The sequence below is a fragment of the Nomascus leucogenys genome, chromosome 23 (assembly GCF_006542625.1).
Source record: "Nomascus leucogenys isolate Asia chromosome 23, Asia_NLE_v1, whole genome shotgun sequence".
NCBI classification, from domain to species: domain Eukaryota; kingdom Metazoa; phylum Chordata; class Mammalia; order Primates; family Hylobatidae; genus Nomascus; species Nomascus leucogenys.
The window spans coordinates 24235128-24374388 of NC_044403.1; the positions used below are offsets into that span (position 1 = coordinate 24235128).

The 139261-nt window shown below is 42.3% G+C and overlaps 3 protein-coding genes and 1 pseudogene across 10 annotated transcripts; 1 reads left to right on the forward strand and 3 right to left on the reverse strand.

Annotated features, from left to right (window-relative positions):
- Nucleotides 1-10941: 10941 nt before the first annotated feature.
- On the reverse strand, nucleotides 10942-67181 carry KLRG1 (killer cell lectin like receptor G1). Of its 3 annotated transcripts, XM_030804408.1 has the most exons (6): nucleotides 31223-31304; nucleotides 28664-28768; nucleotides 25708-25877; nucleotides 12623-12723; nucleotides 12176-12275; nucleotides 11698-11700 (listed from the first exon to the last, which is right to left on the reverse strand). In XM_030804408.1, the coding sequence occupies exons 1-6, from the start codon at nucleotides 31302-31304 to the stop codon at nucleotides 11698-11700; spliced, it is 561 nt and encodes a 186-aa protein (XP_030660268.1). The 3 variants fall into 3 exon arrangements, with proteins under 3 accessions (XP_030660270.1, XP_030660267.1, XP_030660268.1); XM_030804410.1 differs by lacking the exon at nucleotides 31223-31304 and adding an exon at nucleotides 66989-67181 and having other exon boundaries at nucleotides 10942-12275; XM_030804407.1 differs by having other exon boundaries at nucleotides 10942-12275; nucleotides 31223-31399.
- An 88-nt stretch (nucleotides 67182-67269) lies between these two features.
- Nucleotides 67270-76761, forward strand: M6PR (mannose-6-phosphate receptor, cation dependent). 2 transcript variants are annotated; one of them, XM_030804416.1, is made up of 7 exons: nucleotides 67270-67736; nucleotides 70806-70988; nucleotides 71615-71781; nucleotides 73299-73408; nucleotides 73674-73804; nucleotides 74667-74793; nucleotides 75200-76761. In XM_030804416.1, the coding sequence occupies exons 2-7, from the start codon at nucleotides 70807-70809 to the stop codon at nucleotides 75320-75322; spliced, it is 840 nt and encodes a 279-aa protein (XP_030660276.1). In that variant the 5' UTR covers nucleotides 67270-67736; nucleotide 70806; the 3' UTR covers nucleotides 75323-76761. The 2 variants fall into 2 exon arrangements, with proteins under 2 accessions (XP_030660276.1, XP_030660275.1); XM_030804415.1 differs by lacking the exon at nucleotides 67270-67736 and adding an exon at nucleotides 67775-68089 and having other exon boundaries at nucleotides 75200-75699.
- Nucleotides 75689-103727, reverse strand: PHC1 (polyhomeotic homolog 1). 5 transcript variants are annotated; one of them, XM_030804411.1, is made up of 16 exons: nucleotides 103717-103727; nucleotides 101589-101597; nucleotides 99878-100035; nucleotides 97796-97906; nucleotides 96581-96661; nucleotides 95894-96043; nucleotides 94853-95008; nucleotides 86453-86945; nucleotides 84049-84836; nucleotides 83380-83527; nucleotides 82901-83112; nucleotides 82136-82250; nucleotides 80107-80215; nucleotides 79745-79895; nucleotides 79065-79296; nucleotides 76824-77824 (listed from the first exon to the last, which is right to left on the reverse strand). In XM_030804411.1, the coding sequence occupies exons 2-16, from the start codon at nucleotides 101590-101592 to the stop codon at nucleotides 77670-77672; spliced, it is 3063 nt and encodes a 1020-aa protein (XP_030660271.1). In that variant the 5' UTR covers nucleotides 101593-101597; nucleotides 103717-103727; the 3' UTR covers nucleotides 76824-77669. The 5 variants fall into 5 exon arrangements, with proteins under 5 accessions (XP_030660273.1, XP_030660271.1, XP_030660274.1 ...); XM_012502437.2 differs by lacking the exon at nucleotides 103717-103727 and adding an exon at nucleotides 102843-103125 and having other exon boundaries at nucleotides 76834-77824; XM_030804413.1 differs by lacking the exons at nucleotides 101589-101597; nucleotides 103717-103727 and adding an exon at nucleotides 102843-103161 and having other exon boundaries at nucleotides 75689-77824.
- Nucleotides 103728-125731: 22004 nt separating this feature from the next.
- Nucleotides 125732-126323, reverse strand: LOC100594713 (annotated as a pseudogene).
- Between the last annotated feature and the right edge of the window lie 12938 nt (nucleotides 126324-139261).

The window sequence follows — 139261 nt, forward strand, 5'->3', positions numbered from 1 at the left end:
TCTGTCACAGTAACCTAGGTGAACAACAACAGTGGCTTGGAAAGAGTTGAAAAGTGGGAATGGAGGAAAAGAGTGAGATTTAGAATACACTTTGGTAATAGAGACAAGAAAGTTTTCTGCTGCAGTAAGTAAAAAAGGAAGGGCCGGGCACGGTGGCTTACACCTATAATCCCAGCACTTTGGGACGCCAAGGCAAGAGGATTGTGTGAGCCCAGGAGTTCCAGACCAGCCTGGGCAACAGAGTGAGACCCCCATCTCTATTTGTGTTTTCTTTTTAAAGGAAGAAATCAGAAATTTCTTCGGTTTCGTATTTAAACAACTGAGTAGATGATAGAGCCATTTCCTGAGGTGGGGAAGATGGGCGTAGGAACACATAGAAGAGAATATATTCATCCTAGCATTGTTTGTGACAGTGAGGAATAAAGGCAAGCTAGAGTCCTTCACTGAGAGAATGAACAAGCTAGGGTCCTTCATTAAGACAATGAAAAATAAAAGCTGGAGACTGCAGCTACTGAAAGGATGCAACACATGCACTCAGAGCAAGTGAACAGAGCTCAACTCATGACGCCAGCAGCAAAGGTGAAACAGTGAGGTAGAGCATAAAAATCATTTAATTAAATATGAGACAAATGAAGAAAACTACATATTTTTATAAGGATAAAAACATGTACAACAAATATATCAAACACCAAAGTATGTTCCTGTGAAGGAAAGGTGAATGGAAGTGGGGAAAATAGAATGTGAGAGAGACACATATGAACTGATCAAGATAGCGATGCACAGATTCTGATTAACTCTAATCGCTGTACCTGAGATCCAAAAAAAATTTATTAAAGTACAATGAAATAACAAAAGAAATGAACGAGTCTAAGCTTTTACTACATTACAAGGATTATACAGTCTTGTTATTTCCACTTTTCCTATAGAAACCTCAGATATCATATAGCTGTGGTCCCTACGGAGTTTCTTCTCCTCTCTGGATTTCCTTCATTTAATTTTTTTTTTTTTTTTTTTGTGAGACAGGGTGTCACTCTGCCATGCAGGCTGAAGTGCAGTGGTGCAATCTCGACTCACTGCAACCTCCACCTCCCAGGTTCAACCAATCCTACCACCTCAGCCCCCCAGGTAGCTGGGATTAAAGATGTGCACACCCACACCTGGCTAATTTTTGTATTTTAGTAGAGACAGGGTTTCACCACGTTGGCCAGGCTGGTCTCAAACTCCTGATATCAAATGATCTGCCTGTCTTGGCCTCCCAAAGTGCTGGGATTACAGGCGTGAGCCACCATGCCTGGCCAAAAAAAAAAAATTGTTTTTAATTTGTATGGATACATAGTAGGTGTGTATGTGTATAGGGTACATGAGATATTTTGATACTGGCATACAACGCATAATGATCACATCAGGGTAAATCGGGTATCCATCATCTCAAGCATCTATCATTGCCTTGTGTTACAAACATTCCAATTATACATTTAGTTATTTTTAAATGTATAATAAATTATTGTTGACTGTAATCATCTTGTTGTGCTATCAAATACTGGATCTTATTCATTCTGTCTAACTCTATCTTTACACCCATTAATCATCCCCACTTCCCACTCCCCCTACACACTACCCTTCCCAGCTTCGGGCAGCCATCATTTGACTCTCTATATCCATGAATTCTATTGTTTTAATTTTTAGCACCCACAACTTTGAGTGGAAACACACAAAGTATGTCTTTCGGTGCCTGACTTAATTCATTTAACATAATGTCCCCTAGTTCCATCCATGTCGTTACATATGACAGGATCTTTTTTTTTTTTTTTTTTTTGAGATGGAGTCTCGCTCTGTTGCCCAGGCTGGAGTGCAGTGGCACGATCTCGGCCCACTGCAACCTCCATCTCCCAGGTTCAAGTGATTCTTCTGCCTTAGCCTCCCAAGTAGCTGGAACTACAGGTGCATGCCACCAGGCCCAGTTAATTTTTTTGTATTGTTAGTAGAGATGGGGTTTCACCATGTTGGCCACAATGGTCTTGATATCCTGACCTTGTGATCCTCCCTCCTCAGCCTCCCAAAGTGCCATGATTACAGGCATGAGCCACCGTGCCCAGCCAGGATCTCATTCTTTTTATGGCTGAGTAGTATTCCCTCATGTCACATTTTTCTTTATCCATTCTTCTATTCATTGACAGATTGCTGACAAATCTTGGCTATTGTGAATAGTGCTACAATAAACATGGGAGTGCAGATATCTCTTTAATATACTGATTTCATTTCTTTTGTGTATATACTTAGCAGTGGTATTGCTGGATCATATGATAGTTCTATTTTCAGTTTTTTGAGGAAACTCCATATTGTTGTCCACAGTGGTTGTACTAATTTACACTCCAACCAACAGTGTATGAGGGTTCCCTTTTCTCCACATCCTTGCCATCATTTGTCATTGCCTATCTTTTGGATAAAATCCATTTTAACTGCGGTGAGACAATATTGTAGTTTTGATTTGCATTTCTCTGATGATCAGTGATGTTGGGTACCTTTTCATATACCTGTTTACCATTTCAATGTCTTCTTTTAAAAAATGTCTACTCAGATCCTTTGCCCATTTTTAAATTGTATTATTAGATTTTTTTCCTGTTGAGTTGTTTGAGCTCTTTATATATTCTTGTTATTAATCCCTTGTCAGATGGATAGTTTGCAAATGTTTTCTCCCATTCCATAGGTTATCTCTTCACTTTGTTAATTGTTTCCTTTGCTGGGCAAAAGTTTTTAACTGGATGCTATCCTATTTATTCATTTGTGCTTTGGTTGCCTGTGCTTGTGGGGTATTACTCAAGAAATCTTTGCTCAGACCAATGTCCTAGAGAGTTTCCTCAATGTTTTCTTTTAGTAGTTTCATAATTCGAAGTCTTATATTTAAGTTGTTAATCCAATTTTATTTAATTTTTGTATATGAAGAGAGAGGAGGGTCTAGTTTCTTTCTTTCTTTCTTTCTTTCTTTCTTTCTTTCTTTCTTTCTTTCTTTCTTTCTTTTCTTTCTTTTCTTTCTTTCTTTCTTTCAATAGAGATGAGGTCTCACTATGTTGCCCGGGCTGGTCTCAAACTCCTGAGCTCAAATGATCCTCCCACCTCAGCCTCAGAAAGGTCTAGTTTCATTCTTCTGCATATGAATATCCACTTTTCTCAGCACTATTTATTGAAGAAACTGTCCTTTTCCCAGTGTTTATTCTTCACACCTTTCTTGAAAATGAGTTTGCTGTAAATGTATGGATTTACTTGTGAGTTCTCTATTCTGTTCCATTGGTCTATGTATCTGTTTTTAATGCCAGTGCCATGCTGTTCTAGTTACTATAACTCTGTAATATAATTTGAAGTCAGGTAATATGATTCCTCTAGTTTTGTTTTTGTTTTTGTTTTTGCTCAGGATGGCTTTGGCTATTCTGGGTTTGTGGTTCCATATAAATTTTAGGATTACTTTTTCTATTTCTGTGAAGAATGTCATTGGTATTTTGATAGGAATTGTATTAAATCTGATCTGATGCTTTAGGTACTATAGACATTTTAACAGTGTTGATTTTTCCAATCCATAAACATGGAATATCTTTCTACTGTTTTTGTGTTCTCTTCAATTTCTTGCATCAATGTCTTATAGTATTCACTGTATGGTTTTCACTTCTTTTGTTAATTCTTAGTTATTTTATTTTATTTGTAGATATTATAAATAGGATTACTTTCTTGATTTCTTTTTCAGATTGTTCACTGTTGGCATATAGAAATGCTACTGATTTTTTGTAGGTTGATTTTGTATCCTGCAACTTCACTGAATTTGTTCATCAGTTTTAATAGTTTTTTGGTGAACTCTTTAGGTTTTTGCAAATATAATATCACATCATCTACAAACAAGAATGATTTGACTTCTTCCTTTCCAATGTGAATGCCCTTCATTCCTTTCTCTTGTCTGATTGCTCTAGCTAGGACATCCAGTAGTATATTGAATAACGGTGGTGAAAATGGGCATCCTTGTCATGTTCCAGATCTTAGAGGAGACAATTTCAGGTTTTCCCCATTACATATAATACTAGCTGTGGGTCTGTCTCATATACGGCTTTTATTGTGTTGAGGTATGTCTTTGTATACCCAATTTTTTACTGTTTTTATCATGAAATGATGTTGAATTTTATCAAATGCTTTTTCAGCATCAATTGAAATAATCATATGGTTGTTGTCCTTCATTCTGTTGATATGATGTATCACATTGATTGATATGTGCATGTTGAACCATCCTTGCATCCCTGGGATAAATCCCATTTTGTCATAATGAATGATCTTTTTAATGTGTTGTTGAACCCAGTTTGCCAATATTTTGTAGGAAATTTTTGCATCAATGTCTATCAGGGATATTGACATTTGGATTTGTTTGTTTGGGATTTTTTCTCTCTTTTTTTTTTTTTTTTTTTTTTTTTGAGATGGAGTTTCACTCCCATTGCCCTGGCTGGAGTGCAATGGCATGATCTCGGCTCACTGCAACCTCCACCTCCCGGGTTCAAGCGATTCTCCTGTCTCAGCTTCCCGAGTAGCTGGGATTACAGATGCCCACCACCACGCCTGGCTAATTTTTGTATTTTTAGTAGAGACAAGGTTTCACCATGTTGGTCAGGCTGGTCTTGAACTCCTGACCTTGTGATCTGCCCGCCTTGGCCTTCCTGTTTGAAATTTTTTAAAATGTGTCTTTGGTTTTGTATCGGGGTAATACTGGCCTCATAGAATGAGTTTGGAAGCATTCCCTCCTCTTCTATTTTTTAAAATAGTTTGAGGGCTGGGCACAGTGCTTTGCGCCTGTAATCCCAGCACTTTGGGAGGCTGAGGCAGGTGGATCACTTGCAGTCAAGAGTTCAAGACCAGTCTGGCCAACATCGTGAAACCCCATCTCTACTAAAAATGAAAAAATTAGCCAGGTGTGGTGACACACACCTGTAATCTGAGCTACACAGGAGGCTGAGGCATGAGGAATCACTTGAACCCAGGAGGCAGAGGTTGCAGTGGGCCGAGATGGTGCCACTGCACTCCAGCCTGGGCAACAAAGCAAGATACTGTCTCAAAATAAAATAAAATGAAATAATTTGAGTAGGATTGGTATTAGTTCTTCTCTAAATGTTTGGGAAATTTCAGCAGTGAAGCCACTGGGTCCTGGGCTTTATTTTCCTGGGAGACATTTTGTTACAGCTTCAACCTCATTACTTGTTATTGGTCTGCTCAAGTTTTGAATTTCTTCACGGTTCAATCTTGGTAGGTTGTATCTGTCTAGGAATTTATCCATTTCTTCTAGGTTTTTCAATTTATTGGCATATAGTTGCTTGCAGTAGCCTCTAATCATCCTTTGAATTTCTGCTGTATTGGTTGTAATGTCTCCTTTTTTTATCTCTGATTTTACTCATTTGGATCGTCTCTCTTTTTTTCTTATGTAGTATGGCTAAAGGTTTGCTGATTTTATCTTTTCAAAAAACCAACTTGTGGTTTCATTGACCTTTTGTATCTTTTTTCATGTCAATTTCATTTACTTCTCCTCTGATCTTTATTATTTCTTTTTTTCTACTAATTTTGGGTTTGATTTGCTCTTGCTTTTCTAGTTCTTTAAGATGCATTGTTAAGTTGTTTATTTGAGGCATTTTTACTTTTTTATGTAGGTGGTTTTAGGTATAAACTTTCCTCTTAGTACTGCTTTCACTGTATCCCATATATTTTGGTATTATGTTTCCATTATCATTTATTTTCAGAAGTTTTTTAACTCCCTTCTTAATTTCTTCATTGGCTCACCTGTCATTCAGTAACATACTGTTTAATTTCCATGTGTTTATATAGTTTTCAAAGTTCCTCTTGTTACTGACTTCTAGTTTTTTTCCATTGTAGTCAGAGAAGATACTTGACATGATTTCAATTTTTTTGAACTTTTAAAGACTTGTTTTGTGGCCAAACATATGATCTATCCTTGAGAATGATCCATATGCTGAGGAGAAGAATGCATATTCTGCAGCCATTAGATGAAATGTTCTGCAAATATCTATTAGGTCCACTTGGTCTATAGGACAGATTAAGTCTGATGTTTCTTTGTTTATGTTCTGTCTGGATGATATGTCTAATGTTGAGAGTGGGGTGTTGAAATCTTCAGCTATTATGCATTGGGGTCTCTTTCTTTAGCTCTGATATTTGCTTTATATATCTGGGTGCTCCAGTGTCAGGTGCATATTTATTTACAATTACTTGTTATATCCTCTTGCTGAATTGACATCTTTATCATAAGGTCAAAGAGACCTTGTCTCTTTTTATAGTTTTTGTCTTGAAATCTATTTTGTCTGATGTAAATATAGCTGGTCCTGCCCTTTTTTGGTCTCCATTGGCATGGAACATCTTTTTCCGTCCCTTTATTTTCAGTCTACGTGTGTTTTTATAAGTGAAATGTGTTTCCTGTAGGTGACAGATCATTGGGTCTTGTGTTTTTATCCATTAAGCCACTCTATGTCTTTTGATTGGAGAGTTTAGTTCACTTACATTCAATATTGTTATTGATAAAACATACTCCTGCCATTTTGTTATATGTCTTCTTGTTGTTTTGCGGTCTTCTCTTCCTTCATTCCTTCCTTCCTGTTTTCCTCTTAGTGAAGGTGATTTTCTCTGGCGGTATGTTTTAATTTCTTGCTTTTTATTTTTTGTGTATGTGTTGTATGTTTTTTGATTTGAGGTTACCATAAGGCCTCCAAATAATATCTTACAACCCATTATTTTAAACTGATGACAACACTGATTGAATAAACAAAGAAGCAAAGAGAAAACTAACAAAAACTCTACACTTTAACTTCATGCCACCACTTTTTAACTTTTTGTTGTTTCTATTTATGTTATTATACTGTCTATGTCTTAAAAAGTTGTGGTAGTTACTATGTTTTTGGTTAATCTTTTAGTCTTTCTACTCAAGATATGAGTAGTTTATGCATCACAATTACAGTGTTATAATATGTGTACTTACTATTACCAGTCAGTTTTGTACCTTCAGATGATTTCTTATTGCATCTTATGTTCTTTTCTTTCAGATTGAAGAACTCCCTTTAGCATTTCTTATACAACAGGTCTAGTGTTGACTAAATCCCTGTGCTTTTGTTTGTTTGGGAAAGTCATTATTTCTCCCTCATGTTTGAAAGATATTTTCACTAGATACATTACTGTAGGGTAAAAGTTTTTTTTTTTCTTCAGCACTTTAAATATATCATGCCACTCTCTCCTGACCTGTAAGGTTTCCACTGAGAAGTCTGCTGTCAGATGCTATCAGACATATTGGAGCTCGTTTGTATGTTATTTATTTCTTTTTTCTTGCTGCTTTTAGGATCCTTTCTTTATCCTTGACCTTTGGAAGTTCAATTATTAAATGTAGTCTTATTTGAGTTAAGTCTACTTGGTGTTCTATAACCTTCTTGTGCTTAAATATTGATATCTTTCTCTAGGTTTGGAGAGTTCCCTGTTATTATCCCTTTGAATAAACTTTCTACCCCAATCTCTGTCTCTACCTCCTCTTTAAGATCAATAATAATTAGATTTGGCCTTTTGAGGCTATTTTCTCCACCTTGTAGGCATGCTTCATTCTTTTCTATTCTTTTTCTGTTGTCTCCTCTGCCTGTATATTTTCAAACAACCTGTCTTTGAGCTCACTAATTCCTTTCTCTAACTGATCAGTTCTGCTGTTGAGAGACTGATGCATTCTTCAGTAAGTAAACTGAATTTTTCAGCTTTAGAATTTCTGCTTGATTTTTCAAAATTATTTTTGTTAAATTTTTATTCTCTTTGTTAAGTTTTTATGATAGGATTCTGAATTCCTTCTCTATGTTATTGATGTGGTTTGGCTGTGCCCCCCCCAAATCTCATCTTGAATTGTAGCTCCCACAATTTCCACATGTTGTGGGAGGGACCTCGTGGGAGGTACCTGGTGAGAGGTAATTGAATCATGGGGGTGGGTCTTTCCCATGCTATTCTCATTATAGTGAATAAGTCTCATGAGATCTGATGGTCTTATGAAGGGGAGTTTCCCTGCAAAAGTTCTCTTGTCTGCTGCCATGTGAGATGTGCCTTTCACCTTCCACCATGATCGTGAGGCCTCTCCAGCCACGTGGAACTGTGAGTCCATTAAACCTCTTTTTTTTTAGTAAATTGCCCAGTCTCAGGTATGTCTTTATCAGCAGCATGAAAACAGACTAACACAGTTATCTTGAATTTCATTGAGCTTCCTCTAAACAGCTATTTCACATTCTCTGTCTGAATGGTCACATATCTCTGCATTCTGCCATTGGTCATTGGTGCCTTATTTAGTTCATTTGGTGAGGTCATGTTTTCCTCGATGGTCTTGATGCTTCTGGATGTTTATTGGTGTCTGGGCATTAAAGAGTTAGGTTTTTATTATAGTCTTTGCAGTCTGGGCTTGTTTGTACCCATCCTTCTTGGGAAAACTCTCCAAGCATTCAAAGGGAATTGAGTGTTGTGATCTAAGTCTTTGGTCACTGCAGCTATATCCGCATTAGGAAGCACCACAAACCCAGAAACATTGTGACTCTTGCAGACTTATAGAAGTACCACCTTGGTGGTCTTGGGTATGATGCAGGAGAATTTAGTAGATTACCAGGCAGAGCCTCTTGTTATCTTCTGTTACTTTTCCCCAAAGAAATGGAGTCTCTCTCTCCATACTGAGCTATCCGGAGCTTGGGGAATAGTGACACAAGTACCCTAGTGGCCACCACCACTTGGAGTGCACTAGGTCAGACCTGAAGCCAGCACAGCACTGGGTCTCGCCCAAGGCTTGTGGTAACCACTACCTGGCTATCACTGATGTTCCCTCAAGGCCCAAGGGCTCTTCAGTAAGCTTATGGTGAATGCTGCCAGGCCTGGGTCTCTACCTTCAGGGCAATGGGCTCCCTTCCCTCTTACCCAGGGCAGGTCCAGAAATGCTGTCCAGGAGCCTGGAATCGAGGACCCCAGGTGCTTATTTGGTGCTCTACCCCACTATAGCCAAGCTAATACCTAAGCTGCAAAACAAAGTCCCCATTAGTCTTGGGTTAAATCTCTCCTTATCTATGTCCAAACTCCCTCTAATTTCCTCAAGCAGAAGGAGTCTCTCCCCATGGCTACAATAGCTAAGAATGTGCTGGGTCACCCTAGAAGCCGCATGGCACTGGATCTCACCCAATACCTATAGCAAATACTGCCTGGGTACTGCTGCTGATTATTCAGGGCCAAAGGGCTCTTTAGTCAGCAGGTGACGAATCCTGCCTGGACTGGGTCCTTCCTTTCAAGGCAGCACGTTCCCTTCTTGTCCAGAGTGTGTTTTAAAATATCATCCAGAAACTAGGTCCCAGAATAGGGACCTTAGGACTCTGCGTGGTGGTGCCCTATCCTTCTGTAGCTGAGCTGTGTCCAAATTGCAAGACAAAGTCCTCTTTACTCTTCCATCTCCTCTCCTCAGGTGGAAGGAAGGAGTCTCTCCCAGAGCTGCAAGCTCCACTGCCTGGGGTCGGAGGAGGGGTTACACAAGCACTCCCTTGGCCACCCAGCTGGTGTCTCACTAGGTCACGTTCCCTCCAAGTCCACTGGCTCTGAGCCCAGCATAGCACCAGGACTTGCCCAGGAACTGTGGTCCTTGTAGCCTAGATTGCCTTTCAAGACTATTTAGGATCCCAGAGTGCTTTAGCCTGCAGTGGTGGGACTAGCAGAAACTCAGGTTCCGACCACTGGGATGGGCCATTCCCCTGTGGCTAGGGCTGGTCTAAATGCTCCCTCTGTGGGCACTGGCTGAATTCTGTCCCATGTTGCTATCTGCTTTGACAGGGCTGCACTGAGTTCCACTGCAAAGTCCCATAATCACTGCACTCTTCCTCCCCGAAGCACAGACTCTCTCTCCACACCACACTGTGCCACTGGGAGATGGGGAAGGGGTGGCATTGGCAAATCAAGACTGTCTCTCCTGCCCTCGTCAGTGCCTCTTTTGTTGATATGATGTTAAAACCAGGCACTGTGACTGCTCATCTGATTTTTGGTTCTTATGAAGGTGCTTTCTTGTGCGGATAATTGTTCCATTTGCATTCCTGCGGGGGAGAAATCGGTGGAGGCTTCTTGCTCCACCTCCTCTTGTGTGTTCCTGGATTTTCTTCATTTTAATTTTGTGACTGCTCTGTTATTATCTTTAATAAATGTCCTATTCCAAACACTGAATGTCCCGGATATGTTTAATGTATAATGTTCATCAAAGGAGTCCGCTGTGCAATGTAAGTGCTAATCAAAAAATGTTAGTTTCTAGTTTTACCAAACTTTATTTCACTAGGTAAGGTACAAGAATTGAGTTACTAACTGACCCCAGCCCTTCATAAATAAGTCTAAGGAATAAATAAGCAACCAGGAAGTAAACTGTTACTTCTCTTGTAACAACCTTAAGGGAGACAAAGCAGTGAAGAACTACACCCAATTCTGATAATAGGGATAAATCCTTATAAAAGGCCTGAACCCTAGTCACAGAGGAGGTCTGCACACATCCTGCCTGCTCAGATGAGAATTTAAGACCCGACTATAGTTCTCCTTTTCTTATCTTTCAATAAGTAAATGAAATTGTGCACCCTGTAGTAGCCAAGCCATGGCCCACATGGAATCGCTATCATTACATCCTTAATTGAGAGTCACTACCATCATATCCATAACTAAGGAATACTTCCTGCACCAGAACCAAAGGAAAGAGATCACTAGGGGATGGGAGCTTGTTTCTATGACTTCCTTCTATGAGCATTGTATCCAAATTAACGGGCCATTTGCGTTTTTAGAGTTAGCTACTGAAGACTCATATTGGTGAGTTAGGGAGGATTAGGATATACTGTTTTTCTCATCTTCAATTCCTCTAATTTATGGGCTAACAGAAATAACTAGAATGAACAGTTTTCATTCTTATTTTTTATTCATCCATTTATTTATTTAATAGTCACTGAATGTAAGCACTATCTTAGGTATTTGGGATACAGGGGTAGAAAAGATATAGTCTAGTTTTTAAAAAAACTATGAAAGATAAAGAGAAAAAGATTACAATCCAGGATCATCAACACTACAGAATTATGGTCTCCTTCATTACTGTACCTTCTGTCCTTCTGTATGTCCAAACTCTACTAAGGAGAAATAATAAAGTTTTTCTTATTTTTGAGGCCTTGGTACCTAAGATAATTTGGTGCTCCAACCACATAAACCGTTTCTGTAAACCTTCCTCTATGAAAATGCCTTATCGAATTGACTGCTATCTTGAAATTAATATGCAGGTCAAACAGTCACAGAATGGAAAAGATACAATCGCACATTGGTTCATTCAACCACATCTATGCAAACTCAGAATAAAAACAAAATCAATTAAGACCGGGTTTTTGCATTATGTGTGAAGAGCTCAGAAGGAGGGAAGTACCACCTTGCCCTCACTCACTTCCCACAATTTATATTCTCACATTAGCATTTTTTTTTTTTTAGAGATGGAGTCTTGCTCTATCTCCCAGGCTGGAGTACAGTGGCACAATCATAGCTCACTGCAGGCTCAAACTCCTGGGCTCAAGTGACCCTCCCACTTCAGCTTCCCAAATAGCTAGGACTACAGGTACACACCAGCATGCCAGCTAGGTTTATTCTTTAGAATAAAGCTTGATCTGCAAAGGGTCACTGTTAGGATAGAAATATACCATCAGGGATCAGTAATGTACAAGAGGAGTACAGCAATAATGTACTTCTCTAGTACATAAGCAATAGTATATATTGGCATAGATTTTATCAGATTAGTTCAGAATATAATATGAAAAAGGTATATTTTTGACAGAGATGGTTGGGATGGGGATGAGAGTGGCAGCATTAGTTGCCATACTGAGAAATACAAAAAACAAACATCTATTTCAAAAATTTGCTTAGATCTGGTCTTTAAATTGCCCACATAATATCTAAATAGTCTCAAAGAGAATCCATCAGTTAGGCATCAATCCCTAAGAGGTTGTCTTGCATCTAATGCCATATCTGAGAAAGTTCAGTATTTGCTAACTATATACTCATGGCTTTCCCAACAGCCAGTGGCCAGCTCCCTCCTTTTAGGGATACATGACAGATCTGAGGGTCAGGACAGAGTGGTCATCCATCAAGGTCTGACCTTCTTACACACCCACTGTAAAGGAACTTCACAGCTTGAGGCTTGAAGACCATTTTTGTTGATGGCACCGCATGTCTGCACCAAGCTGTTAGATGAAATCCTGTAAGAAATCAGAAAAGTCAATCACTTAAGGCCGCATGCACAGAAAAGGAGTTGAAAGGCATGAAGGGATAAAAATTAAGCAAAGTCTTTCTCCCTATTCAGGCCCCTAATTCCCCCAAACAGCAGAAGAATTAAAATTGTTCATCAGCCTCTCTTTAAAATATTATCCCTTTTTTTTTTTTTGCCCTTACCCATTGTTCATTCCCTTCCTTGTTCCCTATTTCCTCTCCTTTTCACTCTTTCCTCTCCGCTCCATCTGCTGTTCTTAATCTATTCCCCAAGTATCATAATTTGGCTTTCCTTTTTCCTCTCTCTCCTTTTTTGCATTCCTTTGAAGCCCCTTACCTTGAGAAGTTTAGAGGTGATCCGTCTTCCCACCTCCAGCCAGAATTGTTCCTCAGACCAATCCAACGAAAGGACTCACTGAGGAAAACTTGGAGCAGGCTCTAAGGGAGAGGTTGAAAACCAAAAAAGGGACCTAGCGTCACAGTCAAACAATTATTCCTTTCCACATTGGATTCTTAATACTAAGTTAAGTAATTAATTAAAAGACAAACTAGCATTCCTTACACCCTCCATCATCACCACTCTTAAGGACTGAATGCTTCCTAAAATCGATATGTTGAACCCCTAACCCCTAATGTGATGATATCTGCTGGTGGAGCCTTTAGCAAGTAATTAGGTGTAGATGAGGCCATGAGGGTGGGGCCTCCATGATGCAATTAGTGTCCTTATAAGAGGAGGAAGAGATCAAAACACTCTCTCTGCCAAATGAGGATATAACAAAAAGGCAGCCATGTGCAAGCCAGAAGTAGGTCCTCACCAGGAGCCAGAGAAACTTGATGTTGGATTTTCCAGCCTTCAGAACTGAGAGAGAGAAACATCTGTTGTTCAAGCCATCCAGTCTATGGTATTTTGTTAGAGCAGCCCAAGCTAAGACAATTATTCACTCTAAATAACTAATTTCTCATTTAACATCTAATTCGAAAGATGTGTTAACTGTAGAGAGGAGCAGCATCCTAGAATTGACCTTTCTTTCCATAACTGGATTCTTATAATGTAGCAAATAAGATAATATTACATCTCTACCTTCCATTGCAATTTTCTCCTTAATTAAAGAGAGCACCTTATAGGTATTCAGATTATTTCAAAAGAAAGAAGCTAAACTTTTGCTGCAGAAGTGGTCATCTTTCCCATCATCCTTAAGTACATAAATTATGATTAAGCCTATAGCAATATTCTTGTTTTTTTTCCCCACTGAAGTCTCATTTTCCATGTCCTCGTCAATCTTGTATATGGCAAGAAAAAAACAGTTCTTAAGGGAACAAGTTTAAGGTAAAGTTAAATTGGCTACACCACTTATGTGTGCCATGTTACCCAACAGAACAGAGATAAAAGATGCTTTGATCTGCAAAGTCTGACATTCAAATGAAGAAGTTTATATCCTAAGAGAATTGGCTCTATAAATAAAATAAAATGTTAAAGATTAAAATAGATTAAAATAAAAGGTTAAAAAGATAATCCAAGGTAATTTTGTTGTAGGATTTAGTGTTGGTGTAATTAACAATTACACTTTCAATATTTTCTAATGACAGCTTAATTGGTTAAATACTTTTGGAATAAAATATTCTTTTTTATCTAGAAACTACTAAGAAAGCAATACAATTTCAACTGCCTATGGTGATTATGATACTACCAGATGTCCCATTTCGATGTTGTTTTTATTCCACTCCTGAAAGATGGTTGCTGAAGAGTAAACATTTATGGGCTCTGCTCTTAACTGTCTCTTTGCCTACTTGGATCCTGCATCAGCACAAATAAAGAGTTGCTCTTCTAAAGTTAAGGGAGGGCCAGGCACAGTGGCTCACACCTGTGATCCCAGCACTTAGGGAGGCCCAGGCTAGTGGATCACTTGAGGTCAGAAGTTTGAGACCAGCCTGGTGAATGTGGTACAAAAACCCCATCTCTAATAAAAATTAAAAAAAAATAAATTAGGAGTGGTGGCAGGCACCTGTAATCCCAGCTACTTGGGAGACTGAGGCATGAGAATTGCTTGATCCCAGGAGGCAGAGATTGCAGTGAGCCGAGATGGCACCACTGTACTCCAGCCTGGGTGATGGAGTGAGACTCTGTCTCAAAAAAACAAAATAAAATAAAGTTAAGAAAGGCAAAAAGCCTCTTTGCACTTCTAGTAGAGAGACTACAGGAGAGAAAAGGAGTCTTTTGTGCTGTTTCTCATGGTCAGAATAACCTCTATTTTCTCTTCACTGGGTTTCAGTCCTGTTTCCATTCAGGACACGACTGTGGTGGCTCCTAGATGAAGCATTTGAAAAATCAGTACAACTTGTTTATCAATGCTTTTCTTCCCAAATAATCTATTCCTTATGAAAACTTTGTTCTCTCAGAGCCCAGTATCCTGAAAACAATTATCTCTTACATTTGTATTGTACTCTAAGGTTTGCAAAGTCCCTTTGCGTTCATTCCCAATATCATTTGAAATACTGGATATGCAGTATGGCATTTAGGAAAACAAAACAGAAACAAAATTCTGGAGCCTCCTAGCTCTGTCCTCCTATCTGAAGATGAGCAGGTGGTTTAATCTGGCTGAGCGTCAACTTCTTTATGAGGATTTAGCTTAGATATTTTCTAGGATTCTTTCCAGTTATGAAATTCTTGACAATCTTGGAAGGTAGGCAACTATTATTATCCTCACCTTTAGAGATGAGAAGACAAGGTCATATGGGTGAAAGAATTCACCCAAGTCTCCTTATCAAATAATCATCCAAGTTTTCTCTCCCAGTGCTAAACTTTTAATCACTCTGTGCCCCTGATTAATGTCCTCCAGTAGTCTCACTTGTCACACAGAATTACTAAAATCCGTACTGTGTATGCACAGTCCTACATAATCTAGCCCCTGCTAACCGTTTACTCACTTCCTAGGTTCCAGCCACGTGAGCCTTCTTTCTTTTCCTTTAACATGCCAAGGTCATTCTTGCTTTAGGGTCTTTGCATAGTTTTTCCCTCTGCCTGGAATATCTTACCCAAGATTTCTACATGGCTGTCAATCAGGTCTAGATATCAACTCAAATGTTCCCCCGCCAAAGAGGCCTTCCTTAACTAATCAATCTAAAATAGTATTCACAGTTACTATTATATCATACTGTTTCATTTTCTTTAAAGCACATATCACCATATTCATTTGTTTCGTTTTGTCTGTCTCTTCCGAAGAAAATGAAAGCACACGTAACATGTATGCAATGTGTAATGATCAGAGCAGGATAATTAGCCTATCACTTCAAACATTTACCATTTCTTTGTGTTGGGAACATTCAAAATCCTCTCTTCTAGCTATTTGAAAATATACAATAAATGGTGTTAACTATAGGTTACCCTGCAGTGCTATAGAACAAGGGTCCCCAACCCCCAGGCCATGCAAGGTGCCGGTCTGTGGCCTATTAGGAACCGGGCTGCACAGCAGGAGGTGACTGGCGAGGCGAGCCAGCATTACTGAGTTCTGTCTCCTGTCAGATCAGCGGATCAGTGGTGGCATTGGATTCTCATAGGAGTACAAACCCTATCGTGAACTGCGCATGTGAGGGATCTAGGTTGCCTGCTCCTTATGAGAATCTAACTAATGCCTGATGATCTGAGGTGGAACAGTTTCATCCTGAAACCATCCCCCAACAACGGTCCATGGAAAAATTGTCTTTCACGGAACTGGTGCCTGGTGCTAAAAATGTTGGAGACCACTGCTATAGAACATTAGAACTTATTCTGCCTATCTAGCTGTAATTTTGTATCCTTTAACATAAGTCTCCCTAACCTCCCCTTCCCCAGCCATTCCCAGCTTCATCTATCCTCTGTTCTGAGGTCAACATTTTTTTTAGTTTTCACATAAGCGAGAACATGCAGTGTTTAACTTTCTGTTCCTGGTTTATTTCACTTAACACCGTGTCCTCTAGTTCCATCCATTTTGCTATGAATGACAGGATTTCTTTATTTTCTACGACTGATTAGTATTCTATTGTGTATACATACCACATTTTCTTTATTTCATCTTTCATTATTATACTTTAAGTTCCGGGGTACATGTGCAGAATGTGCAGTTTTGTTACATAGGTATACACGTGCCATGGTGGATTACTGCACCCATCAACTAGTCACCTACATTAGGTATTTCTCCTAATGCTATCCCTCCCCTTGCCCCCCACCCTCCACAGGCCCGGTGTGTGATGTTCCCCTCCCTGCATCCACGTGTTCTCATTGTTCAACTCCTACTTATGAGTGAGAACATGCGGTGTTTGGTTTTCTGTTCTTGTGTTGTTTTCTTTATCCATTTATTTGTTGTTGAACATTTAGGTTGATTTCATATCTTGGCTATTGTCAATATTGCTACAATACATATGAGAGTGAAGATATCTCTTCAACACACTGATTTTATTTATTTCCTTCAGATAAATACCCTATATATATAATTATTATGTGTCAACTTAAAAAATGTTAATAACAAAATTAAATTTAAAATATCATTTTCCTTTAAAATAATAAATAAAATGTAAATATTATAATAGCAACAACTCTTGACTACCATATCCCTAGCACCTAGAAAAAGATATAAAATTATACTCAATAAATGCAGACCAGGCACAGTGGCTCATGCCTGTAATACCAGCAATTTGGGAGGCCAAGGTGAGAGGATTACTTGAGGCCAGGAGTTCGGGACCAGCCTGGACAACATAGTAACACTCTATCTTTACGAAAAGTAAAAAATGTAGCCAACCAGGCATGGTGGCATGTACTTGTAGTTTCAGCTACTTGGGAGGCAGAGGCAGGGAGGAGGATCACTTGAGCCCAGGAGTTTGAGGCTAAAGTGAGCTGTGATCATGCCATTGCTCTCCAACCTGGGTAACAGAGCAAGATCCCATCTCTTTTTTAAAAAATTATGTTTAATAAGTATTTATAGAAATAAAGAACACACAATCAGGCATTATGCTGCAAGAAGTTAAAACCCTCTGAACACAAACTCTGTATTTTTTACTTTCTGTCTGTGGAACACTTAACTGTGCATGCTGGGGGTAAGGAGGTAGACCGGAGAGTGAATGAAGTATACGACAGATGAAATGACACTGTAATTTTCAAGATAGCTTAAAAGTTTTGCATTTCTTTAACCAACTTGTTTAAAGAATTATTTAACTTAGGAAAAAAAGAATGGATTTTTTTAAAATATTTTCACAAAATTGGTGTGGTAACGATAGCCATGATCTAAAAGATTCAAAAATAAATGTTACTGCATTCAAACTATATAAAATTTGAGTATATTCAAATCAAAAATTGTAAGCTAAATATTTGAAAAAATAAATAAAATTAACAAAAGGAAAAAAAAGAGTGATTCCCCATTTCTCCACTGATATTATGAGAAAAATAGTCCATTTCTTTTTCTTTCATTTCAAGAGGAGGAACGGCAGCTAATGAAGCACAGAAATTGATAAAGATTTGCTCAGAAATTTCAATTAGAATCTGAAGAGCTAGGATTAGCTAATGCCCACGTACAAACCCCAATCCTGTGCTCATTTACTACCCTCAAGACCCATAGAATTCTAAGTCACTTGATCAGTTGGTCCTTCTACAACTTCTCATTGGTGAGGCTGGATATTAAAAATGTTTATTATGGCACTTTCACTCAAAAACCTTCCCACTTGGAAGAGGCCTTCAAAACCATAGTGCAATAACCTTATGTTCTATGTACTCATGGATAATGTGTGTGTCCGTGTGTGTATTAGAAAGAGAGAGAATATAGAAACAGCATGAAAGTACAAATTGGTCTGGTGCTGTGGCTCACATCTGTACTTCCATCACTTTGAGAGGCCAAGGCAGGAAAATCTCCTGAGCCCAGGAGTTCGAGACCAGCCTGGGTAACATGGCAAAACCCCATTAATACAAAAAATATGAAAATTAGCTGGGCATGGTGGCACATGCCTGTAGTCCCGGCTACTTGGGAGGCTGAGATAGGAGGATCATTTGAGCCTAGGAGGCGGAGGTTGCAGGAGGATCATTTGAGCCTAGGAGGCGGAGGTTGCAGTGAGATAAGATTGTGTCATTGCACTCCAGCCTGGGTGAGAGTCTCAAACAACAACAACAGAAGTATAGGTAAAGGTGGTAACTGAGAACTCTTGTCACCCAGAGAGGGTGTGAGCTAGAACGCTTAGGTGTTATGTCACTTAGAGTTTGTAATGTTTGCTTATATTTTAGAAAAAATGCAAACCCTAAAAGCAAAGTGAAGATAAAACCCAAACAAATAAAATCAGGTGCACTTTTTCTTTTCTTTTCCTTTTTTGCTTTTTTAGTTCAACATTTATACCTTCCACACACACTTCTGTATGTAGTATTTTTAACTGAAACTAAAATATCATTAAGGCACAAAGCATACCCCTTAAACTTCCAAATTAACATGGTTTACAGAATGTATGTAAGTGATTTCAACCCATATTAATAAAAACTAATAATACATCAAAACTATAAAATCATATCTTTTGATTAGCCAACTTAATTTTAGGGAATATAATGTAAATAAATAACTGCAAGCAAAATGATTTCTATAAATATGCTCATAGCTCATGACAATTGAAAATAAGGAGAATTTTATCTAAGAATATGAAAAAATTTAAGCAATAGTGGAACGATGCAGGATGTGTAAAAATAATTCTTAAAGCTAAATAAAAAATAAAATAAAATCTGGTTGCAACTTTTTGTTACCTGGAAATAATTTAATGCTTAGCAAAAAACAAGAATGAAATAATGCTGTTTGATAAAAGCAGAATATAAAATAATGGGTTCCAAAACACCTAAAAACATAGGGTAAGTGTATTTTTAGGCAGTATATCTCTGTTTTGTCCCACCAAATCCATGGCTGAAATCATCCCAAAAGCAGCGACGGGAATTCCCACAAGGGAGAACCCTAAATCATCATGAGATGGGGTTGGTTGGGATACCATAGAATAAGGCACTAAACGTCAAGGTGATCTATGCAAAGCATCTATTAGGGGAACTTACAGAAGGCTGCAGCAACACTCACGATGGACAGCCAGAGAAAAGCAGCATTTGACCTACGTATGTCCACAGCCAGGGGGATGAGAGATGGAGATTTTATGAGGGTTTAAGGAATCTGACTTAGGGCTGGGGCTAGTTTATTTCAGTGTTTTGAGTGGCAACCTAAATACCTTTATCAGTGACTGGAAATGTTCAAGGCCGGGGTTTGGGTGGAGCCTGCAGGGGAAAAACCTGTAGCTGGGTGGGTCACAGAGCAGTCAAGGCCCTCTGCGATTTTCAGCCAATACACAGAAAGAAAGCCAGGCACTGGGGAACCCTACAGTCTCATATTTTCAAATATCATTAATATGTTTTTCTTCAGACACTTTTCCAGGTGAAGTATTTAAAGCAAAGGATGTAATTACTAATTTGAAAAAATTACACTACAGAGTACTCATAAGGTCTAAAAATAATTATATCTATTGCTTTAAATTTAGATGTTTCACTTGAAAACATGTCTCAAGATCGAGTAAAAATATAGAGCATATTACTTGAAAATGTAACTAACATACTGTTTAAAAATAAGTTTAGCCTGTTTCCAGACTTTTCAGATATCCTGTAATATGAACACATTAATTACCATCATCTAAAAACATGCAAATAACATTAAGAAATTTCAAAGGAAAATTTGACAGGTTACAAATTACTAGAGCTTAATATCAATAAGAATTTTCCCTATAATTTTGTGTAAGTACACAATGCTAAAAGTCAATAAGCCCTGCTCTGTAAACCATCATTTGCTCCTCTTTTTAAAAGCTTGTGGAAACAGTGTTTGTCAACAGATGGATATCCAAGTTCACAGCAGCCTTACTCTCAACAGTCAAAAGGTGGCAGCATCCCAGGTATCCACTGATGAATAAATGGACAAACAAAATGTAGTATATCCATATAATAGAATGTTATTCAGCCATAACTTTGATACATGCTACAACACGGAAGAACCTTGAAAACAGTATTCTAAGTGAATAAGCTAGACACTAAAGGACAGAGTAGGCAAATTCATAGATATGGTAAGTAGAATAGTGATTACCAGGGGCTAGAGGGAGGGGAGTTACTGTTTAAGAGGTACAGAGCTTCAGTTGGGGATGATGAAAAAGTTCTGGAGATGATGGTAGTGATGGTTGTACAACAATGTGAATGTACTTAATGCCACTGAATTGCACACTTGAAAATGGTTAAAATAGTATATTTTATGTTATGCATATTTTCCCACAATTTTTTAAGTTAAAAAATAGTGGAAATATCCTAGCTTATCATGCCCATCCCTTGTTATGCAGTTCACACTAGCTGCTTAATCTGATTATAAAGAAGCATGACAAAAGACACACATTACCAGACTGTGAAGACCTCCAGGGTAAAATAATTCCCCTGCCATCTATGCTGTGTTTCTAGCCATTTCTTTGAATCTTCTGACACATCATCTCAGATTTCCTCATAAACAAAATACTCAATTCAACAAGTCATAATTTACTCTGTGATGCATATTTTACTGAAATTGTAGGTCTTGGGACACAGAAGAGCAAAGTAAAAAGTTATTTTTGGCTCTAGGCTTTATATTTTTTGTGTGTTTTTGAGACAGAGTATCACTCTGTCTCCCAGGCTGGAGTGCAGTGGCCTGATCTCAGCTCACTGTGACCTCTGCCTCCAGGGCTCAAGTGATTCTCCTGCCTCAGCCTCCTGAGTAGCTGGGATTACAGACACGCACCACTACACCCAGCTAATTTTTGTATTTTTAGTATAGATGGGGTTTCACCATATTGGCCAGGTCTTGAACTTCTGACCTCAAATCATTCACCCACCTCGGCCTCCCAAAGTGCTGGAATTACAGGTGTGAGCCACCGCGCCCGGACAGTCTAGAAAGTTTTATCTTCACTTTGTACATGAGGAAACTGAGAGTCAAAAAGGTTAAGAAAGTTGCTGAAGTTTGCATAGCTAGTAAGAAATATAGTAAAAGCACACTCATGACTGTCTGAAAGAGACCAAGCTGTTTTCATTACCTGATTAAAAATATACAGAAAAGTGACCATGTTACCATAGTGTTTGCATTGCTGCACCCAAAGAAGGAAACCTTGGGTATTATTAGATGTAAATCCTAAGTATGTGAGAAGCCAATGTCAAAAGTTCGGGGAATCCCAAGGTCAGGAAAACAGGTAAAGTTGAATGAGAGGTTGTTGCAACAGTAAATCTGGATCATATAATTCCAAATTATGATAATGAGGAAGAGAGATATTACAGGGCAAGGAGCATCAGAATAGATTTAAAGAAATCAAAGCAGTTTCACTGGGAACTCACTAACAAATGCATACTTTAAAATAACATACCAATAACTATAAGGAACCAGGGCTAACAACATCCAGGATGAACTGAGCTTGATGGGGGAAAAATGGCAAGAAAAATCAAGAATTTGAATATATCCAAACATCTAAAGATATACTCAAAGGGCAAGAAGAAGCAAGGGCTGACACCATAATGTTAACACAAAAATGAGAAAATAACAGAGCAATTTAATTTCCATTTTATTTTCTCTATCAAGAATAATCTTGAAGTCCCAGATAGAAAAAAAAGAGATAATAAGAAAACATCTCACTATTTTAAATATATTTAAGCCTATAATCCCAGCACTTTGGGAGACCAAGGCGGGAGGATCACTTGAGCCCAGGAGTTCAAGACCAGCCTGGGCAACATAGTGAGACCTAATCACAATAAATAAATTTAAATATCCACGGTCATACAATGTACATTCTGTATGTCAATTCAAAAAAATTTTAAAATATGTATAGAAAAGAAACCAGAAGACAATTAGTAGAAAAAGTTATCTTGTTGAACATGTGCAAAATGGATTCTGGAAGCTGTCAAATACAATATTTCTATAAGTGACTTTGAAGGTGAGTTGATGTGGATTTTTTTTTTTTGAGACAGAGTCTCGCTCTGTTGCCCAGGCTGGAGTGCAGTGGTGTGATCACGGCTAACTGCAGCCTCGACTTCCTGGGTTCAGTGGATTCTCCCACCTCAGCCTCCTGAGTAGCTGGGACCACAGGTGCGCGCCACCACACCCAGCTAATTTCTGTATTTTTTTGTAGAGGCAGGGTCTCCCCATGTTCCCCAGGCTGGTCTTGAATTCTGGGTTCAAGCAATCCACCTGCCATGGCCTCGCAAAGTGCTAGGATTACAGGCGTGAACCACCGTGCCCACTGGAGTAGAATTTAAAATTTGGCTCTGCCAGATTTGTAGCCTTAGACTTATACTCATTAATTCTCCAAGTTGTTTGTTTTTTTGTTTTTTTTTTGAGACAGCGTCTCACTCTGCTGCCTAAGCTGGCGTGCAGTGGTGCAGTCCCAGCTCACTGCAGCCTCCACCTCCTGGGTTCAAATGATTCGGGTGCCTTAGCCTCCCAAGAAGCTGGGATTACAGGTGCACAACAGCACACCCAGCTAATTTTTATATTTTTAGCAGAGACGGGGTTTCACCATGTTATCCAGGCTGGTCTTGAACTCCTGAGCTCAAGTGATCCACCCACCTCAGCCTCTCAAAAGTGCTGGGATTACAGGCAGGAGCCACTACACGCAGCAAATTCCTCTGAATTGTATTCATTCAACAACAAAATGGGGATGTTGAACTCTACTTTTTAGAATTGCTGTGACGATTAAGAATACTATACATAAAGGCCAGGCATGGAGGCAGGTGTCTGTAACCCCAGCTACTCAGGAGGCTAAGGCAGGAGAATTGCTTGAACCCCAGAGGCAGAGGTTGCAGTGAGCCGAGATTGTGCCACTGCACTTCAGCCTGGGCAACAAGAACAAAACTCCATCTCAAAAAGAAAAAAAAAAAGAATACATAAAACAGCTGGCAAAAAGCAAGTGCTCCATCCATGGTAGCGTCTGTTATTATTGTACACTTTGCCATAAGTGATCTAAGATAGGAGGTGAACTCTACTTAAGTATCTCACTGAAAGATGACCGTTTAACAGCATGAGAGGGATATTTTCCATAAGCCTGTAGATTCTACATATAGCAACAAAATTCTCTAGCTGCACTCTCCACCAATGGAATGTCAGTTTGAAAAACTTCAGTTTTAATAGATCCATAGAGCTCTCTTTTTTATTTTTACTTCTTGCTTTTTTGGTAGTGGCTCAGACCCCAATATGATACTAGAAACATTGTACATACCTCAAAATAGTATGTAAATCTCGTCCTGAGTACAAAAGAATAATAACACTAGAACAAGAGACGCAGCAGGGCATGTAAAAGTCAATTTGGTTCTACAGAATCTGGCAAAAGCTGGAGCAAGAAAAAGAATTAAACCAGAGAATCAAGTAAGATTCCACAGGAATGTTAAAAGTAAAACTTACGACATCTAGCAGGGACATTCCGCCCTCTCCAGCACTGACTTGGCCCCAAGGAGCCTTAGGAGAAAATAAACTCAATTTGGAAATGCAGTGAGTGTAACTCTGCTGGTTTTACTCAACAATAGTCTCAGGGATGGGGGCATGTCAGGAAACAAAGGAAGGACAAAATCCCTCTAATGATCCTGCCCTTCCTCTGGGTACCTCAGAGAAACAGAAATATTGCCATTTTCCCAGATATACTGTGCCCTTCATCCTGTCCCTCCTCACCGCTCATGATCACACTGTGAAATTTATAGTAGCTGCTACACCACAATTTTCTGTGGCAGTGTCTTGTGCTATGACTCACGACTCTTGTTTATCAGTTTTGCCCTCAATGTTTCAAGTTCATGGCTCACTTCTGCTACTGACTTTAGTCAGTTCAAATCCTCGGAGTCACTGTATCAGAATGAGAATAGGAGTTGCTACAACAAGGTCCAGAAAGCAAGGCTATATTGCTGGAGGCATAAAACTAAGAACACATGTTTAATGAATACAACTCAATGCATTCTGCCACCTCCCTTAGAGAAGGCTTTAAAAAAAAACGTTAGTCACAAATGTGGAATGATTTAGAGTTTAGATTCTATGTGGAATTCCAAAGGAGTAAGTGTTCCTTTGACAGAAAACAAGAATCTGTATGCTTTATATAGGTAGTTATATAGGTAGCTATAAAATTTAGGAACTATATGTTCTCCCCAACTGCTTTAGAGTAACCTCTGGATTTTTCCCAAAGTAAGTTAATATAGTTTAATTCTCAGTAAACTGTTCTCTGTGACTAGATTCTACCCAAAAAAAGAAAACAGAAAACAATAGCAAAACACAAAAATCAGTATCAAATTAGCACTAAACACGAAACTAAGATTTCTTGTTTTCCTTATAGATGTTATTTATGTTGACAAATTAGAATTTGATTGATTTTTATGCTAGGCAACCTCAGTATGTCAATTCCTTGTATTGCCTTGAGATGGTCTAGGACTAATAGCAAGCTCTTTTCCAAGAGATTGCTGGGTGGATAGGAAGGATCTGTGGGGCCCGAAGGAAGTGGAGGCCACCACACACACACACACACACACACACACACACACACGCGTGCATGCGTGTTTTCTTCCTTATATCCCAACTTTCTCGACATTGCAGTCTGGAACTTACTGGATTCCAGTGAATTAAGGGAAAACTTTGTAACAGAAGGCATTTAAGCCCTTGCCATAATCACTGTCACCGTGATCTCTACCTTTCCCTCCCTCCCAAGTTCCACTATATAAGGCCTGGCACAGTGGCTCACGCCTGTAATCCCAGCACTTTGGGAGGCCGAGGCGGGCAGATCACAAGGTCAGGAGATCAAGACCATCCTGGCTAACATGGTGAAATCCCGTCTCTACTAAAAATACAAAAAATTAGCCGGGCTTGGTGGCACGCGCCTGTAGTTCCAGCTACTTGGGAGGCTGAGGCAGGAGAATCACTTGAACTTGGGAGGCGGAGGTTGCAATGAGCCAAGATCGCACCACTGTGCTCCAGCCTGGATGACAGAGGGAGACGCCATCAAAAAAAAAAAAAAAAAAAAAAAATCTGCTGCCTTGTTGTTGGACCTGTATGTTTCTGGACCTAAGACTTCTTTTAACTAGACCTGTATTTCACGTCTCATTCCTCTCCAAAACACTCACCATCCTTCTGCCTTCTTGCCCCACATACGCACTTACATGCTATACAAGCATCTGGGTTGCTGTAACTGAGGTTTGTTGGGTCAGACAGCATAAGGGTAAAGAGTGGGGAGGGAGAGGGAAGAAGGCAGAAGTAGAAGAAGAGGAAAGAGAAGAAGAGGGAAGGGGAAGAATATAGTATCCCCCCCAAATCACAGATTCCTTCTGTTCCTCAAAAGAGGATACATGATACATTTAAATAGCAGTTTAAAAAAAAAAACAAAAACAAAACAAAAACCCTACATTTTCTAAATGTTTGCATTTACCATTTCTTGTTTGTCCATTATCACAAGGAGGTGTGAGTCTCTGGCTAGGCAGAATTCCAGACTAGAATTCCAGTCCTTTTTCTCCACTGAGAAATAATAACAATGGTTACCATATTTCATCCAGTGGTCTGGGCAGCTAGGACAGCTGGCACAAGTGGAGTAGTTGGAGCCTAGGAAAGAAGAGGACCTGGTTCACATCTTTATGGACCACTCAGTCTTGGAAATGAAATGGGAGATAAAATGGAAGATGGCAGCCCCGGGTCTTCCCTGCTCCACCACTTTTCAGATTAAGGGTTAGAGAAGTGTGTAACAATGCATGGTGTCAATTTGAATACCTCATAATGTCCAACCCCATCATCTACTAAGTATATATTCCACTACACAAGAATATGACTATAACTGAAGGAACAAAGAAGAAAGCATACAACAATCTGCCTGAAAACTCTGGAGCAAGTACTTTACTTGTGCTAGAGATCTCTGTGCACATGTAATATACACACAACAGATAACTGTGAATTTGTATAATATGCATCTGTGTACTGTCTTTGCTCAGTGTATATATTGCATAATTGCATAATGTATATTGCTTAAATCAGGCAGAATCATTCAGAATGCCCAACCGAAAATGCCAAAAATAAATTAGGAAAAGAAAACTTAACTAGAATGAAAGGTTTTGCTTTTTTATTATCACAGATGTAACTGTCTCTCACCATTGAAAACTGGAAAAAAACACTTATACCTCAGCAAAAAGAACCTACTTTGATATTTTTTCAAGAGTTTTCTGGCAGAGAAGCATAACAGGTGCTAAAGTGAAAAGTGATAGAAAGCCCTAACCAAGCTCTTTTAAATACAGAAGATCTGCATTCCTTTAAAATGGTTGGCCCACAGTTCTGTCGAGATGAAAGGGAACTGGCCAGGCATGGTGGCTCACTCTTGTAATCCCAGCACTTCGGGAGGCCGAGGCAGGTGGCTCACATGAGGCCAGGAGTTCAAGATCAGCCTGGCCAACATGGTGAAACCTCATCTCTACTAAAAATACAAAAAAATCAGCCAGGCATGGTGGCACCCGCCTGTAATCCCAGCTACTTAGGAGCTGAGGCATGAGAATCACTTGAACCCAGGAGGCAAAGGTGGCAGTGAGCCAAGATCACGCCACTGCACTCCAGCCTGAGCAACAGAGAAAGACACTGTCTCAAAAACAAACAAAGATGAAAGGGAACTGAATATGCTTTCAAGGTAATTCCAACCAAGATTCCAAAATTCTATTGATTTTCTACTTCAGTTTCAATACTTAAACATATGTGCATAAACTCGCCATAAGCACAATTCTACAGTGAGCAAGTATGAGCCATTATACTCCATGAGCACATGTGTAGATATATAATTGCAGAATAGAGTATACATCTACTCTAGATTTGGGAGTTACAAAGTGGGGAAACTAGTACTTTTCATATAAATATTAGATAATTGTTCTCTAGGAAGGCCTGGCATACACCAATATAAGTTCTGGAGATCAAGCTGTTAAATTGGCACCTTATAGATTTGTGCTTTTTCCATAGAACTGTGACATTACTCAGCCTGGATTAGAAATTCCCAACTTCCCTAGGAGTTCCTTTTTGTCAAAGGTCGGAATGAATCTGAGGTAGAAGCCCTGGAGCTGAACTCTTAGAACCCTAATAAATTGGCAGAGCACAGTGGCTCACTCCTGTAATCTCAGCACTTTGGGAGGCCAAGGCGGGCAGATCACGAGGTCAGGAGTTCGAGGCCAACTTGGCCAATATAGTGAAACCCCGTCTCTAATAAAAATACAAAAACTTAGCCAGGCATGGTGGTGGGTGCCTGTAATCCCAGCTACTTGGGAGGCTGAGGCACAAGAATCGCTTGAACCTGGGAAGCAGAGGTTGCAGTGAGCCGAGATCACACCATTGCACTTCAGTCCAGGCAACATTGCGAGATTCTGTCTCAAAAAAAAATTTTTTTTAATTAAAAAAAAGAATCCTAATAAATCACTGCTGTGTAATCTGTCACTATCATCCCCTAAAAACATAAACCTAAGCTAGGACTCTAGACTGTAAAACAACAAACTGAGAGTCCTCTAGATCACTAGATTTAAGGACCTAGAAGAACTAAACTTAGAAAAATTAGCTTTAGAAAATGTGAAAGCACCCGAATGGCAAAAAAAAAAAAAAAAATCAGACCATGTTTAATTACATTATGGTATATGTATTATGTGAAAAGTTAAACATCATTAATATTATAACTCAATCATCACAATAAATATGGCAGTAAGGAAATGTTTCTGGCAACATAAAATTAAAAAGCAATATACAAAATTATGAGCATACTACGATAAGAACTACTCTCAGCCTTGCATTAAAAGAAAGGTGGGAGAAATTTTAAGAGGACTTGACTGCAGTTCTATTAAGAAAATATGGTCAGGTGCAGTGGCTCACACCTATAATCCCAGCACTTTGGGAGGCCAAGAAGGGCAAATGGCTTGAGCCCACGAGTTTGAGATCAGCCTGGGCAACATAGTGAAATGTCTCTACAAAAAAAAAAATAATAATAATACAAAAATCAGCCAGGCATGGTGGTATTGTGCCTGTGGTCCCAGCTACTCGAGAGGCTGAGGTGGATCACTTGAGCCTAAGGAGGTCAAGGCTGCAGTGAGCTGTGATTGTACAGTGGCACAGGATCCACTGGTATAGCAGCACACAAATCTATCACCCACAGCCTGGCTGATAGAGGAAGACCCTGTCTCAAAAAACAAAAAGAAAAAAGAAAATACATGCTTATACAAATGCACGTGGTCAAAGGCTATACCCAGGAAATAGTTGTATACAGATGGAGATTTATTTTGTTTGAATTATTTTTTGATTTTTCAAAGCTTCTGCTATGTTATATTGCTTTTATAATATAAAATGAAAGATTAATTTTGGTTTAAGTTTGCACTTACCCTGGCACAGGATCCACTGGTATAGCAGCACACTCATAAGAACTGCAGTCAGAAGCCCCAGAGCTATTGCCACAAGGCAAGAACAAGAAGGCCTGGAAGAGGAAGCTGCAACAACAGAGTCAAAGCACACTCCTGAGTCAGAAGACAGGTTGAAAGAAAAGAGAAAGTCAGGCAAGGACAGCGCATCTTAAAGCAATTTGGCCTAATGGGAACTGAGATCCAGGCCATAAAGATTCCTTTTCTAGATGTGTCAGGAACTTGCTCTAAAGTCTAAGGTAACCACCAACACCTGTATCAGAGAACTTACTCTATTTATCAAGATAAAGAATGCTTTTTTCCTTTGAAATTGTGACTTACACTGTCTCATACTTAGGTGGTGAGAATATAAATTGGTACCTCTTTGGAGGACAATTTGGCAATATCTACCAAAATGGCAAAGGCATGTATCCTTTGACCTAGAAATTTCTCCTTAAGAAATTTTTCCTACAGATACTCACAGGTGCAAAATGTCATATTTATTCATGGCAGCAATATTTGTAGGAGGAGAAGACTGAATACAATCTACATTCTATCAGTAAAAGGCCAGTCAAATACATTTTTGATATATCCATAAAGTGAATATATAGCTTCTAATAAAGACTGGCTTTTTTTTTTAACTGATATGGAATATTTTGTAAGATATATAGTTAAGACAAACATTCTGCAGAACAGGATATACAAATATCTCTGCAAGCACACCCAAGAATCTGATAACATTGTTTGCCTCTGGAATGGAAAAAACAGTCACTGGAGACAAAATAGGAAAAAGACTTTTTACCTTACTTTCTTTTGTACCTTTTGAATTTTGAACCATGTAAACATATTATCTACTCAAAATTTAAATACATAAAATTTAAATAAAAATAATCTACATTTCAGAAGTGCTTTGTAAACTGTTGTTACTAAAAGAGCAGTAAGTTTAAGTTGATGCCAAGTTTAAGAATAGGACACTACCTCATGTTAGCTATGTTGCATACAACCTAAATCTAAATTTTAAATTTGAAAAATGGAAGTATTTTCAGCAAATCTTTATTTTAAAATCAAAGGTATCTCATAGTGCAATAGTGTAGAAATTACGTGTAACGAGCAAAAGTTCTAATTTTGATTCCTTTGCTTAATAACATTTAATTAGGAAATTAAACTTGCCTATTTGGACTTCAATTTTCTGTTTAAATTTTAGATAAATTATTCTATATATGTGTGTATCCATGGAGTATTCTGAACTTCTTAAAGAAAAAAATTTATGAGAGATGCCTTCATAAAGAGAGAATTCTACATAATAAATATTTGGACTGATGAATCCAAAAGCATTAGATTTCTAGTAAAACTTTTAAAAATACATTTGCGTCACAGGAGAACATTTAATGAAATACACAAATGTTCATTTTTGTGTTATGCTAAATTTTAAAAAGATATCAAACCATAATTGAATTTGTGTAACCACAAGCCAATTCAAAAAGTAAAGTAAATTTTTAAAATTTACTTTAAGTATATATTGAAAGCCTCTAAATAGTTCCAACTAGGTTCCAATTTATCACCAGTTGTGTGTGTGACCTTGAACATATACTTTGAGATATACATTACTTCTAACTTAATATTTCTATTCCTTAGAAATCAACATAGATATAATGCAAAAATAGGAAAAGATTACACAAATAAAGATGTCCAATGCTGTATAATTTATAGTAATAGAAATAGGTCTAAATATCCCAAGTATACTAGAATGATTTAGCAAATTAAGGCAACACTCTCAAAAGACATTAAAAATTATAATAGTAAAACTATGTAGTAAAAAGAGAGAAAGCTTAGGGAACTACCCTAAAGAATATACCTCGTGAGAGTTTACTGCCTACGATACAAAATCAAGGATTAATTTTGGCATTTACACTATTACCTGTCTGTCTCAGATAATATTCTCTTAAGGCTCTATGTAAAAATGGCTCTTTTGCCTTCAAATCCTCAGTCACAGAGACTATTATCTGTAGTGTTCTTGATACTTTTTCTTCCCTGTCACCTTTCTAGTGCAACACTGTGAAGTTAAAAAAAAAAAAATCTAGATATGTAAATCAGTTTCTTTCCTGACAAAAATCTTACTAGTATCCACCAGCAAAACTATTGGTGTCCTCCTCATTCCATAGTCAGAAAAACAGCCATACCTAGAATTTAAACAGCTGGTCCAAGGTTACTCCGAATACAACTAAAGAGATAAAGTTCTCCCAACAAAGTTCCCTCTTTAGCTAGGAGCAAGAAGGAATAACAGCAGTGCCCTAGGTTGGGTTTCTAAGATGCGATTAAAGAAGTGAACGGTTAGAAAAGAGTTTACCTGAGACCTAAGATCAGATCCTGTACCATACACCAACTTTCCATATTCCAACTCTGGACTTTAAACTGAACCAAAAGTATTTCCTCAAATTATCCTTGATTCTTCTGCACCCTCTGCTTTAAACTTACTCTACTCCCCATTCATCCATAGCCTACTGTCACTATGCATTGTCTTCCATGCTACCTTGGTTAACTCACATTTTTGCTGTGGTCCGTGGTCATTCTGGGCTTGGGTTGCCGTAGGCAACTCTAACATGGAATAAATAACACTGTCAGTCATCTTCAGCTAAGATCTTTCACATGCAGTTGAGAGAGTTAAGTTATAGAAGTGTGAAGGGATATGTATCAGTGAGGAAACAGCCCAATCTCTAAACTGCTAGCAGGAAACCTGACAAAAGCAGAAGTAATTTTTCAGGAAATGATTCAAATTTGGGGGCTGCCTATAGAAATTAATATTTTAAGTTGCTATTTTTTTGCCCCATGACACTCTAGATGCTCATTAAATATATATTAAATTGATTCCCCATCTCACCTAATTCTGTTGAGCAAGGAAAAATTGCTCTCAAGTCCAGCAATTTCAGTTATGGAAACTAAAATAAAAGTGAGAGGGGTTACTAGCTATGAATTTCTCTCAGAATTTTTTCTCTGCTTTGTTTTCTTCTGAAAAAGTAGATGTATGCCAAATGAGACTGACTTCATCGTTTCTTGGAACTTTTGGGTAGTGATAAACAATAACGAAATGGACTGTTGGGTGCGTATGCCTGGAATCATGGGAGAAACGGACTATTGCCCAGATATGTTTTGTGAATATGACATAACGACGTCTTCCCCAAAACATTGTCCAAATTGTGCTATGGTCTTTACCCTTCACAGTATCAGAAATTCCATTAAATTTTTTCTCTTTGTTGTCTTTTTTTTATTATTATACTTTATGCAAAGATAACTAAAAAGAAGAGCAAAGTAAACAAATACATTCTAAAGTGTTAGTAATTTATTTTTAATGGGTGAAAAGTGAATGAAAAGTTAATAAAAAGTTAAAGTAGGCCGGGCGTGGTGGCTCACGCCTGTAATCCCAGCACTTTGGGAGGCCGAGGCGAGTGGATCACCTGAGGTCAGGAATTCAAGACCAGCCTGGCCAACATGGTGAAACCCTGTCTCTATTAAAAATACAAAAAAATTAGCCAGGTGTGGTGGTGGGTGCCTGTAATCTCAGCTACTCAGGAGGCTGAGACAGGAGAATGGCTTGAAACTGGGAGGCGGAGGTTGCAGTGAGCCGAGATTGCACCATTGTACTCCAGCCTGGGCAACAAGAGTGAAACTCCATCTAAAAAAATACAAAAGTTAAAGTAAGGAAAACAGAAAGGGTACTGAAACTCTTAAGAGTGGATAAGATCATCAAGATAGACTGCATAAGGATAAAAGAAAAGAAACAGGGAGTGCATATTAATAAAAACAAATATATTTCTGCTTCCAGCCATGACAGAATGGCATTAGACTTACTCTCCAATCAAAATATACCACATGGCAAAATACACGAGGCAGCTATTTTCAGGAACACACAGGCAACATTGTGATCCTTGAGAGAACACAAAGGTGAGTGCAATGATCATTCTAGCTTTCTATCTAGGACCACTTTCTAGGACAGGGCACAAAAATGAATCCTAAACAGAACAGCAGTCTTACTAAAATGAGGAGGCAGAGATTGGAGTTTTGAGCTGCTTAAATGGCTGGAATTTGCAGGGCAGGGAAATTCACAAGAGAGAGGCACCCTTAAGACTGTGTGGGAATTCACTGTATGTCTGTGGCTAAGTTCTAGACTGTGTAGACATAGGACAAAACTCTGCCAAGTCCAAGCTGAGATAGTTCCTGCAGGGCCAAGAGCTGAACAGAGAGAACAGAGGTGATGCATTGCTTAGTAGCACCAACCAAAAACAAAACAAAACTTAACATCGCCAAAAAGAGTCACCAGTAGTTTAGCTGCCTCTGAGAACAAATTTTCACGCCCTTAATATAAAGGCAAAACAAACAAAATGTGGTCTATACATACAATGGAATATTAGTCTTAGAAAGGAAATCCTGTCATACTTTACAACACTGATGAACCTTGAAAATATTATACTAAGTGAAATGAACTGATCACAAAATGACAAATACGGTGTGATTCCACTTATATGAGGAATCTAAAGTAGTCAAACCCATAGACAAAGAAAGAAGAACGGTTACTGAAAGAAGTTTGGAGGGAAAAGGAAAAGGAAGTTGCTTAATGGGTACAGGGTTTCAGTTTTGCAGTGTGATTAAGTTCTGGAGATATGGTACACAACAATGTGAATATTCTTATATTCACTTGCTTGGACTATCACAACAAAATACCATAGACTAGGTGACTTAAACAACAGAAATTTATTTATATTTTCATCATTCCACAGACTGAAAGTCTAAGATCAAGATGCCAGCAGAGTTGGTGTTTGGAGGGTGCTTCCCCTGTGGGTTGCAGACTTCTCACTATATCCTCAAGTGGCCTTTCCTCAGTGTGTGCACAAGGGAAGAAAGAGAGTGGGCTCTGGTCTCTCTCTTTTTTTTTTTTTTTTTTTGAGACGGAGTCTCGCTCTGTCGCCCAGGCTGGAGTGCAGTGGCGCGATCTCTGCTCACTGCAAGCTCCGCCTCCCGGGTTCACGCCATTCTCCTGCCTCAGCCTCTCGGAGTAGCTGACTACAGGCGCCCGCCAACACGGCCGGCTAATTTTTTGTATTTTTAGTAGAGACAGGGTTTCACCGTGTTAGCCAGGATGGTCTTGATCTCCTGACCTCGTGATCCGCCCGCCTCGGCCTCCCAAAGTGCTGGGATTACAGGCGTGAGCCACCGCGCCCGGCTAGTCCTTTCTTATAATGTTGAGTGTGTCAGGCCTCAAGGGGAAGGCCTCTGGCCTTCTCCTGCCCTCCTTTCATCTGCCTCAAGGCAGGACTCTAATTTTCCCCTGGCTTTCTGATTGTGGGTCTTAAAACCTTCCCCAGAGAGGGTCCTGCCCTTTACTGGGGTGATGACGGGGAGGGGGTCAGGGGCAAGAATGCTGATGTCCTGAAGCTTCCATAAAAACCCAAGAGAACTGTGTCAGAATGCTTCCAGATGACTGAACCTGTGGAGATTTCTGGAGAGCAGCCTTCCCAGGGAGGTCATGGAAGCTCCGCACCCCTTTCCCCATACCCTGCCCTACAGTTCTCTTCATCTGTATCTTTTGTAATATCCTTTTTAATAAACCGATAAACATAAGGGTTTGCCTGAGTTCTGTGAGCTGCTCCAGCAAATTAATTGAACTCAAAGGGGAAGTTGTGGAAATCCCGACTTGAAGCTTATTGGTCAGATGTTCCAGAGGCCCGGACTTGTGACTGGTGTCTGCGGGTGTAGGGCGCGATCTTGCATATTGAACCCCTGAACTGTAAGATCTGACACTATCTCCAGGTAGATAATGTTGGAATTGAATTAAAGATACCAGCTGGTGTCTGCTAATTGGTATGTGGGGAACACCCCTACCACATTTGGTCACACAAGTCTTCTTCTGTGTTGATAATTGTGGTAGTGGTGGTGTGAAAGCAGAAAAAAACACAGTTGAAGAAAGTTTTCCCCTACACATTCAATCTAAATATGCAGAAAAAAATCAAATAATTATAAATTGAGTGGTACTCTTAAATATCTGACCAATACTCTTAAAATACATCAAGTTCACGAAAAATAAAGAAACACTGAGAAACTGTCATAGACCAGAGGAAAACAATAAATATGACAACTAGATGTAATGTGGTATCCTGGACTGGATCCTGGAACAGAAAAAAGGGCATTAATGAAAAATTGGTAAAATTCAAACAATGTAGCAATATTCATTTCTTACATTTGAGAAATGTGCCATGATTTTTTAAAGATGCTAACATTAGGGGAAATGGGGTGAAAAGTATAAAGAAATGTTCTGTGCTATCTTAAAAACATTTCTGTAAATCTGAAATTATTCCCCAATAAAACTTTTCTTCAAAAAAGAGGATACATAACACAGATTAGCCATAATGCATCATATTTAATGTCTAGCATACAATAAAATATTATTAGAATCCAAAGAAATAAGAATATATGGGCCATGCATCAAAGAAAAGTCAGTAAGTAGAAAAGAAACTTATGTGACATAGATGCTGGAACTAGCAAACAAGGACTTTAATATCTACATAACTATGTTCAAAGACTTAGAAGAAAATATAGTCATAATGAATAAAAATGTGAAGAATCTCAGAGAAGTAGAAACTACAAAAAAGAATCAAGTGACTATTCTAGAATAGAACAGCATTCACAATTTTTAAAAATAACTGAATGAGGGCCAGGCATGGTGGCTCACACCTGTAATCCCAGCATTTTGGGAGTGGGGGGCAGGTGGATCATTTGAGGTCAGGAGTTTGAGACCATCCTGGCCAACATGGTGAAACCCTGCCTCTACTAAAAATATAAAACATTAGCCTGGCCTGGCAGCGCATGCCTATAGTCCCAGCTGCTCAGGAGGCTGAGGCAGGAGAATCACTTGAACCCAGGAGGCAGAGGTTGCAGTGAACTGAGATTGCACTATGGCACTCCAGCCTAGGTGACAGAGCGAGACTCCATCTCAATAATAATAATAATAGGGCCGGGCGCGGTGGCTCACGCTTGTAATCCCAGCACTCTGGGAGGCCGAGGCAGGCGGATCACGAGGTCAGGAGATCGAGACCACGGTGAAACCCTGTCTCTACTAAAAATACAAAAAAAATTAGCTGGGCGTGGTGGCGGGCGCCTGTAGTCCCAGCTACTCGGAGAGGCTGAGGCAGGAGAATGGCGTGAACCCGGGAGGCGGAGCTTGCAGTGAGCCGAGATCGCGCCACTGCACTCCAGCCTGGGTGACAGAGCAAGACTGCGTCTCAAAAAAAAAAAAAAAAATAATAATAATAATAATAATAATAGCTGAATTAGATTAATAGCAAATAGAAGAGGGCAGATAAAAAGGTCAGTAAACATGAAGACAGATTGCTAAAAATAATCCAATGTGAAGAATAGAGGGAAAAAATGGCAGAAAAAAATGAACAGAACCTCAGTGACCTATGAACAATGCCAAATAGTATAACAAAAGTGAAACTGAAGTCCCCCAGAATAAAGGGGACATATAATGAAATTGGAAAGGAATTTGAAAAAGTAATGGTCACATACTACCCAAATTTGGGATACAACTTACAGGTATAAGAAACTCACTGAATCTGCATCAAGATAAACATAAGGAAAATCACTCCTAAGAACATAATCTAAAACTGATAAAAACCAAAGATAAAAAGAAAATACAGAAAACAGCCAGAGGAAAATAAATAACACAATAATGGGAAACAACAACATGAATGACAGCTAAATTCTCATCAGAAACAAGGAGAAAGGCAATGAGATGCCATCTTTAAAATGGTAAAATTGGCCAGGCACAGTGGCTCACACTTGTAATCCCACCACTTTAGGAGAACAAGGCAGATGGATCACCTGAGCTCAGGAGTTCGAGACCAGCCTGGCCAACATGGTGAAACCCCGTCTCTACTAAAAATACAAAAATTAGCTGGGCGTGGTGGCAGGCGCCTGTAATCCCAGCTACTCTGGAGGCTGAAGCAGGAGAATCGCTTGAACCCAGGAGGCAGAGGTTGCAGTGAGCTGAGATCGCACCGGTACACTCCAGCCTGGGCAACAAGAGCAAAACTCTGTCTCAAAAAAAAAAAAAAAAAAAAGGGTAAAATGGTGAGACTGCCAATACAGAATTCTATATCCAGAAAAAGTATCCAATAGAAATGAAGAAGAAGTAAAAATATTTTCAGAGCAGAGAAAGTAGAAAATTTGTCATGAGCAGGCCAGCACTACAAGAAATGCTAAAAGAAGTTCTTAGAAAATAAGTATCACCAGATAAAAACATAAATATACAGAAAACATTGAAGAGCAACAGAAACTGTAAATATGTAAGTACATATAAAGAATTATATTTATTTTCTTTTCCCATCTTAATTTCTTTAAAAAAAAAACAAAGTAAAACATAACGCAAATCATTTTAAAAAACAGAAAAATGATAAAGCCAATCTTGTCAATAATTGAATTCATCATAAATGGACTGCTGCACCAAATAAATGGCACAAATTGTAGGACTAGAAGAAAAAGCAAGAACCAATAAGATATTGTCTGTTCTGGCTAGGCATGGTGGCGCACACCTGTAATCCCAGAACTTTGGGAGGCTGAGGCGGGCAAATCACCTGAGGTCATGAGTTCAAGACCAGCCTGGCCAACATGGGGAAACACTATCTCTACTAAAAATACAAAAAATAGCCAGGCGTGGTGGCAGGTGCCTGTAATCCCAGCTATTTGGGAGGCTGAGGCAGGAGAATCACTTGAACCCAGAAGGCTGAGGTTGCAGCGAGCCAAGATCGCACCATTGCACTCCAGCCTGGACAACAAGAATGAAACTCCATCTCAAAAAACAAAAAAGATATTGTCTGTTCTGGCTGTCAGATACGTACTTTAAATATAATGACAGATTAGAAGAAAGGTATACAAAATATATACAATGTGCAAACCAATATACACATTACAGTAAGCACCTGGAGTGCTTATCACTGCTGTAACACATTACCTAACACAAACTTAGTGACTTAAAATAACATATATTTCTTTTCTTTTTTTTTTTTTTTTTTTTTTATTATACTTTAGGGTTTTAGGGTACATGTGCACAATGTGCAGGTTTGTTACATATGTATCCATGTGCCATGTTGATTTCCTGCACCCATTAACTCGTCATTTAGCATTAGGTGTATCTCCTAATGCTGTCCCTCCCCCCTCCCCCCACCCCACAACAGTCCCCGGAGTGTGATGTTCCCCTTCCTGTGTCCATGAGTTCTCATTGTTCAATTCCCACCTATGAGTGAGAACATGCGGTGTTTGGGTTTTTGTCCTTGCGATAGTTTACTGAGAATGATGTTTTCCAGTTTCATCCATGTCCCTACAAAGGACACGAACTCATCATTTTTTATGGCTGCATAGTATTCCATGGTGTATATGTGCCACATTTTCTTAATCCAGTCTATTGTTGTTGGACATTTGGGTTGGTTCCAACTCTTTGCTATTGTGAATAGTGCCGCAATAAACATACGTGTGCATGTGTCTTTATAGCAGCATGATTTATAGTCCTTTGGGTATATACCCAGTAATGGGATGGCTGGGTCAAATGGTATTTCTAGTTCGAGATCCCTGAGGAATCGCCACACTGACTTCCACAATGGTTGAACTAGTTTACAGTCCCACCAACAGTGTAAAAGTGTTCCTATTTCTCCACATCCTCTCCAGCACCTGTTGTTTCCTAATTTTTGAATGATGGCCATTCTAACTGGTGTGAGATGCTATCTCACTGTGGTTTTGATTTGCATTTCTCTGATGGCCAGTGATGATGAGCATTTCTTCATGTGTTTTCTGGCTGCATAAATGTCTTCTTTTGAGAAGTGTCTGTTCATGTCCTCTGCCCACTTTTTGATGGGGTTGTTTGTTTTTTTCTTGTAAATTTGTTTGAGTTCATTATAGATTCTGGATATTAGCCCTTTGTCAGATGAGTAGGTTGCAAAAATTTTCTCCCATTCTGTAGGTTGCCTGTTCATTCTGATGATAGTTTCTTTTGCTGTGCAGAAGCTCTTTAGTTTAATGAGATCCCATTTGTCGATTTTGGCTTTTGTTGCCATTGCTTTTGGTGTTTTAGACATGAAGTCCTTGCCCACGCCTATGTCCTGAATGGTATTGCCTAGGTTTTCTTGTAGGATTTTAATGGTTTTAGGTCTAACATATAAGTCTTTAATCCATCTTGAATTAATTTTTGTATAAGGTGTAAGGAAGGGATCCAGTTGCAGCTTTCTACATATGGCTAGCCAGTTTTCCCAGCACCATTTATTAAATAGGGAATCCTTTCCCCATTTCTTGTTTTTGTCAGGTTTGTCAAAGATCAGATAGTTGTAGCTATGCGGCATCATTTCTGAGGGCTCTGTTCTGTTCCATTGATCTATGTCTCTGTTGTGGTACCAGTACCATGCTGTTTTGGTTACTGTAGCCTTGTAGTATAGTTTAAAGTCAGGTAGCGTGATGCCTCCAGCTTTGTTCTTTTGGCTTAGGATTGACTTGGCGATGCGGGCTCTTTTTTGGTTCCATATGAACTTTAAAGTAGTTTTTTCCAATTCTGTGAAGAAAGTCATTGGTAGCTTGATGGGGATGGCATTGAATCTATAAATTACCTTGGGCAGTATGGCCATTTTCACGATATTGATTCTTCCAACCCATGAGCATGGAATGTTCTTCCATTTGTTTGTATCCTCTTTTATTTCATTGAGCAGTGGTTTGTAGTTCTCCTTGAAGAGGTCCTTCACATCCCTTGTAAGTTGGATTCCTAGGTATTTTATTCTCTTTGAAGCAATTGTGAATGGGAGTTCACTCATGATTTGGCTCTCTGTTTGTCTGTGATTGGTGTACAAGAATGCTTGTGATTTTTGTACATTAATTTTGTATCCTGAGACTTCGCTGAAGTTGCTAATCAGCTTAAGGAGATTTTGGGCTGAGACAATGGGGTTTTCTAGATATACAATCATGTCATCTGCAAACAGGGACAATTTGACTTCCTCTTTTCCTAATTGAATACCTTTTATTTCCTTCTCCTGCCTGATTGCTCTGGCCAGAACTTCCAGCACTATGTTGAACAGGAGCGGTGAGAGAGGGCATCCCTGTCTTGTGCCAGTTTTCAGAGGGAATGCTTCCAGTTTTTGCCCATTCAGTATGATATTGGCTGTGGGTTTGTCATAGATAGCTCTTATTATTTTGAGATACGTCCCATCAATACCTAATTTATTGAGAGTTTTTAGCATGAAGGGTTGTTGAATTTTGTCAAAGGCCTTTTCTGCATCTATTGAGATAATCATGTGGTTTTTGTCTTTGGTTCTGTTTATATGTTGGATTACATTTATTGATTTGCGTATGTTGAACCAGCCTTGCATCCCAGGGATGAAGCCCACTTGATCATGGTGGATAAGCTTTTTGATGTGCTGCTGGATTCGGTTTGCCAGTATTTTATTGAGGATTTTTGCATCAATGTTCATCAAGGATATTGGTCTGAAATTCTCTTTTTTGGTTATGTCTCTGCCAGGTTTTGGTATCAGGACGATGCTGGCTTCATAAAATGTGTTAGGGAGGATTCCCTCTTTTTCTATCGATTGGAATAGTTTCAGAAGGAATGGTACCAGTTCCTCCTTGTACCTCTGGTAGAATTCGGCTGTGAATCCATCAGGTCCTGGACTCTTTTTGGTTGGTAAGCTATTGATTATTGCCACAATTTCAGAACCTGTTATTGGTCTATTCAGAGATTCAACTTCTTCCTGGTTTAGTCTTGGGAGGGTGTATTTGTCGAGGAATTTATCCATTTCTTCTAGATTTTCTAGTTTATTTGCATAGAGGTGTTTGTAGTATTCTCTGATGGTAGATTGTATTTCTGTGGGATCGGTGGTGATATCCCCTTTTTCGTTTTTTATTGCATCTATTTGATTCTTCTCTCTTTTCTTCTTTATTAGTCTTGCTAGCGGTCCATCAATTTTGTTGATCTTTTCAAAAAACCAGCTCCTGGATTCATTAATTTTTTGAAGGGTTTTTTGTGTCTCTATTTCCTTCAGTTCTGCTCTGATTTTAGTTATTTCTAGCCTTCTGCTAGCTTTTGAATGTGTTTGTTCTTGCTTTTCTAGTTCTTTTAATTGTGATGTTAGGGAGTCAATTTTGGATCTTTCCTGCTTTCTCTTGTGGGCATTTAGTGCTATAAATTTCCCTCTACACACTGCTTTGAATGTGTCCCAGAGATTCTGGTATGTTGTGTCTTTGTTCTCGTTGGTTTCAAAGAACATCTTTATTTCTGCCTTCATTTCATTATGTACCCAATAGTCATTCAGGAGCAGGTTGTTCAGTTTCCATGTAGTAGAGCGGTTTTGAGTGAGTTTCTTAATCCTGAGTTCTAGTTTGATTGCACTGTGGTCTGAGAGACAGTTTGTTATAATTTCTGTTCTTTTACATTTGCTGAGGAGAGCTTTACTTCCAACTATGTGGTCAATTTTGGAATAGGTGTGGTGTGGTGCTGAAAAAAATGTATATTCTGTTGACTTGGGGTGGAGAGTTCTGTAGATGTCTATTAGGTCCACTTTATGTAGAGCTGAGTTCAATTCCTGGATATCCTTGTTAACTTTCTGTCTCGTTGATCTGTCTAATGCTGACAGTGGGGTGTTAAAATCTCCCATTATTATTGTGTGGGAGTTTAAGTCCCTTAGTAGGTCACTCAGGACTTGCTTTATGAATCTGGGTGCTCCTGTGTTGGGTGCATATATATTTAGGATAGTTAGCTCTTCTTGATGAATTGATCCCTTTACCATTATGTAATGGCCTTCTTTGTCTCTTTTGATCTTTGTTGGTTTAAAGTCTATTTTATCAGAGACTAGGATTGCAACCCCTGCCTTTTTTTGTTTTCCAGTTGCTTGATAGATCTTCCTCCATCCCTTTATTTTGAGTCTATGTGTGTCTCTGCATGTGAGATGGGTTTCCTGAATACAGCACACTGATGGGTCCTGACTCCTTATCCAGTTTGCCAGTCTGTGTCTTTTGATTGGAGCATTTAGCCCATTTACATTTAACGTTAATATTGTTATGTGTGAATCTGATCCTGTCATTATGATGTTAGTTGGTTATTTTGCTCGTTAGTTGCTATAGTTTCTTCCTAGTCTCGATGGTCTTTACAATTTGGCATGTTTTTGCAGTGGCTGGTACCGGTTGTTCCTTTCCATGTTTAGTGCTTCCTTCAGGAGCTCTTTTAGGGCAGGCCTGGTGGTGACAAAATCACTCAGCGTTTGCTTGTCTGTAAAGTGTTTTATTTCTCCTTCACTTATGAAGCTTAGTTTGGCGGGATAGGAGATTCTGGGTTGAAAATTCTTTTCTTTAAGAATGTTGAATATCGGCCCCCACTCTCTTCTGGCTTGTAGAGTTTCTGCTGAGAGATCAGCTGTTAGTCTGATGGGCTTCCCTTTGTGGGTAACCCGACCTTTCTCTCTGGCTGCCCTTAACATTTTTTCTTTCATTTCAACTTTGGTGAATCTGACAATAATGTGTCTTGGAGTTGCCCTTCTCGAGGAGTATCTTTGTGGCGTTCTCTGTATTTCCTGAATCTGAATGCTGGCCTGCCTTGCTAGATTGGGGAAGTTCTCCTGGATAATATCTTGCAGAGTGTTTTCCAACTTGGTTCCATTCTCCCCATCATTTTCAGGTACACCAATCAGACGTAGGTTTGGTCTTTTCACATAGTCCCAAATTTCTTGGAGGCTTTGTTCATTTCTTTTTATCCTTTTTTCTCTAAACTTCCCTTCTCTTTTCATTTCATTCATTTCATCTTCCATCAGCGATACCCTTTCTTCCAGTTGATCGCATCTGCTACTGAGGCTTCTGCAATCTTCGCGTAGTTCTCGAAACTTGGCTTTCAGCTCCATCGGCTCCTTGAAACCCTTCTCTCCATTGGTTATTCTAGTTATCCATTCTTCTAATTTTTTTTCAAAGTTTTTAACTTCTTTGCTGTTGTTTTGAATTTCCTCTCGTAGCTCAGAGTAGTTTGATCGTCTGAAGCCTTCTTCTCTCAACTCATCAAAGTCATCCTCCATCCAGCTTTGTTCCGTTGCTGGTGAGGAACTGCGTTCCTTTGGAGGAGGAGAGGTGCTCTGTTTTTTAGAGTTTCCAGTTTTTTTGGTCTGTTTTTTCCCCATCTTTGTGGTTTTATCTACTTTTTGTCTTTGATGATGGTGATGTACAGATGGGTTTTTGGTGTGGATGTCCTTTCTGTTTGTTAGTTTTCCTTCTACCAGACAGGACCCTCAGCTGCAGGTCTGTTGGAGTTTACTAGAGGTGCACTCCAGACCCTGTTTGGCTGGGTGTCAGCAGCGGTGGCTGCAGAACAGCAGATTTTCGTGAGACCACAAATTCAGCTGTCTGATAGTTCCTCTGAAAGTTTTGTCTCAGAGAAGTACCGGGTTGAATGAGGTGTCAGTCTGTCCCTACTGGGGGGTGCCTCCCAGTTAGGCTGCTCAGGGGTGAGGGACCCACTTTAGGAGGCAGTCTGACTGTTCTCAGATCTCCAGCTGCGTGCTGGGAGAACCACTACTCTCTTCAAAGCTGTCAGTCAGACAGGGACATTTAAGTCTGTGGAAGTTCTTGCAGAGTTTTTGTTTGTCTGTGCCCTGCCCCCAGAGGTGGAGCCTACAGAGGCAGGCAGGCCTCCTTGAGCTGTGGTGGGCTCCACCCACTTCGAGCTTCCTGGCTGCTTTGTTTACCTAAGCAAGCCTGGGCAATGGCGGGCGCCCCTCCCCCAGCCTCGCTGCCGCCTCGCAGCTTGATCTCAGACTGCTGTGCTAGCAATTAGCGAGACTCCGTGGGCATAGGACCCTCTGAGCCAGGTGCGGGACACAATCTCCTAGTGTGCCGTTTTCCAGGCCCGTTGGAAAAGCGCAGTTAGGGTGGGACTGACCCGATATTCCAGGTGCCGTCTGCTTCCCCTTTCTTTGACTAGGAAAGGGAACTCCCTGACCCCTTGCGCTTCCCGAGTGAGTCAATGCCTCGCCCTGCTTCGGCTCGCGCACAGTGCGCTTCACCGACTGTCCTGCACCCACTGTTAGGCACTCCCTAGTGAGATGAAACCGGTACCTCAAGCAGAAATGCAGAAATCACCCGTCTTCTGTGTCGCTGGGGCTGGGCTATTTATTTTCTTAAAGTTTTGTAGGTCAGAAGTCCAAAATCAAGGTTTTGGCAGAACTGATTTCCTTCTGGGAAAGTCAAGGAAATGTTCTCCTCTAAAGCCTCCAGAAGGAAATCAGTTTTGCCAAATTTCAAATTTCTTGTCTTGTGGATTCTTCTGCCGCCTTTGAAGTATATAATTCCAACCTTTGCTTTTATTGTTACATCTCTGTTTTCTGACTTTGACTCTACTCCTTCCCTCTTATAAGGACTCTCATAATTACACTGAACCCACATGAACAAACCAGCATGATCTCTCCATCTCAAGATTATTAGCTTAATCCTATCTACAAAGTATCTGCCATATAAGGTAACATAATTATAGACTCAAGGGATTAGGATTTAACATATTTGAGGTGGGGAGAGACATTATTCAGCCTTCCACAAGTGGTCATACTAATATAAGACAAAAATGGGTGAGTATAAAGAGGTACATTTCATAATTACATGAGTCACTGATTGCATCAAGCATATATAACAACTATAAATAAGTATGCACCTAATTTTGAACTTCAAAACATATGAACAGAAGTAAAAGCTGAGTTAAAGGAAAATAAACATCAATACTCATAGTTGGATATTTTAAAAACCTTTTCTCAGTAACTGATAAGACTATTAAACAAAATTCAGTAATAATACAAAAAATCTCAACACCACCATCAACCATCTTGACCAAATTAAATTAACCCAACAAAATGACATTCACCAATTAAAGAATACACGTTTTTAGGTGTAAATAAAATGTTCGCAAAGATATATTACATACTCAGCCATAATATAATACATCTCAAAATATTAAAATCTTAGAGATATATTTTATAACCACAATGAAATCAATAACAAGAAAAAAATCTACATAATTCCTAAATATTTGGAAATTAAAACACACACTTCGAAAAATAACCCATGGGTAAAAGAAAAAAAAATAATTTTAAAAATTTAAATATTTTACATTAAATTATTATGAAAATAGAATATGAAAATGTATAGAACACAGCTAAAACAGTCTTACAGTGAATACTGTAGTTTTAAATGAATAGAAAAGAAAAAATTAATAAATAATCCAAGTTTATAATTTATGAAGGTTAAAAAAAGAAGAGTAAATTAGAACCAATGTAAGTAGAAGACAGAATTTTAAAATGGAAAATTAATAAAATCATGAAACAAAAACTAGAAAAATTAACAAAGCCAAAATTTGGTTCTTTGACAAGATTAAGACTGATAAACTTCTAATAAGATCGAGCAAGAGGACTAACACAGCAAGAGAGCAGACTAGGATATACTAGTCCTTATATATCCACAAAAACAACAATTTAGCAATTATCCACAGATGAAAATAGCTCTGGGAGAGTTCTAGAGTGCAATTAAAAAGCTGCTGCAACTCAGTGAAACAGAAAAACTGAGGATGGTCATGCAGAAAAGTGTAGAAAGCACTTTACCTGTGTAACCCCATTCCCCAGGCTGGCACAGCTCAAAGCCAAGAGGAATACCATCAGCTGTGACTTCCTCACAAGGTGAAAAGGAGAGCAGGAAAACCCATGCAACCTTTGCCACTCAGGACTCTAGCAGCCATCCCCACTGCCACAAATACCCACAGCCTTAACTGCCAAGGACCCCCACAGTCTTCAAGAATGCTGATGCCAGCCAATGGAGCTGCCCAGAACTCACACTGCTGCACCCCCTCCAAAGCCAGAGCCTCAGCCACATCCTCTAGAACCAGGGTGAATGCTGCTTATTCACCCCAAGCCCAGCATTGCATGTGTGCACTCACCTATCAGACCCAATGCCATGACACACCCTTTAGAACTGGTGCCCATATGTGCCCCACAAGTCTCCAGTCCCATGCTGACCCAGTGCACCATGCACCTCACCCAGCCACTACCCTTGCAGGCAGTAAGAGGTGACTGCTCTTTCAAACACACTGACACCACTGCAAGCCTGTAAGGAACATAAAAAATTAAGAAAATATGACATCACCAAAAAACGCAATAAATTTCCAGTAACCAAACCCAAAGAAATGGAGATCTATGAATTGCCCGACAAAGAATTCAAAGTTAAAGTGTTTTAAAGAGGCTCAGTAAGCTAAAGATAACATAGATTGACAACTTAGTGATATCAGAAAAAATGTATTAACAAAACTAGGAGTTCAACAGAGAGCTAGAAATCATTTAAAAAAAAAAACAAAAAAACAGGGTCAGGCATGGTGGCTCACACCTGTAATCCCAGTAATCCCAGCACTTTGAGAGGCTGAGATGGGCAGATCACCTGAGGTCAGGAGTTTGAGACCAGCCTGACTAACATGGTGAAACCCTGTCTGTACTAAAAATACAAAAATTAGCCAGGCATGGTGGCAGGCCCCTGTAACCCCAGCCACTCGGGAGTCTGAGGCACGACAATCATTTAAACCCAGGAGGCAGAGGTTGCAGTGAGCCGAGATTGCACTACTGCACTCCAGCCTGGGCAACAGAGCGAAACTCCAACTCAAACAAAAAACAAAAACAAAAAAGGCAGAAATTATGGTGCTGAAGAATACATGAGTAAAATAAAAAATACAGTAGAGAGCTTCAACAGCAGACTTGATCAAACAGAAGAAAGATTCAGCAACCTCAAACACAGATTATTTGAAATTATCCAGTCAGAGGAGAAAAAAAAAGAATGAAAAAGAAAGCCTCCAGGATTTGGGGGACATGAATGTGCAAACCAATATACACATCATAGAAGTCCCACAAGGAGAATAAAGAAAGAAGCAGAAAACATATGTAACAAAATAATAATTGAAAACTATCCAAACTGAGGGAAGAACATAGACATCCAGATTCAGGAATCCTAAAAGATTCCAAATAGGTTAAACATAAAGAAGTCGGCCAGGCATGGTGGCTCACACCTGTAATCCCAGCACTTTGGGAGGCCAAGGCGGGCAGATCACGAGGTCAGGAGATCGAGACCATCCTGGCTAACACGGTGAAACCCTGTCTCTACTAAAAAAAAAATACAAAAAAATTAGCCGGACGTGGTTGCAGGCGCCTGTAGTCCCAGCTACTCGGGAGGCTGAGGCAGGAGAATGGTGTGAACCTGGGAGGCGGAGCTTGCAGTGAGCCAAGATAGCGCCACTGCACTCCAGCCTGGGTGAAAGAGTGAGACTCCTTCTCAAAAAAAAAACAAAAAAAAACATAAAGAAGTCTATACCTAGACACATTATAATTAAATTGTTAAAGGTCAGACAAAGAGAATTTTTAAAGTAGCACAAGAAAAATGACTCATCACATATAAGACTATCAGTAGATTTCTCAGCAGAAACCTTATATGCCAGGAGGATGGAATGATATATTCAAAGCACTGAAAGAGAAAACAGCCAAACCAAGAATACTATACTTGGAAAAATTATCTTTTAAAAATGAAGGACAGGCTGGGTGCAGTGGCTCACACCTGTAATCCCAGCACTTTGGAAGACCGAGGCAGATGGATCACCTGAGGTCAGGAGTTCAAGGCCAGCTTGGCCAACATGGTGAAACACTGTCTCTACTAAAAACACAAAAAAAATTACCCAGGCATGGTGATGGGCACCTGTAATCCCAGCTACTTGGGAGGGTGAGGCAGGAGAATTGCTTGAATCCAGGAGGCAGTGGCTGCAGAGAGCTGAGATTGCACCATTGCACTCCAGCCCTGGGTGACAGAGCAAGACTTGTCAAAAAAAAAAAAAAAAAAAAAGACAGGCCAGGTGAAGTGGCTCACACCTGTAATTCCAGCACTTTGGGAGGCTGAGGCAGGTGGATCACTTGAGGTCAGGAGTTCAAGACAAGCCTGGCCAACATGGTGAAACCCTGTCTCCCTTAAAACTACAAAAATTAGCCCAGTGCAGTGGCACATACCTGTAGCCCCAGGTACTCAGGAGGCTGAGGTGGGAGGATCGTTTGAGCCCAGGAGGCAGAGGTTTCAGTGAGCCAGGAATGTGCCACTGCACTCCAGCCTGGGTGACGGAGAGAGACTCCAAAAAAAAAGAAAGAAGAAAGAAAGAGAGAGAGAAAAAGGAAGGAAGGAAGAAAGGAAGGAAGGCTCTCACATATAAGACTATCAGTAGATTTCTCAGCCTAAACCTCATAGACCAAGAGGAAGGGATAAAATATTCAAAGTACTGAAAGAGAAAACAGCCAACCAAGATATACCTAGAAAAATTATTGTTTAAAAATGAAGGACAGGCTAGGTGCAGTGGTTCATGTCTGTAATCCCAGGACTTTGGGAGACCAAGGCAGTAGGATCATTTGAGCCCCACATCTGGGCAACATAGTGAGAATTCATCTCTACTAAAAATGTAAAAATAATTATAACATTTTCAAAAATTTTTAATGAAGGACAAATTACATTTTTCTGGATAAACAAAACTTGAGGGAGTTCATCACCACTAGACCTGCCTTACAAGAGATGCTCAAGGAAGTTCTTCAAGTTGAAACATGCTAAACAGCAACATGAAGTATGCTAACTAGCAATGTGAAAGCCTAAATCTCCTGGTGAAGGTATATAGACAAACACAGATTCATATGACACTGTAGTAGTGGTACATATAGTTTTAATCCTAACATAAAAGTTAAAAAAAAAAATAAAGATTTGTTAACCAATGCACACTATGAAAAGAATGAAACTCTTAATACAAAAATTAGCCAGGCATGGTGGTGCACACCTGTAATCCCAGCTACTCAGGTGGCTGAGGCAGGAGAATCGCTTGAACCCAAGAGGCAGAGCCTGCAGTGAGCTGAGATGGGGCCACTGCACTCCAGCCTGGGCAACAAAGTGAGACCCTGTCTCAAAAGAATGAGAATGAAACAATACAGAAACACAAAATTCAGGCAGAGGAAGTAACACTGTACAGATTTGTATGCAATTAAATTATCAACTGAAAATAGATTATTTTAACTACAAGTTATTTTATTCAAGACTCAAAGTAACCACTAAGTGTTACAGAAAAGAATCAAAGCAATTCACTATAAAAATCATCAAATAAAAAAAAAAAAAGGAAGACAGCAAGAGAGGAAGAGAAGAACAAAAGAACTATAAAACAAAAAACAACAAAATGGCAATAGTAAGTCCTCACTTACCAAGAGTTACTTTAAATGTAAATAAAATCCCCAATCAAAAGGCATACAGGCTGATTAGATTTAAAAATTCAAGATCTAGGCTGGGTGTGGTGGCTCACTCCTGTAATCCCAGCACTTTGGGAGGCCGAGGCAGGTGGATCACTTGAGGTCAGGAGTTCGAGACCAGCCTGGCCAACATGGTGAAACCCCGTCTCTACTAAAAATACAAAAATTAGCCAGGTGTGGTGGCACATGTCTGTAATCCCAGCTACTTGGGAGGCTGAGGCAGGAGAATCGCTTGAACCTGGGGGTTGTGGGTGGGGTGGTGGGGGGGTTGCAGTGAGCTGCTGCACTCCAGCCTGGGCAACAGAGCAAGAATCTGTCTCAAAAAAATAAATAAAAATAACAAAGAGAAAAACACAAATTACCAATATCAAGAATGGAGAGGCTATATTGCTGAAGATTTTAAAGACATTAAACGTATAATAAGGTAACATTATGTCATAATCTTTATGTCAATAAGGTAATCTTTATGTCAATAAATTTAACAAATAAGATTAAGTAGACAAATTCTTTATGAAAAATAAACAGAATTTAACAAATGGACACAAAAAGAAATAAAGTTTTGAATAGCTCTTTACCACTAAAAAAAAAAAAAGAATTGGTTAATACAAACTTACCCACAAAGAAAACTTCGTGCTCAGGTGACTTCAATAGCATACTACATTAAACTTGAAGAAATAAATAACACGGCTCCTTCAAAAAACAGAAAATGTAAGTACACTCTCCCAGTTTGGTTTAGGAGGCCATTACGACTCTGATACCAAACCTGACAAAAAATTGCAGGAAAAGAAAATTACAGACACTCCGCCTTCAATATTATAGACATGAAAATCTTTAACAAAATATCTATGACGAGTTGATGGGTGCAGCACACCAACATGGCACATGTATACATATGTAACTAACCTGCATGTTGTGCACATGTACCCTAAAACTTAAAGTATAATAAGATATATATATATAAAATAAATAAATCATCATGACAAAGTACAGTTTATCCCAGAAAGGTACAATGTTGGTTTAACATTCTAAAAGCAATGTACTTTGCCATATTAACATAATGAAAAAGAAAAAAGATATAGATCACGTGAACTGAAGCAGAAAGAAGCATGAAAAAAAAATTCAACACTCACTCAGAATAAATAAGGTCTGCAAAAGAACAGAAGGAAACTTTCTCAATGTGATAATGGCTTCTACATAAAACCTACAACTAACCAAAGGCCGGGCGCTGTGGCTCACGCTTGTAATCCCAGCACTTTGGGAGGCCGAGGCGGGCGGATCACGAGGTCAGCAGATCGAGACCACGGTGAAACCCCGTCTCTACTAAAAATACAAACAAAAATTAGCTGGGCGTGGTGGCGGGCGCCTGTAGTCCCAGCTGCTCGGAGAGGCTGAGGCAGGAGAATGGCTGGAACCCGGGAGGCGGAGCTTGCAGTGAGCTGAGATCGCGCCACTGCACTCCAGCCTGGGCGACAGAGCAAGACTCTGTCTCAAAAAAAAAAAAAAAAAAAAAAAAAAAAAAAAAAAAAAAACCTACAACTAACCTAACACACTTAAGGTGAAATATTGAATGTTATCTCAGTAAGATTAAGAACAAGGCAAGGATGTCTTATTTCAGCAACTCCATGAAACACTGTACTGAAATCCTAGAGAAAAGTAAATAAATAAAAGATGAAAAGGAAGAAGTGGAATTTACCAGTGAAGCCATCTGGGCCCAAAGCTTTCATTGTGGGAAAACTTTAACCATAAATTCAATTTTTTCAGTGGATAGGGGAATATACAGGCTATTTCCTTGAGTGACTCTGGTAGTTAGTGTCTGTCAATGAATTTGTTCTTTTCATCTAAGGCAGGGGTCAGCAAACTTTTTCTGTAAGAAGCCACATAGTAAATATTTCAGGCTTTTCTGGCAATGTGGTCTCCCATAACTACTCACTTCTGCCACTATAGTACAAAAGCAGCCATAGATAAAATGTAAATAGTTGTGTCTGTGTTCCAATAAAACTTTACTCACAAAAGAGATGGCAAGCCAGATTAGGCACACAGGCCAGATTTTACCACATATTATCGTGGTTTTTTTGTTTTGTTTTGTTTTTTGGGGTTTTTGTTTTGTTTTGTTTTGAGACAAGGTCTCCCTCTGTAGCCCAGACTGGTGTGGAGAATGGCACAATCACAGCTCACTGCAGCCTCAACCTCCCAGGCTCAGGCAATCCTCCCACCTCAGCCTCCAGAGTAGCTGAGACCACAGGCATGCACCACCATACCTGGCTAACTTTGGTATTTTTTGTAGAGATGGGGTTTCACCATGTTGCCCAGTCTGGTCTCAAACTCCTGGGCTCAAGCAATCCACCCGCCTTGGCCTCCCAAAGTGTTGAGATTACAGGCATGAGCCCCACCATGCCCAGCCCTTAGTATCCTTTTCATGGCTTAGAATCTATAGTGATTTTACCTCCCTGATTCCTGATATTGGAAATGTGTGCCTTTCCTCTAGTCATTTTGTCAACATTTTATCAATTTTATTGATCACTTTAAAAAACTAGATTTTGGCTTCATTTTCTCTGTTGTTTTTCTATTTTCTATTCCACTGATGTCTTGTGCCTCTTTATTAGATTCTTCCTTTTGCTTACTTTAAGTGTAATTTCCTCCTCTTCCTCTCATTCCTCAATGTGAAAGCTTAGATCATTGATTTGAGACTTTTTTTTAACTAAAATAAGAGAGCTCAATCAGAAGTTCCACACTTTCACCTGCTACGGTTGCCAGCCCACTGCCAAGGAGAAGCCTGCAACCTCAGAGCTGGAATGCCTTCAAATCCATGACACTGGGCTCTTCCCCCAGAACCCCCGAGAATGGCTGACTGCACTGAGCAACAGCCTGGGAGCCCAAAGAACCAACCAATGGCAACTTCCAGAAAGAGGTGTGAGTACCACGCTGGACTGGCCACTGCATGTAAACATCTCACTATTTTCACACTCCACTTTGGAACTAGCCAGAAGCCAGTGCACCCTCCTCTTTCCCAAGGCCTGGGCAGGGAGGCACAGTGGACTCAGCCTGGCTGGAGAAGCCAGACACGGTTTTGCCTGGAAGCCCAGGGCCCTTACTTGTTTCTCAGAGGCCCCTCAGCCATTGGAGCCACATCTTAGCCCCCGCCTTTCCTACCCTGTCCTAGGCTGGAGACGGGAGAGGAGAGCTTTGTTGAGGACAAACTTCACTCTATGGAAATAAAAAATAAAAATGCTATAAATTTTAGCATAATGCTATAATTTTAATGCTATGAATTTCCTTGTAAGCGCTGCTTTAGCTGCATCCCTTGATGTTGATAATGTTTTCATTTTTGTTCAATTCAAAATATTTGATAATTTAATTCATTATTTCTTCTTTGACCCATGGGTTATAGAAAAACTGTTAATTTTCAAATATTTGGGGATTTTCCACGTATTGTTTTATTAATGATGTCTAGTTTAATTCTGTTTTGGTCAACTATACTTTGCATGATTTCAATCCTTTTAAATGTATTAAAACTTGTTTTATGGCCAGAATATGTGCTATCTTGGTAAAAGTCTGTGTGCACTGGAAAAGAACGTACATTATTCATTTGTCGAATTGTTATATTAATGTCAGTTAAACAGTTTAACTGATATGCTGTTCAAGGCTCCTATATCACCACAGATTTTCTGTTAATTACATGGGGTGGGGGTGTTAAAACCTCCAACTATAATTATGGATCTGTCTTTTTCTCTCAAGTTCGCTTAGATTTTGCTTTATGTATTTTGAAGCTCTGTTATTAGGTGCAAACACATGTTCTCCTGATTATCTGACCCTTTTATCCTTATAAAATTATCACTCCTTATCCCTTATAAAATTGTCACTCTATTTTAGAGCAAGGCTTAGTAATATTTCTTGTTCTGAAATCTACTTTGTCTGATTAAGATAGGCACTCCAACTCTCTTTGCATAGCATAGCTTTTTCTATTATTTCAGTGTGTGTTTTTTTTTTGTTTTAGATAGCATACACTTGGACCTTTTTAAAAAATCTAATCTGACAACCCGTTTTATGGGAGAATTTTGGCCATTTAGATAATGTGATTATCATTTTACTTGAGTTTATGTCTACTACCTTGCATTTATCTTCTGTATGTTCTCTTTATTTTCTGTTCATTTTTCTTTCTTCTTTTTTAAACCGAATGTCTTTCATGATTCTACTTTATCTTTATTATTGCTTATTATTTATCTTTCCCTTTCTTTATTCCCTCCCTCCTCCTTCCTCCCCTTTCCTTAATTTTCTTTCTTTTCTCCCTTCCTTCCTTCTTTTCTTTCTTTCTGTTATGATTGCTCTAGGTTCTCCATTGTACATCTTTAATCACATTCTGCTCTCAAATAATACTATACTACTTCATGTATATGAAGTGAACTTTACAATAGTATACCCATCTCCCTTTCCCTGGCTGTTTTCATACATTTTACTTCTATTGTTATAAATTCCAAAATAAATTATTTTTTCTTTTTTTTTTTTTTTTTGAGACAAGGTCCAGCTCTGTTGGCCAGGCTGGAGTGCAGAAAATACATGGAACCATTGTTCCATATATTGAGCCTTGAACTCCTAGGCTCAAGAAATCTCCCATCTCAGCCTTCAAGCAGCTGAGACTACAAGCATGCACCACCACGCCTGGCTAATTTTTTAATTTTTTGTAGAGACGGAGTCTTGCTATGTTGCCATGGCTGGTCTCAAACTCCTGGGCTCAGAGGATCCTCCTGCCTCAGCTTCCCAAAGTGCTGGGATTACAGGTGTCAGCCACCTGGCCCAGCCTGGTTATTAATTTTTTAGAGATATCTTTAAAAATGTGAACACGTGTCTTTTACACTTATACACATATTTAACATTTCTAAATGTTCTACATTACCTTGTATAAACCTAACTTTTCCCTTGGTGTTATTTTCCTTCATGCAGAAGAAATTCCTTTAATATATCTTTTAGTGGTCTGTTTGCAATGAATTATCCTAGCATGTGTTAATGTGAAAAAAAATTAGTTTGCCTTCATTTCTGAAAGGTATTTTTGAATGCATAGAACTCTAGGTTGACGGGGTTTTCCATGTTCACCCCAGTGTTTTAAATATATCTAACTTTTTCCAGCTTGCATAGTTTCTGATGCAAAGAAACTATGCCATCATGTATTTTTTTCTCTGGCTGCTTTTAACATGTTCTCTGTCATTGACTTTCAACAGCTTAATAATGTAGCTTGGTATATATAATTTTTCATGTTTCTTCTGCCTAAAATCTATTGAGCTTCTTTGATCTATGAGTTTTTAGTTTTTACCTCATTTGGAAAAATTTGGGCCAAATTTGTCCTCTTTCTAAAACCCTAATTATACATGTTAGATTGACTGACGTAGTACCATAGGTCACTGAAGCTCTGATCTTTTCAGAGTTGGGGGAGGTATCTTCTGCTTTCCCTTTGTGTTTATTTTGTTTGTTTCCTTTACTTTTTTTTTTCTTTTTTTTTTTTTTTTTTGGGAAACAGGGTCTGGCTCTGTCACCCAGGCTGGAGTGCAGTGGTGTGATCTCAGCTCACTGCAACCTCCACCTCCTGGGCTCAAGCTATCCTCCCACCTCAGCCCACTGAGTAGCTGGGACTACAGGTGTTCACCACCACGCCCAGCTAATTTTTGTATTTTTTTGGTAGAGATGGGGTTTTGCCATGTTGCCCAGGCTGATCTTGAACTCCTGGGCTCAAGTGATCCATTCACCTCAGCCTCCCAAAGTTCTGGAAATACAGGTGTGAGCCACCACTCCTGGCCTCCATGTATTTATTTTGGATATGTTCTGATAATACGTTTTCAAGTCAGCTAATCTTTCCTTTGGCAGTTTCTAATCATTGTTGATCCCATCCATCATATATTCATCTTATCATTTCAGATATTACACTTCTCATTTCTAGAAGATGTTATTTGAATATCTTCCATTTTTCTCTTCACTGTGTTCAATTTTCCTCTATTCTCTGAACATATGGAGTGTATTTATAATACCTGATTTATCATCCTTGCTGATAATTCTATCAGCTTTGTGATTTCTGGGTCTCTATTAATTTTTTTCCTCCTCGTTATGGATCACATTTACCTCCTTCTTAGCAAGCCTGGCAAGAGACGGGGTCTCACTCTGTTGCATATGTTGCATAGGCTAGAGTGCAGTGGAAGGATCATAGCTCACTATAACCTCCACCTCCTGGCCTCAAACAATTCTCCCACCTCAGCCTCCTGTGTAGCTGGGACTACAGGTGCATACCAGCATGCCTGGCTAATTTTTAAATTTTTTGTAGAGATGGGGTCTTCCTATGTTATCCAGGTTGGTCTCAAACTCTTGGCCTCATGTGATCCTCCCACTTTGGACACTCAATGCACTGGGATTACAGACAACAGCCACCACACCTGGCTTGTGTGGCAATTTTTACCTGGATGCCAGACATTGTGAATTGTATGCTACGGAGTGCCAGATATCATTGTGTTCTTTTAAAAATTGCCACCACAGGTGGTAGCTCACACCTTAAATCTCAGTTTGGGAGGCCAAGGCAGATGGATCACCTGAGGTCAGGAGTTCAAGACCAGCCTGGCCAACATGGTGAAACTCTGTCTCTACTAAAAAAAAAAAATACAAAAATTAGCTGAGCATGGTGGTGGGTGCCTGTAACTGTAACCCCAGCTACTCAGGAGGCTGAGGCAGGAGAATCACTTGAACCTGGGAGACAGAGGTTGCAGTGAGCTGAGATCGCACCATTGCACTCCAGCCTGGGCAACAAGAGTAAAACTCCATCTCTAAAAATAAATAAATAAATAAATAAATAAATATTGCCATCTTATTTTATGGGACACAGTTACCTGTTATCAGTTTGATCCTTTTGAGGCCTGCTTTTTATCTAGAACTGTGAAGAATCAGAGATTTTATGCTACTTCTGAGCAAACACATTAACCTGCCAAGTTTCACAAATATTAGCTAAAGACAAAAAACTCCTGGCTCAAAGGCAAAGGACATTACTATTAACAGTATAGCAAGCAACATGAGATTCCTGTTTGCATTGGTTTTTCTTGCCTCCCAAGTCTCAAAGCAGCAATATGGAAAAGGCCAGATGGATGCTGTGCAACCAGTGGGTCTACATCACAGCTTGAGCAGTTTAATGTCTGTGAACCTCAGTTTCCTTATGTAAAATAGAAATAATAATGAAACCTAACTTGCTAAGTTGGTACAGGGATTAAAGGAGATGACTCTTGGTATCTTTGATAATCAGGGAAGAAATTTTCTTTTTCTCCTCTTCTTTGCCATCTGCTATACCTTGTCCCCTCAAATAACCTAACTACCAGAAAACATTGAGTGGGTCAAATGAAAGAAGACCTTAGGGAATCTCCCTTGAGCTTAGGGAATCTGAATTTTTATAATGCGCTACAAGCAGTACTATATTTTGTCCCAAAATGATACATGACCTTTATTATACTGGACAATAAACAAATCTGCCCTTGGCCCCAGAAGGAGACTATTTCTGTATTCTAAGGCTGTTCACTATTCAGATATCCTTGAAAAGATAGTCTGGAACAAAAGGTCAGTTAGTGCCTCTGCTTGCAAGACATGCAAAAATGTGAGCAATCCATGGATCCATGCTTCCCACCATATTAAAGCTTTATCAGGGCTTTATATAAGTCTAGAACTAATTTGAACATGCTAATGAGTCAAAAGTCTTCTCAGAACTTTACTGAAAATCCCCTATTAAGAACATCTTTCCACTCTGGCAGGTGAAAACACTATTCTAGCCCTGTGTGAGATCTAGGAGTTGTTCTGCCTACTCCTTTCAAGTGGTTCAGCTCAGAACTCAACCAAAGGCTTGAGAGGATTCCTCTGTAGTTATCTAGAGCTCACTCTTTGCGCATCTCTCTTTTCTCTGGTACTCTGACCCACAAATCTTAGCTGCCTTAGTCTTCTCAAACTCCACACTCTCTCCCTCCAAAGCTCAGTGAAACTGCCAGGCTCTGTCTGGGTTCCCCCTTCTGCACTGCACCTTGGATAGTCTCACCATGCATTAAGCAGGGGGAATTGTGGGGCTCACCTAACTTACTCCCCTCCTCTCAGGAATCACTGTCTTGTGTTACCTGTTGTCCAATATCAGGAAGCCATTGTTCCATATATTTTCCCAGTTTGCCAGTTGTTTAAGATAGAAGAATAAATCCAGTCCCAGTTATACCATCATGAACAGAATCCAGAAGTCTGAAAATAGATATTAAACTAGCAGACAAATTTATTGTCTAAATATAAAATCCTAACAAATCTAAAAAGCAACTGCCAAAATAAGTGGCAAGCTAACAGAATACAGTTACAAATACAAAAACCAATTGTGTTTCTACATACTACCAGTAAACGTTCACGAAATAAATTTTTCACAATCACTTCAGTTATAAAAGCATCAAAAAATAAAGCACTTCAGGACAAATGTAACAAAAGACATGTAAGTCCTCTACACTGAAAACTGTAAAACATTGCTGAAAAAAATTAAGGCCTACATAAATAGAGTCGTATCCTATTTGTCATAGCCCGAGGAGTTCTTCTTGCATGCTGCCCTGAAAAAAACAATGAGAACAGCAGGTGTTGCAGCAAAGAGTTTAACAACTGCAGGGCCAGCCAAGTGAGGAGAAGGACAGACACTTTTCAAACCCACCCCCCAAGAATTCAGCGGCTAGGGTTTTTTAACTACTACTTTGGCAGGCAGGGGGCTGGAGAACTGAAACAACTGATTGGCTGGGGATGAAATTGCAGAGGTGTCTAAAACTGTATTCACACAGCCAAGTCATTTCCTGGGAAGGGGTCTCAGGACCGGGTGGCATCTCTTGGTCTCCTGAAATGCTAAATCTGAAAAATGTCTCAAAGACCAGTTCTTTAGGTTTTACAACAGTAATATTACCCACAGGAGAAGTTGGAGAAGCTCTAAATCTTGCGACCTCAGATACATGACTCTGGGGCAGTAAGCAACTTATATAACAAAAACAAGCTAAGCAATGGCAGGTCATTGTTCAACTATGCCTATTCTTTAGCAAAGTTCAAGCCCCTACCATAATTTTAACTTTGTCTTATGAATGTGGCTTCAATCTCTGAACAAAAGTGGGGTGAGTTTTCTTTGCCTCAAAGTTTAACTGTAAACTAAATTCCTCTTACAGTTATCTTGGCCCCCACATTAGATGAACAAAAAAACAATTTAACCTGTGAGGTCAGAAGCAAGATGGAGTCAACCATATTAGACTTCTCTCATTACTTATAGTTCTGCAAAGTTGGTTTCATATTCATGAATTATAAGACTAAACATTAAGATGTCAGTTTTCCCCAAATTTATCTACAGATTCATATCAACCCCAACTGTAACCTCAGCAAGATTTTTTTTATTTTTTTGATACAGGGTATCACTCTGTTGCCCAGGCTAGAGTACAGTGGTGCAACCACGGCTCTCTGAAGCCTTGACCTCCTGGGCTCAAGAGATCCTCCCACTTTAGCCTCCCAAGTAGCTGGGACCATAGGCACACGCCACCACGCTCAGCTAATTTTTAGGGTTTTTTGTAGAGACAGAGTCTCGCCATGTTGCCCAGGCTGGTTTGAACTCCTGAGCCCAAGTGATCTTCCCATCTCAGCCTCCGAAAGTGCTGAGATTACACGTGTGAGCCACTATGCCTTGCCCAGCAGGATTTTTTAACAGAAATTGACAGGTTGCTTTTAAAGTGTATATGGAAATGCAAAGGACCTAGAATAGCCAAAACAATCTTGAAAAGACAAGAAAGACTTATAATACCTTTCTTCAAGACTTAATATAAAACTAGAAGAATCAGGAGTGTGTTATTAGCATAATAATAAAGATATCAATTAAACAGAATTAAATCCAGAAACAGAACTACATTTATACAATCAGTTGATTCTCAACAAATCTCTGAAGCAATTAAGAGAGGAAAAAATCGTCAAATAATGTTATAGGAAGTCATTATATATCCATATGGGGAAAAAAAGGAACCTCAGTCCTACCTCAACCATACACAAAAATTAACTCAAAATAGATCACAGGCCGGGCACACTGGTTCATGCTTGCAATCCCAACACTTTGGGAGGCCATGTTGGGAGAATCACTTGAGGCCAGGAATTTAAGACCAGCCTGGACACTATAGCAAGAGCCTGTCTCTAAAAAATTTTAAAAATAAATTACAGACATAAACATAAAACTATAAGGCTTCTTAGAAGAAAATACAGATGGAACCCAAATGCCCATCAAAAGAGGAATGAATAAGATGAGAAATACGATGGTTCCCCACCCTTATCTGCAGTTGTGCTTTCTACAACTTCAGTTACCAGTGGTAAGCCAAAGTCTGAAAATATCAGATGAAAAATTCCAGAAATAAACTACTCATAAGTTTTAAATTGCATGCTGTTCTGAGTACTGTGATAAAATCTTGCACTGTCCTGCTCCATCCCACCTAGGACATGAATCACCCCTTCGTCCAGTGGAAACACGCTGTGGACACTCCCTGCCCGTTAGCGTCCCTCTCAGTTATCAGATTGACTGCCGCAGTATCACAGTGCAAGTAACTGATTTTACTTAATAATGGCCACAAAGCGCAAGAGTAGTAATGCTGGCTATGCAGACATGCCAAAGAGAAGTGTAAAGTGCTTCCTTTCAATAAAAAGGTGAAGGTCCTTGACTTACTAAACAAAACAAAACAAAAACATGTATTCTGAGGTTGCTAACATCTATGGTAAGAATAAATCCTCTACTTGTTAAATTGTGAAGAAGGGAAAAGAATGTGTGCTAGTTTTGCTGTTGCAACTCAAACTGCAAAAGTTACTGCCATGGGTCATGCGTGGTAAGTGCTTCATTAAGATGGAAAAGGAAGGCATTAAATTTGTGGGTGGAAGATATGAACGAAACGTATTCTCATTGAAGGCAACTGGGTTAGATGCTGTCCACACCAGGGGCCTTGGAACATGTCCCCTGAGGAGAAGGGAGGGCTACTGTATTCATAAAATGTAATACTACCCCACCAAAACACAAAACAAAACCTACTACTGAAACATACAATTTCAGAGATATTACAGTTAAAGAAATCAAACAAATGCAAAAGGAACATGCTATTGACACAGGATTTTTTGGTGTTGCTCCACAGCCGGAGACCTCCACGGCCAGGGGGGCCCTGCTCAAGATCAAGATTCACTCGTGACCACTGGGCTGGCTCCACCCACTGGGCTTGGCAGGCTATGCTTGGCTCTTGGCTAGCGCTACTGGCCCAGATCTCACACCCACCAAGGGCAAGCCAGGCATGCTAGCTGCTACAGCAGGGCATCACCTCCAGGCATCAGCTTCATGTGAGGCTGTGGCTGGATCAGGTATACTGCAAGCAGCTTCTCTGCCTTGGGCACTGGTGTATAAACGAAGGGAACGCAGTGGTACCCAAAAAACTCAGAGACACCAGCAACTGCGGAAACTCAAAGGCCAGGTGCAGTGGCTCATGCCTGTAATCCCCACACTTTGGGAGCCTGAGGTGGGAGAATCACTTGAGGTCAGGAGTTCGAGACCAGCTGGGCCAACATGGCGAAACCCCGTCTTTACTAAAAATACAAAAAATTAGCCGGAAGTGGTGGCAGGCACCTGTAATCTCAGTTACTCAGGAGGCTGAGGCAGGAGAATCACTTGAACCTGGGAGGCAGAGGTTGCAGTGAACCAAGATCACATCACTGCACTCCAGTCTGGGTGATACAGGGAGACTCTGTCTCAAAAGAAAAAGAAAAAAAAATGCGGTGGAGGGTGTTACAGCATGTTACAGCTCTGGCTTGGGGAATCCCAAGGTCTGCACCCCCAAGAGTCTCAGCTCGTTTGTGTTACAGTTCATTCATTCCTGCCGTCTGCAAGTTTTGCCAAACGGGGGCATGTCCCAACTTGTTCAGTCCCACCAGCCCATGGCTCCTGGGCTGGCCTGGCCCCACCACCACTTCCCATAACGTGGGGTGGCTGCCTGGTGCCAGGAGAGGGCAGGAGGGCTACAGCCTTGCAGCTTCTTTTGCACCCGCTGTTCAGCAGGTCCCGAGTTCTTGTCCTGCGTCCAAGAAGAATGAAGTTACACTGACAACTGCAGAGTGACCAAGGCAGAGAGGACGTTTATAGAGCAACAGAACAGCTCCCAGCAGAGAGGGGACTCAAAGGTGGGTAGTCCCACTGTGTAGCTGAGTCCGGGAGTTTTTATGGGCTCAGAATGGGGGAGTGTGTGCTGACTGGTCCACAGGCAGCCTGGAAAAAGCACCATGTGATTGGCTAAAAGGCATTGCGGGAGTTCTCACTTGGGTCTTGGATTCTACCCAGAACTGGCAGGTGAGTTTTCAGGCTTCAGGCGGTCTTTGACTCAAAGGTCGGTTTTCACCAGGGACCCGCCCGTATCTGCCTAGGAATTTGTCTGCTTCCCACCACTATCAGTATCTGTCCGTTTATACTAAGTTCTAAAATAGGCAAAATTAATCTATAATTTAAAAAAAAGAAAAATTCAAAAGACCAGGCTTGATGGCTCATGCCTGTAATCAGCACTTCGGGAGGCTGAGGTGGAAAGATTACCTGAACCCAGGAATTCAAGACCAGCTTGGGAAAAATAAGGAAACCTCATCTCTACAAAAAATAAAAAAATTATCCTAGCATGGTAGCACACTCCTGTGGTCCCAGCTACTCCACAGGCTAGCTGGGAGGATCATTTGAGCCTGGGAGGTCGAAGCTGCAGTGAGCCATGTTTGCACCATCACACTCCAGCCTGAGTGATAGAGATTCTATCTCAAAAAATAAAAAAAATCAGAGCAATAGTTGCCTCTAGGACTAGGAGAAAATGACTGGATAGGAGCATGAGGAAATTTTCTTGGATGATGAAAATCTTCTAAATATTTTGATTACAGAGGGGTAACAGTTATGATGCATTTGTCAAAATAAATTGAATTGTATCCTTAAGAGTTGTACATTTTGGCCAGGTGCGGTGGCTCACGCCTGTAATCCCAGCACTTTGGGAGGCCGAGGTGGGCAGCACAAGGTCAGGAGTTCGAGACCAGCCTGGCCAACATGGTGAAACCCCATCTCTACTAAAAATACAAAAATTAGCCGGACATGATGGCAGGCACCTGTAGTCCCAGCTACTTGGGAGGCTGAGGCAGGAGAATAGCTTGAACCCGGACGGCAGAGGTTGCAGTGAGCCGAGATCACGCCATTGCACTCCAGCCTGGGTGACAGATCGAGACTCCGTCTCAAAAAAAAAGAAAAAAAAAAAGAGTTGTACATTTCATGATTTATATATTTTGCCTTAACAAGAGAAAACAGAACTTTAAACAAATATGGAACTCTTACTAGTAGGCTTGCTTCACACATCGTATGGCTTATCAGTTAAAAAACCACTTCCTGTGTTTTCTTATATGTGAATAAATGTATACATACAATGAATATAATGGGAACTTGGTTCGCTCTTGGAAATAAACAATCTCCTAGCTCTGTCTGCTGACACTGAAGCAGTGACACACAAGTAACAACAAACACAACTCGTAATCACATCTTGGTTTCTCAATACCATTTTCCACTAAAAGAACCAAGACCCCTTGGTGAAATGACTGATTCTAGGATAAGGGTAAGAGAACCACAAAACTTTGTAAAAATATACATTTGAGGCATACAAGATATTTTGATTGATACACATATACATAGTGAAGTGATTACTTCAGTCAAGCAAATTAACATATTCATCATCTCATGTAGTTATTTTTTTTTTTTGGTGGTAAGAGTACCTAAAATCTACTCTCCTGGCAAAGTACCAGTATACAATACAATATTAACTATAGTCCTTATGTTACACATTAGAACATTAGAATCCAACCGCAACTTTGTACCTTTTGACCTACATCTTCCCATTTCCCCTACCCCGCCCCTGGTAACCATCTTCCTACACTGTTTCTATGGTGATTTTTTTTAAGACTCTACATACAACTGATATCATATCGCATTTTTCTTTCTGTGTGTGTCTTATTTCACTCAGCATGATGTCCTCCAGGTCCATTCATGCTGAATGCTGCAAGATAAACACGGAACATCTTATGTGCCTGAAAGTAAAGAATTCCTCAAAAAATCATATGGATATGTCAAAAGGATAAAGGAGGCACCATTAAAAGGCTCCCACTGGCTGCTCAACAGAGGCCCACACCCTCCAGCAACTTCTCAGCCTCATCAGTGGGTGGGCTGCATGTTCCTGTGGTAGGAAACACACCCGCCCCTCAGAGATCTGAATCTCTAATCTTGCAAGTGGGGAAGGGAGCATTTCCTTTAACTTAAGTAACTCCTTTACTAACTCTTCTTCAGCCCTAGACATAACAGCTCCTTTTTGTAGCTGCTACTTCTGTATCATAGAGTCCTCTTTTAGAACTCATCATCTTTTACTAGAAAATAATCCTTTAAATTTTTCCTGTTAAAATCACCAATACGATAACTGTTTCTGAATGGACCCTGAATGATATAAAAACATATCACTTCCCTTGCATTTCTATCCAAAAAAAATGCAAACTTAAATATAATCATGAGGAAATGATAGCGGCAGGAGGCAGACAAATGCCTAGGCAGATCCCCAGTGAAACCCCATCTCCAAGCTGAAGACAGTTTAAAGCCTGAAAGCCAAGCTACAAGTCAAATCCATGGACTGGATTAAAAATCCGTCTTCCCATTTGGCACATTTTTCTTTGATTGATCCTCACCTTTCACCCATTTAATATACACCTACCCTTTCCTAATTGGTTTTCTACACTGTTGTGCCTACCTTTGAGTGGTGTCTTCGCTTTAACTTTTTTTGCATATTCACAAACCAATCAGCACGCACTTCCCATTCTGAATCCATAAATGCCCAGACCCAGTCACATTGGGTGAGAAACCACCTGACTGCAGGGGTGGGGGACCACCTCCACCTACCGCATCCCCTCTCCGCTGAGAGCTGTTCCATCGCTCAATAAAATTCGTCTCCATCCTTCTCATCCTTCAAATTGTCAGCATATCCTCATTCTTCTTGGATGTGGGACAAGAGTTCAGGAACCACCGAACGCAGGTACAAACTATAACACAAGCAGCAGGTCAAGTGAGGCCTGGGAGTTTTGGGGGGGAGTGTCACTAGCTATGGAGGGGTCCCTGGTTGGCAAAGTAACCAAGAAAAATCCTACGTCAGATATATCAAACAAAACCAAAATGAAAGACATTCTACAAAACAAGTGGCCAGTACCTATCAAAATTTCAAAGTTAAGTAAGATCAATGACAACTAATTACAATGGGTGACTCTGGCTTGGCTCCTGTGATTGTTGGGAAACGGGAAGTAACTATACAGGGCATCTATTGAAACACGTGATAAAATTTTGAATACAGACTATGGATTTGGTAATATTGTATTAATACTGTAGTTCCTGATTTTGATAAGAGGATGTCCTTGTTTCTAGGAAATACACACTGACATACTTAGTGGTAATGGAAGTTTGTTTACTCTCAACCTGTTCAAAATAAACTAATGTATATGGAGGGGAAAGAGATGAGTTTAGGTAAAATGTGTACCAGAGTTCTTTGTATTATCCTTGCATCTTCTCTATAAATGATAAATTATATTAAAATTGAAAGTTACCAAAAACTATATTTAGTCCTTGAAATATGGTAAACATGATCATTTTGAAAAGCATCTGAGCCGGGCTCAGTGGCTCACACCTGTAATCCCAGCACTTTGGTCGGCTGAGGCAGGCAGATTATTTGAGTTTAGGAGTTCAAGACAAGCCTGGGCAAAAATGTGAGACCCTGTCTCTACGAAAAATACAAAAATTAGCTGGGCACGGTGGCTTGCGCCTGTGGTCCCAGCTACTTGGGAAGCTGAGGTTCTAGGACTGTTAGTTACCTTCCTCTCTTATGATTATACGGAACAGGAGGCATCCTTCCCATTTGATTTCAGAACAACAATCCTAGAACTGCTTTCTAAACAAGGTGAACAATTTACCTTGTGTGGGAGAAGGCAGTGTGAGTGTAGGTTTATTGTGGGGAGTGTGCTTGTTAATAATGAGGCTAGAAAGGAGGCAGGCCAGAAATGCAAACAAAACAAAACAAAAAAAAAACCTGCTCATTTCAATTTTTGCCCCAGCAAGAACCTTGAGCTCAGTTCTCAGAGGTGAGAGTTCTAACACAGAAAGCACCCAGAAAGGGCACTGAGGTCTGAGAAGCAAGGAAGTGACCCAGTTTGTTTGCCTCTGGTTGGAAAGGGAAACTACCCCTGCTTCCACTCTGACAGCAGACAAGTTAGTCAACCTACTCAATTGCATTTCTGGCCCATTCCCCATTTCCAACATGAACACTTCCTCCCCTCCAGCCCAATGCTACCCTAGGCAGTCACTAAGAGGCAAGATTTCTGAAATCAAAACTTGAATTAACCAACAAAGGAACATCAATTCTAGAATGGATTGTAACAGGGATTTTACAATCTGTAAAATTCTCTGCTGTATCCCCAAGACCTATATTATATATTATGTGGTTTTGGCACATAGTAATTGCTCAGTAAAGCTGTGTTGAGTTACTTGATAAAAAGTAAGTCAGTAAAAATAAATGCTCAACATTAATGTCATTGGTTAAGTAGCAATGCACAGAACTAAATCTTATGCTATTAAAAAGTTTATTTGTAAAGTCAAGGATATGGAAAAATATTTGATATATACATATATTTTTGAGATAGGTTCTCACTCTGTCACCAAGACTGGAGGGTAGTGGCATGATCATAGCTCACTGCAGCCTCCAAATCTCAGGCTCAAGCGATCTTCCAGCCTCAGGCTCCCAAGCAGCTGGGACTACAGGTGTGCACCACCAAGCCCAGCTAATTTTTTTTTTTGAAAGAAGGTGTCTCACTATGTTGCCCAGGCTAGTCTTGAATTCCTGACCTCAAGTGATCCTCCTGCCTCGGAATCCCAAAGTGCTGGGATTATGGGCATGAGCCACAGTGTGGGACTAATACATTTTTGAAAAAAGGAAACAACATATATTCATGAAGGAAATACACACCCTCCTGGTGAGTTAATGTATGATTTTTGTTTTGTTGTTTTCTGTGTTATCTGATCACAAATTAATTTTCAGAAAGAAAAAAATTTAAATTTTATTTTTTTATTGGGGCAACATCCAACTCAGATATGATTACTACCTAGCCTGAACTGAATGTATTACTAATAAAGAAATGCAGAATGGCGTACAGGAGGTACAGCGTAGTGCTTGAGAACATGGATTATGAAGACTATTTAAATACTGGCTCCATAACTTAATAGCTGTGGGACTCACGGTGTTACTTAGCTTCTATCTACTTTAATTTACTCATCTGTAAACTTAGGATAAGATACTTCCTCATAAGGTTGGTGTGAAGACCAAGTGAATTAACTATCGTTTAAAGCACTTACAAAAGTGCCGGGCACCACCGAGATATGCATCCGTTAGCTTTTATTATTATTAGACTCAAAACACTGTAGTAGTTCTAATGAGAGGGGTAAGAATCAAAAATCCAGGCACCTGCATAGAGCCAGAGAGGCACACATAAAAGCAACGTAAGAGTGGAAGTGGAACGAAAACATGCTAAAGCCAGGTACAAGCCACAAGCGAGGGTCCACAGGAAGAAATGGTTAATTCTGAAGAGAGTGAACGCAGGACGTTACAGGAGCAATAACATTTTAACAGAGTTTAAGAACGAGCAGGACTTCAACAAGTGGCTAGTAAGACATAAGGAACCTACAAAACATCTTAGCAAAGGCGCAAAGATTACCATCGTGTTGCTCGTTTCTTCCTACTTTGCAGAAGTAACCTCTGGCGAACAGAGGTGGTTGCAGAGCATGCTTATCAAGCAAAATACCACGAGGCAGTAAGGAACGACAGAGATAACAGTAACAATAATAATTCACCCCAAGGTACTCAACTGGAAAAAGGAAATACAGAGGAGAGGTGTCGTTAAGAAAGCCAGGACGCACATCACGGCCCCGTCGCTGCACTACTCTCGTCTAGGGGTCAACAGTGGAGTCGAGACTCGAAGCTTGCACGCGGCGGAACAGCGTCCCTCTCAGGCGGCGAACGGTCTAGGGAAGCGCCCGGAGGAGACCTAGCGTGAGAACTACAACTCCCGCGGAGCCCGAGGGCGAGCTGCCTGCGTAACTTCCGCTTCCGCCGCCTGCCCCTCGCACCCTCTTCAATCGAACCCTACCCAGGAGCGGTCAGGCGCGTGACCCCGCGTGACCGGGGCGCGCGAGCCGAGAGGCCCTGGAAACGGGACTCTGGGACCCCATTGAAAGAAAGGCAACCAGAAAAGGCGAAACGACAACCTCGATAGTGATTGGAGCTGATGGAACGAGGGCAGAGCTAAAGTTCCAGAATACTGGCCAATCAGAGTTTAAGATTATCAGGGAGCCCGGGAAGGGGAAAGGGGCGAAATGGTTCTATGGTCACATGCCGCGGGGTCTGGTGGGAGGAGCGGTTGCCCAGCGGCCTCTTGGCGCTTCCTGTTTCCGGTTCCCAGAGTGGGGCACGGCGAGGCGCTGGGGGAACGCTGGCCTCTGAAACTAGCTCTGGGACCGGGGTCTGCGGCCGGCCCCTAGCTGGCCCCGTCTCCCATCCCCAGAAGGGTATTCACTGGGGATTCTGAGCTTTGGCTGCTCCAGTTTCCCACGACACGTGAGTATGAGGGGCGTGGAGGAGGAGGCGGGCTGGGGTGCGCTCACACTTAAGCGTCTATGACAGGAGCCGGAATCGCAGTCTCCCTTGACCATGGTTCTAGCTAAAGATCTGGCTGAGGAGCCCTAAGGGTAGAATGGAGGCGGAGGCGTAAGAGCGGAGAGCCACGGAGTTCCGAAAGGTGTGAGGGAGAAAGGACTTCCAAGAACAGAGAGGGGAGTTACCATATTTAGAAAGCAGGGAAAGGAAGATACCCCAAGTATGGAGTCCGTTGGAGGTGTTCGTGGATTTATTTGTAGGAAGAATTTTGGCCTGCATCACGGTGGGAGGTCAAGTGGCATCATTTGGAGAAGGTACGGCTACAAGCGCTTGGAAAGTCGGGACACTAGACAGAGCGAGAATTTCTGGCACCCTGGGAGAGGTTTGAGGGGGATACGACTGTGGTGTGGATAAGAATGGCTGATGGACGGATTATCTTGTGCTCCTGGTTGTGGGGAGCTTCCGCTCTCGGGACATAGCCGCTACTTCTCTGAGGCTCCTTCTCTCTTGAGTTCTTTCAGCATTAGGCCTTTTAGCCAATTGAGGCTGCTTTTCTAAACATGTAGGCTGCTGGAGAAAAAGGGATAAGGACTGCTACATCAGAAAGGAGCCAGCGGGTAGACAGTAGAAATTCCACTGGAAAATGGCCATGGCTGCCTTAACAGATGGGGAAGTGAGTGCTACAGAGGCCCAGTGGTGTAAGCTGCTTCCCAGTTGCTGGCTTAGTCATTGGCCACCCTAATAAGGGTAATTTTTAGCATTGCCAAATAAAATAGATCTGTCGTTAGAGAATAAGAAAATTGAAAGATTTTTCAAGATCATAAATCCTGCTCCTTATTTCCAAAGTATATAGACAAACTCTTCTACCTTGAGAATCTAATCGTAGCATATTAAAAGGGGGCTACCCAGCCCTTCGATTTCATTCTGTTCCTGATTGTTGCACCCCTGTAAGTTTTCCAGCAGTTATCTTTATGCCACGAATCGTCTAAATTGCCCCAGTGACTTCACACACATTTAATATCTGTGTAATGTACAGCAAGTAATTTAACAAGTAATTCTGTAAAGCATCAGTTTTCTCATCTTTAAAGTATGAAAAATTATACCTATTTTTCTGGGTTGTGAAGATTAATGAACATAATCTAGGGAAAACATTTAGCGCATATGCCACTGAATCAAAGAGAAGCAGTTTAAATTTAAAGACAAGCCTTAAGCAGGAAAGAAGAATACAGTATAAATTTATTATCCTAACTTTTTGAATAATAAGCAAATGAAAGTTCAACTCAGCTAATGGCTGAGGTGTTAACCTTTCATCCCTTCCTAATTTTGTGAGATTCCTTGTTCTAATTTAGGAAAAGAAATCATCAACTGTCGGTTTTTAATTAGGTCCTGAGAGACTGTAAAGGAAAATGGCAGGCTAAGTCAGTCTAGAAGAAGGAGTCACCATTTCTTTTTAGTGAGTCAGCTGGTCAAGTTGTGTGTTGAGCAGTGGGTTAACTTAGGGAAGGTCGGAGTTGGAGGTCTGAGTTCTTTATTTCACCTCCTATTCAGTGTGAGGAATCACTTCCCCTTCACTTCTTAGTAGAAAAAAAAAAAACCCACAGTTTTGGCTGCCTACTCTCATCTCCAAAAAATTATTATGCACATAGTGGAAATATACATGTAGTGGTTAAACACAGACCATGAGCTCTGGAGCCAGACTCTCTGGCTCACTCCACTAGCTATGTCTCAGTTTTCTTACTGGTAAAATAGCAACAATAATTGTATTTACTCATAAGGTTATGAGGATTAATTAGTTAATTAATATATGTTAAGTGCTTTGAACAGCACCTGGCCCAAGGCAGTAGTCTATTGTTTCCTGCTGTTGTGTGGTTTCAGTGCATTAAATGTGTTATGAGGGCCTTGGACCTCTTGCTTAGCTGTGATTATTCTATGGAAACTACCATAATATTACAGTAGTGAATTGATGTTTGGGGTACAGGAAGTCAGGTAGACAATTTCCCGGAATTTTTTGCTTTAGTGGGGTGTGGGAAATAGAAGGTCACATGTTAGGTTTTTTAGGGGAATGGGGAAAGTGCATTCAGGGTCAAGGTTGGAACTTCCATTTTCCCATCTTCAAACTCATTAGTACCCATGAAAATTCTGCCTGTCTCAAGTTTTATATTTTAAAAATGCGGTGGAATAAGTGGACCTGCATGAAAAAGAACTAGAGAACTTTAAAGAATATTCAAACGAAAGTCCAGACTTGCAGCGTTTTATTTTAAGTGAGAAAAGTTTAGAAGAGTTAAATCAGGAAATTGTCCGTGATACCCTTGGAATAAACAAGTAGCAATGGCCTGAGGGATCATTAACAGATACCAGAGTGAAGTGTTTTGCAAGGGTAAATCAGTCTGTCCTGGGTATGAAGATGGATAAGAGAAAAGAAAATGTTAGGTTTTGGTGGGGTTTTTTTTTTTGCCAAAACCACAATGAACTTTGCACCAACCTAGTAAGTTTGGGAAAGAGAGCTGTCTGTGTGTTTTCATTCCTAGAGCAGTACAAGCAGCAGGTGAATTGAATTTACTCAATTGTAAAATGGCTTGGTGATCCCCAATTTGTTGTCATTGATTTGTAGCGTAAAAGACAACTGTACTTATTGGAAGTCTAGAAACCCTTGAGATTTGTGACCTGTAGAGGCCGAAGAGGTTTCAGAAGACTACATCAAGCCATCAAACAGTAAAGAGGCAAGGATGGCTCCACCCAAGCTGTCATCATTCTTTTTTAAGTTCTTTCATTTCCCTCTTCCCAACTTTGTAGTTTGTTCTGAAAGACTCACCTATACATTAGACTAAAAGTTATATATAAATGAGTTTTCTGCTGCAGATGCTCTTGTTACAGAGATATTAAAATGTACTATGTGTTGCATATGCCAGAGAATCTTGTACTTTCTGGATAATCAAAATACCATCCATTTATTACACATTCATAACGCTTTCTCTCTTCCCCTCTCTCCTGATCCTACCTGCCCTCCCCAACACACACTCTCTCCCAAAGGATGTTCCCTTTCTACAGCTGCTGGAGGACTGGACTGCTGCTACTACTACTACTCCTGGCTGTGGCAGTGAGAGAATCCTGGCAGACAGAAGAAAAAACTTGTGACTTGGTAGGAGAAAAGGGTAAAGAGTCAGAGAAAGAGTTGGCTCTAGTGAAGAGGCTGAAACCACTGTTTAATAAAAGGTAAATGAGAAGAACCTTAAAGAGCTTGAGAAAATATTTATGTTAAAATCTTCTTACTGATTTTATTTCATAATGTGCTCTCTTTTATGATATAGAGCAAATTCTCAGCCCAGTTTTTAGTTGCCGTGTGCAGTTTTCCCATCTTTCACAGAAGTGTAGCTATTTCCAAGACTGGATCCAAGAGACCAGCTTGTAGAAATTTAAGCATTATTTGACACCTACATATAATAGGACTTTAGAAATATCAGATAAACATACTTAGGCCGACACATGTCATTATAAGTGTCAGGAACCTTCAGATATATAAATCTGAAGTTGGTCCCTAAGAAACGAGACTTTCCCATGAACATGGGCCCTTCTTCATTGGAACATGGTTACTAACAGGCATTCTAAAAATAACTAGAATATTGAGCTATCTTGGGTGGTGTGTTTTAATAATTCATCATCAGCAATAAGGATGGTCAAGGTTATGAATATCTTAAAATTAAACAAATACTCAGCCATGACCTCAGATAAGTAAATCGAGCACATTGTTTGTTTTGTTTTAATTAAGGAAAGGGATGCTGTTATTCCTGAGGCTGATAGCTAGTAACTCTCCTCTTCTTTCTTCCCACTTCCCTTTACAGCTTTGAGAGCACTGTGGGCCAGGGTTCAGACACATACATGTACATCTTCAGGGTGTGCCGGGAAGCTGGCAACCACACTTCTGGGGCAGGCCTGGTGCAAATCAACAAAAGTAATGGGAAGGAGACAGTGGTAGGGAGACTGAACGAGACTCACATCTTCAACGGAAGTAAGAAAACTCCCCTTCCTACCATTGATTGACTAATTGATCCTAAGTCAATCCCTCTGACAATCCTGTATGTCTTGGCCTTTTCTAGCGTCTTCAGCATATCATACGTGTGGTTCGGCACACCTGAGACTGTAATACACCACAGGATGCCTAATTCCACAGCTCCTCTGTAAGCCACAGCTCAGGACAATTGTGCAATAAAATTAGTGAAAAACTTATGCAAAATGAAGACTCTAGCCAGCATTTTTTTGTTTTGTTCTGAGACAGAGTCTCTCTCTGTCACCCAGCCTGGAATGCAGTGGCACAATCTCGGCTCACTGCAACCTCAGCCTCCTGGGTTCAAGCGATTCTCCAGCCCCCGCCTCCTGAGTAGCTGGGACTACAGGTGTGTGCCATCACGCCCAGCTAATTTTTGTATTTTTAGCAGAGACAGGGTTTCACAATGTTGACCACGATGGTCTCGATCTTTGACCTCGTGATCTGCCATCCTCAGCCTCCCAAGGTGCTGGGATTACAGGCATGAACCACCGTGCCCAGCCAACTCTAGCCAGAATTCTGTAGCCTAGAGTCCTTTTATTCACCCAAATACTTTTAATGAGTTTCACACTAGACTTAAAAATACCAACCACCACCACCACCACCACCGCTTTTCATCAAATTAATTAAAGTTTACCAGTTAAATTTTAAGAGCTCAAACTTTTTTTTGCAAACGACTCATTCTGCAAAACTTTACCCACTGACTTTTGTGCTATGGTGGTGATATTTCTTAAAAGTCATATTGCTGGAGAGGACCATGTGAGCACCTATGGTCCAATTCCCTCCCATACAGATGAATAACTAAGTTATACAGGGTAGCTATTTACTCCTGGTAAATAATACAATAAAAAAGTAACAAAAGGGTTTGGGGCTAGGGGTCATGTGACCAGGTTCTCCTCCTATTTCCTATTCCTGTGACTGGAAAGTCGTATCACCTTTTGACCTTGTTTTCTCATATGCAAAACTAGGAGCAGAATCTTTACCTTACTCACCTCACAATTACTGAATCAAATGGTATTTTGCAAAAGAACTGAACACAGTAAATACTAAAGAAGAGATATGCATTCCAATCTTAAATATCACTTTGAATTTATCAGGCTAAGTTGAAATCTTAGATGGGCTTACCCCTGTTGCTCAGCAATTGTATGGAACCTCTTTTTTTGCTTTTAGAAGGTATTCAGAAAATGAATCAGTGTTAAGGTATGGATCATAATTGGTTTTGCATTGTCAGTTGCCTACCTTTAATGTTAAAAATTAAGATTATTCTTAAATGAGTATCTGATTCTTGTCTTAAGGGAACACAAGTCTTTGTAAGCAAACAAGTTTAGCTTGGCATTTCTGGTATACCGAGTTCGTACTGATGAGTGTTGTTTAGTTATAACCTATTGCAATGAATTACTCAATTCCACTCCGCCATACCACCCAGATCTGCCTCTGCTTATCCCACACCCCATAGCTCCATTTTCCTTGTCCCTCCTCAGGTAATTGGATCATGCTGATCTATAAAGGGGGTGATGAATACGACAACCACTGTGGCAAGGAGCAGCGTCGTGCAGTGGTGATGATCTCCTGCAATCGACACACCCTAGCGGTGAGGCACCCTGCGTTGTATAAGCTGAGGGAGGAGACTGAAAGGACTGACCTGAGGTTGGGGAGAATATCCAGAGGGGACACGATACATTGGGATGGACATTAGAAAACTAGGAGCTCAGTTTCTCTCTGTGTCAGACATGCATCTTCCATGGAAAATAGGCTGCTGAACCAGGAAGGAGCAGATGTTTTTTGGGTTTTTTATTTTGTTGGATAGGAGTCAAAACACTTAACCACCTAAATGTGTTATGCCTTCTCATCATCAGGACAATTTTAATCCTGTGTCTGAGGAGCGTGGCAAAGTCCAAGATTGTTTCTACCTCTTTGAGATGGATAGCAGCCTGGCCTGTTCCCCAGAGAGCTCCCACCTCAGTGTGGGTTCTATCTTACTTGTCACGTGAGTATGCCTTCCTTTATCAGAACAGAACTTCCTTTTGTTTTTAAGGTCAGTAACTATATGGTGGTACATAAGCACAAATTGTATGTGTGTATGTTATACTGTAATTGATGGGGATGACTTTTTAAATCCTCTGGCTATAAAATAATTCTGCCAGGACACAGGGCTCACGCCTGTAATCCCAGCACTTTGGGAAGCCAAGGCAGGCGGATCACCTAAGGTCAGGAGTTTGAGACCAGCCTGACCAACATGATGAAACTCCGTCTCTACCAAAAATACAAAATTAGCCAGCACAGTGGCACATGCCTGTAATCCCAGCTACTTGGGAGGCTGAGGCAGTAGAATCACTTGAACCTGGGTGGTGGAGGTTGCAGTGAGCTGAGGTCGCACCATTGCACTCCAGCCTGGGCAACAAGGGCAAAATTCCATCTCAAAAAAAAAAAAAAAAATCTGACTATGCAAGTTTTTGAAAAACGAGATTTAATGTTTAGTTGCCGGTACAGATTTGCATTTGGAGGTGCTTTTTTCCCCTACTGGAGGACTAGGCAATTTTTATATTATTTCATTAGATTATGAGAACTTTTAGAGAAATGGAATCATATACTTAATGGTGATTATTCTTGGCCATAGTCAGAATCACATGCTGTCACATTTTGTCTGGGCCTTTGCTTCTCTTGGACTGACAGCACTCTAACTGGTTTTCTAAGAGTTACCAGCCCCCTTTTCCATTTAGTATCACTACTCATTTTTCCTTTTCAGGAAATGTATCTTAGGAAACAGCTGACAATAAATACAGAGGTTATCCTATCTGAGTTTTACTATTTCTCAGTTCTTAAGTATAGATGTCTTTCCTTCTCTACAGGTTTGCATCACTGGTTGCTGTTTATGTTGTTGGGGGGTTCCTATACCAGCGACTGGTGGTGGGAGCCAAAGGAATGGAGCAGTTTCCCCACTTAGCCTTCTGGCAGGACCTTGGCAATCTGGTAGCAGTAAGTAACAGGGCAGCTGGTTGAATTTGTAGCCTGCAAACAAGGTTGGGTGACCAACCATCCTGGTTTGCTCACATTCAGGGGATTCCTGGGACACAGGACATTGAGTGCTAAAACCACTAAAGTCCCAGCAAACAAGACAGTTGCCCTAGTACAAAGTAGCAAGTGGCACAGCATCCATTTCTGGCCTTGGTAAGACGTTGCTGAAAGAGCAACACTGTTGATGACCAGGTGGGCTCTTCTAAATCTGATTGAGCTTTAAAGAGGGCCTGGGTGGGAAGAAGGTGAGGCCTAATAAGCAGAAACTTTTTCTCCTGTTGCCCCAAATTGAATTTAGGCTGATTGTCAGATCTTTTAAGTTTTCTCATTATCCCTGTAGAAAACCAATTCTTTTTTCCCCCTACAGGATGGCTGTGACTTTGTCTGCCGTTCTAAACCTCGAAATGTGCCTGCAGCATATCGTGGTGTGGGGGATGACCAGCTGGGGGAGGAGTCAGAAGAAAGGGATGACCATTTATTACCAATGTAGATTGCACTTTATATGTCCAGCCTCTTCCTCAGTCCCCCAAACCAAAGCTACACAGCCAGATTTCTCAAGCAGTCTCAACTCCAGTCCCTCATCTCACCCTTACTATTGCTCTTGCTTTCCAGTTTGCTTTTGATTTGCATCTTCTCACTAGTAAAACTGCCTTCCCTTTGTTCCTTATTTTCTGTTTTTTCTCTAGAGGGGTACAGTTGTAAGTCATAGTTGATATAATAGGGCCTGTCAAAACAGAGGCTTTTGCACTGTCTCTTGACATCAGAAGGTACAATAGGCATATGGGCAAAATGGTGTGGCAGGCTCACTGGCCCTTTGTTTTTTAAACACATTTTCACAAGTTTTTGAGACACTGGATTTCTTTAATTTAAAAAAAATGCCAAGAAACATTTATACAGGTTTGATTGCTTTCATGTTATTCTGTACCCTATAGTAGTCTCCATGAGAATCTGGTATTTCTTGCTGCTTGGAACTACTTTGCAGTGATTACTTGGTTGCAGTCCAAGTACTCTCATTTAGTCTGAGCCTGGAGATATTCTAGACTTGCTTCTCCCACCTCTGGGATTAGGACAGGAAAAATGTGCAATTTCCCAATTACAGGATTATACGGTACCATCACATGATTTGTGGAAATTGGGGTGACTGTATAGCTGGGATTGGGCTAAGGATTGTGGTCTTATCTGTCCACATACAGCCAAAATGCCTATCCTGAAATCCAGTCCGTTGGAAAGGAAAATTGGAACTCCTGTGCCACAGGGGTTCCAGAAAAGGGAAGTCACTTTACCTTGTGGTGGTGGGATCCTGATGTCTCTCATCCATTTGTAGTAAAAGCTGGTAAAGCTTTTCTTACCCCTGGTTCCCTATACCAGTATTTCTAAACATATGTCGCACTTTCTCCACAGGCATGTGGTTTTGACCTTTTTTTCAATCTAGAAAGGGAACGGAAGCAGAAGTGGGACATTGAGGGCTCTGCTGTCCTCTGCGCTGGGTGTGGAATGCTGCTGCACCTGTCCCTTCTGCTGGCTCAGGGAAGTGTCTTCTTGCCCACATTTCTGTGGGGAAAGGTTTTTAATCCTCTGATGCTTCCATCTTCCTGTTTAGGCCATGTGCCCAGAAACCTGGACTGATCTTTCTTTAATAGTGAACCCCTGGGCCACTGAAGAGTAACATGGCTCCACTGGACACAAAAGAGGGATGGAATCAACAGGCAGGGGGCCTTTTATAAGCCTTAGGAAAAGAAAATGAAACTTTCATCTTTGGACTTTTCAGTACTATTGGAGTGATTTTCTTCTTTCTAAACAGGGAAAATAATGTTACAAAAGCATCTTTTTTGTTATTTGTTTGCATCCCTCTCCCACACCCTGGTGTTTTAAAATGAAGAAAAAAACCATCACTTTTTGTACAAAAACTCTTAATGATTAAAAAACAAAACATTGGCCTCGTCATTTGTGTGAAAGTGGGCAAAGACTGGAATAGAGTAAGACAACTGAAACCAATTTTCATCCTTTTACTGAGGAAAAAAATATTTAATATTTTTGTTATATAAGGAATAGTGCCTAAGGCAGGTACTTATACTCCTGACCTCAGCCCCACGCACTCTGGTTTTATAAAGCTATAGGACACAGCAGAGTTGGAACTGAAAAATAGGGTAGAAAATAACAAATTGGAGGGGAACAGTGGGATGCAGAAAGAATGACAACAGCCACATGTGCCCCAGTCAAATACGTTAAGTCCCTGCAGCATAAGAAAGATGCCAACCAAGTCTCTATACTGGCTGGGGATCCTGCCATGGATGCAGGAGAAAAAATGCAATCAATCACAAGGGAGTAAGTGACAACAAAGAGAAAACTGAGCCACAGCTACACTGGGAGGGGGAGTACCAGATTTTGCTACTTCTGTCACACAAGCTAGAAAAACCCTACCTCTCCCATTGGGCAGGCAACCTGACATTCCACCCAGTTCCTTGCCTTACCATACTATGTATTCGTCCTCTTGGAGAATTACGACCTGGGCTAAATGCTCCACTCCAGGATAAGGCTGAGCAGTCCTAGTTCTCTAGACTGCCTCTTTTATAAAGATTGGACTAAGGTAGGTGAAATGGTGAGCATTATAAAGATTTTATAAAATAAAGTAGAACCCAGAGAAAATGTCAAAGCTGCCGCCACGTAGCACCAGCAACCAATTCTTGCACTTCTCTTCCCTTTCTCAGTAATCCCCTACAGAAGGTTTACATGATTGGAACAACTCTTTCTTCCCTGCAAAGTCTCTGCTGGTACCAGGTTATAACCTGGACAGTGGGGAGTGTCTGCCTTAGGCTAGTTTGTGCAAGTGGGCCACCTTAGGTCTCCTTGAGGACATTTATCTTGGCGCAGATCTTGAGAGCAGGGCCCAGCTTGATGTTCATGGCACTCATAAGATGTTCTTCTTTAAGCAATAAAAGGGCCTGTCCATCAATCTCCTGTGAGCGAAATTCCTCTGCAATCTCTTGGCAGCCTAGAAGAAATGGTGAGAACATGTAGGTAGTGCCATATGATAGGAGGAGGGAAACTAAATGAAACTGAGGTCTAGCAGTGATTAATTCCAAAGTACTTGTCCTAAATTCAGTAGTATGAAGTCAGATGGCAAGCTTTAAAAGCAAAATGAAATTAGAAAGCAACTGGTATTAAAAAAATGGCCAGGTGCAGAGGCTCACGCCTGTAATCCCAACATTTTAGGAGACCAGGGCAGGCAGATCACTTGAGCCCAGGAGTTCAAGACCATCCTGGGCAACATGGTAAAACCTTGACTCTACAAAACACAAAAATTAGCTGGGCATGGTGGTGCATGCCTATAGTCCCAGCTACTTGGGAAGCTGAGGCATGAGGATCATTTGAGCCCAGGATGCGGAGGTTGCAGTGTGCCAAAATTCATGCCACAGCACTCCAGCCTGGGCAATAGAGTAAGACTCTGTCTCAAAAGAACAACAACAACAAAACCAAGGTCCAAGACCAAGAAAGGAAAAGCAACTAAATTGTTCAACCACAGAAACCATTCAAATAGCTTAGAGACAGGGGAAAGGGAGAGAACAAAAATAAAAGCATGTTTTCTTTTATACTGGCAAAAAGATTCTTTGTGATATTTTTGTTTAAGGGCCCAGAATTCAGACAAATAGCAAGAAGGGTAGGGTGATTTTCATTTCTAGAGAAAACGCTTTGTCAAAATTGCATACAGGCTGAGTGCAGTGGCTCACACCTATAATCCCAGCACTTTGGGAGGCCAAGGCAGAAGGATCTCTTGAGCCCAGGACTCTAAGACCAGCCTGGGCAACATAGGGAAACCCTGTCTCTGTTAAAAAAAAAAAAAAAAAAAAACTAGCAAACAAGCCCTCTTTGAAGAGTGGGGCAACCATGGCCACTTAGTTTCTAATACCCTGCTCCACTGACAAAAAAAATTTTTTCTCCATGGGAGGTATCATAGTTAATTACACAAAAATATTTTATCCAAAAATTTAGTGAGAAATGCAGCTACATCATAAAATGAGAATCAAACACTGTAAAATTGCTGACACTATAGAAGATAATATCAACCCAGAAAAAAATCAGGAAGTCCACTTGAATAAATATTAGGAGTAGAGCCTCTATATTAGCATTCAAGCTCCTACTGCTTAAAAGTCAATTACTTGCCCTCTTATCAAGGCCCCTGTGGGATGACATAAGGAAAACAACCTGGGTTCTGTTGAAGAGAGGGTCAGTACCTTGGAGAGAAGCAATAAACTCGTACACCTCCTCTACACTCCAACGGCTGGGATTACTGGACAGGAACACAGGGTTGATGCCATGTAATTCCGGTGTAGGTGGAGCTGTATTGGGATTCCCCAGGTCACGTTCTCCATGCCCAGCTCTTACTGATAAAGGCCCAGGAGATGTTGGAGAGAGTGCTTCATCATAACTGGAATTATCTGAACCCCGGCTAGAGTCTTCTTGACCCTACAGGGAAAATAGCAAACCAATGAGGTCAGTGTCAAAGGTTTATTCCTCTCTCTTTCTTCCAAAACCACCCTGGGTTGGGCGTAGAAAAACTAATTTTATCACATGTGAAATAAGCAGCACTTTATTTGCAAATTCCCAAAATCTACTCTCAAAGTCTTTCAAATAGAAACTGTATCACTTCCTTGATTCTCCCCATGACCTAACAATTGATCTAGATTTTCTCTACTCAAGTACAGTGTAAGGATTAATGGATACATGAACCAGTAGTTAGGTAAGAGGTCCAGAGACAAAGGGGGTCAGGATCTCTTGGAATTTGGAGTAATGCAATCAATGGGAAACCAGAGTTCTCATCTCACACCCTCTTACCTGGGCAAATAAATTGCCCTGCAGGGAAAGAAAAAAAGACCCAGTTTAAAGGCATCTGGCTCTGCAACAAGCAGCTCACCCGGTGGCACTTGCCCTGAATCTTGGCACGGGCAATGTCAGAGGAGCTGCGGCGGGGTCCACGCCTGCGAACGCGAGCATAGTTGGCTTCTTGAAACTCTTTCATTTTTTTCCTCTTCAGCCGGAACTGATGGCTACAGCTCACATTGTACCTACAGGACAGGGCATATATAGGATGTCAATAGTGCCACAGAAGACTACCCTGCTCTAAATGTGAATTACTGCTTATGAGCTGATTTGGGGAAGGGAATAAAAGCAAGGAGGGAGACATAAAATATCAACTATGAGACGATCCTGGGGAAGGGGTGTAACATTAGATGGAGATATCAGTGCTGAGGGCAAGGAGGAGGGTGCCCAGAGTACCTCTTAGCGCAAGTCATGGAGCAGAACCTCTTAGAGCCACGAAACTGCTCTGCGGGGGCGTACTTCCCACAGTACTCGCACTTCAGGAGATTCGCCTTCTTATCTAACTCTAAAAAACAAGGCATTGCTGGACAGTCACCATGGGTTTCTGCTGCCCCTCAGGCAATCATTAGGCTCAGAGCTGGATTCTAAAATTATTCTCAGGGTTTACCCCCAAACACCTACACAACCTAGTTGAGAATCCCTGAAACACAAAGTTCGAAACCTAAAATCATGAAGACTTGTCCCTTGAGAACTTTATGACATCTTCCTAACCTTAAGCCAAACTCTTTCCATTTTAGATGTCTTACTAATTTTATCCTAATTCATACTCTTAGATTTCAGATATGATTCAATTTCTGAGGAGAGAGGAACTACTAATGCCTAGAAAGATATAAGATCCTTCTACCACAAAGATTTCCAAAAGCAGGGGGAAAATGTAAATAAGAGTCCTTAAGATAGATTATAAAATCTAGAATAAGGAGAACTGGAAATTAAAGATATAAATGTCCTATTTTCGATCATCTTTTGAAAAAAAAAATTTTTTTGAGACAGTCTCACTCTGTCACCCGGGCTGGAGTGCCGTGGTGCTATCTTGGATTGCTGCAAACTCCACCTCCCGGGCTCAAGTGATCCTCCCACTTTGGCCTCCCAAGTAGCTGGGACTACAGGCATGCGCCACAATGCCCAGTTAATTTTTATATTTTTTTGTAGAGACAAGGTTTCACTATGTTGCTCAGCCTTGTCTCAAACTCCTGAGCTCAAGAAATCCACCGGCCTTGGCCTCCCAAAGTGCTGGAATTATAGGCGAGAGTCATCACACTCAGCCAAAAAATACATCTATAGATTAAAGACTAATTCAAGGGCCAGGCGTGGTGGCTCATGCCTGTAATCCTAGCACTTTGGGAGGCCAAGGCGGGCGAATCACCTGAGGTCGGGAGTTGGTGACTACTAGCCTGACCAACATGCAGAAACCCCGTCTCTACTAAAAATACAAAAATTAGCTGGGCGTGGTGGCACAAGCCTGTAATCCCAGTTACTCAGGAGGCTGAGGCAGGAGAATCACTTGAACCCAGGAGGCGCTGGTTGCAGTGAACCAAGATCGCACCATTGTACTCCAGCCTGGGCAACAAGAGCGAAACTCCGTCTTAAAAAAAGTAATAATAGGCCGGGCGCGGTGGCTCACGCTTGTAATCCCAGCACTTTGGGAGGCCAAGGCGGGCGGATCACGAGGTCAGGAGATCGAGACCACGGTGAAACCCCGTCTCTACTAAAAAATACAAAAAAAAAATTAGCCGGGCATGGTGGCGGGCGCCTGTAGTCCCAGCTACTCGGAGAGGCTGAGGCAGGAGAATGGCGTGAACCCGGGAGGCGGAGCTTGCAGTGAGCCGAGATTGCGCCACTGCACTCCAGCCTGGGCGACAGAGCGAGACTCCGTCTCAAAAAAAAAAAAAGTAATAATAATTCAAAAGGTTACTTTGGCTGGATAAATTCCCCTCACCTTATATAACTCCTTTTCCACGATTCTACATACTCTGATATATAATATGGTTTCTATATGTAGATGGACTTCATTTTATTCCTACTTTTTTTTTTTTGAGACAGAGTCTTGCTCTGTCGCCCAGGCTGGAGTGCAGCGGCATGATCTCAGCTCACTTGACTGCAACCTCCGCCTCCCAGGTTCAAGTGGTTCTCCCGCCTCAGCCTCCCGAGTAGCTGGGACTATAGAAGCACGCTGCCACACCAGGCTAATTTTTGTATTTGTAGTAGAGACAGGGTTTCACTATGTTGGCCAGACTGCTCTCAAACTCCTGACCTCAGGTGATGTGCCTGCCTTGGCCTCCCAAAGTGTTGGGATTACAGGCATGAGCCACCGTGCCAGGCCTCATTTCTACTTTAAATAAATAGGTAACTACTATTTTACACTGAGTCCTCAAACACATCTCCACGAGTCTCCTTCCCCCAAGTGGGTGTCTAAATAAATGCTCACCGGCAGATGGGCTGTCCACTCCCAAAGGGCCACCTGACTGATTCTCAGTCAGCCCTGTCGGAAGGCCAGTCTGTAGTGGCTTCTCAGACTCCTTCAGTAACTGAGAACAACCCACCTGTCCCAGAAAACATTGGGAGTTAAGTTAGCCTGATCCACTTCTGCTTCTCTATAGCTTTCCCCAACATTTCCCAATCAATATTATGTCTTTGCTTGGATCTCTGAGTTAATGACCAAGTCTGGTTCAGAGAGAATCACTTTCAATATGGTAATCAAGAGTAGTAACTGGTCTCTATACAATGTTTGAAAGTGAGGAAAAAAAAAAAGTAGTAACTGGCTTTTTTTTTTGCAGATAAGCCATTGGAGAACAGGTTCCTACGCTGGCTCCCTATTATGTCCTTTTCCTTCCTGTGGTGCTGAGAATGCACCAAGGAGTCAAGACACCTCAGCTCTAGTCCTGGTTCTGCAAACCCTAGGAAAGCTCCTTAACTTCACTACTATAATTTTATTCATTATAAAACAAATTAGTTTATCTAACTAAACATTACAGTTTTAAAGGTTACATTCTTCCTTTTTTGCTCCCCTTCCTAACATTTTCATTTTATGGTCCACACACTCCTTTTCCTTTCCTTCTTTATAACTAAATAGCATAATTGAACCATTCTTTAATTAAATAGTTCTGTGCCTTTTACTTTTACTGGAGTTTGAAAAGACAACAATCAGACCAAGTCCCCACTTCAAAGTCCCACCTTATGGCCCTGCCCTCACCGGGAAAGGTTCTGCTCCTTCCTGGATAACAAAGCCTTCAATGATGTGGGTGAGGATCTGGGGCTTCACGATGGCCTGTGGGGGTTTTGAGTCACCCATTTGTCTAGACACCATGGCTAGTGTAGGAGGCGGTACTGATGGGGCGGGGGTCAAGGCTACTAGTTCACTGCTTGGGGTATTAGCATTCACATTAGCCACCGATTCAGCTTTTTCTGGAAAACAAACACAGATTAAGCAACAGACATGAGATGACATATTGATCCATCTATTAGCTGAGCGAGCATGAGGCAGCATGATCTTCCATAATAATCTATGTTCACCCTTGACAATTCACCCTGGATTCCCTGTTTTTCGATCTATTCATTTGTTCACCAACTTCTGGCCCATTTTCTACTCAACCAGATTTATCTTTTAGCTGACTCTGAACATTTCTCTACTCTGTGTGCACTCCAACAGCATTTTAGAAGTCAGTTACTCACCTCCAAGACTGCTCTTCTCGTCCATGACTTTTGGGCTCTCTGCTACTGGAGATGCCTTGGCAGGAAGCATTGAACCCAATGTGGAGACATCATCTCTCTCCTCCTCAGAGTCAGCCTTGCGTTTGACAGCCAGTGTCTGGGGTTTACCCTATACCGTAAAGAATAGGAAAGAAACAAAGATGTACAAATGAAGGATAATAAGGAACCACAATTATTACCATACTTTCAAATAAAATTTTCTTAGTTCCAGATTTCCCAATTTATCTACTTCCCATGGTACACTAAAATTCCTGGTCATTCCTAATTACTTTACATCAGGACAAAAGAAAATGCAACATGATTTAGTCCTGACCTAGGTCTTGAGACCCTGTATTCATGTAGACCAACCAAGAACTGTTGTTTTTTCAAAGACTGATTTGGTTAAGGCTATCTTGATCTAACTTATTACATACCCAAAAACCCAGAATAGTATCAGCAACAAATTTAGGAGTATAAAGTTCAGATATTATATACATTAATGTGTCACTCTCTTACAGAAGAAGCAGATAAATACCAATTATTAACCCTCTTAACTCTTTATTCCCCTATTTAATTAAGCTCTATTTCCACTCTGCCCCAGGTCCACTCTCATGCATAATAGCGCCCTCAAAACCATGAGACATCACTCACCGGCAAGTGCACAGACTGCATATAGAAGGCAGCAGGGACCTGGGCTACAACAGGTGAGGAGGTGGTAGCCCCACCCTTTACCACATGTGCTGTCCCCTGCACAGGAGCAAGGGTCATCCCAGGGGCCAATGTGGGAGGGCACTCCTGCAGTGCACCAGGAGCCTGGGATGAAGGTGGCGAGGAGGCCAAATGGGCCTGACCAGACTGCACTGTACCTGGCATCCCCCGGGAAGTAGGTACAGCAGCTGCCAGCTGTGCCAACCCCAAAGCCTGTGCCTGGGCTGTACCTGGCTGTCGAGTGCCTACAACTTGCACAGGGATATGGGGTGGTGGTTGCTGGGTAGCTGACATCTTAGCAGCCCCTAACTGAGGTGGCTTGATAGGTGCTACAGGTGGTTTGGATTGGATGGGAATTGGTGGCTTAGGGGCTGCATCAGGTGGAACAGACAAGGGTGAAGACTGAAGCATGGGCTGAACAACCAGGGTTTGGGCTTGCTGCTGGGACTGGGAAGGTGGGACCTGCTGAGTAGGTGGGACCTGTGGTGGCTGAGGGGCAGTGAGGGTGGTGGCTTGCGGCTGCTGCTGCTGTTGCTGTTGCTGTTGTTGCTGCTGCTGCTGCTGCGCCAACTGGAGGTGTGTAGCTGTGTGAAGGAGCTGGGACTGCCGGTGCTGGAACTGCTGCTGGTGGTGGATGGCAATCTGCTGCTGGATCACCACCTGTTTCTGCTGGAGGTGGATCTGTTGCTGTTGCTGAATCAGTGAATGGGGCTGGATCTGTGTGTAGGTGGCTGTAGGAACAATCCCAGAATAGAACAAAGAGAAAAAAGGGCAGAGAAAAATAATCATTGTAAATTAAAAGTAAATTCATTTTTCCAAGGTATACCTAGTTTTGGAATTATGCAGTGAAAAGAAATCTAGTCAGTATGAAACTTGGACATCACTTCATCCATACTCTTTCCACTGAATCAGACATTACCAACTACCACTAGTCTTAAAGATCTCAGAGAAAGAACTCCCTAGCTCAGTCATTTCAGATCCTCAGTAATTTCTTGTGTCTCTTATCTTTGCCATACTTAAATATTGTATTCTTTTACTCTGTACTCAGCAAAGAAGAATGGTTAGCCCCTCCTCCATTGGACTTGGAGTTTCTCAAAGGCTGAATCCATGTTTTATTCATTTTCACATCCCTAAAACACAGCCCAGGGCCTGACACTGCAGAAGCACTTAATATTCACTGAAAGAATAGATACCCACAGAGTTAAAGATACCAACATCTTGCCACAAATGACTTGGATTTTACAAATCATCAGCTTAGATCACCATCTAAGTCTTAACAGTCAGCACCTGTCAGCTCTGACCTAACTCAGTTTCCTCCACTGTAAACTGGGATTGACAAACTCTGCTTCTCCATATTGTACCAGATTGTCCAGAGATCAAAGCATGTGATGATAAAGCACTTTAGAAATACAACTGCTAGAGTATATAAATACCAAGTATAGTAATAACTAACTCTTAATTTTTTTGTGAGTAAATTATCTAAATATATCAACAACTAAGGTGCTAGAAACAAAAAAAGGCAAAAATCAACATGACCAAATAAGATACACACATCTAACTACATCTTACCCGCAGTCTGAAAGCAAGTATAAACTATCAGAGTCTTGCCCTGTCACCCAGGCTGGAGTGCAGTGGTGTGATCCCAGCTCACTGCAACCTCTGCCAACCGGGTTCAAGCTACTCTCCTGCTTCAGCCTCCCGAGTAGCTGGGACTACAGGCGTACACCACTACGCCTGGCTAATTTTTGTATTTTTAGTAGAGATGAGGTTTCACCATGATGGCCAGGCTAGGCTCAAACTCTGACCTCAAGTGATCCACCTGCCTCGGCCTTCCAAAGTGCTGGGATTACAGGAGTGAGCCACCGCACCCCACCTCTCCATTAGTCTTAAGTGCTCTAAGGCATTTGTACTGTATCTACTATACACTGGATCAAGTAACCACATTAAACAGTGAGGAGGGATTCATCCCTTATAGTAAATGCTAAGTTACATGAAGACAGGGAATCTGCTTTTCAAAAATGTATCCCCAGTAATTCCTAGAAAACGGTAAGCAATTCAGTAAGGTGTGATGAATGAATAGACAGAGTGATAAAACTCAAGAACTCACAGCCTAAGAAAGCAGACATGGCAGCTTGTAAGCTGACTACTGCCTGGTAAAAACAGGTAAAATCTGTATCTGTCACTTGTCCTCCTGACCCTGAACTAACATGTTCAAGGCTGATATGATTCCCATTCCTTCCACTATTCAAGGACTAACAGAAGTGGGGAAAAAACAAAAAGGCAAAGAAAAAAAGGAAAATTTCACATGAATTCTGAGAGAATAATGACATGAGGAGTGACAATTTACCTGAGCTAATAAGTGTCTGGCTGGGCGCAGGTGTGGCTGTCCGTGTCAGGTTCATGCCCACATTCTGCTGGCCACTCCCATCTGCTTCTGCCTTCTTGGCTGCTGCACTTTCTGCCTCTGTCTGGCTGCCCTGGCTCACAGTCACTGTTTGGGCTGCAGGCAAGGGCTGTACCACTCCTGTGCCCTTCCTGGGACAGCTCCCACCACCCATTCCTGAGGAAGGCAACTGACCCAAACCACCATGTGCCTGGCCACCTCCACCTGGACCCATGGACCCTGGGATGCTATTCCCACTGCCTCCACCAGCTTGACTAAGGTTGAGGGACTGGTTTGTGGCCCCAGAGGAAGCCTGTGCCACCGCCAGGGCCTGGCTAGAGGCCTGGGAGAGGCTAGAGACAGGGGAGGCTCCTGGAGGAATGGCCTTCTGAGTGGAGCCTTGCATTTGAGGTCCTTGAGCTGAGGCCTGTTGATTCCTTACTGCCAAGTTCTGCACCTGAAAGATATGAAAAAACAGATTGAGAAAAGGAGGACTGGAGGCATTAAGGTTAAAGATTCAAAAGCAGCCAGGATAGCTGCTGTGTCATATTCCACAGAATACCTCAGCTCATATCTCTGCCTTTACCATATACTTTAAGGCCTTCCTACCTCCTAAGGAGGAACTCTGGAACCATATCTGATTTTTCAGCCACCTTCACTCACTAGCAAGTTTATCATCAAGTGTGGTCTTTTATTCCTTCAAAATATCTCTTCAATTATCCCTTTCCTCGCCATTCAATCATTCAGCACCTCCCAAAAACCTACTATGCTTCAGGTACTACACTGTATACTGGAAATGCAGAGGAAAGACACAGTCTCTGCTCTTAATGATTACTTTCTACTAGAGAAGACAAGAAAATTATCACTTGTGATATAAGAAGATGTATAGATATGCACCCAGTACCATAGGAGTACAGAGAAGGAAGATCAACTAAGACTAGAGAGATCAAGGAAGCACTTCCTAAAACAAGTGATACTGATCTGACACTCAGTAGGTAATGGTGAAGGTGGGGGTTTAAAGATACTGATAGCAGCATTTGCAAGGCCAGAACCAAAAAAGGATTATTATTTAGGCCGGGCGCTATGACTCATGCTGTAATCCCAACACTTTGGGAGGCCAAGACGGACAGACTGCTTGAGTTCAGGAGTTTGAGAACAGCCTGGGCAACACTGCCTCTACAAAAAAAATACAGAAAATTAGCCAGATATGGTGGCAAACACCTGTAGTCCCAGCTACTCAGGAGGCCAAGGTGAAAGGATCACTTGAGCCTGGGAGGCAGAGATTGCAGTGAGCCGAGATCATGCCACTGCACTCCAGCCTGGGTAACAGAGTGAGACCCTGTCTGGGGAAAAAAAAAAAGACATTATTTTTAAATATTATTTAAAAAATGTATAATTTCTAAAAAGACTGTATTTTTAGAAATTATAAATATTTCCTTATGTTTGGGGTGAGTTACAAGGAATGGAAAGAAATGAAGCTAGGAAGGCAGGCTGTGGATAAGGAGGTAGGAAGGTGCTGGGCCAGTAAGGGCCTGGTGTGTTGAAATAAGGAGTCTGAACTTTAGTTTGGGAACAGCAAGTTTATCTGTCTTATTGATTGTTATATTCCTAGCACCTTCATAGTTCTGATACATAGTTAGTACTCCAAAATATGGATAAAGGGAAAGAATGATGTCTGCTTAACTGATTATAGGAAGTCAATAAAGGTTACTAATCAAAATAAACATTCATTTATACACATGTATACATTTCTTTTTTTTTTTTTTTTTTTTCCGAGATGGAGTCTCGCTCTGTCACCCAGGCTGGAGTGCAGTGGCGCAATCTTGGCTCACTGCAAGCTCCGCCTCCCGGGTTCACGCCATTCTCCTGCCTCAGCCTCTCCGAGTAGCTGGGACTACAGGCGCCCGCCACCACGCCCGGCTACTTTTTTGTATTTTTAGTAGAGACGGGGTTTCACCGTGGTCTCGATCTCTTGACCTCGTGATCCGCCCGCCTCGGCCTCCCAAAGTGCTGGGATTACAAGCGTGAGCCACCGCGCCCGGCCTCATTTATACACTTCTGATTGAAGTATAAATCAATACACTTCCTATTTTAGAAAATATTTGTTATCATATCTAAAAGTTGAACATTCACACATCCTCTAACCCAGGAATTCCACAAGAGAAACTCTTGCCATGTACCACAGGAGGCATGTATAGGAATGTTCATGGTGGCATTATTCATTAGCAACCACGACCTGGAATCAACCCAAAGGGCCATCTACAGAGGAGAAGATGAATAAACTATAGTATATTCACACAATGGAATAGTATATAGAAACTACAATTAATAAACTACAATGACTGCAACAAAACAAATGGATCGTGACAATGTTATTAAGAAAGCACTCTCCAAAAGTGTACATACAGCATGAGTACCTTATACATTTCAATACAATTAAAATACACATATGGTGTCTGGGGTTTGCTTCAAAATATTCCACAGGCAGAGAAGGGCCTGAATGCATTGGCCATGTGTTGATAATTGTTGAAGCTGGATAGTAAGTACATAGGAATTCATACTTTTTCTGTTTTTGTGTATGTTTAAAATTTTCTATAATAAAAAGGGCATTTTAGAAATATAGAGAGATGCAATAAAACTATATGAAAAAGGACCCAAGGGAAGAATGGACTTAGAAATCAGAAGGCTCATTACTGTGGGTAACGGAAGGCAGCTGATGGAACTGCACACTGCTTATTACATTATTAAAAATCACTGAGTAAATGAATTGTAACAGGTTACGACGAGACCAACAGTGAGAGTGTCATGACCCAAGGATTATAATTTTATCAAATTCTGTGTACCAGAAGTACAATTAAAAAATTAGTAGTAACAACATATATTTTCTTATTTAAAAAAAAGTAGTAAAAGTTTCCTGATAGTAATGTGGAAAAGAACTACAAGTAGGTAAGACTGAAGTCAAGAAGACCATTTAGAAATCTAGTACAATAGGCCGGTGCAGTGGCTCACGCCTATAATCCTAGCACTTTGGGAGACCAAGGTGGGCAGACTGCCTGAGCTCAGGAGTTCCAGACCAGCAGGAGCAACATGGAGAAACCCCGTCTTCTACTAAAAATACAAAACATTAGCTGGGCATAGTGGCACGCGCCTATAATCCAGCTACTCAGGAGGCTGAGGTACAAGAATAGCTTGAACCCAGGATGCAGAAGTTACAGTAAGCCGAGACCACACCACAGCACTCCAGCCTGAGCAACAGAGAGACTCTGTCTCGAAAAAAAAGAAAGAAAGAAAACTAGTACAGTACAGGTTAAAATAACAAAAACCTGAATTCAGGCAGGAGCAGTAAAGAAGAGTTGAGTTGATGGCTTTTGAGAGATATTGACAAGAATCATCAGGATTGGCTGCTACAGCACATAATATTATCTGGCAATCATTAATATACAGTTTTTCCAATCAGCTTCATTTCCATAATGGCTATTTCAAACTTTCCCACTCTCTCCCTGTACCTCAGACTACCTTCTCTTTCTCCTCCTACTCTTCACCTCTTCGGAGAAAACAAAAACCATTATATGAGCGTTACTTCATCAGTTCCACCACATCTATACATTTATCTGCATACACACCCATCATTTCCCCCTTCTCTCCTCCTTCCTATCAAAAGGCAATCGGTCCTTCTCTGCACTCTATATTCTGCCTCCTCCTGCCATCTCAAGAAGCATATAATATCCACTGTCTCCTCTTCCACTTCTCCTTCTCCACTGGCTCCCTCATCACCATGTATGAACTGCACATTCCCCTCCCCAGTTCCACCTTCCTTTCCTGGTGCTGCTAAACTCTTAATAGCTGTTTACAGTCACTGTATTCATTCCCACCAGCCATTCACACCCCTCAAACTCATACTACTTTGGATTCACCACCCCCCAAACTCAACTGAAACAACTCTCCCTTCCTGTTAATAAAACCATCTTTCTTTCTCTCTCTACATTAGAAAGAGATGCCCCCTGCCCACGAACGCGCGCATGCACACACGCACATCTTGTAACATTTGGTTCCCTTGCCTTCGTGACACTACAGTCCAGATTTTCCTATCTGCTGCTCTTTCCCATTCCCCTCTGTCGGCCCATTAACCTCTATCGACCTTGAACTGCTTTCATCCTACCTCAGGGCCCCATATTAAACGTTCCTCTCCTCAACCTGTACTATCTCCCCAAACACTTTTTTTTTTTAAGATGGAGTTTCGCCCTTGTTGCCCAGGCTGGAGTACAATGGCGCGATCTCGGCTCACTGCAACCTCCGCCTCCCAGGTTCAAGTGATTCTCCTGCCTCAGCCTCCCAAGTAACTGGGATTACAGGGATGCGCCACCACGCCCGGCTAATGTTTGTTATTTTTAGTAGAGACGGGGTTTCACCATGTTGATCAGGCTGGATGGTCTCAAACTCCTGACCTCGGGTGATCCACCCGCCTCAGTCTCCCAAAGTGCTGGGATTATAGGCGTGAGCCACAGCACCGGCCTTTTTTTTTAAGATGGAGTCTCCTCTGTTGACCAGGCTGGAGTGCAGTGGCGCAATCTTGGCTCACGGCAACCTCCACCTCCCAGATTCAAGTGATTCTCCTGCCTCAGCCTCCCAAGTAACTGGGGCTATGGACATGCACCACCACACCCAGCTAATTTTTTTTGTATGTTTAGTAGAGACGGAGTTTGACTATGTTGCCCAGGTTGGTCTCAAACTCCTGATCTCAGGTGATCTGCCCACCTTGGCCTCCCAAAGTGCTGGGATTATAGGCATGAGCCACTGCGCCCGGGCTCCCCAGGCAATTTTAAACACTGAGGAGAGTAAACTAATTTAGTAGATGGGGGACTTCAATTATCATCTATATGCCTACTACTCTCAAATGTTTATCTCCAACCCAGACCTCTCCTCTGAGCTCAAGAACCACATAATCAAACTGCAGTCTCAGTATCTCCTCATGGATGGCTCACACACACTTCTAATTAGGTCTGCATGTCCAAAACTGAACGTCACTCTAAATACACTTCCACATTCTTCGTCTCATGAACAGCACCACCAGCCACCCCACAGATTTCATATCTGGCATCTCCTTTAATTCCCCCATCTACTAAATTAGTTCACCCTCTTCAATGATTCTTCTAAGTTATCCTCAAATCTATGCATTTCTGTCCATCTCCATTGCTACCCCCCAATACAAACATCATCTTTCCCTTAAACTGTTAGAACAGTTATTCTCCCTACAGTCACACTCAGACCATATCCGTTTAGTCTCCAAAGAGGAAATCAACATGGTATTTAAAAAGCAAAACAAAACAAAAATACATCCAAATCTCTCTATGACACTTCCATATTTAAAATCCTTCTATAGCTTTCAATTGCTTTTTATAAAAAGCCCAAAATCCTAAACACAGCCCCCAAGGCCCTGCAAGATAAGGTTCCTCCTACCCGTCTAGCCCCACTTTGCCAAACTCCAAGAATACAAGACTTTTAATTCCTCAAACAAATCAAGTTCCTGCCCTCCTCAGGACCTTTGGACACACTGTTCTCCTGCTTCCAACACTCTCCTTCCACATCCTTATCTGGCTAACTTCTACACACCCCAAGTTAAATGTCACCTCCTTGACTTTTACACCCCATGCCAAAGCTAAATTAGATCCCTTTCTAAATTCTCAGAACACTCGGTACTTTCTCAATTATTTCTCCATTCAGGTGACTATCAGTTTAATGTCTGGTGTTTCAATGGTCTGTGAGCTCCATAAATGCAGTGATCATGACTTTCTTGGGCATCCAAGGCTACGGAATGTTTGATATATTAATAACAGTAGTTTCTCCTAAACACTCACTACGTCCAGGCACTCCTCAAGCAGTCAAACGCAGCAACTCATTTAGTCCTCACAACACATCCTGAGGTAGGTATATTACAATACCTATTTTACAGATGAAAAAAACAATAACAGAAAGATGTCAGGTCATTTGCACAGGGTCACACAGTAAGTGGTGGAGCTGCAATCTGACCCATCAGATGCGTATTTTTAACTACTGCCCTCTGTTCCTCCACATATTGACAATCAAATATCTGATGAATGAATGAGTGGATAAATCAAAGAACTGGATATGGAAATGGAACCAACCTCACTCGTGGCTCCCACTGCTATCACCATAGGCTAAAACAAAGACTTGCCTTACAGCTAGATGACCCCAAGAGTTTCTTAGCAAGTTCCCTAACTTCTCTTCTCCAGGAACTGTTAGAATGGTTATTCTCCCTATAGTTCTTCCTAAGTACTTTCCTCATCCTGTTAATCTGCTGTTCAATAGCCAGCAACGATCCCTGTGACCTATGAAGTTAACTACAACCTCCTTTACTTGGCTTTTACGCTCCACCCTAGCAATGACCTCTTCTATCATCAGGCCTGTTGATTCTATTTTATTTATCCCCTCATCTCCAACGCCCACCACACATACTTATATTTAAATATATGACTATACTCTTACACTTGCTGTTCTTTCTCTAGTTTTCTTCTCACTCCAAATCAAATCCACTCATCCAAGCCTCTGCTCAAGTATCCCAATAAGGCATTGCACAAAGTAATGTAACCAATTCTTTTCCAAACTCATGTGTCACTCAAAGTTAGCACCATTTAGTTTAGCACTTTCTTTTTGTTTTTGAGACAGAGTCTCACTCTGTCTCCCAGGCTGGAGTGCAGTGGCACGATCTCAGCTCACTGCAACCTCCGCCTCCCAGATTCAAGCAATTCTCCTGTCTCAACCTCCCAAGTAGCTGGAACTACAGGCGCACACCACCACGCATGGCTAATTTTTGTATTTTTAGTAGAGATAGGGTTTCACCATATTGGTCAGGCTGGTCTTGAACTCCTGACCTCAGGTGATCCACCCTCCTCAGCCTCCCAAAGTGCTGAGATTACAAGAGTGAGCCACCATGCCCAGCCTAGTTTAGCACTTTCATTGTCTAAGCTCTTTGAAGACCTGACTCACATTTCTTTTTTAATCCTGCAAAATTGCTAATACAATTGTTCCTTGGTATCCACAGGGGATTAGTTCCAGGCTCATGGACATCAAAATCTGAGGACATTCAAGTCCCTTTTATAAAACAGAGCAGTGTTTGCATATCATCTGTGCACATAGCACATCTTCCCATATACTTTAAATCACCTCTATTACTTATAATATCTAATACAACATAAGTACTATGTAAATGGTTACACTATGCTGTAATTTTGTATTATTTTTGGTTCGTGTATTGTTATTTTTAATTGTTTTTTTGCCCAAATGTTTTCTTTTTTTTTTTTTGAGACGGAGTCTCGCTCTGTCACCCAGGCTGGAGTGCAGTGGCGTGATCTCGGCTTACTGCAAGCTCCACCTCCCGGGTTCATGCCATTCTCGGGCCGCAGCCTCCCAAGTAGCTGGGACTACAAGCGCCTGCCACCACGCCTGGCTAATTTTTTGTATTTTTTTAGTAGAGATGGGGTTTCACCACGTTAGCCAGGATGGTCTCGATCTCCTGACCTCGTGATCCACCTGCCTTGGCCTCCCAAAGTGCTGGGATTACAGGCGTGAGCCACCGCGCCCGGCCTTTCCCAAATATTTTCAATCTGCAGTTGGTTGTATCTGCAGATGTGGAAGCCAGAGATGCAGAACCTGCAGGTATGAAACCCACAAACAGGAAGGGCCAAAAGTATACGAAGGAAGAACTCAACATTTACCAGCTTACTGATAAATAAACTAAAAGGATGAAATAATTATCGTAAGATCCTAGGTTGTGTCCCATCCATAAGAAGCTAAAATTCCAGGCTCAAAAATACATGTATTTTGGGAATAAGTCACGGGAAGTAATGGTGAGGAAGACCTTACTGGGAAAAACAGTGAACAGAAAGAGAAGACTGAAAGTTGAGAACTAGAGTAACTCATAAACAGAAGCAACCAAACATTCCTCCAGTAACTCAGCCAGGTCAGCTTTACATCTAACTAACAGAAGAATTCTCTCAACAATCTCTTCTCTTCTGACAGTACTAGGAGAGAATTAAGACTCTCCGAATAAAACAAACCCACAGAGGACTAGAAGGATGGTGAGGAAATTTACCCTATCTTGAAAATAAGACTTCCCAGATCCACAAGACTATTTTCAGGCAAATCTCCTTGTCTTTCTAACTCAAATTAACTCAAAGGTTATACAGGATTCAAGTTCTATGGTGATTAAGGGAAGGAAAAACAAAACACAAAAAATAAGAATTCTGAAAAGTGTAATGGGGCAGAAGGGTGGACCCAGGTCCGTCCCGTGGTCACTCCCTTCATCCTGCCCAGTGCCCACCCACAGGTAAAGTCATCGCCACTAACCTGATCTGCATCTGCATGAACTCCAGGAGACTGAGCAGATGGCACTTCCTGCTGGACTGCAGCCACTGCCCCATTAGGCATCAGGATGAGTTGGGAGGCTAGAGGCACATTCCGACCCAGGGTTCGGTTTACCTGCAATAGGTTTCCCAGCTGTGGCTGGCAAGGACAGGAAGAGAAAGAGCAAAGAGGACAAGAGGGAAAGAAGAGACAGAAGAGATGGAAAGGAAGGACCACAAGACAAAATAAACAGAAGATATTAAATAGCTGAGCCCTGCCTGTTCCACACCAACCCAGAAGTCTCATATTCTCCACATGTAATGAACCATCCAGAAGAAAACCTAGAATGCATAGAAAACTACAGATTGATGTCAAAGAGTCACACGTCAAAGAAATAGAGAAAATTAGGATTTTAGAACAAGTACTTATATAAAGAAAGTAGGTAGGCTGAGCGATAACACAGAATTTGTATACTTGAGCCACAGGTTTAAAGGTTGACTGTATCTAACACTAATTTAGTCAAATGTTAAGCCAGTATTTTCTAGCATAATATCTCAATTTAATCTATAGGCTACCTGTGAACACAGAACATCACTCCTAGGTTAAGTAAAGTATGGGAAGTAGGTCTCAGCTTCTCTCAAGACATCAGGGTTACCATGGTTTAAAAAAATGGCTTTAGGCTGGGCGCGGTGGTTCACGCCTATAATCCTAGCACTTTGGGAGGCTGAGGCGGGTGGATCACCTGAGGTCAGGAGTTCCAGACCAGCCTGGCCAACATGGTGAAACCCCGTCTCTACTAAAAATACAAAAATTAGCCAGGTATAGTGGTGCATGCCTGTAATCCCAGCTATCTGGGAGGCTGAGGCAGGAGAATCGCTGGAACCCGGGAGGGAGAGGCTGCAGTGAGCCAATATTGTGCCACTGCACTCCAGCCTGGGTGACATAGCGAGATTCTGTCTCAAAAAAAAAAAGCTTTCACTCAAGTCTTTGCCAGGGCCAGACAATTATGCCTCTGGGGCAATGGTGACTGCATCTGTGGCTTACCCGTAGATACATCTGGGCCTGAGACTGGTTGAGGGGTGGGGAGGTGGTGTTCCCCAGTAGCACAGATTGGGTCAAGGTGGTAGCACTGGGAGAGCTCACACTCTGGGATCGGCTGATGAGCTGGGCGGCCGATGTGGTGGCCAGATTGATCTGTGTGGTACAGAAAGGAACCAGGACTAAGGATTTGGGAGAAGTAAAAGGAAATGTACATGACTGACAAATTCAGAGTCACACAGTCAAGAACAGAATATTTCACTTTCATGGAGCCGGGGGAAATGAATAACGTCTTCATATCCAAAACTGTCATCCTGGCTACTTTAGGGTTATTACCGAAGTGAAAAAAAAACCAACAGTCTCTAACCACTAGTGTTAACAGTTGAGAAGACAAAAGATTGAAACAGAACAGATTTTACTCCTCATTGAAGAGTCCAGGGATTAGTCCCTTTCTTTGTTATCTCCTCTTCTTCCCCAGGATTTTCTTTTCTCTCTTCCTTAGACTTCCTCTTTAGAGACTCCAATATAGACTAATGTTGGTTACTTTCCCCTTGTACTACTATTCTCTACTTAAAAGCAGTAACTATCCACTGACGGCTCAATAAACACTCTCAGATCAGCGGCACAAAGTAATTTAACCCAGAGACAAAGACCCAGGTAAAGAAGCCTGTCAGAGGGAGAGGGCGTACTCACCGAGGCCTGGGTGGTGGTAGTCTGCTGCTGTGCAGTGCTGGTGTTTGGGGAGCTGGCCTGCCGACTGGCAGCAATTGTGGCCTGTTAAAGGGGAAGGGAAACAAGAAATAGCAAAGACAGTGAAGGAAAAAGCTCTCAGTCTTCTAGTAATAAATCACAAGCACAAAACATAGAGATTTCATGTTATAAACAGGGAGATTCCACTTTAGGGTAAAGAAAAGTATATTCACTAGTCCAATAATCCTCACATTACGACATATGCTAACCCATTAGCCCCACATAACCCTCCTGGGGCAGAGAGGCAACTTGTCCTCCAGCTCCCACTCTCTTTTAGGTGGAAAAAGATTTTTTTTTTTTTTTTTTTTTGAGAAGGAGTCTCGCTCTTTCACCCAGGCTGGTGTGCAGTGGCATGATCTCGGCTCACTGCAACCTCCGCCTCCCAGGTTTGAGCGATTCTCCTGCCTCAGCCTCCAGAGTAGCTAGGATCACAGGCGCACACCACCACGCCCGGCTAATTTTTGTATTTTTAGTAGAGAGGGAGTTTCACCATATAGGCCAGGCTGGTCTTGAACTCCTGACCTCAAGTGATCCACCTGCCTTGGCCTCCCAAAATGCTAGCATTACAGGCACGAGCCACCACGCCCAGCTAGAAAAAGATCTTTTGGTCAGGTCATATCATGAGTCAGTAAAAGTCTAGTCCAGAGGTATCCAATATAAATGTAATGTGAACCACATATATAATTTTCTACTATGCAAATTTTTTAAAAGTAAAACAGGAAAAGTTAACTTTCATAATTTATTTTATTTAGCCCAATATAAAATAACACTTCACATGTAATTAATATTTTTAAATTACTGACATTTTACCTTTTTTTGTACTAAGTAGTCTAACTCTAAAATCTTATAGGACGTCTCCATTTAGACTAGCCACATTTCAAGCACTCAATAGCGATATGTGGCTAGTGACTACGTTATTCGACAATGCAGGTCTAGAACGCAGCCACTCTACATCTAAAAAGTGATTTTATAGTTCTTACTGCAACCCCAGAAGCTAAGATGCATCCATCCTCCCACAGGAGGACAGGAGGACAGGAGGCGGAGGAGGCTGTCTGCAGCCTGGCTTAGTATAGGATGCTATATGCCCAAAAAATCTCCCCTACCCACCTGTAGTGCCTGTCCCCTCCCTCTCGGGCCAGCTGGCTGCTGACCTCTCACCTGCTGGACGGCAGCCAGGCTATGCAGCTGGGCATTACTGAGCTGCTGCTGGAGCATGAACTGGTGGAAATACTGAGCTGCATTGGGCTGCCGCTGCAGTGCCTGCAGAGCCTGGGAAAAGAGAGGATAAAACATTTAGAATGGACCACTCCTAGCTCCTATTCTATGTAAATCACTGTATTTGTGTGAAAGGGGACCATGGGAAGGACAGAAACCAGAGGAGATGGGAGTTTGGGCTAAATCGTCAATGGCTGATTTTCCTTCATTTTTTTAGAGCAAAGTCAACTTGCTCTGTCACCAGGCTGGAGCACAGTGGTGTGATCACAGTTTACTGTAACCTCAAACTCCTAGGCTCAAACAATCCTCCTGACTGCCTCAGCCTCCCAAGTAGCTAGGACTACAGGTATGCACCACCATGTCCAGCTACTTTTTTTTATTTTTAGAGATGGGGTCTTGCTATGTTACCCAGGCTGGTCTTGAACTCCTGGCCTCAAGAGATCCTTCTGAGCCAGGCGCAGTGGCTCCTGCCTGTAATTCCAGCACTCTGGGAGGCCTAGGAGGGTGGATCACCTGAGGTCAGGAGTTCAAGACCAGCCTGGCCAACATGGTGAAACTCCACCTCTACTAAAAAATACAAAAAATTAGCTGGGCGTGGTGGTGAGCGCCTGTAATCCCAACTACTAGGGAGGCTGAGGCAGGAGAATTGCTTGAACCTGGGAGGCAGAGGTTGCAGTGAGCTGAGATTGTGCCACTGCACTCCAGCCTGGGCAACAAGAGTGAAACTCCATCTCAAAAAAAAAAAGAGATCCTTCTGCCTCAGTTAAGTCTATATAGTCCTTTAAAAACTGGAAAAAACAATTACAGTCGTGCACCACATAACCACTATGTGGTCAATGGCAGACCACACAGACAAGAGCGGTCAGAGCAATAGCCTATACTGTATAACCTAGGTATAGAGTAGGCTATGTAATCTGGGTTTGTGTAAGTGCACTCTATGACAGTCACACAATTACAAAATTGCCCAACAATACATTTCTCAGAACATATTCCTGTCATTAAGTGATGCATGAATGTAATTCTATGGTTTATTCTCCATAGAATGTAAGAAAAGCAAAGCAGTGCAATTTACACAAACTTATTTTTCCAATTGGGAGCTGGAAATACATGCCATAGCAAAGACTAGATTGTATGAAAATAAACAAGATGCTGATTAATGTAAAGAAAATAAGAAAAAAAGCTGGGCATGGTGGCGTGTGCCTATAGTCCCAGCTAGTCAGGAGGATAAGTTAGAACTGGGAGTCTGAGGCAGCAGTGAGCCCTGATGGCACCACTGCACTCCAGCCTGGACAACAGAGCTAGACCTCGTCTCAAAAAAAAAAAAAAAAAAGGGGGAAAATGTAAAAGTATATTTTAGGTATACAGTAAAGGTAATACAGCCCTAATGGGTTGGAAATAATGAAAAAATAAATAGTGGCTTCTAAAAGATTCCTTCAGGTAAAATTTTCAACGAATTCAACTAATTGGCATTTTTACATATCTACAGTAGGCTAATACAGATTTATAAAATGAAAATAGTAGTTTGGTTTTAGTGCTAACAGGACTTTACTGTATTCTTATTCTTTAATAATTAGAATTATTTTTATGATATGTATAGTTATTCTAGTAACCAAACTATTTGCTAAAAGACCTCATTTCCTAACAGAATTAATAAAAACATGGAATTTGCTGTTTGTTTAAAAACAAATCTCTAAAGAGTTCCATGATACTTCTATTACTCAAGGGGATTTACAAGAATGGCCAAAGATTAAAAACCTGGCAATCCAGGATGAAAAAGGGTTAGTTAGAACCTAGCTAGATGGACTGAATGTTGTTTTTAAATCCTTATTTGAAAGACCGGATTTCACTGCTTGCCCAAACATTTGTAAACTCCTAAGATTCTCAGAGCTGGAAGACAGCTTAATCATCATCTAACCCAACTCTCCCCAATTTATTGAAAAAGAACTGAGTACAGTTATTTTCCAGCATCACTGCCTACCACAAGCCAAGACTCACAGACCATGGCCCCTCAGAGCTGAGTCTCACCTGCACTGCTTGTCGTTCGTATAGTGACATTTGAGCTATCTGGGGCCGAGAGCTGCCCCCTGAGCTGGAACTCCCATTGGTGGAGTTGGAGTTCTGCTCGCTCTCAGTCTCCATGATAGTGGTCCAGGGTCCCCAAGGCTGGTGCTCTGACTCAAGACCTAAAGGGAAGCAGTAAAAGGTTAAAATTTATATCTTGATCCCAAGCTGTTATCTCATGTTATTATTCAAGAACACAGGAAATCCATAAGTATCTAAGAATCTTCCTCCTCTTTCATAAGCCATGATTTCTCATCTTAAAACTCCCAAATCTTCAATACACTTGTGCAACCATGTCTTCCCAATACTACCATCTTTTGAAGCTATGCAGTCTCAAAAGAAACAACCTTTACGTATTCCCTCATGGCTGTCATTCAATAAAATGGCCAGAATATGCGATGGCACCTTACAATACCAAAGCTACCTTACATTCCCATAGCATTTTTTAACAGTTTAAAATCTTTCCACTTAAAAGTTTTGGTTATCTCATTTTTGTGTCCATCTGCATTGTTATCATCCAAATGAGTCACCATATACTGGCCTCCTTTCACTGGGCTAGGCACTTCACCTATATACTCTCTCTCACAGCAGTGCTGTAAAGTAAACACTGTTATCCTCATTTTACAATTTGAGAAATAAGGTTTTCTGAGGTTAAAGAAGTTGCTCTAGTAAGTATCAAGTCTTTAGACTAACACATGCTTCTTCAAACCAAACTGTAATTAAGGCAGTGTCATTCACTATGATAGTGAGTACTGTTATCCTCATTTTATGGAGGAGGACCTTAAGATACAGACACACTTAGTGGGTCATGGAAGGTCATAAAACTAGGAAGCAGAAGAGCTCACCTACAGCCCACACAGCCCAAATAGCTGCCTGGTTCCAGCTCAGGCTACTAATAACACCTCAGGCATGTCGCTTTCCCTCCTTATACCTGTTCCTCACTGCAAAGAAGACTTCATACTGAATGTAATATATCATTTTAAGAAATGACTCCGGGGTATGAAACATAGAAATACACACAATGAAAATCTTCAAGAAAGTAAGATGCAACTTTATAGTCTACTAACATGTCGGAATTTACCCACTGGGGACTACACTTACATTTGCAAAAAGACACATATGAAAACATTGCTAAGAACCAAGCAAAGAGACAGGAGATGAGAAGGAATATTCTTCCAAAGCAGCACTAAATGACAATAAGGTTTTTACTCATTCTTTTTTTTTGTTTTTCTTTTTTGTTAAGCTACACACTATTTTCTCTACTTCTGAGGCACTGGGCCACTAGAAGTATCAGGTCACCAAAATATTATTTGGCTTAGGAATATAAACATCAAACCAGAATTTCTGCTAAGCGTTGTCAACAGTTTCATTAGGGTGAATGGATTGGTCATAGGGATTGCATCCAAAACAAACAAGCAAAGTAAATAAAATCAAACCGCTTGGCCTTAGCAATAAAGCTGAGGATATTTCTTATTATCTCATTCCCAGTATCATCCGATCACACCATTATCCCCCCCCCAAATCTTTAGTTTCATTTAGGACTAGCAAATGTCACTGCAAACATGTATATTACCCAAAAAGTACATAGGAAAAATCATATCGGCTTCAGCTTCAACTAGTCTACCTTCTCCCCACATCTTTTGCCAAAATATCAAAGCACTAAACAGATACAGACCCATGAATCCTCATTATCAGCATGTGAAGAAAAAAAGTGGGTAAGGATTAGAGGCAGCACGGCACAGTTTTATAGATTACTGGATTTAGTTCACTGGACTCAAGAGACATGAGACCCCTTTGCTAAGTATAGAGACTATAATTCCTACATTCACATGTGAAAATACTCACAAAATGTATGACCCCTCGTCTCCCCAAAACTGAATTCTTATTAATAATGTTTTCTGGATTGTGAACTAGAAATAAAAATGTAAAGGGACCAACTTAAAGGCTCAATAAAATCAAGGGAAATTGCCACCAAAACCAGGATTCCTGGATCCCGGGCACATAAATGTATTAATTTGTAATCAACATTATGACTACAAGATTAAATATGAAAAATGGAGACAACAAACAGTTTGGGAAGCACCAGGAATCAAAATTTTCAAAATTAAACTGGAAGAGAGTGAAAAGCTCATCCACAGATGTCCCCAGAGTAGCTAAGCCACGGTCATCTTAAAAGGTAGCATGTGGGTATACATGGGGTTGGGTAGGCGCACAGACCTACCGAAGGGAGCTAGAATGGGACATTGAGGTGGACTTAGTATTGAGCCGAGAGTTGGAGAAAGTCAATATCCCTAAGCACGAAACTCTTATCATGTAGAAAGGATGGGACATAGGAAGGGGGACGGGAGAAGGGGGTGGTTCAGGGAAGACTGTGCCAAAGATACGGTAATAATCAAGAGAACAGGGAGAGTAGACGCCCAAGGGTCCTCGTTCTATATAGAACCTTGATGAAAATGATGTTTCAAAGAGAAATCGAATACACTGGGGGAAGGGGGTGGATCTAGTGGTGCGCCCGGAATGAACTGACCCAAGTGAGCTGGGACATGTGCATACAGAGAGCAGGGAGACAGGCAGAAGTCAAGGAACTAGAGGCTGAGGAACCCAGCGGACCACGAAAGCAGGGAGATAACTAGACAGCATGCTCGGCTGGAAGGACCAAAGTCAGAGAAGGGAAGATGAATAAGAAAATGAACAGTCAGCGGCAGCTAGGGTGACGGACAGACAGCATGAAGCGCAGCAGAATGAATAGCCAGAAGACTCGGACAGGCAGAGCCGAAGGACCGCAGAGCTCAGCGCCGGAGGTAGGCAGGGAAAGCAACTGGGGGAGGTACCTGGGGCGTCACACAGATGGAGGTGGCTGAGGAAACATCCCCGCGCAGCCAAGCCCCCAGAGGTCCTGCCCCTCCCCGGCCCTCCGTCGCCCGGTTACCTTCTCGCCTGGCTCTGCACCCAAGTCCTCCCCGGGGGCGTCCACCTCACGTGCCGGGGTCCCCAGTCGCCAGGCTGGGCTGGGGGCTCGCTCGGCCTCCGCGGCGGGCTCCCCTCGCCTCCTCCCCTTCCTGGAGGGGCGGGGGCGCCGAGGGCGGGGTGGGAGGTGCCCGGCGCGGCCGCGGCTCCCCGCCCCTCCCGCCGCTCCGGGTGCGGGCCCGGCCGCGGCTCAGCCAGGCCTCCGGGGCTCGCTCCGGGCCTGTCACTTCCTGCCCGGCCGAGAAGGTGGGGGCCGCAGGCCGGGGGCTGCGGGCCGGGCTGGAGGAGGGGGCTGCGGGGAGGTGCTTCCGGGGCAGCCGGACCCCTCCCCCGTCCCTCCGCCTCCCCTCGGCGCCCTCCGCCCCCTCCCTCCCGCGCGTCCCTCGTTTCCTGCCGGCGCCCGTTGCCATGGCGACGCAGCTCCCGGGCCTCTGCGCTCCAGGCCCCGGGGTTTTTTCCTCTCTCGCTCTCTTTCTCCTCTTTTTTACCCCCTTCTTTCTCTCCGAGTTCTGCTCGCCGGTTGGAAGGACGAAACTAAGAAAGTGCTGGCCTCTAGTGGGGAACGCACCTCTCGGAGACGAGAGGGAGATGGGAGAAGGGAGGGAAGTGACGTGAGACGGGGAGAAAGAAGGTATTTTCTGGAGCTGCTGGGAATAAGGGGTAGAAAGAAAGGATCAAAGGGACCAACAGACAGAGAGGGAGAAAGAGCAAAGCAACGACCCCTAGAGAAACGATAGACTGGGAAAGGAAATGAAGCAAAGGAAAGGAGAGAAAAGGCGAGAAAAACTTTGAGAATGAGAGAAAGGAGAGAGAAGGTTGATTGTTTAATCCCTCACCTCAACTCCAAGAAGGCGGGAAAGAATGCTGCAGAAACAGCTAACCCATTAGGAGTTGACTTCATTTTCAAAGCAGCAACCTAATATAACTTCCTTTGGATAGCATTTAAGTTTGTCATTTCGAGGATTTATGTGTGCTTCGATTTCAATATGTATATGAGTTCGAATGACAAAAACGGGAAAAGGCCAGAGTATAAAGAGATGTAGAACAATGGGGCTGTTTCTGGGAACACTAAACATTTGATAGGGGAGCCTTTGTCGTCGTATTTATGATATCAACTTACCGGTTTTTAATTATTCTCTCATCGTTCAGTAAATATTTACATTCAGTAAATATTTATAGAGCGCCTACTATGTGCTAAACCGTGGAAGCTTGGATTGCATCAGTGCACGAAACAAAGATAACTGCCTTACTGCCTTCATTAACCTTTACAGAAGGGTCTGGGGGATGCCTCGTGTATTAACAACTGGGATTGATGCCTTTTCTCTTGCTCTCACAGTCTTTTCCTAACCTCTATCCTAAGCAGTTATTTTGTCTGTCAATCCACTCTTCTTTCTCTCCTTTAAAAGCCCATGCATGGTTTGTTTATAGAGAAAAAAACAGAAGTGTTATCTTTGCTTATAAATTATATCCATTTAGATTTTGCTTTGAGAGAGGAGTATTTGGACTCCAAGCTCTTAATTTGTGGCAGCCAGATTAAAATCGGAGAACAATCTCTGCCAGGCTTCTAGGAACTAGTCAGACAGGTATGTGAGGGAAGAAACCGGAGGGCAGCCAAAGGACTGGAAAAGCGAAGACACGGGTATGAGGAGGTGAAAGGGTGTGTTGCCAGGCCGTGGATGACAGGCATTGGCTGAGGATGAGTTGAAAAGATTCTGACTGGTAGAACTAGTGGTGAAAACGAGGTAAAGCATTCGTTGTTTAATTCACACCTGGATTTTTGGCATGTCAAAGGAGTTAAAGCTTTCTTGCAGGAGTTTAGAAATGGATATTGAGTGAGCCTAAGCGGAATTTTCTAGCACCAATGGAAAAAAAAAGCATCTATAGATAATTTTCAGATTATACAACATTAAAGTCAAGAAACATGACTCATGTGCTTCCTTAGTTTCCCTAGGAGAATTATCACTGTTAAGTGTCTAAAGAAGATTTGTAAGCTATAACAAGAATAAGGAATGCAGATATCAGAGGCTATGCACTTGTTTTTCTATAGCCTATGGAACTTGTGTACCAAGAGGGTACATGACCATATCGCATTTCGCCCTCCTTACAAATGGAGCAGAATTACTGCTACTGCATATAGTTACATCCACCCCTAAAGATTTTTTTTTTGTGCTTACTGGGTCACCGGCTCCTACAGCTACTACAGATAATGTTACGGGATAAGCGATGAATACTTTTGTTGAGTGCCTGCTATAAATTTAGCCTGAGAATAATCTATCATGAGGCAAGCTATATTGATTATGGGCCAGTAGTTTAATTTTTATATGTAAAGGTGTGTGCTCCATATATCACAAGATTCTTTTCAAGTTCATTTTTCTCCAAGTCAGGCCAGTATTCTAAGGTCATAGGTCTAAACAGTTTCCACCAAAAAAGATTTAGTATAAAAAAGAAATTTATCAACAGCAAAGTAAAGTTGGAGGAAAACCTCCACACATAAGAAAGTCATTTTCATAGACTAAATCAGCTTGAGAGCAGGCAGTGAAGAACTTACCTTGGTCTAAACAGCAAAACAATTTGTGTTCCCTAGATAATACTCAACTTTTTTTTTTTTAATTTTACTAAAGTTTCTCATTTTCATTTAATGACTGCTGGAATTAGACTTTTCTTTTTCAAACAAAATGGTTCTTCTGAATGGAGGCTACAGAATGTCTTTACTCTGCATGACACTGAAGGCCATTAGCCTAAACAGGTGAGAAGGAAAAGCATTTAATCCGGTGTATGGAAATGGAAGCCCTCCTGCAAACTTCTCTAAATAAGGAAGGATCCTGATTTGAAAGGCTGTCGATGTTTGGCAGCAACTAAAGCAAATAGACTAGAAAGTAAGCTAATAAAACTTTTCATATCAACTGAACATTGCTTAAGCATTCCTCAAGCTTCTCCTGTAAACCCAGCATTCTGCAATAAATTGTGAAGGAAGAGATGTCCTTTACCCTAAAAGTGTTAGTATCTTTGGAATGTGTCTTTCTACAAGTAATCAAGTAAGAATGTGTGACCATGTTTTTATGCAAATATGAATAGGAAGAAGTAGAGAAAAAAGGAAATCATAACCTTTACTCTCCCCACCACCAATGGTGGCTGTGAACCACCATACACAGCCCACCTGTGGCTCACTATAATTCTGCATGCCACTTTAAGGTCTAGTTGGGAGAAACTGAAGATTGAGTGGATTTATAGGCTCTCAGATATTTAAAGGAAAAAAAAAAAGAACTTTAAAACTAAGACCCTCAGTTTTCAGTGAAGAAAATTGAAGTCTAAATGATAAATGTAGAAGAGAGATATTTCATAATCCCTGGAAAATAGAAAATGTCCAATAAATATTAGTTAACTGAATTAATTTCCTAGATTCTTGCCCTTCTCTCGTAGGAAAAGAATATGAAATTAAAAGATATAAGGATACCTCTCATCTCTCGCTAATACCTACCATAGATCCTTTCTTCAAGCAGAAGTTTAAAATTAACATACTAATTGGTTCAGCCCAATATTCCATCCATCATTGCCGGCAAAAGATACAGAAGTACCCCCATATCCTTTAGGAGCATAAGACTGACGATAACATACTCTTCATTAGTATTGACAGTTATAATGATGGCAAGTTATGCACCTTTCCTTAACTTTGGTTTGCTTTCAGTAAAACAGGGATAACACCTGGTAGTTGGTGGAAATAAGTGAATGTTTGTAAAGCACTTCACATTGGGACCTGACACATAGCACAAGCTTTTATTAATTTTCCTTAGTAACTAATATATTTTTGTGATCACCAAATAGAACTAAACCACTCTTTATGTTTTATTCAGTTTACATCACAACCTTATTAACTCACAAGTTAGTTGAGTTTATGCATTAATTAGTTTAGTGAACTTACTATTATTTTATATGACAAAGAGTATTCCCTTCCTTGTATACTAAATTTACCTCTTTCAGGCTTCAAGTGTGTCTTCTTATCTACTATTTCAGTATTTAGGGAGCAAAACCATGTTGGGACCAGGCACTAGATTTATACCCTCGGGATTATGTGTCTTAGGCCCAGAGAGCCAGGTACCTGGGAAAACGTCTAAAGGGAAAAACAATTCAAAATATACTTAGAGCCTCTGCTCATGGCCTCACATGCATTATTGCATTCAACTCAATAACCTTTTCTGCTAGCTGTTTTTAATCCTTAATTTACAGATGAGGAAATTAAAGCTCTGGAAGATTAGGTAAATTGCTCAAGGTTCATAGGGGTAATTAGTAATGGAGTCAGAATTTAAATTCAAGTCTGTCCATCTTCAAAGCTCGTAACTATATCCTTCACAGTGTGAAAATAGAGTGATGCAAAAGATCTATTTAAAATGCTTAGCACACACATAAACGTTTGCACAAAGAAGCTTGGCATTTGCCATGGTAAATACCTGCAATGGAAGGCCACTCTGCCTTTGTTAACTAGAGAAATAGCTCTAGTTATCAGTCTGTAAAGACACTGTGGACATGTCTCAGCAGAAAATAGAGATGTATATATTATTTCCCTAAATTATCTGTTTTCTCTCTTGTCTGCTGTTAAACTGTGGTAAGCAGAACAATGCCCCCCCAACAAGGATGTCCCCATCTGTGAAATCTGTGAATATGTTATGCTCCATGGCAAAAAGAAATGAAAGTTGCAATTGGAATTAAAGTTGTTCATCAGTTGACCTTAAAATAGGGAGATTATCATGGATTACCTTGGCAAACCCAGTGTAATCACAAGCGTCCTTAAAAGTGGACGAGGGAGGCAGGAAAGACAGGTTGAGTGATGTGACATGAGAAGTATTTAACCTGTCATTTCTGTCCTTGACACTGGAAGGGGGCCACAAGCCACGTAATGTGGGAAGCCTTCAGAAGCCAGAAAAAGCAAGGAAATGGATCCTCCCCAGAGCTTCCAGAAAAGAACACAGACAGCCCTGCTGACACCTCGATTTTCACCCAGTGAGAGGCATGTCAGACTTCTTTCTTTTTTCCTTGTTATTTATTTATTTATTTTAATTTTTATTATGTTCTTTTTGAGACTCTTTTTGAGTCTCACTCTGTCACCCAGGCTGGAGTGCAGTGGCATGACCTCAGCTCACTGCAGCCTCGACCTCCCAGATTCAAGCGATTCTCTTGCCTCAGGTAGCTGGGATTGCAGGCGCCTGCCACAACGCCCTGCCCAGCCTATTTTTGTATTTTTAGTAGAGACGGGGGTTTTTTTTGTTTGTTTGTTTTTTGTTTTTTTTTTTGAGACGGAGTCTCACTCTGTCGCCCAGGCTGGAGTGCAGTGGCATGATCTCGGCTCAATGCAACCTCCACCTCCCAGGTTCAAGAGATTCTCCTGCCTCAGCCTCCAGAGCTCAGACAATCCACCCGCCTTGGCCTCCCAAAGTGCTATGATTACAGGCCTGAGCCACCACGGCTGGCCTTTTTTCTTTTTCTTTCTTTTTTTATTTTTTTGAGATGGAGTTTCCCTCTTTTTGCCCAGGCTGGAGTACAATGGCACGATCTCGGCTCACCGCAACCTCCGCCTCCCGGGTTCAAGCAATTCTCCTGCCTAAGTCTCCCGAGTAGCTGGGATTACAGGCATGCACCACCAGGCCCAGCTAATTTTGTATTTTTAGTGGAAACGGGGTTTCTCCATGCTGGTCAGACTGATCTCAAAATCCTGACCTCAGGTGATCCGCCCACCTCTGCCTCCCAAAGTGTTGGGATTTGGGAGGCGTTAGCCACCGCCACATGTCAGACTTCTGACCTACAGAACTGTAAAATAATACATTTGTGTTGTTTTAAGCCACTAAGTTTGTGGCTTATCGTTGTGTCCCAAATCATTACCAGTGGCAACAGAAAACTAACATGCAACCTAGTGTAGGAGAGGAAAACTTCCTTCTACTCTCTTAGGTTCTGCAGCTGGTTTAAGAATTAAACTGACAAGCCGGGCGCTGTGGCTCACGCTTGTAATTCCAGCACTTTGGGAGGCCGAGGCAGGCGGATCACGAGGTCAGGAGATCGAGACCACGGTGAAACCCCGTCTCTACTAAAAATACAAAAAATTAGCCCGGCGTTGTGGCGGGCACCTGTAGTCCCAGCTACTCGGAGAGGCTGAGGCAGGAGAATGGCGTGAACCCGTGAGGCAGAGCTTGCAGTGAGCCGAGATCGCGCCACTGCACTCCAGCCTGGGCGACAGAGCGAGACTCTGTCTCAAAAAAAAAAAAAAAAAAAAGAATTAAACTGACAAATTAGCTAATCCCAGCTACTCGGGAGGCTGAGAACCCAAGAGGCGCGGAGGTTGCAGTGAACCAGAGTCATGATAAAATAGATTAAGGCCGGGCATAGTGGGTCATGTCTGTAATCCCAGCACATTGGGAAGCTGAGGCGGTGGATCACCTGAGGTCAGGAGTTCAAGACCAGCCTGGGCAACATGGTGAAACCCTGTTTCTACTAAAAATACAAAAATTAGCTGGGTGTGTTGGCACTTGCCTGTAGTTCCAGCTACTCGGGAGGCTGAAGCAGGAGAATCTCTTGAACCAGGGAGGCAGAGGTTGCAGTGAGCCAAGATTGTGTCACTGCACTCCAGCCTGGGCAACGGAGTGAGACTCCATCACACACAGAGAAAAGAAAAAAACAGGCTGGGCGCGGTGGCTCACGCCTGTAGTCACAACACTTTGGGAGGCCGAGGTGGGTGGATCACGAGGTCAGGAGTTCGAGACCAGCCTGGCCAACATGGTGAAACCCCATCTCTACTAAAAATACAAAAATTAGCTGGGCGCGGTTGTTCACGCCTGTGATCCCAGTTACTCAGGAGGCTGAGGCAGGAGAATCACCTGAACCTGGGAGATGGAGGTTGCAGTCAGCTGAGATTGCGCTGAGGCAGGAAAATAGGGTCTGGAGACAGGGAGCATAAAGGCCAATTCATACTTAAGCTATAACAGGAAATATCCTCTCCATATAGCGTTTGCCATAAATGACTTTGTAACTTTATCCTCTTCATTCACATAGGACGTACCCCGAGTAGAGGGTATTTAAACTTAGAAAAACTCTGTAACAGTGCCTGAGTCCCTCAGGCCCTTTCCCATACTGTGGAGTGTACTTTCATTTTCAATAAAACCTTTCATTCCTTCCTTGCTTTGTTTGTGCATTTTGTCCAATTCTTTGTTCAAGACGCCAAGAACCTGGATATCCTCCACCGTTAACATATTTTGGCAAGCCAGCCAGGAGGGAGAGGGAAGCCCAAAGTTTGGGATTCATTCTCCCTTTCTTTCCTGCTCCATCCATGGAGCAGACTTGGGACTTTCCAACTTGGGACGCTTGGTGGACAGTGCCTAAACATGGAAGCAACTGCAGATTTCTGGCCGTGGCCAGTGAAACCAAGGGGTTTCCATGTGGAGAAGCCTAACCGCCACTGCCCAGATCACTTAAGGAATCTGGGTCTTTATTTATGTTTTTTTGTTCTCTTTCAGTCTTACAGTGACTGTTTCTTAGTAGCTCCTTGAAATTGAGGGCAACTGTCTGGGGTCACTCCCTGGTACTGCCTGAAGGCCCAGGAGTGAATGGGAATAATTGCCCCTGCTCCAAAGGGGGAAGGACTTTTAAAAAAAAAATATTTTCCACACATGGTCCATGATCTCTACCTGCTGTGCAGCTCAGAACAAACTTGCACATATTTCAGGCAACTTACACCTTCTTTTCATATGCTAAATTCTTCCCAGGTCGTATTCTACTGGCTAAGGAACAAAAGTCTCACCCAGCATCCAGTTCTCATTAGGGTTCTTTTTTTTTTGAGACGGAGTCTCGCTCTGTCGCCCAGGCTGTAGTGCGGTGGCGCAATCTCGGCTCACTGCAAGCTCTACCTCCCGGGTTCACGACATTCTCCTGCCTCAGCCTCTCCGAGTAGCTGGGACTACAGGCGCCCGCCACCACGCCCGGCTAATTTTTTTGTATTTTTAGTAGAGACGGGGTTTCACCGTGGTCTCGATCTGCTGACCTCGTGATCCGCCCACCTCGGCCTCCCAAAGTGCTGGGATTACAAGCGTGAGCCACCGCGCCCAGCCTCGGTTCTTGAATATTCTTATAAATCTCATAGTATGCTTTGGAGGGGAAACCTGCATTTGATGCACCCACCTAAGGCCAGAGACATCTGGAACTCTAAGATTGGATTCCACAGGAGGATGCTCTGTGGGTTCTGCAGACCTCAAACTCTTCAAAGAGGAAGCTGTTGGCAGAGGTTCTGAGGTCTAGTATTAAACCCTCCTTAGAATTTTCTCTTGCAGACCGGGCACGGTGGCTCATGCCTGTAATCCCAGCACTTTAGGAGGCCAAGGCAGGCGGATCATTTGAGGTCAGGAGTTTGAGACCAGAATGACCAACATGGTGAAACCCCGTCTCTACTAAAAATACAAAAAACTCAGCCTGGCGTAGTGGCGCATGCCTGTAGTCCCAGCTGCTCGGGAGACTGAGGCAAGAGAATCGCTCAAACCTGAGAGGCAGAGGTTGCAGTGAGCCGAGATCGCGCCACTGCACTCCAGCCTGGGTGACAGAGCCAAACTCGGTCTCAAAAAAGAAAAAAAAATTTCTCACAGTTGTGATGCTGCTTGGCCCCAAAATTGTTTAGAATCTGAAATTTACTGTCTAATCGGAAAGTGGGATGGCATTGCATGTATCCAGGCTTTTGTGCTGCTGTTCTAAGCAGGGGTCCTGGTTAACATGTGACGCTCTCCTTTGGTACTGTTTGGCCCCAGTGCTCCTTGAAGTCTAGGGAGGCTGGGAGGCTTAGCCTTTCAATATCAAACTGCCATGGAGACTGCTTTACCTGAAATTTTGGTTCAGAGCCTTCCTTGTATTTTCTGTTAGGTTGAAGTAAAACCACAAGCTTGTATTGCTATCTCTTGGCTAAGGTTCCAAGGTATTGGATCTCCGTTGATGTGTGTGTATACATGTCTAGATGTGTTTGTTTGTACACTTACTGTTATATGTTGTGTCTACCAAATTGGCTTATAAGTAAAAGTGCGCTCATAAATCAAGTAAATAAGTCTAAGCAATTTTCAAGTTCACGTGACTTAAAGTGTAACTTAACAAGCTGGCTTTAAAATTATTGGCAGAATAAAAATAGAAATGCCTTCAGAATTGTCAGCATACCTTCCACCGTTAACAGCGCCACTGCATTCCAGCCTGGAGGACGGAGAGAGACTCTGTCTCAAGAAAAAAATAAAATAAAAGACCCAAAGAGGCAATTGCTTGAACCTGGGAGGTGGAGGTTGCGGTGAGGCGGAGGTTGCGATGAGCCGAGATCGCGCCATTGCACTCCGGCCTGGGCAACAAGAGTGAAACTCCGTCTCAAAAAAAAAAAAAAAAGAAAAGAAAGAAGAAATACAAATGTATAAAAAACCAATTCAGTGTAACAACAGCTTACACAGCATTTACATTATATTAGGTATAAGTGATCTAGAGATGATGTGAATTATACAGGAGGGCCAGGTGCAGTGACTCATGCCTATAATCCCAGCACTTTGGGGGGCCAAGGCAGGCGGATTGCTTAAGGCCAGGAGTTCAAGACCAGCCTAGCCAACTGGTGAAACCCCGCCTCTACTAAAAATACAAAAATTAGCCACGTGTGGTAATGCACGCCTGCAATCCCAGCTACAGGCTGAGGAACAAGAATCGCTGGAACCCAGGAGACAGAAGTTGCAGTGAGCCAAGGTCACACCACTGCGATCCAGCCTGGGTGACAGCAAGACCCTCTCTCAAAAAAATAAGATAAAAAAAAGTATACAGGAAGATGTGCATAGCTTATATGCAAATACTATGTCATTTTATATAAGAGACTTGGACATCCTCAGATTTTTGTATATGCAGGGGGTGGCAACTAGAACCAATACCCTGTGGATACCAAGGAACTACTGTATACCTTTTTACACAAAGAATTATAAATTATGGGGACAAAGGGGCTTGGTGTAATGGCAGTAAATTGTGGGACAGTGACTAGGAAATATAAAAGGGGAACTAGTGGAAGTTAAAAGTTATTTTAGTAAGACTGTTTGCATAGATCTATTTCAGTGTCAGTTCCCTTTCTATGGTGATAAGAATGTTCTCTTCATTGTACACAGAGGGCATGTTTCTCATGGAAAATTGTATGACCTGCTTTCAGGTAGAAAGGGAGAATCAGAGAGCTTTTCCTGCATCAGCTGTTTCTCCAGTGTCTTCAGCTCAAATGAATATGCCAAAACAACATATTTTGGGGTGGCATATTCTGAAGCCCTTTATTTATTTTTCAAAAAGCAGCAAGCAGCTAAATGTTCTCTGCTGCCTGAAGTTTAGCCGGTTGCCAACTGTATTAGCGCGCTGGCAACAGGGAAATTCATGTTGTCACAAGGTTGGACTAATCAATGAGTAAGTGCTCAGGTATCATTTTGAGTGGCAGCGTTTTAGTTCTGTAAAAGTGATATTAAAATATAATTTTCAAAAAGCTAGAATCATAACTCATGCAAATATAAAATGAACACATGTCAAAGATTTTATATAACTTATTAATTAATGAAAGAATCTAGAAGATATCAAAATCAGTTCAAAGTGCATTTGAGAAGCATGGGGTTTCTAGGCAATTTAACAAAGGAATGTTAGTAAGATTGCTGTATTGGATACACAAATGGTTAATGTCCTATAGGACCATGAAACATAACCTTCAGGATTATCCTTTCCACCACCAGACAGCAGCCAGTTGCAGCTATGAGTTAATCTCTGCCTCTTCTGACTTGTGAAGTAACTGAATTGATGGGAATCAATCAAAGACACAAGCCCAGGATTGAACTGAAAGAACGCCTAGTAACCTCTTCCTTTTCCAACTTTCAGAGAATATTTGGGGCAACTATAAATCTGACTAAGGAAACTGTTAGAATTGCCAGAGTCCGAGAGAATGGATCACCCCATCAGTGCACTCTGCCTCAGTTCTTTCTCTTGACGATACCGGAGATAGCCAGTCATCACACCTTCAGCAAACCTGCTCCTCCCTTAGACTTCCCTGATTTGGAAAGTGGCAATCCCAATTGCCCAAGCAAAAAACGTCGAAGTCATTCTTGACCCTTCTCTTTAGATCACCCCCTACATCTGAGTCATCCATTTATTCAATATTCAACAAAAATACATTGAGGGCCTCCCCTAAGGCAGTTACTTTTTTTTCTGTCGTGAGTGGCCATCGGTAGACAAAACAGACAAAATGTTTACCCTCATGGAGTTCACACTGTAGTGGGGGAGAAAACAAACAAATCAGTAAAATCTAAAATCCATAGGAATTGAGATGATGAGCACTGCTATGGGAACATTTTTTTAACGGAAAAATATCAGGAGAATTGGGAGATGGGGCTTAGAATTTTAACAGGGTGGTCAGGGAAGACTTCACAGAGAAAGTGGCATTTATGAAGAGAGGTAAAGGGAACAAGAGAGGGGGCATGTGCGTATCTGCGCCAGGCGGAGGATTGTGTGCCCATTGTGTTAGAACAGCAAGCAGAGTGTGCCTGGACCAGAGTGAGTGAGATGGTTTAGCTGCGTCCCCACCCAAATCTCAACTTGCATTGTATCTTCCAGAATTCCCACGTGTGGGCTGGGTGTGGTGGCTCACACCTGTAATCCCAACACATTGGTAGGCCAAAGCGGGTGGATCAACTGAGGTTAGGAGTTTGAGACCAGCCCGGCCAACATGGTGAAACCCCATCTCTACTAAAAATACAAACAAAAAACAAAAAACAAAAAAATTAGCAGGGTGTGGCTGGGCGCGGTGGCTCACGCTTGTGATCCCAGCACTTTGGGAGGCCGAGGCAGGCGGATCACAAGGTCAGGAGATCGAGGCCACGGCGAAACCCCGTCTCTACTAAAAATACAAAAAAAAAAAAATTAGCCGGGCGTAGTGGCGGGCGCCTGTAGTCCCAGCTACTCGGAGAGGCTGAGGCAGGAGAATGGCGTGAACCCGAGAGGCGGAGCTTGCAGTGAGCCGAGATTGCGCCACTGCACTCCAGCCTGGGCGACAGAGCGAGACTCTGTCTCAAAAAAAAAAAAAAAAAAAAAATTAGCAGGGTGTGGTGGCAGGTGCCTGTAATTCCAGCTACTCAGGAGGCTGAGGAAGGGGAATTGCTTGAACCCAGGAGGTGGAGGTTGCAGTGAACCAAGATTGCACCATTGCACTCCAGCCTGGGCAACAAGAGCAAAACTAAAACTCCATTTCAAAAAAAACAACAAACAAACAAAAAACAGAATTCCCACTTGTTGTGGGAGGGACACAAGGGGAAGTGATTGAATCATGGGGGCCCGTCTTTCCCATGATATTCTCGTGATAGTGAATAAGTCTCACAGGATCTGATGGGTTTATAAAGGGTTTCCGCTTTTGCTTCTTCCTCATTTTCTCTTCCACTGCCATATAAGGGGTGCCTTTTGTCTCCTGCCATGATTCTGAGGCCTCCCCAGCCAAGTGGAACTGTAAGTCCAATTAAACCTCTTTTTCTTCCCAGTCTCAGGTATGTCTTTATCAGCAGCATGAAAACAGACTAACACGGTAAATTGATACCAATAGAATGGGGCATTGCTGAAAAAGATACCTGAAAATTTGGAAGTGACTTGGGAACTGGGTAACAAGCAGAGATTGGAACAGTTTGAAGGGCTCAGAAGAAGACAGGAAAATGTGGGAAAGTTTGGAACTTCCTAAAGACTTTGCCCCAAAATGCTGATAGTGATATAGGCAATAAAATCCAGGCTGAGGCCGGATGCAGTGGCTCACGCCTGTAATCCCAGCACTTCGGGAGGCCCAGGCAGACAGATCACTGAGGTCGGGAGCTCAAGACCAGCCTGACCAACGTGAAGAAACCCCATCTCTACTAAAAATGCAAAATTACCTGGGCATGGTGGCACATGCCTGTAATCCCAGCTACTTGAGAGGCTGAGGCAGGAGAATCGCTTGAATCCAGGAGGCAGAGGTTGTGGTGAGCCAAGATCGTGCCATTTCACTCCAACCTGGGCAACAAGAGTGAAACTCCATCTCAAAAAATAAAAAAAACAAAAAAAAATCCATACTGAAGTGGTCTCAGATGGAGATGAGGAACTTGCTGGGAACTGGAACAAAGGTGATTCTTGTTATGTTTTAGCAAAGAGATGGGCAGCATTTTGCCCCTGCCCTAGAGATCTGTGGAATTTTGAACTTGAGAGAGATGATTTAGGGTATCTGACAGAAGAAATTTCTAAGCAGCAAAGCATTCAAGAGGTGACTTGGGTGCACTTAAAGGCATTCAATTTTATAAGGGAAGCAGAGCATGAAAGTTTGGAAAATTTGCAGCCTGACTATGTGATAGAAAAGAAAAACCCAAGCCAGCTGCAGAAATTTGCATAAGTAGCAAGGAGACTAATGTTCATCCCCAAGACCCCAGGGAAAATGCCTCCAGGCCATGTCAGAGACCTTCACGGCAGCCCCTCCCAGCACAGGTCCAGAGGGCCAGGAGGAAAAGTGGTTTTGTGGGCCAGGTGCAGGGTCCCCATGCTGTGTGCAGCCTAGGGACTCGGTGCACTGTGTCCCAGCTGCTCCAGCCGTGGCTGAAAGGGGCCAACGTACAGCTCAGGCTGTGGCTTCAGAGGGTGGAACCCCCAAGCCTTGGCAGCTTCCATGTGGTGTTGAGCCTGCAGGTGCACAGAAGTCAAGAATTGAGGTTTGGGGGCCGGGCACAGTGGCTCACTCCTGTAATCCCAGTGCTTTGGGAGGCTGAGGCGGGCAGATCGTGAGGTCAGGAGTTCGAGACCAGCCTGGCCAATATGGTGAAACCGTGTCTCTACTAAAAATACAAAAATTAGCTGGGCATGGTGGCACATGCCTGTAGTCCCAGCTACTCGGGAGGCTGAGACAGAAGACCTGCTTGAACCCAGGAGGCAGAGGTTGCAGTGAGCTATCACGCCACTGCACTCCAGCCTGGGTGACACAGCGACACTCCATCTCAGAAAAAAAAAAAAAAAGAATTGAGGTTTGGGAACCTCTGCCTAGATTTCAGAAGATGTATGGAAATCCCTGGATGCCCAGGCAAAAGTTTGCTGCAGGGGTGGGGCCCTCATGGAGAACCTCTGCTAGGGCAGTGTGGAAGGGAAATGTGGGGTTAGAGCCCCCACACAGAGTCCTTACTGGGACACCACCTAGTGGAGGTGTGAGAAGAGGGCCACTGTCCTCCAGACCCCAGAATGGTAGTTCCACCAACAGCTTGCACCATGCACATGGAAAAGTTGCAGACACTCAATGCCGGCTTGTGAAAGCAGCCAGGAGGGAGGCTGTACCCTGCAAAGCCACAGGAGTGGAGCTGCCCAAGACCGTGAGAACCCACCTCTTGCATCAGCATGACCTGGATATGAGACCTGGAGTCAAAGGAGATCCTTTTTGGGGCTTTAAAATTTGACTCCTCCACTGGATTTTGGACTTGCATGGGCCCTGTAACCCCTTTGTTTTGGCCAGTTTCTCCCATTTGGAACAGCTGTATTTACCCAATACCTGTATCCCAGTTGTATCTAGAAAGTAACTAGTTTGCTTTTGATTTTACAGACTCACAGGCAGAAGGGACTTGCCTTGTGTCAGATGACACTTTGGACTGTGGACTTTGGGGTTAATGCTGAAATGAGTTAAGACTTTGAGGGACTGTTGGGAAGGCAGGATTGGTTTTGAAATGTGAGGACATGAGATTTGGAGGGGCCAGGGGCAGGATGATATGGGGTTTTGCTGTGTCCCCACCCAAATATCAACTTGAATTGTATCTCCCAGAATTCCCACGTGTTGTGGGAGGGACCCAGGGGGAGGTAATTGAATCATGGGGGCCCATCTTTCCCATGGTATTCTGATGATGGTGAATAAGTCTCATGAGATCTGATGGGTTTATCAAGGGGTTCTGCTTTTGCTTCTTCCTCATTTTTCTCTTCCACTGCCATGTAGGAAGTGCATTTTGCCTCTTGTCATGATTTTGAGGCCTCCCCAGCCATGCGGAACTGTAAGTCCATTTAAACCTCTTTTTCTTCCCAGTCTCAGGTATGTCTTTATCAGCAGCGTGAAAATGGGCAAATACAGTGAGCCAGGAATAGAGGAGCTGGAAGTAAGTTCAGAGTTGTCACAAAGTGTGGGAGTGCCAGGGGAGAGGAGAATGGGGAGAAAGAGAGCAAATAACAATTATAAAAACTGACTTTAGCTGTGTTGGAGCTCAGAAAATGATACCCCAAAGTATGGCGCTTTGGCATGCTGAGTACTTTAGAGATTAAAAAGCCTCAGAAGCAAAGTCTCTCTGACCTTCTCCTGACCTCCTGTCTCTCACCTCTCTTTCTCCCCTGAGGAGTCACAGAAACCAAAATTCCTCTTCCCCAAGGTTGGTCAGAGAAACTAGAACTTCTCTCCCCACAGACAAGCCATAAAACCTAGAAAGGTCACTCTCTCTGTTCTCCGTTGAAGACCATCATTCCAGAAGGGTCCTGCCCCAAACCCAGGAGGAAGGAATGCTGCACAGAGAAGCCAAGAAGGATCTGAACAGAGGGGCCTTGCTGGGTTTCCCCGCTTGGTCCATTACCGTTAGATCATACCCTTTTGTCCAATCACATTCCTGCACCGCTGCCCATTCTTCATCAGACCTAAGCACAGAAACACAGTTTTCTCTGGGTCTTTTAAGACTCTGGTGTCACCTAAAACTTTGATGAGGTACATTTGTTATGCTTTTCTCTTATTAACCTGTCTTTTATTATAGGAGTGCCAGCCACGACCCTTATGATGGGTGAGGAAATGTATCATACTTTTTTACCTTTACAGCTTTGATTGTGACTGGGAACTGTTGGAAGGATTTGAATAGAGTAGTAATGTGGTTTGACTTACATTTTAACATCATCACTGTGGCTGCTGTGTTAAGAACAGGCCTGAGAGACAAGGATGGAAGCAAGTGAATGTTAGGAGGCTGTTGCAGTAGACCAGAGGAGTAACAATAGAAGTGGTGAGAAGTAGTTGGATTCTGAATATATTTTGAAGCTAGAGTCAACAGGATTTGGAGACACAGTGGATGTGGGATGTGAGAAAAAGAGAAAAAACAGGGTGCCTACAAAGTTTTTGGCCTAAGAATAAACTTTAGAGATTATCCTATAAGAGGATATCTAGAGCTATCATACTCTTTTTTTTTTTTTTTTTGAGATGGAATTTCACTCTTGTCGCCCAGGCTGGAGTACAATGGTGCAATCTAGGCTCACCGCAACTCCCGCCTCCCAGGTTCAAGCGATTCTCCTGCCTCAGCCTCCCGAGTAGCTGGGATTACAGGCATGTACCACCACGCCCGGCTAATTTTATATTTTTAGGAGAGACAGGGTTTCCCCATGTTGGCCAGGATGGTCTCAATCTCTTGACCTTGTGATCTGCCCACCTCAGTTTCCCAAAGTGCTGGGATTACAGACATGAGCCACCATACCCGGTGAGGCAGAGTCTTACTCTGTCACCCAGGCTGGAATGCCATGGCACGATCTCGGCTCAATGCAACCTCTGCCTCCTGGGTTCAAGCGATTCCACTGCCTCCGTCTCCCGAGTAGCTGGGATTACAGGCACGTGCCAGCCACCATGACCAACTAATTTTGTATTTTTAGTAGAGACGGGGTTTCACCATGTTGGCCAGGCTGGTCTCAAACTCCTGAACTCGGTAGTAGAATAGGAGGCATATGGCCTCCCAAAGTGCTGGGATTACAGGCACGAGCCACTGCGCCCGGCCAGTGTTAGATGACTTATTGTGTAACCCTTAAAATTTTTATAGTTGTCTTTTTCTTTTAAAATTCTTATTTTTAAAAAATTGGTTTTGTTTTGTTTTTGAGACAGGGTCTCGCCCTATTGTCCAGGGCACGATCTCGGCTCACTGCAGCCTCTACCTCCCAAGTTCAAGCAATCCTCCCACCTCAGCACCCCTAGTAGTTGGGGTACAGGCATGCGCCACCACACCTGGCTAATCTTTTTTTATTTTTTGTAGGGATAGGGTTTCACTATGTTGCCCAGGCTGCTCCTGAACCCCTGGGCTCAAGGGATCTTCCCAGGCTGGCCTCCCAAAGTGCTGGGATTACAGATGTGAGCCACCATGCCTGGTCTCCATCTTGGTTCTCACCTCCCAGCTGCCCTTCTTAATCCCTGGGTGTAGGTTGAGCTAACTTTGGGAGGAACTTAGTTTATAGTTTAACTGTGTGTGACTACTTGAGACTGAAACATGACTTCTAAGCACTTAGTCTCCTACAGGCAATGAGCAAGCTGTCAACCCTGCTCGGCAGTTCAGTCTCCTGCAGGAAAGAACTGCCACTCTGGCATAAGAATTATTGTGAGCTGAAAGCAATTCAGAAAAACCAAACACAGGACAAGCTCCCTACCCTCCCTATATGAAAACAGTGCATATATTCTCCTTGCGCAGGCGACCGCCCACTTTCCCATATCAGGAAGGGAAGAACAGCCCTTATCACCAGAGATGGAAATGGCAAGAGAGAGATGACGTAAGTGTCTACATGAATAAACCTTACTAACTAGCCCTAATCTCCCATTAGTATTTCCCATATATTTTCCTCCTCACAATTTACTACCTCCTAGAACTAGAAAGTTAGAGACCCCTTTCCTTTGCCTTGTTACTTCTCTATAAATGTATTGTCCTTCCTCTAAATGGCATAAAAACCCCCAAGCCTCGCTGCCTCTTCGGGAAGTTTCTCTTCTCTATGGATCACCCCCACATTTTGCCACATTAAACTTATAAAATAAAACCTGGGGCCGGGCATGGTGGCTCATGCCTGTAATCCCAGCTCTTTGGGAGGCCGAGGCGGGTGGATCACCTGAGGTCAGGAGTTAGGCCAACACAGCAAAACCCTAGTAGAGGAGAGGAAAAACCTTTTTCCTCCTCAGCAACCCTCTTTAGATATGACCAAGGAAGATCTTCCAGAGGGTGAAGTGATAAGCACAAAGAACACCAACTGGTGAACCCTTCCTGGGGGACAAATTGGGATCTGATTAGGAAATTCCTCATCCCTAGGTTAAGAAACCCTCTGCTCATTTGTCTAGAATTTCAACAGAATGCTTTGTATTTTCCTTTCCTAATGGAAGGGTTTTCCTGGCCCCATTCCACCATTGTACATTGATGGAAGACGGGGCACAGATATCTTGTCTTTTTAGTTCGTACATCTCCAGATCAAAAACAGCCACATCTGAACGTGGTGCAAGCACTGCCTCGCATCATTCCCAAATATAGGGGCTATCACACGTCACCTAGAGATTCTGAACTTTGAGCTTAATCTTGTAACTGGACAGGATTTGGTGGTTGTCTCTCTTTGTTGGGTATTTTGCATATGGAAAGGAGAGAGAAACTAATATGTATGGTGATAAATAAATAAAAGTGGGCTGGGCATGGTGGCTTACATCTGTAATCCCAGCACTTTGGGAGGCTGAGGTGGGCGGATCACCTGAGGTCAGGAGTTCGAGACCAGCCTGATGAACATGGTGAAAACTCGTCTCTACTAAAAGTACAATAACTAGCTGGGTATGGTGGCAGGCGCCTGTAATCTCAGCTAGTCTAGAGGCTGAGGCAGGAGAATCACTTGAACCTGGGAGGCAGAGATTGCAGTGAGCCAAGATCGTGCCATTGCACTCCAGCCTGGGCAAAAAGAGCAAAACTCAGTCTCAAAAAAAAAAAAAAAAAAAAGATAAAAGTGATAATATAGGTATTAGAAAGATATTTATCAGATTGATAAAAGTGATTAAACAGGCCAGGCACCGTGGCTCACGCCTATAATTCCAGCACTTTGGGAAGCCGAGGCGGGTGGATCACTTGAGTTCAGGAGTTCAAGACCAGCCTGGTCAACATGGTGAAACCCTGTCTCTACTAAAAATTCAAAAAAAAATTAGCTGGGCATGATGGCCTGCACCTGTAGTCCCAGCTACTTGGGAGGCTGAGGCATAAGAATCACTTGAACTCAGGAGGCAGAGGTTGCTGTGAGCCAAGATTGTGCCACTAGACTCCAGCCTGGATGACAGAACAAGAGTCTGTCTAAATAAATAAATAAAACCTCTGAAAGATAATACAGAAAACTATCTTCATGACCTTGGAGTAAGGAAGGAGTTCTTAAGCAAGTCATTAAATATACTAACAATAAAGGAAAAGATTGTTGTTTTGAGCATTAAAGTTGAAAACATTATTTATTAAGGCACCATTAAAAGGCAAGCTACAAATTTCAATCAAAACCACAATGAGATTCCTCCTTACACCAACTAGTATGTCTAGAATCAAAAAGACAAACAATAACAAGTGTTGGTGAGGATGTGGATTAATCAGGACTGTCATATACTGCTCGTAGGAATTTAAAATGGAAGAGTGGCCATGGAAAACATTTTGAGTTTTGCTTTGTGGCAAGCCACAAAGTAGGAAAAAAAAAATTTGTGTAAGTCATGTAACCCAAAGAAGCTCATATCTAGAATATATAAGAACTCCTAGGCCAGGTGCAATGGCTCACACCTGTAATCCCAGCATTTTGGGATGCCAAGGTGGGCAGATCACCTGAGGTTGGGAGTTCGAGACCAAGCTGGCCAACATAGTGAAACCCCATCTCTACTAAAAACACAAAAATTAGCGGGGTGTGGTGGTGGGCGCCTGTAATCCCAGCTACAGGCTGAGGCATGAGAATTGCTTGAACCCGGGAGGCGGAGATTGCAGTGAGCCGAGATTGCGCCACTGCACTCCAGCCTGGGTGACAGAGTGACAGAGTGAGACTCTGTTTCAAAAAAAAAAAAAAAAGAAAAAAGAAAAGAAAAAAAATCAAAGAACCCAAAAGAAAAATGGGCAAAGGATTCAAGCAAAATATGATATCCAAAGAGTCAAAAATGTAGAAAAATCCCTCAACCTCATTAGTAATCAAATTAGGTAGAAGTGCAAATAAAAACATAATGAAATATAATACCATTCCACATGTTCCAAATTAGCTGAAATTTTAAAATGTGATAGTGTCAAGAGTTAAAAGCATTTGACATTATCTAGTAAAATTTAAGATTCAACTATTTGTGACCCAGTCATCTCACTCTTACGAACGTGTGCTTGTGTCCACTTGGAGTCACGTACAAGGATGTTCCCAGCAGCAACTGTTTATCAACAATAAAATGGCTACAGTGTCATCTGTTCATACAATACTAAAAATTTGACACTATAGTGAAAATAAATGAAGTATCGCTACAGGCAACAATATATATGAATCTCAAAAACTAATATTAAGTAATGGAAGCCCAGACAAAAGAATACGTGCTGTCTGAAATACTTGTTCATTTATATCAAGTTCAAAGCCAGACGGAACTAAACTTCGATGTTTGGAAAGGCATACATGGGTATTATAACCAGAAAGTAAAGCAAAGAAGTTATTATTGCTAGTGTCAATGTAGTAGTTTCCTCTGGGGGCTGGGAAGGGGGTTTGACTGGGAGTTGGTACATATGAGCTCTGGGTTGCTGGCAATCTATTTCTAGATCTAGGGAGTGGCTACACTCTTTATATTAACCTAAATTAATGTTTAAACGCTCTTCCTTTAATAAATGGTTTTCTAAAGTAATCTGAAAAACCCAGAACAACAAAAAGCTTCCCAGCAAGGAAAGCCAGAGTTAGAAATTATGGCTGTGAGTGATAAATCTGCTGCTTAGCACAGACATTTGTGCAGGTCTCTTGTCTATTTGTTGACATTTTTGTGGTCACAATGGGAAAGAGAGAGAGCTAAGTAAATGTCATCCATTTCTACAGCATCTCTATGTTTTAAGATGAAGCTTTGTGGTTTGTAATGTATTTCCCCTAAAGGAAATAAAATTTCAAGAGTTAACATGAGAATTCAGAGAATCACCATTTGCAAAATTAATTTTTTAATATTAAACTGTATATCAAAATAAAATACTTTAAATGTGCCCCTTATATATTTAAGTTGACATCTAAAATTTGACATCATAGGCCGGGCACGGTGGCTCACGCCTGTAATCCCAGCACTTTGGGAGGCCGAGGCGGGCGGATCATGAGGTCAGGAGATCGAGACCATCCTGGCTAACAGGGTGAAACCCCGTCTCTACTAAAAATACAAAAATATTAGCCGGGCGTGGTGCCGGGGGCCTATAGTCCCAGCTACTCCGGAGGCTGAGGCAGGAGAATGGCGTGAACCCCGGAGGTGGAGCCTGCAGTGAGCGGAGATCGCGCCGCTGCACTCCAGCCTGGGCGACAGAGCGAGACTCCGTCTCAAAAAATAAAATAAAATAAAAATAAAAATAAAATTTGACATCATAAATGTAAATAGTTACAAAGCATGTAATATGTGGCAGATTTGTAAAAAAAAGATTGATTTTAAATTAAACATCATTCTTTTTTTTTTTTGGAAACAGAGTCTCTGTTGTCCAGGCTGGAGTACGATGGCGTGATCTCGGCTCACCGCAACCTCTGCCTCCCAGGTTCAAGCAATTCTCCTGCCTCAGCCTCCCGAGTAGCTGGGATTACAGGTGCGCACCACCATACCCAACTAATTTTTGTGTTTCTTTTTCGAGATAGAGTCTCGCTCTGTCACCCAGGCTGAAGTGCAATGGCGCGATCTCAGCTCACCACAACCTCCGCCTCCCAGATTCAAGTGATTCTCCTGCCTCAGCCTCCTAAGTAGCTGGGATTACAGGCATGTGCCACCACGCCTGGCTAATTTTGTATTTTTAGTAGAGACAGGGTTTCTCCATGTTGGTCAGGCTGGTCTTGAACTCCCAACCTCAGGTGATCCGCCTGCCTAGGCCTCCCAAAGTGCTGGGATTACAGGCGTGAGCCACTGCACCCGGCCTGAACATCATTCGTATAAATATATTCACTAGAATACATGTAAAAGACAGAGGCCAGAGGCTATCACCTAATTAAAAAATACATGGAAAAGTATTTATTTATTTGGTTGTTTGTTTTTCTGGGTTGGGCAGTGGCTTGCCATGTTGTCCAGGCTGGTCTTGAACTCCTGGGCTCAAGCAATCCTCCCACCTCAAGACTCCCAAAGTGCTGGGATTACAGTCGCGAGACACCACAGCAGCTAAAAAGGTCTTTATTTTAATCAAAGTGTTGTTTTTTAGCATTAAAATTTTGTCATTTTTCCTCCTTGATCTAGTATTTACATTCCACTTTTCTCACAGATTTTATCATGATCTATTTTATGCTTGGATTGATCACCTTTTCCCCTAGAGCCTAAGGAGGGTGTAGCCCTGCCAACAACTTGTTTTCAGCCCAATGAAACCCATTTCAGACTTCTGACCTGCAAAACTAGAAACTAAACTGAAACTACATCCATAAATTTTTTTTTCCAGGAGAAATAACTTTATTTGGACTGAGAGCTGAAGAATGAGAATAGGACCTGAGACAGCATATTGGGCTAAGGAGGAGAGGTGAGGTTCCAAAACAGCAGTCAAAGCTCATAGACCAAACAGATTCTACTTCCCAGCAACCTTGCAGTTAGTGCAACCAACAAAAGGCCTGCTGGGGAATGTATTTGCCGCTAAATTCCCCAAGTATGCCAACATTACAAAAAAGATAGAGGTTTTACATCATAATTAAATTTCCACAAACCTTCCCAATCACAAGTATTATAAGCAGAAGTAAAAAATCACATTTTACAGATCTCAAACTTGTCTTCAACATTTAGTTCATCACCTTCAAAAAATAGCTCCCTTGCTAAACTCATTAGCTATATGATCTATCCAAGCAGCAAGAAGATGGCCAGGCCATAGCAATTCTCTTCCCATTTTCCCTAGCCGCTCAGGGCTGAACAGCAGGGTGAGGCTCAGGTGGGGGTAGGGGTGGGGAGCACAAGAGCTACTCTCCCCCAGTACAACATGGCATCTGAAGCTTGATGGGAGAGCAGAACTGGTGAGACTTGAGGGAAGGGTCCAGGGCCTGTATTCAGTCAGAATCACTGATGGAAGAGGAGGAGGAAGAGGAGGAGGAATGCTTGCCATGCTTGTAGTGCTTGTGCATCTTTTTATGAGCTTTCTTCATTTTCTTCTGCATCTTGTCCACTACCATTGCTGGTCCGACCATGCCAGGAGCCAAGGGATTCACAGGAGGCATTCCAGGGGCAGGTGGTGGGGATGGAGAAGGTAGGGACCTGAGGGTTGGCATCCTGGATACCCTGGCTGTGGCACAGGTTGAGGGGGCCTACCTGGGGGGAAAGCCGGATTGCCCTGGGGAGCTCCTTGGGGAGGAGGACAGGGGCCTGGGGGAAAGGGTAGGTTGATAAGTGGTGGGTGGGCAGGATTGGAACCTCCAGGGTACCCGATGATGGGGGGATATGGATTTGGCCCTGGCTGCCAGGCATTGAAATTCCACATGTTTAGGTGTGACCTCCAGCCTGCAGAACCACCACGACTTCCACATGAGAAATGTCTCTTTTCTGGCCGGGTGCAGGGGCTCACGCCTGTAATCCCAGCACTTTGGGAGGCCGAGGCGGGTGGATCATGAGGTCAGGAGTTCAAGACCATCCTGGCCAAGATGTTGAAACCCTGTCTCTTTCCACCGCCGCCTGGGCTTGATGCGTTCTCCCCATAAAATATGTTTTTTAAAAAAGAAATCACGGCCGGGCACAGTGATTCACACCTGTAATCCCAGCATTTTGTGAGGCCGAGGTGTGCAGATCACTTGAGGTCAAGAGTTCGAGACCATCCTGACCAACATGGTGAAAGCCCATCTCTACTAAAAATACAAAAATTAGCCAGCCGTGGTGGCACATGCCTGTAATCCCAGCTACTTGGGAGGCTGAGGCAGGACAATTGCTTGAACCTGGGAGGCAGAGGTTGCAGTGAGCTGAGATGAGATCGCACCATTGCACTCCAGCCTGGGCAACAAGAAAGAAACTCCATCTCAAAAAAAAAAAAAGAAAAGAAATCACTTGTCATCCTAAAGGTCTTGACAGCACATTCCAGACTCAGTAATCATTACAATTATTAATGGTACATAATTAGATGAAAACAATAATGATGAAAATTTTGATAAATTATTATTAAACAAAAAAGGAAATGAAGCTCAATTAAATGGATGTCATGTAGAAGTCTTTTTTTTCTTTTTCTTTTTCTTTTTTTTTCTGAGACAAAGTCTCACTCTCTTGTCCAGGCTGGAGTGCAGTGGTGCAATCTTGGCTCACTGCAACGTCCACCTCCCAGGTTCAACCAGTTCTCCTGCCTCAGCCTCCCAAATAGCTGGGATTACCTGCACGCACCACCACGCCCAGCTAATTTTTGTATTTTTAGTAGAGGCGGAGTTTCACCATGTTAACCAGGCTGGTCTCAAACTCCTGATCTTGTGATCTACCCGCCTCAGCCTCCCAAAGTGCTGGGATTACAGGTGTGAGCCACAGCACCTGGTCTTTTTTCTTTTCTTCTTATAATTAGTTCATATATGCAAGGTTGAATAGTTAGAATTTATTGCTAGAATGGGCTAGGATTCATATCAATTATATTCCTGTCTTTTTGTCTAATAGGTATAAGTGACATATATGAATAAGTAGATAGAGATTGGGGTGGGTGCAGTGGCTCACCGCCTGTAATCCCAGTACTTTGGGAGGCCAAGGCAGGTGGATTGTTTGAGCCCAGGAGTTCAAGACCAGCCTGGCCAATATGGCAAAACCCTGTCTCTACAAAAAAAATACAGAAATTAGCCGGGCGTAGTGGTGGGCACCTGTAGTCCCCCCACTTGGGAGACTGAGGCAGAAGGATAACTTGAGTCCAGGAGGTGGAGGCTGCAGTGAGCTGTGATTGTGTCCCACACAATCAGAGCAACAGAGTAAGACCTTGTATCAAAAAAAAGAAAAAAAGTAGATAGAAAGGGAAAAGGTCTCGTTATAGTAATTTCACTGAATTTTTTTTTTTTTGAGTCTCACTCTGTCACCTAGGTTGGAGTGCAGTGGTGAAATCTCGGCTGACTGCGCACTCCACCTCCCAGGTTCAAGAGATTCTGCTGCCTCAGCCTCCTGAGTAGCTGGGATTGTAGGCAATGAGCCACCATTGCCCGGCCAATTTTTTTATTTTTAGTAGAGACAGGGTTTCACCATGCTGGCCAGGCTGGTCTCAAACTCCTGAATTCGTGATCCCCTGCCTTGGCCTCCCAAAGTGCTGGGATTACAGGCTTGAACCCAGCTGGAGGCAAGCCTTTCTTTCGCAAAGCTTGAGGAGGCAATTGTGAAAGGGGAGGTGAAAAGGAAGAAACAACCTACAACCTGACTGCTTCACTCTCTTCACACCCAGGGGCAGTTTTGGGAAAATGCCTTTGGAAGTTGAGTTTATGAATTATTTTCCTTAAAATTATTCATGCCGGCCGGGCGCAGTGGCTCACGCCTGTAATCCCAGCACTTTGGGAGGCTGAGGAGGGTGGATCACGAGGTCAGGAGTTCGAGATGAGCCTGACCAACCTGGTGAAACCCCATCTCTACTGAAAATACAAAAATTAGCTGGGCGTGGTGGCGCATGCCTGTAATCCCAGCTACTCGGGAGGCTGAGGCAGGAGAACTGGTTGAACCCGAGAGCAGAAGGTTGAGGTGAGCTGAGATCGTGCCATTGCACTCCAGCCTGGGCAACAAAAGCGAAACTCCATCTCAAAAAAAAAAAAAATCCATGCCAGGCCAGGTGCGGTGGCTCATGCCTGAAATCCCAGCACTTGGGGAGACTGAGGTGGGTGGATCACTTAAGGTCAGGAATTTGAAACCAGCCCTGGCCAACATGGTGAAACCCATCTCTACCAAAAATACAAAAATTAGCTGGGCATGGTGGTGAGCACCTGTAATGCCAGCTACTTGGGAGACTGAGGCAGGAGAATCTCTTGAACCTGGGAGGTGGAGCCGAGATCTCGCCACTGCACTCCAGCCTAGGCAACAGAGTGAGACTATCTCAAAGAAAAAAAAAATCCATGCCATTGTGGTAGGCTGAATAATCATCCCCAAGTTGTCCACATCCTAATCCCATTAATGTTACTTTATGTGGCAGAAGAAACTTTGCATACATGATTAAATTAAGGATCTCGAGATGGGTGGGAGATTATCCTGGATTGTCTGTATGGGCTCAGTGTAATTAATCACAGAGTCCTTATAAGAGGGAGGCAGGAGATCAGAGGGACACAGTGTGATGTGCTGATGGAGGCAGAGAAATTTATAGATGCGTTGCTGTGGCCTTCAGAGAGGAAAGAGGAGGCCGTGAGCCAAGGAAAGCAAGGAGTGCAGCTCTGAAAACTAGAAAAGATAGGAACAGGATTCTTCTCTAAGCTTCCAGAGGCAGCATGGGCGTGCCAGCACCCTGGCTGCTGCCCGGTGAAACCTATTTCAGACTTCCGACCTCCAGAACCGTAAAGTCATAAATGTGTGGTTTTTTTTGTTTGTTTGTTTGTTTGTTTTTTTTTGAGACAGAGTCTCGCTCTGTCGCCCAGGCTGGAGGGTAGTGGCGCGATCTTGGCTCACTGCAAGCTCCGTCTCCTGCCTCAGCCTCCCGAGTAGCTGGGACTACAGGCGCCCGCCAACACGCCCGGCTAATTTTTTGTATTTTTAGTAGAGACGGGGTTTCACCGTGTTAGCCAGGATGGTCTCAATCTCCTGACCTCGTGATCCGCCCGCCTCGGCCTCCCAAAGTGCTGGGATTACAGGCTTGAGCCACCGCGCCCGGCCTAAATGTGTGTTGTTTAAAGCTACCAAGATTGTGGTAATGTGTTACAGCAGCAATAAGAATTTAATACTCCCATTTCTCTCTTGGGAAGTCTTTTTGTACTTACGTTAACATAGACAATAACACATCTGTTAATACAGGCAATATGGAACCCACTGTTCTGTTTGTAAAGTGACCATTTTTCCAGTTTAAAAAAAAAAAAAAGTCTAGGATACCTCATCCTTTTTTTTTTCTTTTGAGACAGGGTCTTGCTTTGTCATCCAGGCTGGAGTGTAGTAGCTCCATCACGGCTCACTACAGCCTCACCCTCTCCATACTCAGGTGATTCTCCCACCTTAGCCTCCCAAGTAGCTGGGACTGTAGGCATGAACCACCATGCCTGATTAATTTTTGTTTTTTGTTTGTTTTTTTTTTTTGAGATGGAGTTTTGCTCTTGTCACCCAGGTTGGAGTGCAATGGCGCAATCTCGGCTCACCACAACCTCCGCCTCCTGGATTCAAGCGATTCTCCTGCCTCAGCCTACTGAGTAGCTGGGATAACAGGCAATTTTTGTATTTTTTTGTAGAGATAGCATTTCATCATGTTGATCAGGATGGTCTCTAACTCCTGGGCTCAAGCAATCCACCCACCTCGGCCTCCGAAAATGCTGGCCTTACAGGGGCAAGCCGCTGCACCCAGCTACCTTATCCTTTCTTTCAAATCGTCCCCACCTCCCACACATCCCAGAAGACTAATGAGGAGAGAGACGTTTGATCAGCACATCTGATTTTCTGCAAGATTACAACCGGTTCAGTTTCTGTAACCCTCGGGTCTCCTGGATATTATAAAACATTCTGTACTGTGGGGCCCCACAAGGTGATCCACTCCTATAATGCTAATACTTTGGGAAACTGAGGTAGAAGAAATGCTTGAGGCCAGGAGTTTGAGGCTACAGTTAGCCACGATCACACCTTCCACTCCAGCCTGGAAGACAGGGCGAGTCCCTGTCTCTTAAAATATATATATATATATAGCCGGCCGCACTGGCTCACGCCTGTAATCCCAAGATTTTGGGAGGCAGAGGCAAGCAGATCACCTGAGGTCAGGAGTTTGAGACCAGCCTGGCCAACATGGTGAAAACCCATCTCTACTAAAAATACAAAAATTAGCCAGGTGTGGTGGCACATGCCTGTAATCCCAGCTACTCAGGAGGCTGAGGCAGGAGAATCATTTGAACCCAGGAGGCGGAGGTTTCAGTGAGCTGAGATCGAGCCACTGTGCTCCAGCCTGGGCAGCAAGTGCAGAACTCCATCTCAAAAAAAAAAAATAATAATAATAATAATAATTTTAAAATAATTAATATTTTTAGAAAGGAATTCTGCACTTTGGGTCTTATTTTCCTCATTTTTCAGTTGAAGAGACCTGATTGCATGATTTCTAAAGACATTTCCAATTCTAAGAAATTATAATTCTATTTTCTGCCAATGATGGGCATTTCTTGAACTTTATCAAAAATGCAGAAAATAGTCTTCACTCCATCTCCTGAGAACTAAAAAAGGTACAGGGTCCTCTCTCCCTAGGACCACTAACATGAGAGGCTCTCGCTGATGAGGGACTTTAGTCATAGGATGGATTCTTACGTATTTAGGATGGTGACTTCCTCACTTGGAAAGTCTATGTGTACATTCCTATTCAAAATATCTGGAAAGCAGACCACAAGATGTATGGAACAAACGGCAGAACACAGAAACCAGAAACACGGAGAAAAGTAATCTCAGTTCCAGAGAAGGCATAGGCTATCCCCCCTTACTAGAACAATCCTCCCACACCGCACCCCTCACCTGTCTCATTCCTGCTTATTCTTCAGCTTGCAACTTGAGTGTCACTTCTGGGAATTCTTAATTCAGCCCAAAGATTAGGTTAGGTTCCCACAACCTGACTGTGCTTTGTCACATTCACCCCCTAATGAAGGGCAGGCAGTGTTGCTCTCCCTCACTAAGCTGCAAGCCTGGGAAGGGCAGGGAGTGTGGTTGTCACATTCATCCTGTTCCCAGCGCAGGGCCTGTCACTCAGTGGGTGCCCGACAGATTCGCATTTAATGAAGGCCCCTCTGCTGGCCTTCAGATTTCAGTGCTTATAGAATAATTATTTCTGTCCCCTGCCACTCAGCCCTGTACTCTGCTTTGTGATGGAAAAGAGGAAACCAGGAATAAGAAAATGTGCCCCACAGATTTTGCCAAAACCATAATCTGTTAGATAAATTGCTGAGAGGGAAAACACTAGAATACTTCAAACAGGAATTCCATTCAACACAAAATACTTAAATATACATACTCTGGGAAAGTACATCACATATCACCACAGAGCAAATGCTGTTGGATCGCCATTATTTAAGGAATATCTCATACTCAGTTTCTGGATTTCTGCAACAACTGGTAAAGGGGAAAATATCACATTTCTTAAATTTATACATGTATAGGCTGGGTGTAGTGGCTCACACCTGTAATCCCAGGACTTTGGGAGGCCGAGAGGGGAGGATCACTTGAGGTCAGGAGTTTGAGACCAGCCTGGCCAACATGGTGAAACCCCGTCTCTACTAAAAATACAAAAAAATTAGCCGGGCTTGGTGGTGGGAGCCTATAATCCCAACTACTTGGGAGGCTGAGACAAGAGAATCACCTGAACCTGGGGGGCGGAGGTTGCATTGAGCCGAGATTGTGCCACTGCACTCCAGCCCGGGTGACAGAGCAAGACTCTGTCTCAAAAAAAAAATAAAAAGATAAAAATAATAATAAAGGAAATTTATACATGTATAATTGAATAAGCACAGAATATCTCTGAAAAGGTATACCAGAAACTGAGAATTAGCCAAGCCACACCCACACACTTTACTGTCTACATTAGCTTGACTTTGCTATTCCACTGTCTTTACCAACAAGACTTTAGTATTTCAGGAAGCCCTTGCCCCAAAAATAAAAGCTGTAATGGGAATGTTTAATGGGTACAAAAAAATGGAATGAATAAAATGTAGTATTTGATAGCACAACAGCATGACTCTAATCAATAATAATTTAGTGTGCATTTTAAAATAACTAAAAGTACAATTGTATTATAATTATTTATTCTTGAAACAGAGTCTCACTCTGTCACCCAGGCTAGAGTGCAGTGGCTCAGTCTTGGCTCACTGCAATCTCTGCCTCCCAGGTTCATGCAATTCTCCTGCCTCAGCCTCCTGAGTAGCTGGAATTACAGGCTCCCGCCACCACGCCCGGCTAATTTTTGTATTTTCAGTAGAGATGGGGTTTCGCCATGTTGGCCAGGCTGGTCTCCAACTCCTGACCTCAAGTGATCCACCCACCTCAGCCTCCCAAAAGTCCTGGGATTACAGGTGTGAGCCACTGTGCCTGGCCTAATTGTATTGTTTGTAACACAAAGGATAGATGCTTGAGGTCATAGATATCCCATTTACCCTGATGTGATTATTACTGAAAGGGTGACTCTGTAGGCTCAGACTCAGACCACGCCACACCGGTTGCAATCAAGAGATCTTTATTGGAGGAGTACGAGGGAGAGCCGAAGCGGAAGAAGAAAGAGAGCGAGGGCTCTGCAGCCTCCGTCTTTTACGCCTAGGGACGTTACGTGGGGGTCGCTGGTTGGCTGAGGGGCTGGGTCTAGGCTGAGGCGGGACAGCGTGACCTCTGATTGGCTCCTTTTGGCGGGCCTGTGTTGGGGAGGAAGAAGAACCCGGAACCAGTGCCATTAGGGTGCTCCTGTTACCTAACATTCCTCCCTTTTTTGTTTTTTAAGAAGTGGGGAGGTGGGCGTCGCTGTTCGTCTGGCTACTTCCTGCTGAACGGGGGCGTCGTGGGGAAGGGATATTGGAGGACTGTAGGGGCAGAGCAGCAGCAGGAGGCTAAAGAAGACGGTGCTGAAGGTGAACACTTCCTGGGGTGTGAAGTCTAAAAATGTCATCTATGGACGCGAGCCATCCGTATGGCAGGGAAGGATCTGCTATGAGCCACGTATCTTCTTGGAGGGCCTGGAGGAAATCTAAGAAATTACAGGTCCTGGAGGTGGAGGCCATGGGTAGGTGAGTCCTGATCGTCTTCTTCGGTTGCTAGGAGTTGGTAGTGCCTAATGAGAAGCTGGTTAAAAGTCTGGTTAGATAAGGAGGAGATTTGTTGTCGCATGAACTTTATTAGGCAAGGGAGGAGAATACACAAGGCCGCTATGCCTAAGAGGGGTCCGAGAAACGGTAGGACCCAAGCTAAAAGAGGCATTTTTAGAGTGTCCCAGGAGAAGGAACGAGAATCTGAGATGCGTTGTCTGATCTCAGAAGCCTTGTCCTGTATACGCTGGGCAGCATCTCGCACTATCCCTGACTGATTAGTGTAAAAACAACACTCTTCCCCTAAGAAGATGCAGAGTCCTCGTTTTTCAGCAGTGAGGAGGTCTAGGCCTTGGCGGTTTTGGAGAGTCACTGCTGCTAAAGAGTCTATTTGAGATTGTAAAGTAAGGATAGATTTTGTTATTTCCTGTAAACTGTCTGAGAAATCTTTTGAGAGGGTGTGGTAGTAGGATAATGACGTGGACAAGCCGGCTATTCCAGTCCCTGTGGCAGTGGCTATTTCTAATCCTATAAGTAGGGGTATTAGTTGCACGGCTCTTTGCTGACGGACTTGAGCTTTGAGGGGTACTGATAAGGTCTGATTCCCTGGGCAATGTCAATGTGGGGGCTTAGAAAGACTAAGGTGCAGGTGCCTGTCCAGTTAGTGGGGAGGCAGATATAGGTTGACATTCCACATAAGAAGAATATGCCTTGGCTGGGTAGACAGAACTCGTTATGTATGTTAAAAAGGTGTGTGAGTTTGTTGTTTTCATTCTCCCATACTCCTAGAGTACTTGCTAAGGCTCCAGTGAGCGGCTGGAAAGGGGTGTTGGGAGTAAACTGAGTGGCTCCCTGTGTTTTATTTTCCCATTGGAGGAAAAAACATTTTGTATCTACTAGGAGCCATTCGAGAGAGCGATTGAAAGAGGGGATGAGAAGGCACTCACTAGTGGTGGGGGCGCTGCTGCAGGGAGTCCAGGGGTGAATGGTCATGCAGGGAGTATGTCTGCCATTACAGAACCCGGACTGTTTGTTGAGTAGGGAGGAGGTGATGATTTTGGGGGGCCCAGAGAAGTGGACAGGCTGGTTGAATGGAGCTGTTTGGGTGACTTGAAAGCTAGCATGATCCATTGGGGCTTGAAGTTGTAAGGTGTAATTACACTGATGTGGTGGTAGGTGCCCTAGAGGCAGGCCAGATGACAGGTTGCATTGTATGCATAAAGGGGCTTGGAAAGTTAAAATAGCATTTGTGGTTACAGGGCCGTGTATGGGCTTTTTTTTTTTTTTTTTTGAGACGGAGTCTCGCTCTGTCGCCCAGGCTGGAGTGCAGTGGCGCAATCTCGGCTCACTGCAAGCTCCGCCTCCCGGGTTCACGCCATTCTCCTGCCTCAGCCACTCCGAGTAGCTGGGACTACAGGCGCCTGCCACCACGCCCGGCTAATTTTTTTTTTGTATTTTTAGTAGAGACGGGGTTTCACCGTGGTCTCGATCTCCTGACCTCATGATCCGCCCGCCTCGGCCTCCCAAAGTGCTGGGATTACAAGCGTGAGCCACTGCGCCCGGCCTGGGCTTTTTATTGTTTGTGTAACGGGTGATGTTGGAAATGTAAGAAAGCAAAAGTTGGGTTGCACGTCCTGTCATGGTATTTTTGGTCGTATCAGAGATGGGGAAGTCGGCTAATGACTGCATGTTTAGAAGTTGGAAAGGGTCTTTTCCTTCATAACGAGGGTGGTAGGTCAAGTTGGTGAAGACCTAGTTTTTTTGCGGGAATGGGAGTGGCAACATAGCCAGAGGTTGATAGAGAGATACACAGCCAACAGTCATTTGCCAGGGAAGGATTGGACTGGTTTAACAGTGTGAGTTAAGTTGAGAGTCTTGTAGAGGTAATTAGGAGCTAGTGGAAGGGGAGAGGTGGTTGTATGAGGTGTTGAAGGAAGTAGGAGGGACACATAGGCAAAGAGTAAAAAGGAAGGTAAAGAGGGTGCTCTGGAAAACGAGACCATTTTATCTAGTATGAGTTCTTTCACCGATCTTTTTAAGGAGGAAACGGTCGTTCCTCAGGATTAGTGGTAGGAGCCTTTTAGTCTGGGATGTTTCTTTCTGAAATAGGAGGTGCAAGTCCTCTAATTGTTCACAGGTGTCTTGGGATTCCTGAGCTGATGATCCCCGACTATGAGAGGGCCAGAGGTGGAGACAGCGCCCCAATACTCCTGCAGAACCGAGAAAGTAGCTCCAGTATTAAGGAGGAAAATGACGAGATGCCCATCAACTGTAAGAGGCACCCTGGGCTCCTGCGTAGTGATGGTGTGTGTCGGGGAAGAGGTCCTAGGGCCCCGTCAGTCGTAGGCTGCTAACCTAATAAGATCGGCTTCAGGACGGGGGTCTGGCCCAGCTCCCCCGAGGGAGCTGGGGCAGTCGGTCGCCCAGTGGCCGGATTGTTGGCACTTGGGGCACGGTCTTTTGGGTGGCCTGGGATTAGGACACTCACGAGCCCAATGACCTTTGTTCCCACATTTAAAGCAGGGTCCAGGGGGTTGGCGGTGAGTGGTGTACATGGAGGCATGGCGTCTGATAGGCTGGGTTGGGGCCTTGAAGGCCTGAGCCAACATCTGGCACTTTTGCCTCCTTGCCTGTTCGTCACGGTTGTGGTAGACTTTGAATGCGGTGGCGAGGATCTCGGTCTGCGGGGTAAAGGGACCTCTGTCTAGCTTTTTTAGTTTGGCCTGAATGTCTGGGAAGCTTTGTGCGAAGAAATGGGACATGAGAAGTTGCCTGCCGTTGGGGGCTTCGGGGTCTATGTTGGTGTATTGTTGGAGTGCCTGTGTAAGGCGGGTGAGGAAGGCGGATGGGTTTTCACGTTTTTCCTGAATGATTTCGTGAAGTTTTTCAAAATTGACTGCCTTTTGGGCTGCCTTGTGGAGACCTGTTATTAAACAGGTGGCGAAGTGGTCTCGGGCCAAGACACCGTTCTGGGAGTTATAGTCCCAGCCAGGGTCGCGTTCGGGGACTGCCTGCGCCCCGATGGGTAGGGCTGGGGTTGTTTGGTGAACCTGATCTGCATAAGTACGGGCCTGCTCCCAGACTCGCCTACGTTCCTCAGGGAGGAGGGTGTTGGAAAGAATCATATAGATATCATGGAAGGTAAGACTGTAGGCTTGGATAAGGTATTGGAATTCTTTGAGGTATGAAGCTGAATTGGAGGTGTATGAGCCTAGGTGTCTTTCGACCTGTGAAAGATCTGCCATGGAGAAGGGCACATGGATGCGAACAATACCCTCGGCACCTGCAACTTCCCTGAGGGGAGCTAGGACGGGGAGATGGGACCGGGAGCGGGTGGCCGGGGGGCTGGGCAGCAGAGCAGATGGGGGTTTAGGGGAAGTCGGAGGAGCCGGGGAGGAAGTGGGGGCGGGGATCATTGACAGCGGCGTGGTGGCGGAAGGGCGAGGTTGGGGATGGTGATATGGCGGCGGTTCATCAGCAGGGTCGAAATCGGAAGTAGAGGGAAGGGGAGAGGGTTGGGAAAGGCCTTTGGAGCGGAGGGCAGCCACGACATGTCGGGGTTGGGGTCGACAGGACACACAGAGGTGAGGCTTATCCTTTAATAGGAAAAAGCCAGAAATATAGGGGATCTCTGCCCATTTTCCCGTGCGCTCACAATATTTGTAAAGATCCGAGTCATGGCACCAATGAAAGGGTGACTCTGTAGGCTCAGACTCAGACCACGCCACACCGGTTGCAGTCAAGAGATCTTTATTGGAGGAGTCCGAGGGAGAGCTGAAGCGGAAGAAGAAAGAGAGCGAGGGCTCTGCAGCCTCTGTCTTTTATGCCTAGAGACGTTACGTGGGGGTCGCTGGTTGGCTGAGGGGCTGGGTCTAGGCTGAGGCGGGAAGGTGTGACCTCTGATTGGCTCCTTTTGGCAGGCCTGTGTTGGGGGAGGAAGAACCCGGAACCAGCGCCATTAGGGTGCTCCTGTTACCTAACAATTACACATCGCATGCCTGTATCAAAATATCTCATGTATCCCATATACCTACTCTGCACTCACAAAATAAAATTTTTTTTTAACCTTTTTATTTCCATAGGTTATTGGGGCACAAGTGGTATTTGGTTACACGAGTAAGTTCTGTAGTGGTGATCTGTGAGATTTTGGTGCACCCATCACTCGAGCAGTATACACTGAACCCAATTTGTAGTTTTTTATTCCTCTCTCCCTTCCCACCTTTTCCCCCCAAGTCCCCAAATTCCTTTGTATCATACTTATGCCTTTAACTGTTTTTTAATTTAAAAAACTTTTTAAAATAAAACTTTTAAATAATGTTATTGTTCATTTCAGGAATATCCAGACAACGTATTTTAAATTGCTTAGCTTTCCAGTACACAGTTATCAAATGATTATTCATGCTCGAAAACTTTTTTAAGCCCTCACCTTGCTAAATCATGATCCGTACCCAAACTTAATCAGAGCCCTTCACTGAAAGACCCACCTTAATCCAACCTAGAACCTCATAAATATCTTCCCTTTGCCCTCCCCTCCCAGATGCTGCTCAAGTTCCGCAAGGCAGTGTGCTCCCTTGCTGTGACATGAATAAACTCAGCTTTGCCTGTCTGTGAGATTTCGGGTGGTATATTTCAGGGCGCCGAGATTTGGCAAAAGTAATAGTATAGGTTCATCTGAGGAGGGAACTGAGAGAAGAAGTGTGGAAGGTGTCTTTTTGGACCTTTGAATTTTTACGTGGGCATGTATTGTGTATTTGAAAATAAATGCTAAAACAAAACAAAAAGTTTAAACGCAGGACACCATTGTGTAAGCTCCTTTCTGACCAGAAGGTGTCGCCTCCACCTTTCCTGGGGCTGGGGAAGGGGAAAACTATAGAGAGGAGAGACAGGTCCCAGTGAAACAGCAGGGGCCTAGATTGAGAGTGGAAATTTTACCTCCTGGCAAGAAAGGTCCAGAATCTCTCTTCACAATAATAGCTAATATTTATTGAATATATATTAAATGCCAATTAAGATTTTTAAAACAGGCCAGGCACAGAGGCTCAAGCCTGTAATCCCAGAACTTTGGAAGGCTGCGACCAGTGGACAGCTTAAGTCTAGGAGTTTGAGAAAAGCCTGGGCAATATGGTGAAACCCTGTCCCTATTTTTTAAAAATAAAAAATAAAAGATTTTAAAACAGCATTCTTCTTTTTTTCTTTTTTTTTTTTTTTTTGAGACGGAGTCTCGCTTTTTTACCCAGTCTGGAGTGCAGTGGCGTGTTCTCGGCTCACTGCAACCCCCACCTCCCAGGTTCAAGCAAACCTCCTGCCTCCCAAGTAGCTGAGATTACAGGTGTGCGCCACCACTCCTGGCTAATTTTTATATTTTTAGTAGAGATGGGGTTTCACCATGTTGGCCAGGCTGGTCTCAAACTCCTGACCTCAAAGTGATCCACCTGTATCAGCCTCCCAAACTGCTGAGATTACAGGCATGAGCCACTGCACCAGGTTTAATACAGCATTCCTAAGGTAAAATTAGTATACAATAACAGCACATATTGGCCGGGCACGGTGGCTAACGCCTGTAATCCCAGCACTTTGGGAGGCCGAGGTGGGCAGATC

Bases quoted from the DNA above. Each gene is read 5' to 3' on its own strand.
- M6PR (XM_030804415.1), top strand. From the start codon at position 67,998: ATGGAGTCCGTTGGAGGTGTTCGTGGATTTATTTGTAGGAAGAATTTT. The intron at 70,989-71,614 runs GTAAATGAGAAG...TTCCCTTTACAG, and splicing joins AAACCACTGTTTAATAAAAG to CTTTGAGAGCACTGTGGGCC. The intron at 74,794-75,199 runs GTAAGTAACAGG...TTCCCCCTACAG, and splicing joins ACCTTGGCAATCTGGTAGCA to GATGGCTGTGACTTTGTCTG.
- KLRG1 (XM_030804407.1), bottom strand. From the start codon at position 31,304: ATGACTGACAGTGTTATTTATTCCATGTTAGAGTTGCCTACGGCAACC. The intron at 28,769-31,222 runs GTGAGTTAACCA...CTGTTGTTGCAG, and splicing joins CCACGGACCACAGCAAAAAT to CTTCCTCTTCCAGGCCTTCT. The intron at 12,724-25,707 runs GTAAATGCAAAC...CCTCTCCCTTAG, and splicing joins TAATGGACAAACAAGAAATG to AGCCTGCTCCAAGTTTTCCT.
- PHC1 (XM_030804411.1), bottom strand. The intron at 96,044-96,580 runs GTGAGTACGCCC...TGTACCACACAG, and splicing joins CTACCACCACCCAGGCCTCG to ATCAATCTGGCCACCACATC. The intron at 83,113-83,379 runs GTGAGTAACTGA...TTTGTTTTCCAG, and splicing joins CGAGAAGAGCAGTCTTGGAG to AAAAAGCTGAATCGGTGGCT.